Source organism: Caloenas nicobarica, chromosome 3, assembly GCF_036013445.1.
Source record: "Caloenas nicobarica isolate bCalNic1 chromosome 3, bCalNic1.hap1, whole genome shotgun sequence".
NCBI lineage: Eukaryota > Metazoa > Chordata > Aves > Columbiformes > Columbidae > Caloenas > Caloenas nicobarica.
This window is the reverse complement of record NC_088247.1, coordinates 73,822,074-73,943,969: the sequence shown is the minus strand read 5'-3', so window position 1 is coordinate 73,943,969 and position 121,896 is coordinate 73,822,074. Positions and strand designations below refer to the sequence as shown.

Sequence of the window (121,896 nt, the reverse complement as noted above, 5' to 3'; positions counted from 1 at the left end):
ATACCATGGGAATTCTGGAGCAGAACATTATATCTTTTGCAGATGTGGGATAGCTTTGTGTCAAGGACTTGTCACTAACAATTTTGGTATGTTTTAGTAACAACCCTACATTTTAAACAAGAGAGTCCTGTGGCTGAGAATGCTGCAGTTTAATGCTTATGCTGCTGCAGTCAAGGCTAATGAGATTGACACAGCCTAGAAGTGTCTATTCTATGATCTCTACAGGGTAGGCCGATGGTTATAAGATATTTTCTCTTCTGTAAGTGACATTACTGCTATGCTTGTCCTGAATTGAGTGGGATGCTGGTAACCTCAGAAGAGAGAGAGGATGGGCTGGAGCAGACTGAATTCTCTTCCTTTCTAGAACTTGTCTCATCAAGTTATCCAGGAGCTGCACTGATAGGGAGCACCGGTTTCACTAGTGTTGCTTTCACCTTGGGAAAAAAAAAAGCGCAAATAAATAGAATATGCCACATTCTGCAATAAGATTAGAAACCAAGTAAGAAGTGTGTAATTCTCCACATGACTTGACAGGGTTGGTCCAAATCCTCCACATGGTTTTTCATGTATATGTATGTAAAAGCACGTTTCTAAAATAGGTGATTATGCTACAGCCTATATGGTTCTCCAGCACTATACCCATGTTGCATTTGGTGTCTATTTCAAACACAAGTAGAGAAAAATGTAACGTGCTTTGATTTCTACATGCCAAGAAATGGTGAGAGGGAAGAATGTGTGAAAACTCCATTACGGACAGTGGTATTTAAAACAAACAAAAAAACCAAACCAAAACAAACCTAAACCAAAACATTTAACTTTATAATAGGCTGCCTGGACACTACTTCTCCAGGTTATACAGACTTCAAATAGCTATTATGATTGTTGGAAATAATGGTAACAATGCCTATGGTAACAACAGAGTGGAAACACACAGAAACAGACTTCATAATGAAACTATGAAAAACAAACTACAAGAAGCAAAACTTTGGTGTTTTAAAATGCTGAAATACTGAGAAATAACTTTCTCAACTACTTTTAGCATGTGGCAGATTCCCAGCTTGTTGGAAATGGGGTGTTGGCAGGACAGGCAAAGCTTTAGCAAAGCTGCAGTCACTTTTCTCTCTTGTAGTCACGTACAGCTATGTGGTACTGCACCTCATTTAGAACTGGCTGTTTACAGCGATCTAACCCAGAAACAGTTCTGCACGTCACTGTCACTGCATTAATAGGATCAGAAAGTGCTCAGTATGACTGGAAACGAGTCCTCTCTGTTCGATGAGGAAGAGGTAAGTACCACTGGTAAGGCGATCTCTGCCAGTCACTAAAACCACAACCAACAGACACAACCAAACCAAATAGACTGCTGTGCAGAAAAGACTTTGGGACAGAAGTCCATGGTGTTGCTCATCTCTGCTCCCAGCAATATTAACTGGTGGAATCCACAGGAGCAAAGCTGATGTGAAATCCCACTCGAAGGGCCTGAGCCAGCACTGTGTTCCCAAACAGGTATTCCTCTGACCCACAGGGCGATGAAGCCTGGGTTCCTATGGGTTTGCATTGTTATCCTTTGGTTTAAAATATTAACTTGGGTTTTCTGCTGTCTTTACACAACTTTGAAATTCTCCTCTCTTTCCCATTACAATCCATCTCTTGCTGTGCTTTTGCTGTGGTACACAGACTCCTATTCTGTAGAAACTGGCCAACGGAATGAAAAGTTATGGGGTGGACTCCTGTCCTCTCTCTAAACAGCCAGTGGTTTTATAAAATGTGGAACTCTGATTTTTTTGAGACTGTTCCCCTCTGAACTTTGGATGATATCAGCCAATATATTCAAAAGTTTTATGGAAGGTGAATGAAGGCGCCAGCGAGTAGGAGGTCTGGTCTGGCCTTGCTAGAAAACGACCTAAGATATCAGACTATGCTTTACAGTTTAAACTTTGACTTCAGAACTATAGTAGAAGAATAAGATCTATTGAAGCCCCACATACTGTATGAATACCAGCGAAAGTTTTATTTTTGGCATTCCTAATAAGCAAATTAAGAAATGCAACATGCCTGCAATATCTCAGAACAAGTATGGGTTTACCTTGTTCTTTTTCTGTTTAAGATGCATCATGTAGAGATATTTAACTCTGTCTGCAGTGGGGAACAATGCTTCCTAACAAAAAAGTCTGGGTTTCAAGACTGAGTGCAGCAATGTTTTGGACTATGTACAGGTTATATTTCTGGGCCAAAAGTGTGATTACAAAACCGGGATGGAGATAAACAACTAAGTAGCACATATTTTAAAATGATCTTAGATTTTGACTTGTTAAGGACTTCTGGATTTGTTTAAGAATTTAAGTTTAGAAACTCTCTTAAATCTAATCCTGGAGCCTGTTGGTGTTGACACCAGCCTTCCCAGTAGTACTGATGAGACTGCTGTGACTGCTGACTAGCTGGACTGTGGTGCTGTGCCCAGGTCCTGTAAACACTTAGTGATGGATGATAAGTACGTAAGGTCTCCATTTTGTCCTTTGTATAAAGCCTGTCCTGCATAGCAGACAGATTTGAGTTATCCCAGTCCCATTGTAAGCCTTCCTCAGCCTGCTGCCTTTTCCCCTCTGTACCCTAGAGCCTTCAGCTCTGTCCTGGTCCATATAGAAAAAACTGGAGCTGGATCCTGGCTGTGTTCATGAAGAATTTTCACAGAAAGGTCCTACTGACTCTTTTCATAAAGACCAGTCTTGCATGGGGGCTGAACAGGTGTAAATGTCTAAACCATCATTAGTCCCTAAAGTGCAATGTCCATTTAGCCTCCAAAGGTAGCAGTGTAATCACTGATGATTGGTGATGGACCTCAGAAGACCTACTCTAATAATGAAAATGCTCTTTGCCCCCATTCTCCAGCTTTGGAGCTTGCCTTTGACACAGGGACCTGTATGAGCCTGCCCAGGCCCACTACATGGCCCAGATCATACATCTAGCTCAACACAGCATCCACTCCACTTCTGTGCCAGGGATAACTGAGAAAGAGTCTGTCCTCATCCTGCCTCTTCCATATGCTGCAGGGCCGTCTCTGTGGGGCTGAATTCATTGTGCCTGGGCAGCCTCTGACCTGCCCCATGGATCTGAGCACAAGGTCACTCCAGCTGCAGTAGTCTGGTTGGGGCCCCTCACAGAGGCTTGCAGAACTAGTACATCACACCTTTCAAATGGCCCTCCTGCCCCTCTGGTTGATTGTGTCTTTTTACGTAAAGACAATATGAAATTAAAGTAAAAGGAACTCATGACTATGACCAAATATGTAACGACCGTAAGATATTTGCATTTCAGGGCATTTGAGGGGAAAGATAATATCCATAAAACTTGTAGCAGTAGATCTGATTTCTTCACAGCCTTTTCTGTTGTTCATTGCAAACAAAAGTCCCATTGTAGCACCAACAGTAATGGAAGGAATGCTGCTGCTTCTTTTCCCCTTACACAAACATATAGTTTGAGGAACAGGAGCAGTAGCTCTGAGGTAAGAGAGGCTCTGTAGCTTGGCGCCTCCATGTTTCACTAGTGACAAAGCTGGATTGACTTAGCTAGATTTGTGGTCACTGTATGTAGGAATGCTGGCTGGGAATGATCACTGCTGAGTACAGATGTGGGGATTCACGTTTATTCTCAGCTATAACTGGGTCCAACTACTTTGTGGCTACTGAGAATAAACCAAAGATCCTTCAGAAGGAGGGGCTCAGGCTGCTGTGTGCTGGTCTGCAGGATGAGTGTCTGTCATCCCAAGGACAGCGTTTCGAGTCTGGCAGGTGTGATGATCAGTGCTGTGCTTGATGTTCACTAATGTGATTGTCTTCTAGTTTGTTAGAAATCAGGCATGCAGTCTAATATTACTCAGGCTTCAGGGGAAATAGATTTCATTAGGTATGCTTGTAGGTTTAATGTATAGGCATCAGTATCATTGTTTTGTGTTATGGTTTTTGTTTGTTTGTTTGTTTTGGTTGTGGTTTTTTTGGTTGTTTGGGTTTGTTTTTTTGTTTGTTTGTTTGGGTTTTTTTGGTAGTAATAGTTCTTCCTTTCTACCTGCACTGGGAACAAATTATGGGGTTTTCAAGCTAATGCATATGTGATGGGACAACATTGCTAGGAAGATGGGGCCTTGCTCATGGTCATGAAGCCACTCAGATGGGTCTCTTGTCATCTTCCATCTTATTTCCCACATACTCTCACTCTGTCATCAGTTTGTCTATGGTTTGATTCAACAACTTGACATTGGTTCAGCAGTCTGGTCTGACACTCACAGAGGCTTGGTTTGGCTGTGACTTTGCTAGATATTGTGCTCTTAAGACTTTCTGTCACTTGTTTTCTTTCAGGTCTTCCACAGGCCATTTTACAGTATGGTGTTGCCCCCCTGTTTGATTTAAGTGTACAGACTCATCTTTGAGTCTTAGTACAGACTTCCCTATAGGCTGTTTCCTATGTGACAGATCCTTCTCACCCACCTCAAATTCCTGGAGAGGTTAATGCTTTGACTTCATCCTGCTTCTTGGTCTCTCACTAGATACTGGTGTGACTATGTGAGGAACTGGACCTTCAGCTTTGCTGGATTAGACCTGTTGCCAGTCCTTCACACTGCAGCCACCTGGCACCTCAGCTCGGGTCAAGACTAAAAATGTTTAGTCACTGGCCGTTGTCAGCAAAGCAAAGCAAAGCAGGAAGCCCTCTTTCCTTAAAGGTTAAAATACTTTTCATATATAATGAAAAGTCTTAGTGCTCTGTCAAGGAAAGAAATCTCCTCATACAAGAGCACTATGTTTTTTGGAAGTTAGCTAATGTGGAGAGAAAACTCAAGCGTTACCAGAGGACTAGATGTAAAATCTTAGTCCTTCAGCTCCCTTGTGTTTATAATACCTCAGTAACACGATCTCTTTAGAAACAGATGAAGCTTCACTCTGCAAGGAGGTGGCCAAGGTCCTCTATACTCCTACACTGACAGAAAGGATAGTGCAAGGCTTGGAAGGCAAATTGTACCAGTGAAAAACAAGCATCTGCAGGTATGTGTGTGAGTGAAAGTAAAGCAGAGAAGTAGGAGCTAAGTAGTGGGAACAGGATCAATGTCATAGGTCTGCAGGAAATATCCAAATTAATCATATATTCTGTGTAGGCATTCCTCCCAGATCTCTACAGCTGGCCTGAGGCTTCCACAGACTCTCTGACCACAAGCAGCAGGTGGATGCTCATGTGTCCCAGGAGCCAGGAATTTCTTCAGAAATGGGTGCTGGTGCCTCGGATTTGCTACAAGCATGATCCTGAGTGGCTTGGAGCTGCAAATTCTTTGCCACAGTTTTTTCTTTAAATGAGGTGGAAGGAGGCAAATGAGGGTGAGTGAAGAGAGGGAGGCAGGAGGAGAAGGGGTAGAGACCAGGTTGAGAGGAAAGGAGTCAGCCTTGTCTGAACAGAAACCACAACTGCTCAGCCACGCTCAGGTCTCCTCTGGGGAGTCTGAATGGTTGCGGTGCGTGGATGCAGAAAGGACTGGTACATGGTACTGGGAGCCTGAGAGCTTTTTTAAAAAAAGGATGTCAAAGGTTATTATTACTGAGCTAAAAAGTGGTAGATGTGCCACCTGTATTCAAGGATAGCGAGGGAGAGGAGGAGGAAGGGAAGAAGTAACAGCAAGGCACTGTGTTCGAATCAATTGACCTTACATAAGGAACATATAGATTCAGGACAAATTTTGAAAGTAAATCTAATTAAAGACATGGAAGGAACAGAAAATGGTGCGTGTGGGGGAGTTTACAAAAAATAGGACTTGCTAGAAGAAAAGCTTTTTTATTTTTTTTCTCTCTATCTTTTTTTCCTTTGGCAACAAATACTTTTAGACAAGGGATGCATGGTGTTGGTTGTCTGTGGGGGTTTGAAATAGTGTCAGTCAGGCCATTCATAAGCAAAAACTGGAGAAAACAGTAATTAGTGCAAGAAGCAGTAATAATTAGAACAAGAAGTACTTGGGGAGCTGGAAGGGCTGTCCCAGAATCCTCTCTGGGGGCACTGAGCATGCCAGCACCCCTCCTCCAGGACGATGAGATGGGCGGATGAGAGGGCTCGGAGTGCCGCTGTGGGGAGAGGTGTGTCAGGCTGACCACGGGGTGCAGAGGGGATGATTTGTAACCAGAGGTTAAGGCTCGTGAAGGAGCAACAGGGTCCTATGGTAGATTTGGGCTGGGTTTGAAGGCTCTGTCTTAACTTTGGTGGAGGGCAGCAGGGTAGCAGACAAGTGCCTCAGAGCTGATCCCAAATCAAGCCCAGGTGGGGCTGAAACGCAATGAGGGAAAGTGAGGCTCAGGCCTGGGTGCTTGGGCAGGGTGGGAGCCTGGGGACAGTGGGGTTTTGGCCACTGTCTGTGGTGAGGGATGGGGCCGTGATGAGCGCGGACCCGAACCCTGCCAAGCGCTGGGGGTGGTGGGAGGATCAGGCAAGGCACCTCAGTGCTGAGGCGCAGGTTCCTGTCAGCCAGTCATGGCTGAAGGCCAGGTGGAGTGTTCGGTGCACGCTGGTAAGCAGGATCCGTGTGGCACATGCCGAGGGGCCGCCCCAAGTCAGTGACCTTGACCAAATCCTCCTGCAGGGCTCTGGCACATGCACGTGTTTCACAGTGTGCAGCCCAAGTTTTCCCAATTTCTGGGAAGCTGTGTTCAGCCATACTGAGCTGCTTTGTCATGCTTCAAACCCCTCTTCCACCTTCAGGTTCTTTAGGGAAGAGTATCCTGCCTCCCTCAGGAGGTATATCGAGAGGAAAGATGAAAATGTAGTTGCCATCCCTTCCACTCTGCAAGCACCAATTATGTGAGGTGTTTCTTTCTCAGATGGTCTAGTTGATAAATATAGCTAGCTAAATTCAGAGTAACTGCTTTCAACCTGCACTTAGCGCCAAAGTGAACTGGTTCTATTTTCGGGATGAAAAAGCATTTGTGTGCCTGAAATCCCGTCCAAGTTCTTCTAACTATATCAGTCAGTCTAATAAAAGACTTTACGTCTTCCTACAGACCTTGCCTTGCTTCCATCCTTCAGGCACTGTGACTACAATAACCTGCATCTTCTTTCCTGTTGCTTCTCTGCCACCTACAGTGCGCAGCTTGAATGCACAAGACAGAGGATGGCAGGAAGCACATCAGGGTATTTCCTAGCTTTACAGTGTTTTATTTGCAAACTTAAAGATGTTCCTGGAAACATAGAGAAAGTTAAGTTGGAAGGGAACTCTGGAGGTCACTCAGTCCAGCTGTCCTCTATGCTGGGCTAAAAAATTGTGATCAGACACTGAGGACCTTACCCAGTGAAGTTACAGGTACTTCCAAGGGACAGAGATTTCACAGCCTCTCTGGACACATGCTTCAGTGCTGCATCATTCTGACTGTGAAGACTTTTTTCCTTATATCCAACCAATTTTTCCCTTGTTGCAATACATGGCTGTGGCCACTTGCCCTTTTGCTGTGCACCTCTGAGAGGAGGCTCTTTCTTTTTTACCACTCACTGCAGCAGGAGACTGCAGTTTCTTTTCTGCCTCTCCCTAGTGGTCTCATCTCTGGGCTACAGAAAAAAGTTCCTCCTGGGGTGGCCCATGCTCCAGCCGCAGTGATCTCAGTATTCCTCTGTTGGACTCTCTGCAGTTTGTCAATCTCTTGCTTGCTGAACATCATGTTCCAGGCGTGACCCTGCCAGTGCGGACTAGCAGGGAATAAACACTTTCCTTCGTCTGCTGGCTATGCACTTGTTTGTGTAGCCTTGTATGTGGTTAGCTGCCTTCATTGCAGGGCGCACTACTGTCTCTTGTGCAACTTACCCAAAAGGACTCCTCGAGTACTCTTCTGCAAAGCTGCTACCTATCCAGTTCATCCCTAGTAAGTACAGCTATGTGGGGTTAGGCCATCCCTGTTGTAGACTTTGCACTTCCCCTTCTTGACCTCCACGAAGTTTCTGCTGGCCCATTCCTCCAGTCTATCGAAGTCTCTCCGATGTTTTTTCTAACCACTACTTTTTGTTAGTCAGTTTCCCATCTGCTTGTGCTTGTGTTTATTCTATACAGACAAGTTCAAAGACCTTGTTCCTCTTCAGAGCAGTGTTTTCTTTGATTATAGGCTATAGAGGCGTGGTGGGATGAGTTTTCAGAAACAGACTGCTCTTACTTGCAGTGGAGGTTATAGTCTTGGAAGGGGAAGTGCCTGTGCTGCCCAACATCTTGCCCAGTGCCTTTGGAAATTTTCACTTTCTTATCGGCCTCCCACTTACCACCAAAACCAATAGTGACAGGATGCACACCTGTCCCCCAGCAGGAAACACAGGCCCTGAGGTGTTCACCTTTCTTATCTGCTCATTGATGGAGTCACTAAGGAGACAAATTAGTGAATTCCTGCTCTGAACTGTTTAAGAAGACTGTTTTAAAACAGATAATTTGCTTTATTTTGCTTTGTACCTTACCTTGTATTTCGTGTCATCTCCTATCCACTTAGACCTGAAAGCTTCAGCTTAAATGAGGACTGAACTCAGGACTGCTCTTGTGTGGAGGTTTTCAGACAACCATGATCCGCCCAGAGAGGAAAGGACAGCATCTGAGTATGAACTTATTACAGCCCAGCTCCAGACTTCCCTTCAGGGCAATCACGGGCTATATTCTGAATGAGAAAACATGATTAGTTTCCTTTTCTGCCTTATACCTAGCCAGCTTACTGTTACATTTCTAGAATAAATGAAGGTAATCTCCACAAGAAGGTTTTGTGTCTGTTTAAAGACAGAAAACAGGAGAAAATATGATCAACTGCTACTCCTCCTCTGTTCAACATGCTGCAGTATGTTCTTTATCTTGCATATTTCTGTGGAAAAAAAAAAATCACCACCTTATTATCATGCTCATTTCCATCCCTCCTGCATAAGTCAGTCATGGGTACAGTTAAAGAGTTCTGGAATTAGAAGTGACAATTAAAAAAGAGAGATAAGAACGGAGTGGCAGAAAGGGAAAATTAAATGGTTTATTTCCACTCCCCCCCTGCCTTGCTCCCTGTATCATATTGTTGTTGAAGGAGTAGTATAGTTCTGCCTTATTAGATACCAGTCTATAGCCTTTACCCTGTGCTAAAACCTACCCATATCTGCACACTTTCTGCTACTTCTCCCTAGTGGCCCTTCTTCCAGTGAGCCAATCCCACTTAAATTTATTACTCCTTGATATGTAAATCAAGGCTCCAACTGTATCATATTTAAATATGCACTTCAAATACCATTTAATAATGAGTGGATTCTGTGGGTTATCATGTTGTCTAGGCTGACAGGTCAAGATTTGACTTTCTGGCTGTTTCTAGCAGTCCCCAGTCTGTTTTTCTGGGTAGCAAGAGCAGATAGGGTCTGCTTTTGGACACCCCAGGCTGCTCATTTGGAAACTGGGAACAGCAAGGCATTCTCTGTAACAGTGGAGATGTTTTTTTATACTTGAATTCTTAAAATCTTTGCAGTCATGCTACAAACATGTTTTCTGCTACATCTCCCTTATTTGGCCTCTTCTTCCGGCTAAATTGAATTATTCCACCTACATACATATTCTTTTCATTTATGGTTTCGGCTCACTCTCTTGTGGAATCCTACAGTTGTCCTCAATCTTTCCTGAAAAGCAGTGCCTGAAAATGGGCATAACATTTGGCTGAAGCCTCTTCTGTGCTGGGCACACTGACAGGAGTATTCCCACTTGTTATGTGTTGAACACTAGCCTGTATTTGCCAGAATGGCATTTTTCTTGCTCACCATACTGACATGGTTGATTTGTGCTGACCATGTCGTTCAGCATATTCCCCAGATATTTTCTAAATAATTTTCTACTGAGCCAGCTGTTGCTGGCCACTGAGCAGCTGACTGTTTCTGCACATATTGAAGTTCATCCAGCTGTTCTCAGAATTTTATAATTTATCAAGAGCATTTTCAGTTTCAAACCTGTCTCTAAGAATATCTGCACACCCTCTCCATTTCATGTCATCTTCAAATTTAATAAGCATACAGTGTATTTTATCATCCATAACTAAACAAAAATTCTGGAAAAATTAGATATAGATTCAGGATGAATCTCCATATAGTACTGCTTGTTCTTCCATTTGCACAGGGAACCTTTATAACTACTGTTTAAATACAGTTTTACAGAGGTTTGTTTTGTTTTGCACCCATACTAGCCTATCTCCATCTAGATTATTTTCTTTTTTTAATTTGTTTTACTTTCTAATAAAAATGCCACTCAAGGCCAAAAGCCTAAGTCAAGTCAAAATACACAACAGCTACTTCTTCTCCCCTGCACTAACACTTTTAAACTGTCATACTGGCTGTTATTCAGCTCCTTGTTTTTCATGTCGGTGGTTAGAACAAGTTTACTTTTTTCCAGGATGTTCATTCTCTTTGCAAGTTGAAGGTAAAGTTGCTGTGCTTTTACTCATCTCCTTTCTCCCTTCCCCACTTCTTTTAAACACAGACCCTGTGCTTAAGCTATTCCCATTGTTGGTGGCTGACCAGACCCGAGCTGTGCTCCAAAGTAACTGCTAATGCGTCTGAGACTGTTTCAAGCAGTTTTTCACATATGCTAGACAGATGTTCATCAGGTTCAGCAAAATTAGCAGTACATTAAGTGCTGTCTAGCCTGCTCAAACAGGCTAGTAGTTTTTTTAGCATTTATTTATCCTTCTCTTGCTGATGTTACCAGTACAAGCTACCTGCTCACCTTTTCAGTGCTCACTTTGACATTTTTGGCCTTCTCTGCCCGCTTCCCTCCTATTGAGCAGCATAGCCATGTTTCTTTGCTTTTGCTATTAATGTTAATGCATTCAACTCATAGTGTCTTGTGCCGCTTGAAATTAAGAGGCAGTACTTCTATGTGTTTCTGGGGAGGGACTGTATCCCATCACAAAGAAACATCTTCCCCCATTTCAGAGCTGCTGGACACAGGTTGTCACTGTACCAGCACTGCTGGCTCGCTGAGTCAAAGTCCCCCCTTGCTACAAGCCCTCCATGTTCACCACTGGGCAGGGCCGGCTTGCCAGGAGAAGCACTGGTGCGCTGCTAATACAGCAAACATGCAAACTGGCTTTGCTGGAGAGGCAGGAGGGTCTAAGAGGAACCTGTTTTAGCCGCATTAGGTTCTCACCATCCTGAGGAGGTGAAGCCAACTGTGCTAAGGAGACAAAAGTGAGAGCCACTTGGAATTATTAGCTCCTTGAAGCTGGCCTTGCCTGTTACTGGCATTGAGAGCAAATGCCACTTGGGCATCCTGGCATATGCCAACAATGCAGATTTATTCTTGCCTTTCTCATTAGCTTTCTCATGGGCTGCCATTGGGTTTGGAGCGTGGGATACCGAGGTCAGGCTGTGCCCTTACCTTTTAGCATGGCCTCCGGTAGGTTTGAGTGTCTTTCCTATGTTGTGTGGGTGTCTGCCAGGGTGTACAGCAGTTTTAAGGTCTTTTCCTGCTCCCTGAGATACAGAGAGCTGGCCTAAGTAGCACCTGCACCTTGGTTGCTGCCTGGTCCTTTGCCTCAGCGCAACATCGAAGAGAGTCACACTGTTTTCCTCCAAATTGCTGTCCATTTGGAGACAACTCACCAGCCTCTTCTCTCCCTAATTCTGCATCTGTGTGTTTCACTGCCTGGTCGCCCAGGGAAACAAGGTCCTGCAGGACCACAGTATCTGTGTGCACAAGCCTAAATACTTCTAAATACACCAGAGTGCAACTGTGACTCATTTATTAGGTCACTCTGAGCCAGGGTATAATAATAACATGGGTTACCAAAAAAGTCCCTCCCCCCCACCTCCAAAAAAACCCAACTAAAACAAAACAAAAACAACAACAAAAATATGAATGGTTCACTTTCCAGGGAAAGTTAGGAAAACAAGACTACCATTTTTCTCAAGTGTTAGGATCATGCTGGTGACATCCTGATGTTACCTGAGTTTATTGCAGTATGTAATGCTGTGTGTAAGTGGATGATGAAGTCATTACTGCCACAAATACCAGCTAGTTATCTGCTGTAATGTTTGTGGGCCTTTTGAGTTATGAGGGTGACCCAACCTCTTCTCAGTGGTGCCCAGTGACAGGACAGGAGGCAATAAACACAAGTGAAAACACAGCAAATTCAATTTAAACACAAGAAACAAATTTTTATATGGTGACGGTGGTCAAATGTCAGAACAGGTTGCTCACAGAGGTTATGGAGACTCCTTCCTTGCAGATAATCAAAACCCAGCTAGACATGGCCCTGAGCAACCTGGTGTAGCTGACCCTGCTCTGAGAAGGGGAACTGCACTAGATGATCTCCTGAGGTGCCCTTTGATGTCAACCATTCTGTACCTCAGTGTAACTATAAGAGGAGAAAAGCATTGTTATTAAGATGACTGCAAGAATGGCGAGCCTACCTTACAAAAATATGTTTATCCATAAACAACATACACTGAGCTTGAGTGAAAGCCTGAGAGGAGCCTAGATTTCTTCCTATAAATGACGTTAAAGGGTAGATGACAAGGGAAGAACTATTTCAAGTAAAGAACTGGCACAAGATTAACAGGTAACAAAGTATTATCTAGCAATGAACAAAGTCAGACTTAAAATTAACAAGTCTAAATTTCTAAAACAACACACCAATAAGAATATTGAGCGTTTCCAAAAGGGATTATTTGACACACCATAGAAAGGGACCAGCCTTAGACCTAGTGTTGATGAATGGGCAGAAGCAGCTGCTCTCTCAAGCAGCAGAGATCATGGAGAATCCTTGGGGAAAAAAGTCTGTGGTACCAAGAAATGCAGGTGGAGGCTGAGCTTGGCAGGAACATGCACGAGTTTCTAAGTCTGTCTGATTATTTGTAAAAAGCTGTGGATAACAAGGAAGGTAACATATTTGTATAGGCTAAGTCTATGTAAAATGCTCTGTTCTAGAAGTGTAAGAGTTTTGTTCTGTGTTGAAAGTTTTTACCTTCTAAAGTTTTCCCTCTTTTTAAGTGTATTTTGTCTTTCCTCTTTCTTTTGGTTATATGCTACGACAATCCATTTAATCACGAAGAGAAACTTGATAAGTGAGGAGCATGGCTCATCTCTTTGATAGTTTGGGTATGACCTACAGAACAGATGTTAAACTTTACACCTCAGGACACTTAAATCATAGCAAGCTTTGTAAGACTTCAGAGAAAATACAACAGGGATGATTGTACTCTGCCAGGAAACAAACTAGTTTCATGACAGAAAGAAATCAATCCCCAGCTGAAAATGAGAGAGCAAGGAAGATGAAAAGATTTTCAGGTAACTTTTGTTCCAGCAACCCTCTGCTTCCAGCACAGGGTGAATTTTCTTGCCCTAATAACAGACGTCCCCAGTCACCTGTGACCAGTGTTGGTGTCTCAGCAGATTTTTCTACTCTGCTAGAAATGTTGAAGTTGAAAGCTCTTAAAAAGAAAGTAGAGGAGAGAACTGACAGCCTCCATATGTTTCTCAAAAGAGCTGAGTTAGATGTGTCAGAGATCATGGTGTTGAAAAACAAACAAGTTAAGAACAGGCAACAGTGTGTTATGGAGCATGCCAAGGATGAATATCATTTCATACCTTCGGACCTGGATGGTGTAACTAAAACTGATCATTTAAACAAGTTCCTATATTTCCAGAAGGAGTTCATAGCAAAGCATGACCTGTTACAGAATGATTTCAGAGGGACAAAAGCACCAGAGCAGCATGAAAGAAAGCTGGCTAAGGTAGGAAAAAGAGTCCCCAAGTTGATGGAAAAGTAAATTTTTCATCATCTTTCTGAGTGGATTGGTTATGTGTGTTCCAGGAAAACGGAATAGGTTTGGGCAAAATCACCCCACTCTTCTTGTCAGATAAATGATCGCATGTGTTTTCGTAGTTGTGTTATTGTAAGACACATCTAGTATGTGCTCCAAAACCCTGAGCCCAGAGCTGTATGCCACTGTTTAACCTTCCCTCCATTATCACGTGGAAATGCGTTAAGTATGCAGTAAAGCAGGATCTTGCAAGCTCATGATCTGTGTGGGAAAAATCGCTGTTGGACAGCAGCTCTGCAGGAACCATATATTCAGTGTCTTGTCCAGCAGCACATTTGAGATAATTCGTAAAACAAGCTACCTTCTCTCTGTGTGCTATGGACTATCTCTTTATGCGCAGTTGCTGCACTCTGCTTGGCCTCTTGTAGTGGGGGGATGGGGAGTGAATTTGATCAGACAAGCACACACACCTTGCAGAAGTTGCTTTGCTTGAGTTGTTGCCCTGAGGGCAACATTAACAATCTTGTCAGCTCTCAGAGCCAAGTGCAGGAAGGAGATTAAGATACTGGATTCATAGAAATAAGGGGTAGACTTTGATGAAAGCAGTTGGGGGTCATAAACTAAGAAATGAGCAGGCTAGTGTGGGCTGGAGAAGAACTGGCATTTCATGTAGATGAGAGTAAGTTTTGAAATAATTTGGCACCTCATCCCTCACTGTGGTACTTACAGCCAGGTTTTCATCCTTTGGAAGATGCCAGCTGGTTGATCGAGGGTGTTGTACAGAGAATTAAGCAGTGGTATTTGCAGTACCAGGGGAGAGACGGCCGCTGACAGATAAAATAGAAGTCAGGCTCGACTGAAACAGCCATCCCAACAGTAATGCTATGTATACCAGAAACTGTCGAAGAAATGATCAAGCAAGTAAGCAGAGGTCTTTCTTGTGTACTTCCAACATGCTACCAAAGCTTTTCCAGAAAAGTTATGCAAAATGAGGGAAGTGAGGTGACAAATTAATTCAATCTTCTTGTGAGTATAACCCTTGAAGAAGGAGCATAATCCATATTCCACTAGATTCTAGGAGATATCTGACACGCAGTTAACTAACTTGCCAAAAAAGCTGACTACTTCCTACCTTGGTAAATATCCCCAAGCAGCCTTTCTTCTGCGCCTCTGTGCTGAGAGGCCAGAGTAAAAGGAAGAAGGGATGGGGGAAAACAGAAGAGGCAAAGTGCTGTATTATAGCAGGATAACAGCTTGATCTTGTAATTTTTAAAGCAGATTTTTTTCCCAGAAAACATTTTCCCCAGAAACAATTTGAATCAGTACAATTTTTGTGAGAGCGTGTAACTGGTGAAGTTTAGCAGAAAGCTGTACTAACTAGCACTGATGGCAGTCTCTGTCCTTTAATTAAATGGTCAAAATTTCTATCAAACTTGGTTTGAAACAAGGATGTTCACAAAGTGACAAACTGCCATAATCTACTATCTGCTTAAAAGGCCTGTTGTGAAAAAGTTGATCTTAGTAACAGAGCACTTAGAAGTGAGGCCAGCAGCACCCTAGAGAAAAAGTTCCCATGACAGACGAACACAATGCACAGGTTGCCTCAGAGATCCTTTCTTTCTCTCTTCCAGGTTTATTAGTCAGAGGTGGTACGTTGAACTATAACATTATATGATTTTAACTGTTGTATTCCTTACTGGGTTTCTTGGTTTATTTATATATTAATTATGTCTGTGAGCTAAGTTGCTTTAAGGAATGTAATGTGTTCCAAGGGCTGCTCCTTCTAAATCTGGAGATGATTGGTCAAATTCAGTGGAGATAGGCTGACTAATTTATACTTATGGAAGCATTAGCTCTAAAGATGTCAGCAAGATATTCAACTATAAGTTGAAGCGTAATGTAGTAATTGTCTTCTGCCACACAAATTTGTGTATTCTTTGTTTTCTGTAAGTCTTTTTGATGATTAGTACATTCTGTCTTGTTGAATGTGAGCTTTCATCTTACTGATGATCAAAATACAGAATTCATGCTATGACCATGACTTGATCTGGATTCTCATGGTATTTCTTACTGCATACTGTCAGGAGAAATGGCATGAATTTGAACAAACTAATACGTTCTGACAGTAACTGCGTTAGAGCACCTTCTGCACATGCAGGTATGTAGTCATTCATTTTGATGACTGTACAGGAGCTCCAGAGAATATATAGCTGTGATCCCCTCCATTACAAGTGATGACAGGTTGTCAAGGAAGTATTTGAAGACATATGCAACAGTTCTCTGATATTTGTTGATATTCAAAAGGAAATTAAGATAGGAAATATTCCTAAGCTTTAGCACAACATAAGCTAAATGTACCTTTACTATTGTTTTAAATGCATTATCTCCAAGTGCTCTTTGTCAATTTTTTTTTGGTGCATCTAGGACATCTAACCCTTTTTGAGTCTCCCCAGGATTTATATTCTTCAGGAGACTTTTCTCTACTCCCCTTGCTTCAAAATCAAACATACCTAACAAACTTCATGGGATCATAGCATCTTTTTTTCATTTAGTCGCTTGTGGTCTCAAAGGAGATGACTGATTTCTTCCTCATTGTTGCTCATTCTCCCGTTGTACACAGGTAAGTAAACAAGAGCAGAGACCAGAAGTGTTAAGAGGTACACCTCTATAGAAGGTTGATTTCCAGTCTGCTCAGTGATTTGAGCTGACATCATTTCCACTCATAATCATTGTCATGCTGATGGAGAAACGAGAAAGCACAAGGAATTGCACACCTCTGCAAATCATCTGTAGATGCAAAGGCCACAAGACTGGAAGAAAAAGCACTGGGGAAAAAGGTGAATTGGAAATCGCTCATATTCAGTGGTTCAGGAGCAGGCTATGTTTTCAGTCACTGCTTTTGTTCATTCAAGTTGGGGCCATGACTCTGTGTCCGTATATTTGTGTGTGTGTGTGTGTGTTGTTTCCCTCAATTTTTCTTCATACCTGACCGGCAAACTAAATTGTATGGTTATAAAGCCATATGATTTTGTCTTTAGTGCATTCCCAGTTCTGCTTCTGGCCCTACTGGTCAGATGACAAGCCCTTGCATGTGTCTCAGTGTTCCAACTTCATGCCTTTTAATTAACCATATAGTGGTAAGCCTTGACTTTTTCTGCAGTGTCCCCTAGGTTACAAGACAGCAGCAAAGCATGCAATACGTGTGTTTGCACTCACATAGTATATTAGGGGAAACCTGGGAAAGAGCTCATACAGCACCCTGTCCATGGCGCAGGACCCCATTTCAGCCCAGCCTGGACAGTCCCGGCCCTGTGAGTCTCGGTCCCTTTCTCTGTCTAACCCTTTTGTATTCTTACTCTTTTCACTTTTCCTACTCAAAACTAGCCCCTTCTGCTCCTGCTAGGTTTTTAAGCCGGTGTTCTCCATCAACCCACAACCAATGTTTTGGATTTTCTCTGAGGATTTAACCCTAGCTATCCTTTCTTTGGCATTAAGCCTGGGAGCTCCTGTGTGATGTTGACAATCTGTTGGAATGAAAATGAAAGATAATGATGAATGTGGCACAGCTGACAGCATAAATGCTTTGTCTAGGATGAGCAACACACTACTCCATGGCAAAACACCTGAAAGTGTCCAAAAGCAAGGGGTTTGCATAAGTCTGAGTGTTCATATTTACTGGCTGTGACACATCGATAGAATAATACATATACTTTATTATCTGTAACAAACCTTTATTTACAAACGGAAAAAGTTTGAGTGATTCCAAAACCTGCCATACTTTGTGGTGTTGTTGTTGTTTTTTTTTTCATGTCTGGCCATATTAGCTCTTAGTCTTATGAGCAGCTCATTCAGAAGTTTAAATCAGAATTGAATTTTACTGAAAATGTAATTTTATAAATGCTGCCAGAACCTGTAACAAAGGAAATAAATATTCAATGACATTACTTCACATTTTACTCTTTTTCAAGCATTCTCATAGGCTCTGAAGGCTCACATCAAAGAGATGGAAACAAATCCTTCAAAGGATCCAGAAATACAGGAACTCAGGTAAGAAGTGCAGGTTCTGATGAAGAAGGCCAGGACTGTGCTGGAAAGAAAAAGAGAGTAAGTGTTGCAAGTGTAGTCAATCTCTCTAGTAGCAACTAGGTAGATGGAATAAAACAGAAGCAGATAGAGTTCTTGAAGTTTTTACAAACCTCAGGTCTTGGAGGGAAGGCAAATGTATTAGACCCTGTAGATGGCCTGTCCTAGGCAAAAATCTTTCTCCTTTCTTAATGTATATTTTTGTTTGCATCCAACTCCGTCCCGCTTCTGTCTTATGTACCAGTCACACTGGGAGACAGAGTTTAGCTCTGAGCAAGACAAAGGCTTTCTTTTGCCATTCACAACTGACTCCTACCAAAGAGCTTATGTCATCACAGAGGAGTCTCCTGACCACACAGACTGCCACTTGCATTGTTAAATTTTGGACTGTGTCACTTTTGCTGGGACATTGACTTTGTTCTCTATTATGGAGATAAGAAAGCCTGTGCTTTCAATTGCCTGTGTCCTCACCTCTAAGACAGGACCTGGTTTGAATTCCTTGTTTTGACTAACTTATTCTCAAATTTTCTGAGGCTCCCTGTCTTCTTTGGACTGACCCAGTGTTTCCATGACTCTGCTGTGTGCCCCTTTCAAATCTCCTTACTCCTGCTCCAAGCTCTGATTTGACTTGCTACCCTCAATGGTTGTTTAATTCTAGAGCTCTAACCTTTAGGCTTGAAAGCTGTCCTAGCGGGAGATCTTTCCTACCAACTTCCCTGTTCTTCCCCCCTCCACTGTCTGAACCTGAAGAATTAAGAAGTCACTCTTTCACTAAGCTGCCGATTCCCCTTTTTACCCATCCCTTTTTCTTGTACCTGTTAATCTAACTAGACTAGATGACTTAAGACATTTTTTTATCTTTGAAATTGTTGTTTCCAGTGTATTTAGTGTGTACACATTATAACATGTACACTATGCTTTCAAAATGTAGTTTGGATGATTCTGCAGTTAAGAAGTATGAAAGAGACTCATCTTCACTGGTTTCTGCTAGTATAAGCAGGAAGATAATTAACAGTGGCCAAGTACTCTACATGTCTACAGTTGTCTACCAAAAGAGAATTCATGATGTGTTACTGTGGGTTAAAGTCAAACTGGCATGAATTTAAGATGGATCAGGAGCATACTGTGGAATATTTATAGAGCACGCATATGCAAATTTTATCTGGGTAGAGAGATTGATTTTTGTGAAAGCTTTTATAAATATTTTAGAGGTAAAAGGGAAAAATATGACATTTTGTCTTCTGCCAAAGGGCTGAAAGGGAGTAATGATAAACATCCTAGAATGATCGAGAGGAGTTCTTGAGAGATTTGACAGCTATAGGTATAAAAATCCAATACTCTATAAGACCGTTCAGTTCTGGATAGTGATCTGTTTCCAGAGAAGTCTAGGAACTTGTGCTATCCTAATGACAACTTTCTAGCTTTGCATGAAAACTAACAATCAAAATCTGCATGCATTAGTTGCTACTGGGAGCCCAAGACCAATTTTTTCCTCTTGCCATGGACCATGTGTAGTTCTTTCTGTGTATAGGAAAATCATCCTTGGAGGGTGGGCAGAGGAAAAAATTTTCATACAAGACTGATGTCTTTTCTAAAATAACATTGTTTAGTAGATGTTAGAATATCTGGTAGGATTTTTGAGATCTCATGAGAAGAGGTGAAGTATGAATATTGCAGTATGAACAACTAAGCTGCCCACTTATGCTATTGTGATACCTATGCCTCTCACTGTGTGTATAAGTAACGTGTAATTTTTTTTCAGAATTTTCATTCAATGAACAAGAGGTTTCCCCTCTTAGGAAAAGAAGCTGCAGTTTTAATGAAGTAGAGGGTGATTGTTTGAATCCTGTTAGCTCCTCACAGAGAGTCAATTCTTCTCTCCTTCACATCACTGAGCATTCCTGGAGTCACTTCGCTGTAGTTCAGTGAGCTTGAATTTGCTCTATGCCCTCTTAGAGCAACATTTGGCCTCTGGACATATATAATAATCTTCATTATATGTAACAACTCTTTGCTCACGTCTGACTTTGTATATGATCTTGAAAAGATATTTGTGAAACTGTTGTTCTCTTTTTTCTATTCTGGACTGTAGAATGAATTAGTAATGGTGCTATGGATGAGATGGATTCTGGAAGATAGAACAGGTGAGTGATAGAACAATTCTGAGTCAAGCAGAAAAGAAATATGGCACAAATTATGGTAATAATGTGTTCTAAAGAGTAGTAAAGAAAACCAGCCAAAAAGTACCTCGGCTGTTGAGATTTTTCCTGTTAGTATGATCAAAATGTGCTGACAACTAATGAAATCAGGTGCAGAACTTCTTTCCTATACTTCTTTCGCTCTTGGCCTTATCTGAAACCAGTAAATGTCAGTGGGAGACTTTCTAATGATGAAGAAACCTGGGGAACTGCCAAATCATCTCTATGAGTCTGTGACTGATTCTGTCACTGTCAGAGTCACAGCACTCTGGTGTGTTAAAAACATCCCAGGGGATGGTACACGAAACCCTTCAGCTGGCAGAGACATGATAACTGGTTTTCGTGCTTATGATGAGTAGGTTAAGCCCTGAATCACGTGCTTTCACCTGCCCTTCCTAAGCCTCTTTTCAGTCTTCACTGTATCAGTCCTGGATGCTCTAGTTATCCATAAAATAGTCCAGTCCCTCTTGGGTGCTTGCTGGGTACTTTGCTTCAGTAATGGCAATGAGATTTATAGTCTATTTATGTACTGCTCGAGAAAGGAGCGTCTTTTGGTAAGGCCTTTGATCAGTGGAATCTGGATCAGGACCTTTGAGTAGAATGAAATTCATAAATCTGGAAAGTCGTAGAAGAACAAAAAGAAAAGCAGACAAGTAATGAACTGAGAAATCCTGTGAAATGACATTAGGGTAGAGTACAGTGTAACTAGTCTGACTGTAATACACCTGCATTTTATGTCTTTATTGAAAACTTGTACTCAAAGCACAGTTTTCTTCTAGAGCACGAGAACATACCAGTTAGCAAATTATGTGATGAATAAGGAAATAACTGTTTGAGCGGTGATTTGAAATACCTTCTGCATTTCCTCTTTGAGGATAGAGGAGGGTCTAAATCTGCTTTCTGTGCAGTGACTCAGTGTCCTAGTGTCCTGCTCCAAGCTGTGGGCTGTTGTTAGCTTCAGCGTGGGCAGCTCCTATCACCAGCCTCTAACTCACTTCTACAAACACACCTTCAGTAGGAACAGTGCTTGAACAATCAAACCAGCTTCTGCTTTTTTTTTTCTCCTTTTTTTTTTTTTTCCTCAGCAATTAAAAAATTCCCCCCTCGTGTAACTATCCTCCTGTCAATGAATATACGCCTGAATGCAGCTGCCCTGGTTATGTTTGTTTCTACAGCATGGTACAGGCTTTGCATTCCGGAGCTTTGCAGCCAACCAATAAAAAAGCCATAAAATCAGTCATTGGCGCTGGGTCTCCTGCAGGACTAATGAATAAAACAATCAGAAACCTCTAGGCCAAGGCATATCTGAGGAATGGTTTTGCATAAAATTAGCTAAAAGACATTTAAACAATGGGTAAAGGTTTATCCCCTTCTCCTCCCTATCAGGTACTAATTTAAAAAATACTTGCTCAGTTAACCTCAAACTTCCCCTCCCTACCTTCCTCAATTACATGTTGAGGAATCAAAGCCAGCCAAGTCAGAAAGATGTAAATATTGCTATTCTTCTTTTTCTGTTACAGCTGTGTTTAGAAGCCCAAGCCAAGAAATTTGAGCCAAATATGCTAACATGTTCTAGCAGTATAGGAACAAGGCTCTGCAAATATTGAGGGTTTTTTGTTGTTTGGTAAGGTTTTTTTTTTGTTTGGTTTTTGGTGAGGTGGAATGCTAAGTAATTTTAAAAAGTGTTCAATGCAAGTTAACTTGAAAGGAGAACTTTACAGTTTTCTCAAAGGAAAAAATGGAGATCTATTTTTTAAAATGGAATAAAATGTTTTCTTAATATTTTCTTAAAAGGAAGCCATTATTTCCATTATTTCTTTGTCTCCAGGTAGCATTTCTGTAAGGCCCTTCCAGGACCAGTTGCTATCCTGATCCACAGGGTGGGGATGTGCTCTCTATCACTGTCAGTGGCTCACACAGAACGAGCAGGATTTTTGAGAAGCTCGTGCCCATTAGCCCCTGGGACGTGGAGCAGCAGGACACACGGTCAGCGCTTTCCCTACGTGAGGTGGTGCATCACTCCAGCTGGGCTCACCCTCTCTTCCTCCAGCCTGCCTCACTTCTCATCAAAGCTGTCGGCTCTCACTGGACCTATTGACTGCGCATTGATACTGCACCGCAGAGCAGAGGGAGACAGGGCAGGGTTGGCTGTCCATGACAAGCTGCTTGGAGACTAGGAAATTTAGGTGTCCTGGGATCACAACAGGCAGTCTTTAATCGTTGAAACATTGTCATTACCTAACACAGTGGCCCAGTCCTGAATTTGACAGCATGGCACAAAGCCATTACGTTGCAAATGCGGCTAATGAGCCACTGCAGGCTCCAAAAGCTCCTCCCAGGGCAGACTCTGAGTCACCAGGATTTTCTTGACCTGCTCACAGCACTGGTCAGACAGGCCAGGCTGCACAATTAGGAGCTCTCACATGGCAGAGACAGAACGGTTCTTCTCTCACTAGTCCGTCCTTCCAGCGGTGCCTTCCCTTCCTCCTTCCTTCCCTTCTCTGCTGGCTCTGCAACTGCAGAGCCTTGGAGGTGTCATCCTGCACCCTGGCATCTCTCCTGGCTGCTCTGCTTTCTGCAGCTCCCCCTGGGGACAAACACCAAGAGGTGAACCAAGGTGTCGGAGACAGAAAACAGCGTGACCTTGAGCTGCGCTGTCACCATGGAAGAAAATAATTTGTGTTAGTACAGACCCTTGGAGTGAGGTACACTGTCAGTCTGTGCATCTAGCTCCCCTCCTGCCCTGGATGAGGAGCTGGCAAGGCCTCATAATACAGCTCCAGCTGCCGCAGCACAGACACCAAGGGGCTGCAGATGAGCTCACTGACAAGCTGCAAAAAGCTGAAAAAGTCTTTGACTCGAATAAGCCCCTAGCTGGGCAGAAGCGTGACCTGGCCCTGTAGGATTTTGTAGGATCATGTTATTGACTTTAGTGAGGTGAGTGGGTGAGGTGACAGTGAAGTTGGCCTGTAAAATTCCAAAGTGCATTTTCTGGACTCTCCTAAGGGAGTACAGCATGTTTATCCTGCTCCTTAGCGTGCTGTTATCTGTTCTCTGTGCTGGGATGCAGTGATTTCCTTCTTGGCTGTGTTCCTGCTGTTTCTAGCCCCTGACCATGTTTTTGCATGAAGTGCCAAAGGACTTTCGTTGCAGTGGCTGTGAAAGGCGAGCGGCATAGCTCATGTGTCAGTGCCCGGACTGGAAGAAATGAAGCATGGGTACAGTGGGTGTGTGTCCAACTGAACTGGGGGCAATCTTGTGGGTGCTCCTGGTCTGGACTGCTCAGCGTGGTTAACTCAAGCTAGTACTTGGATATGCCTACTGAAAGTGCAATGGGCACAGCTTTAGATGCCAATTAGCTTTCTACTACCAGCTTTGTCTTTTAAATTGTGCATGTATTTTTATACCTCCAGAAACCTGCAACAGACATGAGGCAAAGAGGATAGCGCGAAAACTGATTTCTGTTTCAGAACAGCTTGAATCTATGAGGTGTAAAGTTCTCGATAAATAGGAGGAAATGAACATACTAGAGAGAAGAAAGAAACGGTGGTTTATGCTGGGAGGGTGGATATAATGGAAAACACTCTTAAAGAAATGGAGGCATTCTAAACGTGTCCTAGCAAGGTTTCTCGATAAATAGTGGTGTCCAGGTACTACCATGGTAGACCCTTTAGCACTGAGACTGTCACTCAGTGGTCTTTATTTTCTCCTCTGAGAACATAATACATGCCTAGTCCAAGAGCTTCTGTGATCACCACAGTGTCCAGCTTCTGACCCTACAACAGGAGGCTTGTAGGTTGATCCTCACTGTGTCAGATGAAGGTCTGGTGTTATTTCTGCATTCATGTTACAAATCTGAGGGTTTGTAACCAACTATACATTAAAGGACTACAGCATCATTACTTTTAACCTGTTGTATTTCTCAGCCTGGAGAATGGGATGGTTCTGGGTAGGGTTTTCAAGTATCCCAAGTTGGCATCATCTACCCTTGAAATGAATACTGAAATGGGTAGTAACTTCAATGTGGGGGAGAGAGCACAGTCCTATGATTCCCCTTGAAATCTCATATCTAGATGCTTAAATAACAGTCCTGATTCCCTTTGAAATCACATATCTAGATGCTGAAATAATGGAACATAATTGCAGATTATTCACTGGTGTATATAAATGACCATAGCTGTGAACACATTTTGGACACAGACAGGAAGGTCAGGTGTAAGTCTACATTGAAAAAAGAGGTCTATGATGGATTGTTGATATCAAGTAATTGGTTTTTAGTAAAATTATGAATATTAACATGAATACTGGTTTACAGAAAAATGTTTTTGTTTTTTTTTTTTTGTAATTCACTATACTCCATCATTATTGCCTGATCTCTCATTGTCATTGGTGTTGTACAAAGCAAACAGTGACAGACAGGCTTGTATTGAATATTGTGCAATCTAAGGTACAAAACTTGCAGTCTTTTTTTATGTGCTAAAAATTGCATACTGAGAGGACCACTTAAACTATAAAAGTTAGATGCTTTCAAATTTTGGCAGAATTAGTGCACTCAGCATTTAAAAACAGTATTCCTTTTCTACTCTCAGTTGTGCTGTTAGAAATAGCACATGATCTGGATAAAGGCATTTTTAACCTGTCCTTGTCACTGGTTATGCTGATAAGTGTTCCAGCTGCGTGAAGAGAGGAGGCAATTTAATGCAGCTAAATAGATGCTAAAAAGTACAGTCAGCACGAGCAGGGAAAAATGCGTCACTCTTAATGGTGGGCAAACAGCATTTGTTTACATAGCGCTTATGTTTGGCTAAGCAGCTAAAAGGTCAAACATTTCTCCAAACTTTCTGTCCCCTGAAGCAGTGTTATGCCTCTTGACAGGACATCAAATTAGATAATTAATTCTATTGGGAATAAAACAGAGCTGCCAGAAAGTCACACGAAACTTGAAAAAAAACCCTCTGAGAAACACATGACATGAAAATTGCCCAAAGTGTGTATTTGTCTCTTCATCTGTTCAGGTATAGGTGAAGCTATTGCTGCTTTTAAATTGAATGGTATATTTAAAATAATTGTTCTTCTGCCAAATTTTTCAAACAACCCTTTGCACTGCTATCTAAGAGTAGAAGACAGGAGTCTGTCACTTGTTTCTGAAGCAATTAGCAGGCCTCCAGCATCAGAGAGCTGTGGAGGAGGTGGTGAACTCTTGGTTAATCTAGACAAATTTAATTGGTATCAAGATATTAAAACAATGAACAGCAGCAACTAGTCGTGACAACTTCCATTTTTTGGGCTTGCAAACAGGATATCTTGGGCTCCACGTGCTTTTGGAAATGTTCCTGTGTACACTTTCTTAAGATATGCTCCCACAGCATTATAACAAATGAGTATATGAAATCTAGTCCTCTGAAAAAATAGCCACTCTGAGATTTTCCTCTCTTTGCTTTTTTAAAACAAATATGAATATTCAGAAGGTCTTTAAATATAAATTGCTGTTTTCTAGAGTGTTTTTTGGGGGGCAGGGAGTGGGGTGGGCTTTGTCTGTACTGTAATGAAAAAGGACAGTCAGCAGATGGCAATATTGTATAGTTGTTCCAGCAGGAGACAGCCACATCACCAAGGTAGAGAAACCTCTGATAGTCCCTAAGAAGTCGTCAGGGAAAATGGAGTGACCCCTCCACGCCATTGGAGAGTTGGCCCTCCAAGCGTACTTTGGCTGAATGCTTGTGTGTGTTCACTGAGTTTTTATTACTATTTGTAACAGCAATTCAGAATTTAAAATCCCTCATTTGAAAGGGCAAGCCTATTATCATTTAAGAAGAGCAATCTAATTAAACAACTAGTGCATTTCCATATTCTTTTAAAAACACGATTTCATAATGCTACATAAGTACAACGTGTTCTTTCCCACACAGATTGCACTTTTAAAAGGATAAGTTGGTCAGATGCATTTGCTTTTGCTGGAATGTTGTGTGACAATTTAACTGATCTGTTACTGCCTTTTCAGGCTGAAACTATGAAAATTAACTCATCAAACACGTTTCTCCAAGGCCAAATAAAAGTAAATTATTTCCTCAGAACCTTATGCCTGTGGTTCAGGCATAAGGCAAACTAGTTTATACATGAATTACTTTCACTAAGTCTAATCCCAAATCACTAGAAAGCTTCTTTTTGGCTTCAACAAGTTCCAGATTAGGCCTGTTGTGCTTGGTCAGCTAGCAAGTTGAAAGATACCAGGTATATTTCCACCTCCTTTTTTTTTTTTTTTTTTAACTACTGTGGAGAGCTATTATGGTACTTCGATATAAATACGTAAATCAAAGCTGCAAAAGCTCCCTGCCTTCAACTATACTGCAGGCACTGGAATGAGCTAAAAGAGCCTATGGTAGATAACTCCAACATATAAAAATCCATGGAATAGCTCAGCAAGAAGAACTTGGAAAAACTTCTGTAAAACACAGGGACTAACAGATGTCTTGAGAGAAGAAAAGTAATAGTTTGAATAAAACGATCTTTGGTTCAGATGATATTCTGCTGTACACTCTGAAGTCTAAAGCTTTGTGTTAGTAGCCAAAAGAGCAGGCATCATTTCAAATGTTAGTGAAATGTAAAGTACAAAGCTTTTTCCATGCAGAGTTTTGTCTGGCAACTCAATATAAAAGCCAGAAATGGACATGTATGCTGAAAGACTAAATCAAGTCATTTGTATCAAAGCGGTTGGTTTAGCAAAAGCAATGCTATGAACACCCTTTCTTGTTTACAAGGTAAGACCTGGTTTTACTGTCTGATAGGTTTCCCTCAGAGTATGAGAATTGGCAAGAAGTGAGGCTCTATGTCAGACTCAAAGACTTGTGTAACTTGAGATGTAGTGCTAAATTAAAACTCCTGTCACACAGGAACTACTTACTATAATTTATGTCAAGGTTAATGGAGTAAAAAGTATTGGAGTATTTTAAATGCTGATCAGACATGTTGCCAATTAGTATCACTGCAGATTTTTCTTATGTACTGAAGGATATTTCAATATTTCTCAAAATTTATGTCTTTTTTTTTTTTTTTTACAGGAAGTTGATGGAAATACCACTGAAATTTTTGATAAACTGAGAGTAACTCAGGAAAAAAAAGGTGAGTCTGAAATGCTCAAATATCTGTGTCGGTCTGGTTATACAGAAAGTGTTAGAGTGATGGAAATGCCGGTTGTAACAACTTGCTGGGCCAAAGCACGACAGCTTAGTTATTAATAACAGCTGCATTCAAGTGCTCATTGTAGAGCACATGCAGTAGAGTAGCAGCTGAGAGTCATAATCAGATATTAGAGATTTGACTTCAATATGACTGAGAGTGTTAAATAAGAAAAATTAACAATGGGGCTTATGCATACTATTTGATTAACCACTCTGATTGCTTCAGTTGTTTATTTAGGTACAGAAGAGACACATTATGGTACTTGTTAAAGCCTTTTAAACTTTCTAACAGTGTCCTGCTGATGTTTTTTTCATACCTAACATGGAGGAGTTCCATTCCTTGACATTGCTTACTAGTGCCACTTTTGGTAACGTCTTTGTGAAGAGGAACTTTTTATGTGGGGAACTGGCTTGACTTGTTTCACATAATCAACTCTTTCTTTTTTTTTTTTTTTTTGAAGGAGGTGGATTATGGGGTCACCTCAAGCATTTGAGGTAACATGTTTTAAAGAGTTAAAGCGTGCAGCTTTGGTTATTGATGCTGCCTGTCAGAAGTAAATGCTGAATAAATTTGTTGCTGTGATGCTTACAGTATTTAGGTTTAGCCCAAGCCTGTTCATTTTTGCTGTGTTTTTAATGTTCCAAAGCATTGGATGAGGAGCCAACCAAGCTGAAACAGCATGGAAAAGAAGCGGTTTCTATTTGTTCATCCACTGTTAATGCCATGAAATGCACATACATAAATAGGTATAGGTTTCAACATACGTGACATAGCTTCAGGTTGGTTGTGAGTTTGTAGTGCTGCTCACAAGTTTGCTTTTCATGCCTGCAATACAGTTTTACAAAAACTGAGCAAATGTCACCCATAACTAAGGCTCCATATGAGTTGACAAAATATATCTATAAAATAGCTGAAAAGTCTAGTTCATTGTCAGAACAGAAAGTGGCTTTTCACTCATGTGCCCTGCTGTTGTCCACAGGCATTTTCACACCTACAATTTAGTGATATAAGAAATCACTGCACCCAGGCAAACCAGGTAGTGGCAGACTGCAATAATTTTAATTCCTTAGTTTGCTGCATGCCTAGTTTGTTATCTTTTATTGGCAGGTGTAATGCAAATGATTATATCTGTCACCTGATGGTGGACATTGCAGGTTGGCAAAAGGCTTGAGCAATACACAAAAAGTCTCACTGAACCTAGTGCATTTTGGATCAGCCTTGTAGGTTTTCATTCATTAGGCAGACATAATGGAGTTTTCTACTGTTGTTATAACACAACGCCATCTAAGAGAAAGGTTTCTCAAATTTAGATGGCGGGTGGTGGTTTGTGCCATAGGATTCAGAACAGTCATAGAATGTCCCTGTTGTGTTTTGTTTGTGAGCTATAAACTTTCATGCACAGTTATGAGATTGTTGGTAAAAATCTAAAATGATACTTATAGACTCCAAAGAACAAGATCCACTAATACAGAAAAGAATGATTCTATTTTCATCTTATTGCCAACATTTGGTGTTAAAGGGGATGTTTTATTTGCTGACACAGGCAGAAGTTTTTTACTTTTACATTGTATAAGGAGAGTAAGAATTATCTTTCTTTTCAAAGATGACTTGAGTCTTAGCAGCTCTCCCCCCGCTCCACGAACTCAACTCTTATTAGATATAAAGATTTTCAGTTAACTTTTAGCTTAAAATAGAAAATGGTGAATTTTAGGACTCTCTGGAATCTTAAAATTAAGGTTAAGCTTCAGTTAATTTACTGTTTCTGGGTATTTAAGTTGAGAATTGCCAGTGTCATATTTCACAAGGTGGTGTGTACAGTTACAGTAGCCTGTTGTTGTTGGAGAGTGGCAGTGCAAATAGATCTCAATTCAGGAGCTGCTATGTAGTGATCTAAGACCACTAATATATGATAATTTCCTGAACATGGAAAGTAACCCGCTTTATGGAATGAAGTTACTGTATATTATGTTGTTAAAATTTCCTGGATGGATGCATTCATTAAGTTTAATGAGGGAAAGGGGAGAAATTGGAAGAGAACAACAGTAAAACAAAGCATGAAATCTAAATAAACAGTCTCCTCACAAACAGCGTGGAGAGAACTTCCTAGACAATGGCATATATCTGGCCTCCTGCTTAAATTTGCAAAGCTTGCTTTGCCAGAGCTGAGTGCTAGTAGATCTAGAAATTTATTATTTGATTTAAAATTATATGCAAAATTACATGAAAGTGTGTTGGTTGCTGACAGTCACATTCCCTTCAGGAACTGAACATAAGTCAGGGTAGCTGGGGTGGTAAGGATGACATAAAGGACCTATATGAATAGGAGAGGCCTTTAATCCTTCCCTTCAAAAAGATATAGATGGGTCATGGTCTAAGAACATTCACAACAGTAAAGGTGCAAAGAGGATGATAAAACATGATCACACTTGCATCTGTTTAGAAATTACCGAACCGTGCATGAACCTACTTTCTGGTATTTCTTTGATTTTGAAATGAGAGTAGCATGACCTGCAGGTCAGGTATGGAACTTTATAGATAAGAGTCAATGTCATTTGACAGACCAAACTTGGAAGAAAATTAAGCTCAGTTCTTTCTGAGAGGATAATAGGATGTATTTTGTGAAAAGTTAAAATTTGGGAACATCATTAACATGGAATAATTGGTCAGCCAAAAGGCTATTAGAAATAAAACATCAAGGTAATTAGTAGTAGATATAGTTGAATACAAGGTTAATTAGTCTCATTTCTATGATGTTAATTATTAAAAGTAATCAGCTCTGGGATACTTACAGAAGCGCTCTCACTAAATGTTTTAAAAAATGTAACAGAAAGACTCTTACATTTTGCTTCCAGCAGAGTTTATGTATAAAGCTTTTGAAGATGCACACTGTCTTGGGATATTTGCATAAGATAATATTTTATAAAATAAAGGTTCAAAATTCTGCCCCTCCCGCCCAATGTTACGAATAACATTTCTAGAGCTCACATTATTCTCTTTCTCCAGGACAGATCAGGGAGACAGAAACATCAACAGTACCATGAGATTTCTGAACCAAAGTCTATATTGAGGCATAATTAAAGGATAGTGTCTAATTATCTGAAGTCAAAACTGTATCATACTTTGCCCTTAATGCACATAAGATAACTTAGATGACATTTAATTAGAGGCAAAGCAGGGATTAATACTTATTTAATATCTACAGTAGAAGCTTCCCTCAGGTGCAAGGAGATTCTCCAGTGAATTGGGGCAAATATTTAGTGTGTCTGCAGATACATAAATAATTTGCAGCAAACAATTTTCTTAGCCAAGTTTCTACTCTTTCGGCAGCAAGATTGTGTTTTCTTCAGGCTTAGCAGCTATCTGATGAAAGATTTATTTTTAATGTTCATTTGATAAATTAAAAATATTCAAAATCTAAAAGTTTTAACACTATTGTTTAACTGTAAATGTATTTATTGTCAGGTCTTAACAGCTCTATTTGATTCGTGCCTCAATGATTTTAGGAAAAGAAGGCAGCAGGAAAGCAAGATATACTGTGGAAACAAAGATGTCCACACTCAGCATTATAAAACCTTATGGACCAGTGCCATGAATTTAAACCATCTTTACTCTGAGTGCATGACACTAGATCTAGAAAATGTCTCTCTCGGTCTCTGTTCTTTAGAAAGGTGTAAGGGGGAACAGCATATCTTTACGTTCTAGAGCTGCTGCATCCAGTTGAGAACAGGCACATGGATGGTAGCTTTCTGCGTAGAGTTAGTCTTTTCATGATCCCCAAATTTTGGTTTTCATTTTATGAAATCTGACTATGGCAGCAGAATTTTTGAAAGTATAAGTCAGGTTCAGATCAAGTGGAAGCATCTGCCTGATTTTGCATAAAGTTTGAAATAACAGGTCAAAGAAAAGAACTAGCCCTTTCAACAGGAAGGGGCGGTGTTGTGAATAAGCATAATTAAACTTTTGCTATGAGGATTGTTTCTGTTTATCTTTGTGAAAGAATGTGAAGAAAAAGTAGGAAAGAGGCGGATCATCCAACTGCATAGCTGTATCCATGCAAACGGAACACCTTATTTTGGCGCATGCAGGATCAGCCTGGGGGAAATGGAGCCTTTTTTCTCAACTTAATAAGTAATCGAATAGCAAGGGGATGTGGGAACACTCACACTTTGCAGCAAGAAAGACAAACCCAAAGATGTCAATGTGTCAAATGCGTGTATTTGCATTCATTGGAGCAACCAAACCCACCATTTCCAAAACAAACAAACCCCACAACAACCCAGAGGTCTTGGGATTCCTTGAAGCTGTTTCTTATTTGGGAAAACTAAAAGGCTATTTTAGTCATTTTTTTGCTATTTTTTTCAATTAGGTGTCTTTATCAAATTTCATGAACAGGTGTTTTTCACTGTAGTAGGTGACACTGCAAGACATCAAGTTGACAAAGATAATTCATGAAGCTGACTTGTTGGGTTTTTGTCTTGTTTTAGGTGCAGATCTATAAAAATACATAGCTGTAAAATATCCTTAGCCTTCTTCCTCTCCCTCCCTTCTTGCTCAAGCCACTAAGATGAGAGACACATGAAGTCCAAATTCTGTAATAGTGCCTGTGGTCTCACAGCATTTCCGTACTTCACTTGCATTGGGCTCCCATGGGATTCACCAATGAGGCATTACTGTCCCTGTCTAGGACTCAGACATCTCAGAGCACAAATCTAGTTTGTCCTAAGAGATATTTTTTAAACTATTTTTAAATTTTATTTTAGAGTTGCCCCTTTATCCCGTTGATTAGTGTCTCCCAGCTTCTACTGGACCACATTTTTTAAAATTTACCATCTTCTGCCATCTGTACTACTAGAGAGCAGTTAAACAATCCATGACAAAAAAAAAAGAGGGAAAGTAATATGATTATGATTTTCTGCCCAAGGTTTCATTCAGCTGTAGAAACCTGCTTTAGAATGACATTGTCACTAAGAAGTGAGTAGGATAGGATTTTCTATGGATAACAAGAGTAGTCAGACTTAAAACAGTTTAAAACAGAAAAAGGGTTGAAAGTAAGCCAGAATCCCTCTAATATCTAATCTGTGGAGTAGGGAGAGAACATCATATAGCAGCATATGGTGCTGCTCGCTGCTGGAGACAGCATTCTGGAGAAAACGCTTTCTGAGTTTGGGCCCATGGTGCCAGTTCACATGTCCTTTTTTAGAGCTAGAAAATGGAGAGCTGCTGCAATTTGCGGTTCCCCAGAAATGTAGTCTATGAAGGTAACGTAAAATATCGTAGCCACAAAATCCCAAATTCCGTTTTTAATTTTTTTTTCTTTTTCTTTTTTTTTTTTTTCTGTTTGAAGCCTTTCTGGTGATTTCAGTGAAATCAGAGCAGGGGAAAGTTGTTTGAACTTTCTTCTGAGGACACAATACGCATTCATCTTCACTATATAAATCAGCCATTACCCAAGTCTGATCTATACTCATGTACAAGTACTGCTTAGTATTCTGTGAACAAGAATGTGCATTTTGAACTCACCAATTATTACAGCAGATTTTTAATATTTCTCTTCATGTAACCCTCAATTTATCTTTATTGCATTTATGAAATAAATGTAGGAGCTCCCAGAAGGTGAATCTGATATTACTTTGTGCTCACCTCTCATCAGGGACTCCGCCAGAAGTTTACAAACATCAATTAAGTTTCACCATGCTGCCATCTGGGAAATAACTTTCCTTACACCCATGATACAGATGGATAAACAAACAGGAGCTAAATGGCATGGCCTGGATCATGTAGAAAATTTGGAACAGATTTCTTACACTGTCTCCCAGTCCCGCAGTTGGGTCTAACCGGTAAGCACACTGCCACATTGTTTATTTACATTTTGAGACTGTTTTTAATGAACAAAGTTGCCATTTCTTTTTCTTCTGAATCATCCAAAACTTGACAGCATTTTATTTTAATAAAGCTCTCACATACTCAGGTTGGTATTTATAGTTAATGTTTATCCTCACCTTTGGTTGCTACTAACACTTGTGTATGCTGCCAGCACAGGATGATAGCAAGCAAAGCACAAATAATTTTTTGTCGTTCCTTTTAAGACATGTTCTCACTGAACAACAGTGGCTTTTGCCTCAGTTCCTCATGCTCAAATTATAAACTGATCTCTCCAGTTCCTCAATTAGTTTTACTTTTCATTGCACAGAATCCTTTCCATTTTCTAATGATTTTACAGTGGTGGTTGATAAGGTGTGCCCAAGAGGATGAGGAGCTTTTTTTTTTCTGTTGTGGATTCTTATACACGTATTCACTCAGGTTGGATTTATTACAGTATTTTATTTTATTTTATTTTATTTTATTTTATTTTATTTTATTTTTTAATTTTATTTTTCATTGTAGAGTTTTTCTTCCTGTATTGTTGGTAGCCCCTTTCAACCTAACAGTGATGGAAGTGGAAAGCTTCTAGCTGTTACAATTATTTTTCTTCCATTTCAGCTCCAGCTAATTAAAATTTCTGCAGGGATTTTTTAAAGACCATCTCAGTTCTCCTTTATGTGTGATATTAATTATAAAGGCAGACTACTACAGTAGTCACTCTATGACAATGGAGGATTTACTTCCACATGAAAAATGGGTCATTATTGTTACACTTCCGGAAGTTCCCGGGATTATTTCTCCTGGAGAGAAGGTGGTGCCGAGGAAAACTTGGTATGTGACTGTACTGATAACTTCCAAATTTTAGGGACGTTCTCTCAGGAGAAAGTTGTCCTTACTAACCTGAGCTTTAGAAATGCCAGCTGGTTCTTTGGCACTGAGATGTAAAATCGTTAGAACAGGTGGCTAGGTACACTATGATAATTCTCTTTGTAATGAGCAGAATTATTGTTTAAAAATATCTCAGATTATACCTCAAATATTGGCTTAGGGAGCAGCCAATAGAGGTCCAATATAAACTTGAAGTGACTGGTTATGGTTATGTCTGTTCCCAAATGAAATCTGGGTGTATGTATGATGCACACATTAATCCCTGCAGGACGACTATTAAGTGTGATGAGCAAGGTTGCCTGTGTATAAAGGAATAAAAGTTAATAACATGAAGAAGATTCACACGAGGATTTGAAAGGGCCCAGAACTGGCCTTTTGCTTCACAAGGGGCGAGCGTTCTGTCAAACGCCACAGCTGTCACTCTCTGACTGTTGCCATTTGGGCAAGAGATAATCACATCTAAGCATGCCCAGGGGACACCAGTGTTTCCAAACCAGATGGGAGCAGCCAGAGGGTGGGAGATCAAAGAACATCCTTGAAGGAAGAAGTGATGGGAAAAAGAAGATTTGAAAGAGAAGAACTGAGGGGCTGGGGAGAAGCAGAAAGTAAAGAATCCCAAATCAAGTCTTGTTCTGTCTAAAAATATTATTTCCTTTGCTTGTGCTAAGCAACTAGATGCTGGGACTTGAGCTCTGAACAGTGGGTTCCATGTGAACCTGTAGAGCTGAGTGAAGTAGAAAGCTTTCTTTTCATCTTTTTTTTTTTTTTTCTGTAAATTTGTAACTCTCTTATCTCTTTAGCTTCTGCCAATAAACGGTTTATTTTACATTTGCCTTAATTTGACTTGAGTTTAAGTTGATTTCAGGCTGCTGGCAAATGTCAAGATCCATTACTTCTGGGTAGGGAACCTTAAACTTGACTGCATCTTTTTCTTTTTCTTTTCTTTTCTTTTTTTTTTTCTTCAGTGTCCAGAAAATCTATTGCTCTTGGTTTGCAAACAGAACATCAGAACCTGCCCAGCTGTATGGGCCAGTTTGCAAGCTGATGACAGAAACCTCTTTTGGCTAACGGTGTCAGTTAAGTATAGAATAGCCTAATCCTAAAAGAAGTTGGTAGTATCCAACATTTAATTTACAAACATAAGGCAAGATTCACGATATCACCTAGAGAGAATAAGCTGAGAAGTAAGAATGGAAGAATAAACAATCTGAAGTGGAGGATATTAAATGAAGTATTAAAAGAGAAAAGGCACTGCTCTGATTCATTCTGGAAGCAGTATAGCAAAAGAGTCTGAAGCCAAGTATTAGAGTTTAAGGAACTAAGACAGAAATCCCATTCATGTTCTAACCACTGTAGATACAGTCCCTGGAATACTGAGTGTCATTTAGGATATGAACAGTTAGTAAATCTTGTGTATTCTAGACAGTTTTCTTTACCTTAATTGCAAGTCAAGGAACTTACATAAATCCACCTTGGACATGCACATGGCACTCCTCTTTCCCACTGTGCTTATGGTACTTATAGTAGTGTTTGTAACACAGAAACTATTTCTAGGATACCAACTTACTGCAAAATGGAAAATTAAGAATTATTTTTTTCTTTTGTATATGCTTGTACCTCTTATGCAGTGTCTTTAATTGGGTCCTCTTTTGCCTATATGGTTAATATTTTCTACTAGTGAACACTCAAGGTCTTGGTAAAGTTTCCACAAGACTCTTAAAATAGAACATTTCTCTCATTAAGCCCCAGGACAGCAGACCTCTTAATTGGATTTAAAGAGGTACTGTTGGAACTTTCATTAAACAGAGATATTTTTCTTTAGTTGCAGAACTGATGTTTTCTTTTTGGATGTATTTTTCTCCTTCAGTCTGAAAATCAGTTATAAATACTATGTGAATATTGTTTTATTTATAGTCATAAAATGAGAAATTATACTGAAAAAAGAATGATCTTTAGAACCAACATTATTTGCACTGCGGTGAAGATGACACAGCCTTAGATTGTTATTTTTTTTCCTTACCCCATTCTATTCTGATACAGCAAACTGTCTTTATCCAGTAGGCTCAAACTTACAAAGTTTTTTAATCAAAATAGTGAGCCACGTGCCTGAATCACAGAAATGAGGAGCTGGAAGAGTGCTCATGAAACTTAACTGAGTCCCAATACCTGTCTAACCTGTTTCTCAAACCTTAAAAATATAGAGCGTGAAGTGGATGCTCACCCTCTATAGCTTGCCTCATCTCGTGTTTCACTTTCCTGACTGTTAGATAGCTAGAACAGTTTTCTGAAATGCAACCTGAAGTCTTCTTAGGAGTGTATCTGGCTGATTTCTTCTTGCAGTCTTTGAAAGGGGAGTTGCCTTTTAATGAGGTTTCAGTCATGCAGTTTGATGGAAGGGAGAAGACTGTGTCCTTCACTAAGTGACGCATAATTTAAATAATAAAAAGGACCAAGGCTTCTGAATACAAGAACAGTCTGCCTTAAATGCAGAACTCTTTCAGTGGCAAAACTTTCACCACTACATCAGCAATACTAGGATTTCATTTGTGAGTTAGTATCATGGGCCAAATGATGCAGAGAGAAGACTGTGGTTATTGCCAGATTGTGCACAGTAGGAGGAAAACACAGAAAAGTGTGAAAAATATCTGCTTCAAAAGGAACAAACCTCACAGAGAGATCTTTGGACTAAGGAAGACCTTTGGGGGCAGGAGTCATTAGAAAGTGAAGAAGGTCTCCTGTGATGGCTCATTCTATAGGCCTATCAACTTGTATCCATTTTGTAAACACCCAAGAAGGGTTTTTCTTATCACTTTCATGTTAGATAGTGATTGCAGTTATATGTGTCTATACAATGTCACAGATGGCTTTTCAGTTCTGCAGGTCTCTTGGTTTGCTTGGCTCATTTATGACAGGAAACCTTTGTTACCCACTCATAAGGGAAATAAAGTTAGCTTTCAGATGGCAGGCAAAAAAGACCTACTATTCTCTACTACCTTAAAGCAAATGGGCTCAACTCCTTAGATCTTTGCAATGTCTGTCTGTCCCCTGCTAGGGACCTACTGTTTGTGATTATGAATCCAGCACAAAATTGCTTCAAGTGAGCAGGTCATTCCACATTATTAGCTGCCACGAACGGGACCCTTACCTCAAGTCATTACAAAATCTGGACATGATATGCAATCAAAGCATGGCATACATTTCTTCTATGTTTTTTATCTCATTGATTAAGCTATTGTCTGAAGTGATTAAATTATTTAACCTAGAACAGTTGATGTATTCAATCTCTTTTATTTTTCCATTAATGACATGCAAGAGTTGGGTAGTGGTAGTAAGATATTGTAGTTAACATTTAGTTCTGTTAATGAAAAAAAAAACCCAGCAAAAACAAAACAAACAAAAACAAAAAAACCCCACCCAAACATGTGATGAAATTAGTCAGTTACCTAATTGATTTTAGAACGGAACATGTAAAGCTGCCTGTGTATGCAGTGAAAACCTAATTATTAAGTCACTTTGTGAGCAAAGCGGTGCACTTGTTAATGTCTACATTGCATCATCTGTCTAATTAGGACCAGATTCAAGAATCTAAAATCTCTATCATCCTTTTTGCTTGTTTCATAAAGCAGAGCATTTTGGACCAATGTCTTGACTAGGAAATACTAGGCAGGACTAGGAAATACTGCAATGTGTTCTTCAGGATCCTGTGGAATAGAACCAGTTCAGGACAACCTGGCATCAGGGTAACAGCTAGGAGGAGTCCGGAAATTTCAGGACCTATAGGTGGGTATGGAAAGGATTGGTGTAGTGCCAGAGCGCTGGGTGTGGGAGCAGCTAGTGATATTTTACGAATGGTTTTAGGAAGCTGTGGATACAAATCACATGGTTTAACGGCGCCTTTGAGGTATGTGAGTTGTGACTCAGTATGTGACTCTTCCTTGTTTCTTTGCTTCTCCTAGCTTATCCTCCCCTTTTTCTCCCTTCCAACTATTTGGGGTTTAAACCTTTACAGCCCCTCCTAATACCTGCAAACCACCCTTTCTCCATGCAGACATTGGGTTCTACCCTCACACAGCTTCTGCTTGCTCTGCCCCTCCTCACTGTTTCAGGGTCACACAGGTAGTCAATTATCCTGTCTAATTGCTGGGGCCACCAACCCATGGCCTGGGTCTGCACCAGAAGAGTTGCCTTCAGAGAAGCTGTCTCAGATAAAAGAGGACCAGCACCTGGGGAAGATGGTAACACAGAGAAATAGTTGTGTGATTGCAGATAATGTTTCCTAGTATGAGGCCCACATAGCATATATTTAATGTTGTAATAATGGTTCCTTTTGAAGTATGTCTGGCAGATGTGATCTTGTTCCAAGACAGGGCCAAGCTGGAGAACAACTTTGCTCAGGAGGTAAGCCGATCCCACAAAAAATATAATGAGGAGAATGTGCAGTTGTCAAGAGCAAGATACACTAATGAGAACAGCCATAGCTTGCTGAAGCAATATAAATTCAAGGTACAAAGCTACTTTTTGGAAGAGGTAGACTTTCATATAGAATATTTACACTTGTATGCTCTACTGTTTTAAAATGAGTATTCATGCACAAGCCTGTCTCTCTTATTTTACTGAATTGAAGATAGGAGTGGGGAGACAAATTCAAACCTAGATAAGAATCCCAGAGTCTTTGAGTTACCTATTATTCAGGTGCCAAAGAATTACTGAGATCTTAGTTAGAGATGCTATAAAATAGGGATGGGAACTAACCAGTTAGAAAAGGAAAACCCATGCAGATAAGGTGTGGTGTGCTTCAGTCTGCATAATGGGAGGAACAGTGGCAGCATGTGATGTAAGCAGAACAGAAAATGAGAAGCATTCACCTCATAGGAACATCAAAAGCTGTATGCAAAAAGCAGGTAAACATGTTTTTTCTCTTTGGGATTGTTTTTTAAGTACCTGATGTGCTTTGGTGGTGGGTTCTGTGAATCTTTTCACTGATGATGTGGGTAGGTGATGCTACACCATTTTATAGTTCTGTATCTTGCACCCAATTTGATATGCAGGGTTTCAAACCCACTTGGGCTGAATTGTAGCTCTGTACTGGGGTTCTGCAAGTGTATGAGTTTCAATAAGAGGTCTTTTCTGTGTATCCTTTTGTTATTTTGCGTTAGAAGACAGCAGCTCCTCGCTCCTTTGCCTATGGGACAGGAATGTGTGTGGGAGGTGAAATCTTTACTGGCCACAGTGCATCTCTTTTGACTTGTGTGTAGTGTTCCTGGAGGGTAGCCTTTTTTAGGGTTTCCATGTGTGCCTGCCAAGTCTGACTGATTTATGGACTTCCTTGGTATTCAGTTATCTGCCATGAGCTGTTTGCATCTTTTGGCAGCTGCAGTCTTCTCTTGGGTTGGACTAGATGATCTTTGAAGGTTCCTTCCAGCCCAAACTATTCTATGATAAATGACACCCTGTGGGCTGCCAAATGGTCCAGGAGCCTCCTAAAGTAGCCTCCCAGTCCTAATCTGGGCTGTTGGTTACAGTGGCAGAGATAATGCTTTTTTAAATAGATGTTTCAGGGTGAAGTTGTTAATAACATTGAGTAGAATTGGGTCTTCAGGAAGAATAAACTCTTTTGAAAAGTTGTATGGGCTGGGTGGTTGTTTAGGACCTGTAAATGGCTGATCTGAATCATCTGTAAAGATGCTCAGGAAATCTCTTCTGGGAGTAAGGTTGGTGCTGAGGGATTGCTTTCTTCCTATGTGTGTGAAATTAAGGAATTCCTGTCTGCTTCTGTGAAAAGGCAATGGCAATTTCAGTATACCGTGACTATGCCATTTGTTTACTTAATAATTTGGAATTAAAGCTTAGTTTGTGGTGAAAGAGCAATACCTTTCTGTATACACTACTGCTAACACTATCACTGGATGGAGAACTGCAGATGTTGTTTTATTCACTGGTTTTATAAGCTTTAAGCTAAGATCTGATTTCTGTAGCATGCAAATGGGCATAAGTGTAATGCTACCATCTGTATCTATACCTACCTATTGTCTCAGTGTAAATACAAAGGTAGACTCTCTTCATTGCTGTCACACGTTCCTGTGTCTTTGCAGGCATTGTTGCCAAATGTTGACTTTTGTTACTATTGCTTAGTTGAGGAGAGGAAACACAGGCCTTCTAACCACTAGTATGCTTTATTTTTGAATTCCAGATCCTTGCTCTGAATAAGGTAGTAAATACACCTGAGCTATTTTTTTTTTTTTTCCCTGCAAGTGTATGCTGTGGATTATAGGGTATTCTGCCAGAACCCAAGTGTCCCAATTACCAGCTGAGTTGTCCCAGTGATCAGTTATTTACTCTTCTCTCCCACGCTTGGTGAACACTTCAGTATCTCATCATCCAGCTTCCTCCCCTCGGCCTGTAATCGCCAGCCTCTTAGGGTAAGCTTGCACCTACCCATGGTGCTTCCCCACGCATCTCTCAGTGTGTTACTTTTGCTGTTGGGTTGTGTTTCTCAGGTGTGCGAACATCTATTTTGTGAGTTCCTGATATTGAGCATCTGCTTACATAAGGTAGTGGTGCCATGGGCTTGCAGGGTAGCACAGTCTTAAGTTTTTGCTTGAATTTCTAGTAACCTCTGGTGTCCTAGATACCTAAGCGAATTGTTGAGAATTTTTGTTTACTCTCTTTCGTGCAGGTACCTACTCGTTTGCCTAAATGACACCTTTGGTGTTCGAGTGTGGTTTGGTATTTCCCTGAGGCTGCAGAGTGGCAGCAGCAGCAGTGTGCACTGTCGAACACTACCCTTTGAGGTTTCAGCAAAACAGCCGGAATCCTTAGCTTTGTATTTCTTTACTCATAATCTTACGGATAGTAAGAAAAGAGAAGGAAAAATAGTAGGATAGGCATGTCAAAATAGAATTTGGGTGATAGCAATGTGATGAAATGCACTTTAAAACTGCTTAGAAAAACATAAGGCTAGAGGAACCTCTAGATCATCTTTGTTATTATCTTGTGCATTTCATGCTATATAACCACGTCGATCCTAGCAATCTCAGTTAAGCTCAACTGTTTCACCTCTCAGAAAACTAAAATACTAGCATGGCCCGTGTCTAGACAGTGGCAATCAAGGTGCTTCATGCCCAAGATAGCTTTGATACAATGAAGTTGCTTAGTATGATGTGGACACAATTAACTTGGTAGATAATTTCTAGCTCTGTAGATGAATAATGTGGAGAACCACCATATTTCCTCTTACCATTGCAGAGGCCTCATCATTGCTGTTTTAAGCTCTTTCACCTTGCAGCAAAACAGACCAGGGAATTTGTGAGTCTCAGTGGTATCGCTATTGTAACTGCTCCAGTTGGGTTAACAAGGACATATTTGTCTGTCCTGTAAGAAAGGAGTTTCTGTAAGAATTACCATATTACTTCAGACATTTGTTTTACATGTGAAAGTTGTTTACTATGGTGGTATGGATATTTGATTTTGTGCATGCAAATTAGGTTGATTAGCCCTTCCAGGAGAAAAAAAAAATACACACTGCACATTTTCTCTCTTGGATGGGCAAGTTTCTCTATATTTATCTCAAGTATGTACATTCATGGAGGGGATGGGTTATTAAAAAATATATTTGATAAATATATAAAATAATTTATTTCTTAGTATATGTGTGTTGTGCTTCACCATAATTATGTGTGAACTTGAAAGGCACCTTATACTATATGAAATGCTTCCACACTGTTATCTTAACAAATGTTGCTCTTTGCTGCAAAGTCAAAGTATATTTGAATATAAGGGCACTTACAGCATATTTATGTCACCTTGGGGCAACAACAGGGAGAACTTCTAAGGCTGTAAAGCCTAAGAAACCAGCCACCTTCCATAACTGTGGACTTTTGTTATTAATACCTATGACCAGACTGCTGCTTGATGTGGAATGAGTTGCATAAAGTATTTCTTGATAAATAATAAAGGTGCATTCCCCAAACAGAATTTTTACCTGCAGTCTCACAGGCTGACTTTGTGAAGCAAAGGAATGGAAACATCAGTCTGCTGGAAACTGCTGGCCATGGGGGACAGGGGCAGACAATAAGCCTGCAGCTGAAAAGTATTGTCGGGCAAAAGAAATTAATTTACAAGTCAGCTACATTTGTATGAGAAAGTTTAAGCAAATTAAATTTTCTCTTGAACTTCTAACTTCCCCTGGAAATGAAGCCTAGAACCAAGATGAAAATATGTTTTGTTATAGTAACATTAATGTATTTTTTCGACTGATCGTCATTTTTGCATTGTATAGATGGCTGAACCAAACCTGCTGTTACATCTAGAGTCAGATGAAGTATTTGCAGTGGCACATGAAACCAGGCAACATTCTGTTGCTGACACCTTTGAAAGTAGGCCTCCAATGGAGTTATTGCAACGAACATCTTTATCACCTGATACTAAGTTGTATGATGAGGTCACAGAGTGGTGAGGGAAAGAAATGTGATAGTGCTATAGCCATAACCATGAGAGATAATACAGGTGCAGATATTTTGATTGATAATTATCTCAGTTGAGGGTAATCTTCACCCATCTGAGGAGGACCACTATACAGTCAAAAGGATGCTGATGTTTTAAGTAGGACTTCAGTGGTGTCCAAGCATTATGCAAGCAGTCTGCACTGGGATAATCTTGTTTTTTCTTTTTTTTTTTCCTAAGACCTGACAACGAGTGATATGATTTCATTTCACTCCCCCACCCAGCCCACCAACGCTGAAAATTCAGGCATGTTCCCCAGGAAACACTGATTTTATTTTGTGTGTGTATTAGACCTAAGTAATTTTTTTTTAATTGGTTTGACTCAATTACTTGTTGATGTGTGAAAAAATGCCTGCTCACAGGAGAAAACTTCAAGCTTTCTCCTCAAAATGCATGTTGTCAGTTAGAACGTTTCTATTCAGCCATCCAGCAATGATGTGCTGGGAAGCTGTAATTTTGTTTCTCATTCACTGTTTCTCTGGAATGGACATTCCTAACAGCAGTAGGATCCCATACTTCATGAAGGTCGTATTGTTAAGGGTGGAAATGACAAAGCATGCTGGGAACTGAGGCAGCCTAGCCAAGGAGCGTGGTTGTCTGCTGAGGATACCTCCTAAGGCACTTAATTAAAACTCCCAGCAGGCAACATCTGCATGAGAATGATTTTATTTTTAATACAGTCTGGAAATTTCAGCTTTCTGATGGGTTTTATTCCCTCCTCCCACCACCCAGCTTGGTTAAATTCTGTTCTCTAGTATACATGTAAACAGAACCTATAGATGCCATTAAAGGCATGCAAACTTCCTTTATAAATAATGTCACTGTGGTGTTCTCACCATGTCTTGCATAAAGAGAAGCGTATGAACTGCAATGGTGATCACTTGCGTATGCATGTGTGCTTCAGCAGCTGAAGGGCAAATAGTTTATGTCTTTGTAAGTCATTGAAATAAGTAGCATGCAGTAGAATTGGCCTAGCTCCTGAGCGGCAATACTGTGTGATGCTTATTTGGTTACTAGTTAAAAGGTATTGGGGGGGGGCGGTGTGGATGAAAAGAAATGAAGCTCCACTGGCAGAACAATTACTAAATAGTATTTGGACTATTATACTCCAGTCTGCTGGTCTAAAGTACCATTCACAAGCCGTGGCCATTTTTTCATGTTCTCTTCTGGTCTGCCTGCCCTTAACAGTCTTCATTATTGACCTGGGAGTGAGTACAATTAAAATCTTTTTTCAGTTCTTTTCTGCACTCATCTTTAAACTTGATGGGGATTTTTAATATCCAAAATGCAAGTCGGAGAATTTAATGTTTTAAAGCCTGGGGTGGGTGATTACATTTGCTGAAAATGAAGCTCAATATGAAAGACTAATTAAAGTAGCAGTAATGTTTTCAAATTTTCTCTGTTTCATGTCACTGGTGGCATAGCCTACTATTAGAGGTCCCATAACACAGTTTTTACGCTGGTTGTAGTAAATCACATCCATGAAGTGATGAGACAAGAAAAGATAAGTGAGGTCGCTTTAGGAGGAGGACACAAAAGCCTCAAAGGGAAAATGCTGTGGTTGACATTGACCTCCCTTGGGAAGGGAAGAAATAGGGGAAGTTTATCTGCTCCTTGCTACACCGTGGACATACTTGACCAGAAATGGGTATGGTTGAAAGCAATTTTAATTGGTAACAAACCAAAACATACCAATGGCAGGAGACCTTGAGAGAAGGTATGAAAGCCACCTACAAGTGGCTTTGTAAGGGCCAGAGAAGCTGAATTAAAGGGAAGGACCATGATGTTGGACATGTAAAACCTGAGAAAAGCCTGAATATTCACTAGGGATCTGCATGCCCGGTGCTAGGAATAGTCAGTGTATTTGAAAAATGTGTTGGCTTATACACTCAATTATTTCTTTGGCCTATTCTTTTTGCTGGCAAAACCATGGTTCTGTTGAGTTCAACAGGTGACTGGCACCCATACTGCAGATACCTATGATCTATAATTAAATAAGTAGAACACTAAGCAGGGCTGATACTTTACCACCTTCCTCACTTGAATAGTTTTTATAAGGGCTGTCCACATGGCTGAGACTTGTCGAGTCAGGCTTTGTATTAGTGAAAAACTGAGGCAGAAAATTCTCCTTCCAATACCTGTGTGTATATATCTGGAAAACCAAGTTAAACGTAAGAACAGGGAGGCTATATTTCACTATAATGCATGCTGAAATACTGGTTTCTTTGCCAAAATGCTTCATAGCCATAGCTCCATCTGCTACCCGGCTCCCTTCTGTCCCCTGGTGTAATTTAATTGCATTTCTGTACAAGTCAAGGTTCAAGGCAGTATTGTTTTCCCCTTTGGAAATGATTATATGAATGACTGCATAAATTCAAAGGACATTGCTTTAATTTTAATAATATCCTTATTAGCATTAAAGCCTTAAAAATGATATAATATCAGAAAATAATTTTATGTGTGGGAAAAAGTTTTGCAGGACATCTTAAAACTCCTGCCTCTGCCATACTAGCAGCTTCAGCCAAGATGTTCTCTTTCTCCTTGAATGAGTTGTATGTGGATTTCAGTGGAGAAGACTGGAGCACATCTGAGCCCTAATCTGCTGCAGGGGCTGGATCTGAGTGGGCACCCCAGGCAGCTCCAGATCTGGAGGCTCTGGACCTTTGGAGTGGTGAGGATGCCATGGAAGTGTGCAAAGCTCCAGTCCCATCCAGAGGAAGACAAAGTCTCTTGCAGAATCTAGTGCCAACATGACTGCTGTCGGCTTGGTTTATTGTGTTATGAGCTACAGACCTTTCCATCAACCAATGTGATGAGGACTGGAGAACTCTTGATGTTTGTTTTCTGCATACTGAAACAAAAGAATTTTTTTTTTTAAGTGTCAAACTTGTCCCCATGTCAGCCTTTCCTTATTTATTTATTTATCCTTTGCTTCTTAGGAAAAAAAATTCAAAGCAACACTTTTCATTTTTTATGTAACATTTTCTTTCATAGTCTGAAAATTATTAACTCATATATTTTTGTAAGTGGAGAAATGTCTTCAGATCCAAAACTGCAGGTACTGGTGTAGGTGGTGTGTGTCAAAGAAATATCCATGTTATGGCTTACCATCTGTTTAAGTAGCTGCCTTTCTTCACTTGTATTTTGCCGTATCCTGTTTATTAAAAGTTATTTAGTTTTAATTGAATGAGTTCCAATTACAAGAGGTAGTAGTGCTGTCCTTTCAGTGCAAGGCAAATAAGTAAGAATCGGAGCTGAGGAATCAGTTGTAGCAATGAATCCTTATGAAATAAAAGGATACAGGTAAGGTGAATGATGGAATGTCTTGGAGGTCAGGAAAAAGGGGCAAGTTCTTGCAAGAGAGATCCATCAAGGGATGTCAGTGACATGGACACCATGTGTGTCTGGGAAACAGACACAGATGCTGTGATTCAAACGTGCTTCCTCTTTTTTTGTACTACTTCCAAGGCATCTGCTTATGCCTTGTCAGTGACAAGGTATCAGACTAGCTGGACGTCTGATTTAACTGAGAATGGCTGTTTTAATACTCTTTTAATACTCTTAGAGATACCAAACTGTAGTTTGGATCTGGACCTTTGTTTTAAATGATATTCTGCCTAAGCAAGGTGACTGTTTTCTTGCAAGTGAAAACAGGTGTAGGCTGAATAACAAGCAAATATAACTGTCCTGCTAAAAGGCTCTGAGCTGGCTTGGATATCTCTGCACAGGGTGTGTATGCAAAACCCTTAAGACATCTGAGGAATGCAGTGAAGAGGATACTACTCACACTTTGACTTATAAAGATATTATTTAGTTTTACTCTAGAATCACTCTAATATTCCACAGAGACTGTATAAGCAGAAATTGGGTTTGCTGTTGACCCTGTCTCGTCAGAGGACTTGCCTCATAGTCATGACTGAAAATAAAACTCCTGCCTTGGTTTCATGGAAAGTTTCCCTGTAAAGGTTTTCAGGTCTTTACCCTTGGAATCAATGTAAAATAATATTGCACCCATTTGAGGATGTGGATTTGGCCTCGGCTGGTCTGTGAAGTCCTAGAAATGTTATGTTTCTACCCTCAGAGGTTTGGGTAGTTAGTGATATTTCAGTAATATTATATTTGGGTTTTAATTGTATTTTAGGACTTCATTGAAAGCTAAAACTCAGAAAATGTAATTGAGATGTTAAAATACTAGCTTGAACAATCAAGGAGGCCACTCCATAGAAATGAATGGAATATCGTAGTTTTCAGGTTTTCTCATATTTGTCATGTAACGATCAAATGGTTCTGTCAAAATATTTCACAACAATGGAAGCAGGAGATGTTGATTGAGAAGAAGCAAATATTTCAATCCTTATTAACTGCTGGGGAAAATATTTTATCTTTTGTAAAAAGCAACCTGAGTCATTGATAACTGTAGTAAAGTCTGTAGTGTATTACTGCTGACTTGTCATGTAATGTACAAAAGTTTAGAATGTTTTGCTGTATTAAATACTGAAAATTCAAAATGTGTTTCATTAAGAATAGCAAAAAAAACATTTTTCTTTGAGTTGTGGTGGAACATCAGCATTTCTCACAAAACAAGAAGTCTGAATTTGTTACCTCTACTGCCCATACCAAGCAGGTGGCTACATACCTTGTTTGCAGAGTTGTAAACCAAGAGGTTACAGAGACTAACTTCTCAAAGACAAAGCTCAGGATGAAATAATGTACTTGAGTGACCTGTTTCGTGGAGTAGCGTTTGTAATGAATTGTATCAATGATCTGAGATTACTTGTATTGTTCCAAGGTGTGAAACCTCTATGTCACAGCTCAACAAATCTGAAATCTTCCTCTTGCACTGGGAAACTAATTTCTGTGATTTTCCCTTGTCACCTCTCATACTTTGGACTTGACAGTAGTTGGCTTGTGATACCCAGATGTGATACAAAGCGGCTTTCAGAAAGAAAGGAGTACTTCAGCTCACCAAACCTGAACTCTGCATTTCTAAAGATAACAGTTTAATTTTAAAATGTTGTTTGTTCTTTTGTAGGGAGAGTTTGAGTTTTATTCACTGTTGGGTGCTCATGAAGAATAAATGCAAAAAACCTCTAAACAAAATCCTGCAGATTTCTTCTGTTTTCTTTGGTGGACTTAACTGAAGAATTTAAAAATATCTCTGAGTGATCATATCAGATTCTGGCTTTACAGTGGCAAATTCTGTTGTAAATCCCTCTGAAACAGGGTTTTTTTTTGTTGTTTGTGTTTTTCCAGGTTGATTATTTGTCTCATTTTTTTCTTCTTCTAATGCAGAAGTGTATGCTTTCAAATGTTACTTTCTGACTACTTGCTTCTACATCTGAAGAGTATGGGTAGTGGGTAGAAACTTATATAGGTTTTTTTTTGTGTGTGTGTGGGGGGGTTTGTTTTGGTTTTTTTTAACAATTTTTTTTAATTTTCAATGTTCTTCCTGTGTGTGTAATCTTTGTGATGGTAGCTGAATTTTGTCCTAGAGTCACACAACCCAGAGAGTAGTCTTCAAGATTTTCTGACAGTTCTGTAGACACTTTGAGTTTGTTTTTTGTTCCTTCATGTTATCGCGTACGATGAGGAACGCTTTCAGCTTCTTTCAGAAGAGATCTTTTTGCTGCGTTACACTTTTCAGTTAAGAGGTTGAGGGAGTTGATTTGCAAATGTCTGTTATCAGAGGTTCATGTGGGTTGTGGTTATGGAAGCGTAAGACACAACATCAGTGGTGAAATGGTTTTTATAAACTTTATTTCAGATGAAATTCTCTGTATGTCTATTAACTTGTATTTGATAACTAATGCCTTAGAGTTCTGTGTTTAAAATAGTTTTGCTACTTATATTAAAAGCATGCAGACTTCCCTCCGCTCCCTATGTGTTTACCATCCTAGGCTTTTTCTAAATGGGCTGCATTCATTAGTGCACTCATTATTATTAGGCAGAAGTACTTACTTCTGGTGTCAGCCAGACATCAGGGCATCCTGTATGACAATTCACATCTGATATGTTTCATATTGCTTAGAAGTTGTTGGGATTTTTCTCCTCACCGCCCTTTTGGGGAAACTTTACTGTTTCCTCCGCAGAACTTTGCTTATGTGGGGCTGCGGGCCAGGGCAGGCCCAGGTTCTGCCAGGGGGAAACCTGGGCAGCAGGGCATCAAAGCGACCCTCTGCTAACACTATACTGCCAGGTAGGGCATAGCAGGGTAGTAAGAAAACAACTGTGGTGCTGAAAAAAAAGAAAAAAAACCAACAAAACTTCTGCTCTGACTTTTTATCACTGGTGTTTTCCAGGAGAGCAAAGGCAACAGGATCTTTTACTCACTAAGAACATATTCTACTTTTAGTGGAACAAGTCAAATTCATTGGGTTAAAGTGGCTTTTAATTGATTTTTGGATGGGAGTTAAACTTTCCTGGTTAGTAATTTCACATTTATTCAAAAAATTGTTTAACAAAATCCGTATGCTTGGACCAGAGTTCTCATTAATGTTTTTGAACTCCGTACTTACCATGATATATCTGCTGAAGTATAGCATTTGAACTGTATATCCATAAAGAACAATGTATGTAGAATTTTCATTAACACAGGAAATTCCAGTCTGCTTCCATACAATCATTTTTTCTAAAGTACATTATCCCATAGCAGATATTTTCTGCTTATTTACTAAACTTCAAGGCAATGAATTGCTCTTGATTACATTATTCAGCTATCAGCTTGTTTTATTCCTTCAAAGGATGAGGGCAAAAAGCTCCAGAAAAAGCCTATTTTAAACCAGCAGTACTCCTGCTGCATTTGTTCAAGCTCGAGCTGGTTCTTACTGGACTTCCCTGAAACAGTGGTGCTGTGATACTTTGAAAAGCATGGAAAAAATGGAATCGGCTTTTAGCCTGGGATAAGAAAGTTACTGCGGGTTTGCTTTTTGGTTCTTTGTCTCTTTTTATGCTGAAATCTGCACTCCTGGGTATAGAATAATTTAACTTGAGGCTTCTTTCCCCAGAAAAATCCCTACCTTTTTTCTTCTGTGTTGCCCTCCTTCTTCCACTTCAAACTATTTCCAAAGATCCAGTTTTTCCCCTTCCATTTAGGATACAACTATGTGCTGCTGCCGCAATCATCATTTGTATTGCACACCATTTTTCACCACTCTGCTCTTCTCTATGTGTCATGTCAAATATAAGCCATCACTTTTCTCTTAAAGCCTAACTATCCTTTCTCCCAGCACCGAGAGCTTGACTCCCACCTCTGGTAGCCATCTGGTACCAGAAGTGCCAGATGCTTTCACCTTAATTTTTTAATATTCTCAGGCAAGTACTTTTGTGCTGTCTCATGTTAGTGCAGGTACTTTTGAGCAATTCCAGTTCTCTCCTCCACCACTGGGATGTGACCTCATTGCTCTCTTTCAAATGTCTTCTTCAAATTCTCCTTAAAACTCCTTGAATACCTACCAGAAACCTGACGAGAGCTGAGCTGCCAGGGGCTGGGTCACCAACAGTCTGGCATCAGCTGCAATGCTGAGTGCTGGTTTCTCCTCACTTCGAGACCCTTGCCTGTGGTCAGACCCCAGAGCTTGGAGGCTGATTGATGCTCAGTTTGCTTGTCTACCTGTGCTATGGGCTGTGATGTGTGACCAGCAGGCTGGTGTGAGAAGGCAAGAAATTTGTACCACAGATATTGGGGAATGTCCATCCACTGCCCTGTTTTTACGTATTTGACAATTTAATTTCTCTCAATGTTTTCAGTATATAGGAAGCAGAAAAGACAATGATAACCAGTGATGATATAAAATCCATTATATGAGTACATAGGTGTTTAAAATAGATGTGTGTCGAGATGTTACAGTGACGGAAGACTTTTTTCACAATGTGATGCAAGCAGTGGTGTCACTCAGCTGTGTGCTCAGTACTTGCCCTACAGAGATTTCTTCTGCCCCTGTGTTCTGAGTGTCCAGGATCCTCCCATAACTTTTGTCAAAACAGGCAGCACTGCTCCGGGTTCCCTTCCCAGCCTTGCAAGTTTGTGTGATCTTTGTCTATTCTCTTAATAAACTCATGTTTGGTTTCTTTTATACAGGATATATTTATCGAATATACAGGATATAGATTTATAAACTGAAATCTGTGGTGAAAAGTGTTAAGTATTATTAAAAGTATCAATTTTGGCTGATATCAAAGACAATCTAAAAATGAAAATTCCAATTATTTTGTACGTTAGTTTCTTGTATTTATTTAGCTCTTCCTTACACCTAGTTTGTCAGTGCAAGAAGAAAATAATTCAGTTGTATATTCAAGAATGAACTAGGGGGGAGAAAAAAAAGCCCTCTTCTTACCCCATATTTCAGAAGGGCCTAAAAAGACTGGTATATGCTGTACTAAAATAAATTATAATAAAAAAATAGCTAATAAAAATGATTTCTCTCGGTCATGTTCTTCACAAAAATGTTAGGATTTTTCAAAGGACTTTTGTGCTTTTGCCATCTAAATGTTAGTCGAACTCTTTAATAATTAAACGCTGATGGCTAGAAAAAAAATAATTAATTATGCATCTCCTGGGGCACAGAAAGAAGCTATTTTATCAGGCTACAAAATGATTTAGTATGCATAAAATTTAACATTTAATAATACCACCAAGAACATTTATTTTAAATGTTTCCATCTTCCAGTCTTGTCTAATTAATATTTAAGTGTTAGTGTACTAGTTATGCTCTTTTGGTTTTTAGTGCAACTGAGGTTTGTGTGTGTGTGGTGTTTTTTTTTTTTTTTTTGATAGCAGCCCCTGGCTGAAGCTTCAACAAGCCATATAACGGAGTATACAGACTGCCTGTTGTAGACTTGAGGATCCTGAGATACCTCAGAAGTAAGGGTCATGAGAAATGTTTTCTGTTACAGGTGAACACAAGCTATTTTGTGTCACAAAAAAATAAACAGGAGAGGGCTTGGGAGGTATTACATGGGTTAAAGAAGTTTGCATCCCTCAGACCTGCACTTTTCTGTATAACTACAGGAGCAGCAAAGATTTTTTTTTTCTTTTTTTTGGCTTGACTAGCATTTGAAAGTGTGCAAGTGCACACTGGAGCAAGTTTTCTAATGCCCTCTTGAATTTTAGTTCCTGAAAGACATGCTGCACTTGCCAGCGTATTAAGCTGTTCAAGAGCAAAGCCGAAGGGGAAGTCTTTAAGCTGAGCAATTGTTGTCTGTTAAAGTGCAGAAATATTGGTTTTAAGCTAGACAATGTATTGACAAAATAGATTGAGCTAGATGAAATGTTCTCATAGTCTCATCTATAAGCCTTGTCCTTACCAAAATAAGACCTGATGTTATGTTGTGTCTTTGAGGGAAAAGATATGTCAAGTGCAAAACAACAACATCTGAACAGAAGTCCTGCCAGGGGTGCCTGCTGCTTCATGTGTTAATTTACTCTCTTTCTCGGTGGCATGCAGACACTGGCGCAATCTTTCCCTGATAGACACTGATGTCAATTAGTGATACCATCAAGGAGCCTAAGTATCCCAAAGCAGTGTTAAGAAACTAGAAGCCCTTATTTTATTCTTTTCTGAAACTTTCACACAACCTTTCACTTCCCTTCTCTTTCTTCACTGTTTACCTTTTCCTCCCCTTCAGACATCTTGGAAGTGTGGGAAGAATCTTAGATGCTTCACCAATTCATTTTTCCCTTCCTTCAGGTGAAGCCTTTAATTAAATAATCCACACATGCTAGATGAGGTGGGTTCTCTTCTGAGACATCACCTTCATGAAAAATACCTATTGGATATAGGTATGCAATATGGATAAAAACTTCTTGTGTGATAGATGCAAAATGACAACCTCACATAACAGAAATTCCAAAGGCAATGTCTATCATCATCACAGTCAATGACTTGCTAAATTTTTTGATGAATATGGAAATATGGAATTCAAGTGAGAGTTGTGCAGAGGGCATGAGTTGTAATCATCCCGTGTAAGGAGAATCGACTTTAATGGTAACAGCCACAAGAGTAGAATTTGCTTGTAATAGACTAGTATTGAAGGCTTGGCTTGCTTGATGTTTGTTTGTTTGTTTGTTTTTTAAAAAAAAAGTACAAAAAGAAAAACTGTCCAATTTGAAATGTTAGTGCACAAGATGTGTCAAGGGAGGCCATCAATATGAGGACAACTCCTGTTTACCATACGTTTGGTTGCTCTTGGCAGTATTTTGTCAGAACATGGAGGGGATGGAAACTCTCTAGACTCTGAGTAAAGCTTCTGTATGATCAGGTGGTGCTTTGAAATGTGAAGCAAGCAGTTCAGTGCCAACATTACCCACCTCCTTTTGGTCACAGAAGCAGAGGATAGCTGAAGAGGTGCCTTGGTTCTTTCTCAGATTTCTTCCTGGATCCCCAAAGCTGTCTGTGGTCTGTATGTGGATCTGTAGTAACTTCCAATCTGCTATCTACCCTCACCAGGCCAATGAGGACTTGCTGAGGACCGCAGGTCTGTGCTGGCATGCTGAGCTGCCGAACTGGGGCAGTGGAAGCCCTGCTGCGTGCCCCGCTCTGCTGCCATGGGGCCAGTGATCCAGCAAAGAGACCAGTAGGAAGCTGAGGCAGCCACTGAGCCCAGACTCACCGGACTACTCGGTCCCCTTCTCCCTGGTGAAGCCATGTCACAAGGAGTAAGGCCAAGAGCACTGGCTATAAAAGTTTAGGGTATCAGATTAGGAGAGCAACTATCTTACCAAGCCAGTTGCTGTGCCACTAAAGTAGAAGGTTGGTCTCTGCTGCCAGCTAGTATCCTGCACCAGCACTTCATATAGTGTGTATCTAGCGTTAGTGTGACCTCTTTATGGTATGCAGTTATCAAAACAACTGTTAGATTGTTCTGCAAAAACCCCATCATGAGAACCTAGACGTGAGAGTCAAGACCTGGCAGGGTATCTTCTTGTAAACACCATCTTAGATCTTGGTGTGAGGTGCTATGTTTTATTAATATTTGTAACCTGTTTTTTAGTCTTAGAGCTAGAAATATGATTTTATTTCCTTAATGAAACCAATTTAGTTTTTAATGCTTAGGTTCTGCTGGAGGTGACCCCAAGGGGATGCAACAAATTTGGAGCATTTAATTCTTTCAAGGAAACCATTCCAAATACAGTGATAGGTGCATAATCCTTGAGAAAACTGTTCTGTGACATGTGTGATGGGTTAGAAAGTTTTTTCTGCCAAGCTACAAGGCCAATATAGGAACTAGCATTGCTGGATTGTGATCCCACTGACACAGAGCAGAACACAGGCACCCCTTCTTTACCACCTTGGAGACATGAGGCAGCCTGAGGCAGTTTCCAAAGCACGTCACAAGGTGCCATTGGCTCCATGATCAGTAGTGAGTGTTGTTCCTCATCTTATGAAATGCCAACAGCATGGCTGAGTCTAGTCTCTGGAAGAGATCACTGATCAGTGGTGGGTTTTTTTGTTGTTGTTGTGTAGATTGTTTTTTTTTTTTTTTAAACAATTGTACAAATATGAATATTCTCATGGTCAACGGAGAAAACCCACTAAAATACTGATGAAGGGGATATATCATCCCATCATTCTGAATCTAGAATTAAATATGGCCAGGGACATCAAGGACAATAAGAAAAGCTTCTATAGTTACACCAGTGATAAAAGGAAGACTAGGGAAAATGTAATCCCTTTCCTGAAAGAAACAGGAGACCTGGTTACCTACAATATGGAGAAGGGTGAGGCGCTCAGTGACTTTTTTGCCTCAGTCTTCACTGACAAGTGCTCTAGCCACATCATCCAAGTTGCAGGAAGCAAAGGCAGGGGTGGGGAGGAGGAAGAATCACCCCCCGTGGGAGAAGATCAGGTTTGAGACCACCTAAGGAACCTGAAGGTGCATGAGTCCATGGGACCTGATGAGATGCATCCACGGGTCCTGAGGGGACCAGCAAATGAAGTTGCTAAGCCACTATATACCATGTATGAGAACTCGTGGAAGCCCAGTGAAGTTCACACTGATTGGAAAAGTGGAAACATAATGACCATTTTTAAAAAGGAAAAAAAAGGAAGGTCTGGGGAACTCCAGGCTGGTTAGTCTCACCTCTAGTGATAGGACTAGGGGTAACAGCTTTAAACTGAAGGAGGGTAGATTTAGATTAGAAATAAGGAAGAAATTCTTCACTATGAGGGTGATGAGGCCCTGGAACAGGTTGCCCAGAGAAGGTGTGGATGCCCCATCCCTGTAAGTGTTGAAAGCCAGGCTGGATGTGGCTTTGAGCAACCTGGTCTAGTGGAAGGTGTCCCTGTTCATGGCAGGGAGGTTAGAACTTTTTTTTTTTTTTCCCTCTTTGCTGATGAGCTGATATTGTTTCAGAGCCTTTGACATTACAAAGAGGTGGTGTGGACTCAGGGCTAAAAGGGGCCAAGAGCTAGGACGGAGCGGAGAGCTGGTCCTTGGGAAAAGACGCTGTTGCTAAAGAGAGGTCTTGAGAAACTGTCTGCTTTGGAGATCCAACTGCAGCTTGGAGTTGCAGCCTCTAAGGCAGTTTTGGACATGCTTGGGATCACTGAATTTGCAGTTTACATTAGGCATGGCGGTGCCCTTGAGGCAACAGATAGAAATTCTGATCTTGATTTCACTTTTTTTTTCTTGCTAGTCTCTGAGACATCTATGACAAGAAACGCAGTGCCTCTGTATGAGCTGGTGGATAAAGAAAGAATTATAAGGAAGACAGCTCTTCTGCTTGAAGTCTCTGCTCTTTCAGTTCATCTCTAAATCCAATATTATTCTAATACTTTTTAGCACTCTGCAAGAAAAGCAAAGTTGAGCCACTGATAAGGTTTTATCTACAGGTAAACATTTCCTCATTTCCTTTCACTGTAAGAAAACTAGGCTTTAGGGACCTATAAAGAAATTACTTCCTTTGTTTCTCCACAGATTTGAAGGGGTTTTAGTAAGAAAGTGGTGGTGATGAGGGAGTTGAAGAAAAGGGAGCAAAGAGACAGCATCTACCTATCTGCAAATATAAAATGCATTTAGATTTAATAAAGGCAGTGAGCAAAGGGATGGGACTTGAGCAAGTGGCAAGTCTTGATGGCTTTGACAAGCCTTTTCTTTATTCTCTTCAGCTAATTGTGTCACTTGACAGGCTGGCATCAGGGTACAGTCAAATTCTGACAGGCTAATTTGAGCTTGTGGTTCCAATGAAACATACATACAGCACTCATTATATTTAGTGACAATCAGTGTCATTTTCTGCTCAAATGCAGACAGCTCAATACATTTATTCAGCTGCCTATCTGTAAATGAAGCAAGCAACCCAATGATGAAGGTGAAGCAACAGGGTTAGGTCAGGGGGCCTATTTGTGCTCTTGATAATGCTTGGGGTCCAGAAAGAGGGTAGCAGGTTGACTATCCAGGTGATCTGAGTGAGACTTGGAGACAGGGAGACAGGAGGGTAATTGTCACAACCTGCCATTTGATGTGGTAAACTGAGAGAAATTTTCCTTTCTGCAATAATTGAGCTAGATCTTGAAAGGACTAGTGACAAAATTATCCCTGCTTAACAGAGACTGCCTCCTGGACACTGAGTAAGCACAAACCCACTAATTATTCCATAATCTTTACTACCTGCTGGGAAGGGTATTGGGAAAAGCAGCCAGCGGGGCTGTGCAATGCTGGAAGATAGCAGTCTCAGCTGTGAGCTGTCCTTCAAAATGGAGGAAATTGGACTGTGTGCAGACTGTCACCCTGGAACAAATAATCACTAGTGTTAAAATTCTACAATTAGAAATATGTGATAAATAACTTAAAAGAAAAATAACTTCTTTTTTTTTTTTGTGCTAATTCATATTTGCTTAACGTCACATTTTTACACATACTTAGGCAAATCTGATTCGGGCTCAAAAATTACCAGATGTCTTATGAGGGCAGAGGGGAGAAGGAACATGATTTTTCTGTGTTGGCTAATGTTTGTTAAATGTATATAAGTCCCTGTAACTCAGGGTTAGAACCTGATCCTTTCTTTTCTTACATCATCTTTGGTTAATGTTATAATCTTAGAACTGTTGTGCTATAAACCTAATTAAATGAGGACTCCATGATGTTCTTCTCTCTCCTTTCCAAGCTTTAAATTCTTTGTTCTCTTGGAGCAGATGCAACTATTCAGTGGGACTGTAAAATATCTGAAGTACGCACTAAATCCTTATTGCACCAAAGAAAAAAGCATGTATGTTTGTAACACTGTAACATAGGGTGTATTTGTGGGTTGGGGGGGGGGTTGGGTGTTTTCTTTTTCTTTTTTGTTGTGATAGAGCTCTATGTGCAAAGCAGATGCAACTTGTGCAGAGGTTATTATTTTTGACCATCGTTAAGTTTGTTATGATTACTCTAATATGGTCCTAAAAGCAAGAGTTGGAGATGTGTAAGACCTGTCTTTCTCAGGGTCCTATCTATCCTTCTGTTCATGTGGCATAACTGTGTGTTGTACGTTCAGGAGGGCTTTACCTTTTTTCTGATCAGCACAGGCCCAACACATGGCTAATAAAGATGCCATAAGTCTGTCTTGAGGTATATTATGGTGAATTCATGTAAGATGGCAGCCTGTGGCTCTGACTTCCAGTCTACTCTTAGTATTGGTTTGACAATTGGCAAAATACACTTGCTGCTTTGAGGCAAGGAGAAGAGAAACTTGCATGGAAAGCTTGCAACTGGATTTCACTGAAGCTACTTGGATCCAGAGTCTGGCTTTGAACTGCTCTTACTACCAATGGCAGAATTTATATTTTAACTTTTTGTTTGTTTTCCAAAAGACATTGCCCTAAAGAGTGACCATTTTATAGAAGCTGAGGAAAATGTAACTGGTATCTTATCTGGGGAATTTGTTGTTTTTCTGTAGGCTTTATTCAGTTATAAAGTATTAACATGTTTCCTCAAGATGTATCCCCCTCTTGCATCAACACAGTCTTGCTTTCCTCTACAAAGTTATGTTGATTATGTGCTAATGTGATGATGCTGTCATTCAAAATAATGATCAACATTTTAATGTTAATGCACTGATTTCAACTTTGGAAAGAAACCTGTGCTTAGCTCCATCAAGGCAACTTTGTGTGACATATGTCAGAGTTTGGAATTGATCCAACGAGGTGTTATGTTGTAAACACCTTGTTTCCCCTCCAGTGTTCAAAGGCTGAGATGTAATTTATTCCAATCAGGATGTACTTTGACAAGCCAGCTGAATGGGATGCAGCTGCTGTTGTTCAATATTTCCAACTCCCTCTGCTTTTCAGGTTTTCCCAGATGTCATAATCTTCAGAGCTCTCCACGTGAGTGTTGCAGGCGGCTCTGCCGAGGGTTAGGGGGAAGTGGGAGTGGGATGAGCTGGAAGGAGAAGTAGCCCATTATGCTCATTATAGAAAGAGATGGACAAAGGGATTTGATTGGAAAAGCCTTCTCCACTGACAAATAACTAATCCACTTGGATACCAAATCTGACAGTTATTGTGATTTGATGAATGCTTTGAAAATTCTATATATGGAAAGATATTTCATAATAATGTGACTCAGAAACAGCAAAGCAATGAACCTTTGAAAACCAGAGATTCTACCTGAGCTGGAATTATGTCAGTTTTGCTTCGGAATACAAAAACTTTGAAAGCCAGTGTATTTCCCAACGTAGCAGGCAGTGAGCATTGCAGAAGACTTCACGATAGAGATGCCTGTCTTCTAAATCAGTCCTCCCAAGCCAGCCGAATTTCTGCTGGATAACTTTTTAGGGAAGTTTTTGTAGAGTTTGTAATTGTCCTTTTGCAGTGGAGCCAGCAGTGGAGTTACTCTGTGAGGTCTTTTGAAAGTGCATCAATGTGCAGTAGTGTACAAGCTGTCTGCATCTGTTGAAACTGAGTCATTGCCTCTCAAAGACTGAAAAGAGAACAGTAAAGGCTATCTGTATTTTGCAGTAAAGGTTGTCTGTATTTTGTTTACCCACAAGCATCACACAAACTTACTACTCCATCCTTCCCCAAACACATATACTTAGTGTCTTCTGTGCTATGGATTATCTGACTGTCTAGTTGACTTCATCAGAGCTGTAATTTTCTCACTTATTTAAAATGACATAACACATAATTTCTCAACCATTTGTTTTCCCTTGCAATAGCTACTTTTGTGTATAGTCCTTCTACAATTTTTTTCTGCAGTCAATATTTTTACTTCAACAGTGAAATAAATTGGGAGAAAGGGAGACAGAGTTATACCTTTGTTAAAGCAGAGCAAGTGAAATTAGAGTTGGGTCTTGGGGTTTATTGACTCTTGCAGCCTTTGTTGCTCTGATTTCTAGGGCTAGGAAATAAACTTCAGTCTCTGAACTATGCTCCCTTTATCAAACACGTCTACAGAGAGAATAATTCTTTTGCTGTTCTTCCCATGCTCTTTAATTGAAGGGAAAAGTAAAGATCACCAAAAGGGAAAGAATACTTTTCAGCTTGGAGATCAAGATGCAAGGAAGAAACACACAGTCTGTAGGGAAATATGATATTTAGGGGCCTCTTAAGACATTCTTAGGGTTCCATGATGTACCTGAGCAGGCTTGTGGGTAGTTTAGATTAAATTTACAACAGTTTATCTATGAATGCTCCATCTATGCAGCAGGTCTTCCCAACTCCAAACACACACCGTATACTGCTTTGAGACTTCTTCTGTTGATAGCTTTTAGGCATCTATGATTACTACAGTGTAGGCAGGTAACAGAGAGAGTAACTTCTGTTTTTCTGTTAATAAAAATATTGTATTTTAAAAGTTTGTCTATGAACTCTGAGTAGACATAGAATAACACACTGCAATGGAAAGTTCTTCAGGCTGCCTTACATATTGTACTCAAAGGACCCTGCTACTAAAGTTTAAAAGAGTATGCAACTATGCCCATTTTTGTAAGGGCCAACTAGATTGCTAAGCTGCCAATTAATGTGGTTCGTAATGGTATCTTCTGTGACTCATACTCTACTTTGCTACAGAGTTGATTTGAGTAATCTGTTCATTTCACACAAATGGAAAATAGGTGGAAAATAGTGAATTGACAGTAGCTTCCTAGCTTTGCGTAGCCTTGAGGCTCTATTCAGATGAAGCAGAAGAGCTGTAATACTCTACCAGTTCACTGGGCCTTCTGTTCTCCTCCTAAAACGTGTCAGCAGCACGGCCTGATGGAAACCACATAATCTTTCAAGTCTGATAATATTTATTCATTTCTTGAAACATTTCCTTACCTGCTTCTGGTTTGCGTAGTGTTATTTTTTTTTTTTTTAATTTTTCTTCCTCCTGCCCTTATATTTCATTTTTACGTAAGGAAATAATGAGAAAAAGGTTAATTCATCCTCTTGCCATCACCCACTGATTCTTTTTTCAAAATCTGGATGAATTATGCAAACGACAAGTTATGGCAAAGTTTAGAGGTGCAGAAAGTGCTGTCAAAATCTAGCTGCCCACATGACAAAGTAAATTTCTGAATGCTGTCTCCTCCTTACAATTGAAATCCACCGTATTGCCTCTACAAATCCAAGGCGTTGATGTTATGAACCTATAAGGTAAACCAGCAGTAGAGTTGTCAATATTCAGATTTGAGAAGGATCTGTGTATAATATACCTTTATTTTCTGAATACTGTCTCTACACAGAAAATGTGAAGGGTCACAGTCGCATACAGCTGTGATTCCGTGAAACCTTTCATCAGTATAACTAGCTTCTCTTTCACCACAATCTATTTTGATTTCTTCCTTCATAATCTCCCAGTCCTGAAAAATGAAGTGTCTACTTGAGTTAAGTGTGCAGCACAGTACAAGCTGAGCTGAAATCTTCATTATATGGATTATTTCAAGACATCTCTATCTTTGAATCTGGGGAGCAAAATAAGAATATGTTTTGAGAAAATGTTTTGGTTTTTTTTTAAATTACAGTAATTTAAACTATTTTAAGGGAAATTTTCAGGATGTTTTTGAGTCACTTGAGAAATAGACGGAGCATGGGTGTTTTTGTCCAGGAAAGCAACTCTAGATTATTTCAAGCATGGAAGGAAAAAAAAAAAAAAGTGTTTTTTTTCTATCTGAAGTTCACTATGCAATTTAAAAAATATTACATATTTGCCTCATGATTCAGCTCACTAGTATAATTCTATGACAGTCATCACACACTTTAGAAAAAGACCACTAAATGTACACAATTCAGCCAGGATAAATGATGTTTGTGATGTAAATACACTATGAAAATTATGTTCTGAAGGACTGGTTTCTAGGTTCATAGCCCATTGCTCTGCTCAAGTGCACATGGCATGTAGTGACTTTCTTTAGTACTATCTGCTGGGTTAATTTGGCCCAGATAGTCTTAATGGACCCTTCCTGACCCCTCATGTAGGGAGGAGCCGAGGTGGAAGTGCTCCTTTGCTGTGCTTTTTGCCTTGCTGTATTCAGTTTCTCCCAGACCTTTTTGGGGCATAAAGAGTAGTTTTTACTGACAGTCAACACAGATTTCACTTCTGAGTAAGATGCGTAAGCTTCTGGAGCCATCATTCATGCTCTGAAAAGGTGGCATTGATAGTGGTAAGTACTGAATACCTTTCCGTGCAAAAAGTGAATACCCAGAGCATGACAACTTCACAGGTTGTACAGTTCAAACCTGTTTGTTTTCTTTTTTTAAATTTTTTCTTTTGAGTGTGAAATACTTACGATACTTGCTGAAAAGTGACTGCTTTTAGTTTGCTAAGCAGAAAGAGGTCAATTTTACTTTAATAGCTTGGCAATCAGAACCATGATTTAAAAATATTATCCAAACGACCCACATTATTTTTCTGTCTCTTCCTTTTTTATAATGCCTAAGCTGTTTCACTAGCTTTGTGCTTCATTTTTGCTGCCAAATGATCATCAGAAATTGAGATTTTTTTTTAAACGTAAAAACTAAATGTATTTTTGATCAGCAGTTCAAAAACTAGATATTTGAGAATTTTTCAGTGTCTCTTGAAACTATTCGTTTTTTGAAAGTAGTCTGAGTTTAATAAATCAACTCGTGAAACCTGTTCAGCACAATGGGTGCAGCTGGCAAGCAAACAGCTCCATGCAAACGTGTTGATCTGTTCCTTCCGTGCTGCCTTCCACATTGCAGTGGCCAGCATGCTGTCCTTCATCAAAGGGGACTTATGGCAATGATACAGTCCCTGTTGAAGTGGGTGGAAGCAATATAGAGATCTACAGCTGTTTAACAATTAAGATCAGCTTTCTTTGTTGATATCAAAAATATCATACCCAGGTAGATTAAGAAAAAGTAAAATTGTGTGCTCTTATATGCACAGATATTGTATTTTTGCCCCCGTGAAAGTGCAAGATGAAAAGGTGTTTCCTTCTCTTTTCTAGGCACTCCTGTCTCTGGCATTTATGCCCAGATACACCAACTATGTTTATGTCTGTTTTATCTTGGAGTATATCCACTGCCTGACTTGGAATTACAATGTTTAAAATTTCTGGTATTTTTTTCTGCTTTATTTCTCACACCCACTTCTGTTTCTTGTCTGTTTCTTCTGATGCTTCTCACTACTTCAACCATAAGCAATGCGATGACTACTTTTTATTGTTCTCAATGAGAGTTATCTTTAAGAAGGAGAACAAAGAGGATGATGTTTTTCATTACATGTTACCCCTTTCCCATGCTAGCTTCTTTTTTTTTTTTTCCCCCCCCCTCTCCTTTCCTTATTCTATTTGTGGTTCCTCTTGCAGTGTGGCAATAGCTTTCTGGGTATGCTTTTGGTGTCAGAATTACCACAAGCAGAGCTTCTACCGATGGCTTGATGTTACAGATTAGAAAAAGATTTTGGGTGAAAATGTGCATATGCTAAGTTCTAGCTTGTCCAGACAAATCTAAACAACAAGACTACAAATGGACTGACATGCCACATTGTGGAGCTGTTGTCAGAAAAATCGTGATCCAAGAGTTTACACATGGAGGATAGCAAATGCACCCAGGCTTTCCTTCATAACACAGTTTGCTGCATGGAAAGAAAGGGAATGGAAATAATCTCTTCTTAGGATACAAAACTTTAGGAGTGAGTAGGGAGGAATTGTGCTGCTTGGTATTCTGAGCCAAATGCAAGCATCAGATATGATATTTAGTTACAGATGTGCCAGTTTTTATACTGCATTTGCCAGAAATGTTATCTGACATAACATTCATTTCCAAGCTAGAGTCTAAATGTATACTGAAAGAGTTCACAATTATTAAGATTTCTGCTGATGTTGTTGCGGGGTCAGGATTGTTCAAAGATTATGTGTTGACACTTGTGTTTTTATGCACTGCATGTACCTCTATGAACTTCAACCTAACAGTGCAGGGCTAGCAAGATGGGCCAATGCCTTTGGTAAATGGCATGTAAGCCACCATTTCACTTCTGATTAACAGATCTCCATCAGTGTGGCTTCCCTCCCCCTGCTTCCATGTTGTTTATTGCTTATTGACACATGGAGCTGCAAAGCAACCTACACAGAGACTCCTGAGACCTCAGAGTAGATTTTGCCCCAATACATGATGACAATCAATTGTGTGGAGATGCTACTAAGTGGTCCTAAAAGGCGAAGTATCTTATTAATACACAAGTTGCAAATTTTCACGAATAGAGGTTTTAATGTGATCGTTCCGATTGGCTCCACTGAAGCAATTTTACTGCTTTGTGCTAATCTGTCTGATGGTATTAATAATGTCGCAAGCTGGCCCAGCATCATGTTCAGTGTTGCAGCAGACTTGCATGATAAATGAATGGTTAGGCTCTGTGAAAAAGTGTCAATCCTTATATTTCCAAAATGTTCACTGCTTCCTAACAAGTCCATTATGTGCTCTGAGGCAGTTTTTGTCAAAGCAGGCACAGTACACCTTCACATTATGGATTCTTTTTTTGTACCCTTATTGCCTCTTTCTGGCATTCCATAGCTATCAAGCTGCTTGTGACTAACACAATATACCTATTTGTGCATGCCAACTGTTAGTCTACATTTTTTACTATTAGGTTCATCCTCTAGAAAGTGGTCCTGTCTTTCATAATTTGTCAGAGGTTGCTCAGGAATTTATGTTCTTGCTGAGAAAGAAGTGCCTGGAACAGAAGTTGTACAGATGGAGCAAGTCTGACTGGACTTGCTGATGCTATGAAGTGACTCACATCTGCGGAGGAATTGAGCGATAATTGTGCTTGTTGGTTTGATTTCCCCTGTCACGTTTCTCTGCACATCCTCATTCTGGCCACAACTAGTAGTAGAAATGACACAATGTGATGAGATAGCAGCTTCAAGTGGCTGGCCTAGCTAATCTTTCATTAGCACAGGACATATTCCTAAGCAACACAAGTAGAGCCATCTGAATACCTCCTGTTTCCAGATTTCTTTTTTTTTTTTTTTTTTTTGGGAAGAGAATCTCCTGATACATTTATGAGTAAAATCAGAGCACTCCAAGCCCCCTCGGCCTCATTTTCTATTTGCTAAACACTGGTTGAGACTCTCAGTAGCTTTGCAGCCTAGCTCCTGTGTGAACTTCTTGTCTGGGGGTTCAAGAAGATATCATCTCTGCTTTCATTCTAGCAGCTGCAGCTACATGGGGGTCCTGTGCTACTTGGTGTTGTGGTGAGTACTGGGCTTTGACCTTGTCCTTGTGGGTCACCTAATAGGGGCAGAGGAGAAGTCTTCTCTGACATCCTGGCTCATCTTCATGTGCAGAATAGCTCAGATTTAAGGAGGTCACTTGTCCACATTATTCTCTGCATTGCTACTCCTATTCACGCCCTGTAATCTTGCTCAGCCAACAAATTCTCATACCCCATACTGCTTTCTTTTTCCCTGAAGGCCTCATCTCAGACACTTCTTGCTGTTTCTGTGCTTAAGTTCTGTTTCCTTGTTCCTCCACCAGTCACAAATTCAGAGTACAATCTGTCAGAGTTTCATGCTCTCCCTCCCTCCCCAAACTAACCTTCAGAATAACTTTAAGAAGTGCCGCTGCATAGGAGCCCTTGGTCTCATGGTTAATGTAGAATGAAACATTTCCAGGTAAGGCTTTCATCCACCTCCAAATGTTTTATGGCTATTTCAAGGGCCATTTGCAGGAGACATCTGGAAAAGGACTGACATCTGCTCTAGCACATTCACACTAAAGCAAAAATAACTGTTGAACTAGAGTAGTTACTGCACGTTCACAATTTTGTTAATGAAGAGCATTTCTGATGTTCACCTTTTTGATGCTTACCTGAACCTTCTGAGATTGTCTCTAAAATGGTTGGTTTGGCTGTAATTTTTTTAAAGATGTTTAGGTTTGTATCATGTATCCCATGAAATCAGTACTCTTGAGGCCAAGAGACTTTTGATAAGACTGGCTCTAATGCCTGAATCTATTTGCCTGCTCACATTTTTCTTGCTTGCTTCCTTTTTTCAAAATCAAGTATAACATTTTAAATTAGATGAAGTAGGTAGCTGCTTATTCAAATTATTTAATTAGTAGCTATCCCAAAAATCTGTTCTACTCAATAAAATAGGACTTTTAAATACAAATGCATTTAAAAAAACCCCCTCACCCTCAAAAAGCAAACAAAGAAAACAAAAACAAAACTGGAAAGGTGACTAGATCTATGCAGTATTTTTACTGTTAAGGTATAGTATTATCCATAGTTATATTGCTCTTAAAGTTTACCTCTCTACCCTAACTGTAAAAGATAGACCTCAATAGCAGGTCTCAAATGAAGAGTTTTCCATTTACTATTAATAGTCAGTAGCAGACTCACACAATTGCATAATAATCAACATTGTCTTGAACCTTCTTCAAAGGGAGACTGTAACAAATTCACTTTAGATTCTGCTTTGAGTTTCAGTAGAAAAGAATCGGAAAGGGCTATGATTAAAGGCCATGCTCAGCACTGCATTCAAGAGACATCAAAAGGCCTTACGAAGGACAAGGCAAAAGATTGAGGATTACCTTGTTGACTAGAGGGCTCAGCTACATCGAAACAACTTAAATTAGCCTCTAATGTGGCACTTTGGCTCTGGGGCCCTGGGAGGAAAACCACTGTTCCTCCTGTTTCAGTCTCGATGCCTCCCTTGCTCTCACATTTTCACTTCTACACACAACCCTGTGGGAGCAGGTGTAGCCTCAGAGGGAAAGACTGTGGTGGCTTCGGCTGTGGCACACTTGGTCAGATAAGATATGTCCAAGGTTTGGAGTCTCACCTGTTAATTCTGTAATGTGTTTTAGAGCTGGTTCTCAATTGATCATCTTTTTAACAATCTCTAGGCAATTGGTCAATACCGAGAGCTCAGTTCTGCCTCTTCACAGCCCACCTTCAAAACCCAGCCTTGGAAATCTTGAGGGGCAAGAAACTGGGCTGAATTGCTCAAAGGAGGGGGCTGCAGAGCAAGGCTGTGTCTGCGTCATCACGTGTCTAGATATTCACGAGACATGAGACACAAGCTGTGTTCTGTACACTGTCTTTTGTGCAGTACTGGAGAAAGAAGAAAATGCTTAAAGTAAGGCTTGTAGGCGGGGATTGGGAAGGCCTCATTTCTGGTTTGTAGCTCAGGATCGTTTCTCTATTCTCCATGGAAAAAAACCCAACCAACCAACCAACCAAAACACCTGCAGGATAATGAAGAGAAAAAGTCCTTGAAGTGGGAACCAGGTGAGTATTAACAGTGTTTCACTTTACTTATCAGCCAGATAACTTGTCTTTATCTGAGACAGGTTTCAAAGGCTGACTGTGGTCTTTTGATCAAAAACATCTTGAAAAAGCTGTTATATGAATGATGGGCAACAGCAGTGTCCTCTCTTCTTCTTCTAGTACCTGTGATTTAAAAAATTAGTTCTATTTTGTTTTGGTTTGCTTGGGAGACTTGTAGGTGCCTGAATGAACAAAAGGATTCATCCAGGCCTTACTTAACATACATCCAGGCCAGTACCTAAACTCTAGAAACTGATCAAGAGTTCAGACATGCTAGTTTCCTAGTCATTTGCTACAAAGGGAACAAGCTTATTCATTTATTTGGCTTGGTCTTCTAAACTGACATATTAGCATAAATTGGGTGCTGATTGCAGCTGCTTGCTTTTGCTCTGGAAATTCAATGTTCTCCCCAAAACAGGAATTTCAGTACCTCCAGTAATAGTCTCTACTACTGAGAGAACTGCTTCTGTGCATATGCAGAGCTTTGGAAGATGTTCTGCTCCATATTGAGAACCTGCAGTTCCTTGGTGTTACTAAGCAAGATTTAGAGGTCTATTAGCATGATGTGAGCACAGATGTTGGTTGTAGCCATACTAGATCCACCTTTGTAGAGCAGGTGTGCACATTGTGGAAATGTGAAATAAAAAAGTGATTAGTGAGCTTTCCGGTAGCATGGTAAGTTTACTCTTGAACCTTGAGTATCTCATCTGTATGCTTTGCTGCTAATGAAATTGAGTTAGTCCTAAGTTCATTTGTAGTTCACCTGTCTAGAAAGGGCTTTGCCTCTCCTTTATGAGGCTTCTTTGATTGCTCTACAACTGAGTGGATTCATGTTGATGTTTCATTACTGACTGAATAGCATAAACTGCGAATATAAGACAGAAACTTTGTTGGTTTAAATTCTATTAAGCTTCTCAACTTTAAAATCCTAGCCCTTAAAATCAGATGTTCTACATGGAAATATACTGTACTACATCTGCTTAAATCTGTGTAGGCAGCCACAGAGGTGGCAAGATACTGACACAATAATTGAAGTGTGGAGGAGGGAGGGTATTCAGATGAAATCATGTTTATTTCTTCCAGGTTTGTTCCATTAGGACTGGAATGAATAATGCTGCACAATCAAATGCTTTGCAGATATCATTTGCTCAAAACACCACTTCCCCATTTAACGACTGGTTGTTGAATGCTTTATATATCTAAATTTTTCTTTTTCCTATTTTGAGAAAAGCATTATGTTGTTCAAACTATTTGCTTTCATCAGTGTTATAATATCTTGTGTCCAAACAACTGTAATTGAGGATTCTTTTCTGATACCATCCAATAACTATAGAAAAAATATTTTTATTGCATGCTTAGACTGAGCAAGTGGAAAAGGTAATGCTCCAATATTAGCCTTTGATGAGGCAAGAGACTCCCCTTTTTTCTTCTCTTATAAAATTCCACTATGAATTGCTTAGTGCAATTATCAGTTTGTTTGGTTTTAAAACTGCTATTCCAGGCTTTGCAGCCTTTTGCGGTTTTATAAAAGCTACGTCAAGTCCTGCAAGTCTGAAGAGGAATAAGTGTAAAGAAGTGATATGTTTGTGAAAGAGCTACTACAGTTCTTTTTCTAAGTTAGTAAAGGCAGTCAGGATAAGCTTCATGGAGCACTATGAGTATATGAAAGAAAATTGTTTTAATGTCTTTGAGCAGAAAGTTGTTTCTTAGATTAACTTTCAATGCTGACTACTGCATGATACTTTGAGAAATACAGCTTTTTTTGTTGATTCTTCTTTCTATGAGTTTTCAGTGCAAAGCAAAAAGTGCTTCTTCCATGAAGAGCATTAACCTTGTATCTCTGCATTCGTCTCAATTTCCTTCCATGCTGCTGTCTTATGATATATCTTATATTCAACAGCACTACTGCTAGTGTTCAAATGTTCAAACATCAATGTGGAAAAACATCCATACTGTGGAGGAGCATTTAGGTCCACTGATTCTAGCAATTTATGCTTAAAGTTATGCTGAGCCAAATGTTCTTGAGTGAGGTTTCATGTTTGTGATCTAAAAGTATAACTGTCCAACACAGGTGGCAGGATTAATCAGAGCTACGTAAATAACAAATTCTTAGGTATTACTCTCTAATTCTCAAGCACCACTGTGGAATAATTTTTAGAGTCAAGTTATGTTGCAAGCAAAGATGTGTAGGCCTTGAAAGCAATGTGTACTGCATTGTGTTATTGAAACAATGAAGCATGTAAATGTATCTACTAAATTTAAAAAAAAAAATACAAAACCAAGCACAAACAAACAAAACCAAAATCAACCAACCAAACCCCCATAAAAAACACAATTAAATATGTAGATCTAAATTGTGTAGAAATTTTCTGGAGCTGCAGTTCATACAAAAACTATATTGGTTTAACTGCTAATTATGCAAAGCTGATGTAACCCCAAAAGAATGACCTGCATCCACACCAAATTTCAAGGTAGAAATACAATCCCTGGAAGAAGCATCCCTTACAGAACAGGTGGGAGTCTGGTAGAGCAGACCCCAAAGTACATTTTAGAGATTTATTAGAGATCCATAATGTTACTTTAAAGTCACTTTTCATGATACAACTGTATTTAAATTCTGTACAACTTACTGTTTCTTCCTAACAAAATTTTTTCTGAGTCTTGCCTGTATAGAGCAGAACTGCCTTTGTTGCTCATAGAAAAGAGAAGGAAAGTGTGAAGTCAAGAAGTGGGGAACTGAAATATTTTTGTAAATGCAAATATAAGTTTTATGCAGTTATGCTCTTCTGAATAGTCTATCTACATATATTTTGTGTACAAATTGCATGAAACTATGACCCTTTGTCTTTTTTGGAATTAGACACCTAAAAGGACTGTGGTGGGTTAACTGTGGCTGACTGCCAGGTGCCCACCAAGCCACTCTCTCACTCCCCATCCTCAGCAGGACAGGGAGAGAAAACAAGTTAAAAAAAAAATATGTGGGTTGAGATAAAGGAAGTTTAATGGAGAAAATTATTCTGCATCTGTGTTTATCAAATAACCTTCGATTCAGCAAGGGTTGATACACTTGTTACTAAAATTATTGCATGTGATTTTCTACCTAAACTAGACCAAACATATGTGAGATGTTCTAAGAAATCTTCATGGGTTTATAGCTTCACTCTTGTCTGCAGACAAAATGGATTGCTTTGGACAGAAGAGTGAATAAATGAGTAAAACTTGGTGCCATTTGCTACCAGGGAGAGATCTCTGATTTTTGAGCTTGTTGCAGATACTAGCCTATCTCCAATGATAATCACTACTGGAAAACCCATTGCTATGGGACATACAGGTCTGTCACTTTCTTCTCATACAGCTCCACTAACAAACAATCTGCTTTTCAGTTGCAGGGTCTGGAATGGTTGTTGCCTTACGAGGTGCAGATAAATAATTTAGTGCTATGCTGCTGTGGTACTGGTAATGGGAAGCAAAAGTTATGGAGATCTTCTCTTGACAGATGAGTTTTGTCAGTTTTGCTGTTGTTGCTGTTTGTTGTTGTTGCTTTAGGGTGAACAAGGTAAGTAAAGCTCCGTGTAGCTATTTGAAATGTTCAGGAAGCTCCTTATTCAGCAATTGCTATCGCCATGTGCTTATCAAGTCCCTGTAGACACTCAGGCAGATCATTCTCCCTGGTACATAAGACAGAGCTACAGAGTTGGGTGGCACTATTACTAGTAGTAGAATTTCTCAAGGATTTAGCCAAAGGTGTGTTTTTGACAAATACAATACTGAATGTTGTCTTTCATATCACCAGCTGACGGCTTTCAATTAACATTGCTGATCAGGACCTGCAAATTTGCCAAGTTAGAGAACCTTCATCTTTAAATTCTAGACCATGTCTTCAGCCAAGGTTAGCTGACACCTCCTTCTGAGAAACCTAGCCCTTGATCTGCTCTGTGTCTCCACTTACTCCATGTTGGTGTATTTCATGATCCCGCATTGGAATTGGAAAGCTTGACTGTTTTATTGAACTCTTGATAACAATTGGCTCTGTATTAAAAATCACCCCTGCCAGGGCTCAGAGATATTTTACTGCTGCAAGAAATCTTATGAGCATTAAGCTGAATGTGGACATTTTGTCAACAGTACTAGGATATTTAGGGGTTTTTGTTATACTTTAAAAAATTTTTTTTTGTTTCTCTAGGGCATGGTGCTGTCTGTCTGTGGCTTTCAAGGAACATATATAGCAACAGCCATGCAAGAAAAGGAGCACTCTATGAAGGTAATTGCGTCTGCACGAACATGGAGTAAACCCTGGAGATGAAAGAAGTCTGTGAATTAATTTCACTTGACAGTTATAACCATGCACAAAACATACTAAACATGAGGCAATTTAATTAGTGAAATTACATAGTTAAACCATCAATGCAATATGCATCCTTACATTTTATTTCCTTTTACAGTAATATACACAACTGAAGGCCATAGTATTAACTCAGACTAGTGCTAGAATTCTAAATTTCTAAATCACTGTTTTATTCATTTTTTTCACTTCCCAAAGGATCCTCCAAACCCTTCATCTTGGACAGTAGCTTTTGCTATAGAAAAGTACTGCAGTCCTCCTTCAGACTGCTAGATGGGCAGCCTTTGGACTAAGTGGTGGCTGTGGGTCAAAAAGCTGGATAAAGGAGGGTGGGACCACAAGGGTAATTGTGTGAGAGCTATTTATTTTGCTGGTGCTTGTTACAGAGAAGGACAAGGAGCTGTAGGTCCATTTCACGTATAAGATTGTTAAAATTAATGTCATTTTTGTATGTAACGATGAAATTGATCCTTCATTGCTCCTATAAACAACCTCAGGGAAGCTAGGATTGCACCTAATAAGTTCTTATAGAAATTCACTGTTCTGTAGTCCTGGTTTTTATAAAACCGAGTTCTATCCCTTTTCCTTATCATGAATGTCTTTTGTCCCTCCCTGAGACTCCAATAGATAACTTCCGCCTCGGGTGCTTTCATAGCTGCTTATCATTTAACGAGCCAGACCTCCCCTTACTGCTTAAGTATTTGGGTTACCACTCTATTGCATGGTTTTCTTTTTCTCCCTTTCTCTTTTTTTTTTTTTTTTTTTTTTTTTTTTTTTCCCCCCACTTGTACCATTAGTAAATTCTTCAGTAAATCTGGGAAGGTCTTTCTGCTTGTGATTGTAAAGGAATCTGGGATTAAGTGTTTATAGCCCATCTGCTACAACCTGTGAATCCATTAAGACAGTAAGACCTGCACAAAAGGTCAGGAAAAGTAACCTTTTTCAGTTTTATCACTCCTTAATCTCATTAGCTACCTCAAAACGTTGTGCTTTCTCTTCTGGGGAAGGTAGATGTATTATAATATCTGTCTATAAATAGGTCTTAAATCAGCTGCAGGTGGATAAAGCATCGTCCCTGAGGACACAAAAGCTCCATGTGATTTCCGGAACATGCATTTTGACCAGTTTCTTAGAATTTGGAGTAGTGAAGAGAGGGACACTAATGAGGCTCAGGTTACCAGCTGATGATCCATATCTCTAGTATCTGACACTTTTGCAAATTAGTCCCTTGGACACCATCTTTATGTGGTATTATATTTATTGAACAATGAACAGCATTTCACAGTATAATGCCTCTTCCCTGAAAACTTGAACATTCTCTAAATATAGGGCTACTTGGGTAAACCTACTTAAGTTAAAGCATTATTATTCACTTGTTCTTAGGCTAGGCTTTCAATCTGCCCTTGGAACATCTGGTTTCATGCATACACTTTTGCTTTTTTCATTCTTGGGTTTAGAGACTTTCTGCAGAATTACAGTCTAATCAAAATAAGAGGATTTAAAGTAGAAGTTGAGTATATTTTAGTGTGATAAGATATTAAGCTTACTTCAGGTGATCAAAATCTGAGGTCAGATTTAAGTTATGGCTCCATCTACAAAAAGCCTCTTCAGTGACTGTACTTTGTTTAACTCTAGCACTGATCAGGTTTGGTGTTGTGTGGTGTGTTGTGCAGTGGTTTTTGTGTGTGTGTGTGTGTTTTTTTTTTGTTTTGTGGTTTTTTTGGTTTGTGTTTTTTTGTGTGTGTTTTTTTTTTTTTTTTTTGCTGGTTGGTGTGTGTGTGGTTGGTTTGTTTTCTCTTCTCCATGGTGGTAGTTGTATGTTTGGGTTTTTTTGTTTCTTGTTCTATTTGTTTTTACAAATAGCACTTACCATAGCAGCAGAATTTTCAATGTGAGAGACTGATCTACCAAAAAGTTTTGACTTGTCTCTCAGAGAAAATCAGGATAAAATATTTCATGTTGGGTCTGCCATTCCGCTTGCAGAATAAAATGCACTCTGTCATGCACGAGTCCCAGACAATGCTGTAATTAATACAAATGAAAAGCTGGCGTGTCACGCTGGTGGCATGGTCACATGCTAGTACTTCAAAATAGAATCTTCTATTTATTTTGGCCAGATTTTCAGCTAGTGATTTGGCTCTGATTTAGGTAGACTCTTGGACAACTGTATTATTCAGAATATCTGAGTTCATTAAGCACCATGATTTGTGTCACATGAGTTGCATTTTCTGTTGCTTTTTAAATCTCACCCTTTCTCCAGGGAGACAATTGTTTGTGGAGAGGATTGACTTTGAAGATTCAGTTTTGATTATTTTATTTATAGCAATGCTATGCATGCTACAGCTATGTTTTTTAGTCTTCCCTTTGTCTGGGCAATCTGCACCTGTTTTAATTGTTGAATGTTATTTAGGACTGGATGTCATCCTTTATTCAAAACCTTATTGCCTTGAACCTTCCTTGCAGAGCTGTTTCAAGAGCATTTTACATTCTTTTTGCGCAACAGTAAATTATGACAACTTTTACCTGAGTTGCAATGTGGTGTGAGTGCAGGTTTAGGAGTGTGATCCTGTTCAGCGTCATATTGGAAGAAATGGTTTAGGGACTTTGTCTTTGAACTAGCTTACAGCTCTATGCTTGTACTTGGGCGGGCTGTTCTCATCTAAAACATCGTTTCCACTGAATTCAGTGAATTGACAAGTACTCTCTCTTAACCAGGTTTTAGAGAGAGATCTATTGATATTTAAATTCTGGGGTTTATTTGGAGCTGATGTCTAGGCATGTTTCTGTTCGCCCTGAAATTTCTGATAAGATCACAGCCAAAAATAGAAGGAGTGGAAAGAGTATGATGCTTGTGTGACTATGGGTGAAAATATTCCTCTGAATAAACAGCACCAGTATTTGTGAAAGTGTATTTCTTTATCAGTTGGATGAATAATAAGGTATAACAACAACCAGGGGTTTCTGTCTATGTCACTGCAATGCATTTTAAAGTATTTTATAATAAAAGCCCTGTTGTTTGTCCAGGAATAACAACTGTGTTGTACAGTGAGACTTCTGAAATTCTTCTACAGAAACTGTCACTCAGCATCCTTCTGGTACTTGAAATGTAAGGCTGTGTATAACAAGATTTTGGATTCACAGTTTAGTCATATGAAAGACTTTAAAAATATGGTTTTAATACTGCAAGAAAAGACTGTTCATGAGTTTAGATGTGTTCATATCCTTGTCTTCACTGCCTGAAACTCCAACTAATTTTAAAACCATCAAATATATGGGATATTTTAAGTGCTTATTTTAGATTTCTTAGGAAAAGAAATCATATCTATGCAAGAAGGGAGGATAAAGAAAGGAGTGTTGGATTGGAAAAAGATGATGGAGGCCAGCAAGGGCCCATTTTGGTTTCTCTGGACTTTATGAAATGTAGATTTTACAAATGTGTGGGAATTATTTGCTGTATTAAAAGAAATAAGAGCCCATCAGTTACAACTCACCTGTATATTTCAAGCAGTCTGGTGCCATCAGCAAAATGAAGAGGATTTTCTATTGGTATTAATTTTATACAGCTCTCTCGTCTAGTGTGTGTATTGAAATCCCTTTAATTAGAGATACCAACTACTCAAAAAATAATAGCTATTTTATGTCAAGTTCTCAGTTACCCTTCTTCATTATCTTTACCCTTTGTATGCCAGTGATGAATATCAACAACTGCTATACAGCAATGTAAACATTATTTTCTCCCTGCTCTATCATAATCTGCCTCACATATATTCATGGCATGATTCTTAGTCAATATCATATTTAGTAAAGCTTATGAGAAAATATTTTCCTATTTTTAAGAGGCAGAAAACAGTTTTCCAAAGTAAACTTATTTTTTCACCTTCTGTATTCTTTCATACAAGGCACTAAAGGAATTCTCACATACGCCCAAGGCTTCTGACATTAAACATTGTCAGAGCTATGAGAAACTTACCAAGTGGTTTCTGCAAAGAGACAAATGTATGGTAATACTGTGGGAAGCTTGTAAGTGCAGCAACATTAAGCATATGTGATCCTGTAGACTTGGTTCTTCATTACTCTATACTCATGGCACAGTAGATGTAAACTTTGTCCTTTTCATGCCCTCAGCCTCAGCAATCAACTAAGGATCTGGCTGTTGCAGGATGGCTTTGCGTAACTTATAGTTTGGATGATAGACACCCCACCTGACCCTCAAGTCATCATGTAAGGGAAGAACTGTCGGCTGGAAAGTTGCAGAGGCCCTGCTTGTGTGCTGCTTGCTCCATGTTGTAGGGCTCTTGCTGAGGTATGGACACTTCTTCTGCAGGGGTGAAAGGGGGCAGAGAGGTCTTTGTTATCTGGCTCCCCAGTTACTTTGCAATGTCAGATCAGTGCAAATGAGGAGACAGGGTCCTGGCTGAAGACTAGCAGGTCCACAGTTGCAGGTTGTTGTTATAGGAGCAGAAGAAGTCTCTCCATGTGGTGTCAGCAAAGCAAAAAGCCTGTTTTGCAGGCCAGCTCAATATGTTTGGCATAACAAGCACATGATTGCAGCTGACATTACATCCATTCAAGGACAGGGATGCATGCAGTACCCAGTTATATCCAGTACATTACAGGCCAATCAGAGCCAGTTCCCAAGGCTGCACCTCTTGGCTTCTGATCAAGGTGGAGGAAGGAGGGGGGAGCTTTGTCTTGTTCCGCTGACGCCACCAGATGATGATTAATGGTCTTTCTCCTGCCAGAGAGCAGAATAGGAGGCTGTGCTGTAACACACGCGCACAAATCACCCGCTAAGGTCAGTGATGACAGTGTTTGCCTTCTTAGGGGGTGCATCAGCTTTCACTTGCTCTTTTCATAAACACAGAAGAATCAGATTAGACCCTGTCTTTTAATAGCTGAGAATTTTTCCCCCATCTCCCAGTCTACCCAATGCTGTCACAAGCCTCACTTTGGAGTTGTCTCTTCTTAACAGAAATGTTGCTGATCCCAGAGGGAAGATTCAGATTGGAAAAATATCTCATTCCAGGAGAATTGTGTCTTCAGCTCTGGGTTGTGATGCACAAGTGTCTTTATTGCATAGCTATAGGAAAAGTAGATTTTGCTGTGACATTTCTATGCAGCATCATGGCCAGCTGGAAAATTTTAGGGATAGTAATAGCAGCATTTTTTTTTAATTGGCCTCCTTTGGTCATATGTAAGATCTTCCATCTTCTTTTTTTGTAAGACTGAATGTGGTTGTTGTAGGGTAAAGGAGAGGCAATGAAAATTCTGGCTTCTCCTCACAGCATTCTGCCCCAATTGTGCTGTCAGAGGATGATGGGTTGCCGCTTCTAATTTTGTATCCCAGTCTCAAGATATATCATGGATCATAGACACCTAAAACCCTCCAACTACCTTTGGAGTCACAAAAGTCAAAGAGCATGTCTAATTCAGGGATTATGCTCTTATTTTTCAAAAGCTGAGGAGGATGTCACTACTGCAGACTCTGGCTGTGGTGGTACGGAAGCAGAAATGTTGGGGCCTTCTAATACTTCCAGTAACAGCAAGCTTTTTTTGTTATACCTCTGAACAGCAAATAGCAAGTAGATAGAAGAAAACAGGATTTCTGACCTGCTTTTCAAATTTTCTGTTGAGTGAGGAGTAATGAACTTTTTAAAGATGAACTTCTATGCTGGGAATGACTTTGAATTGCATAAGCCTGGACAATGTAAACTAACACGCTCCTTGTGTTCATGTTGAAATATTATGTTTCTACTAGGCTCTTTTGTACTCTTTGCTCTGATAGGTGGTGGGGGACTTCTGTTAGAGCACTAGCCTTTATTTCAGCCTTTGCTTGCTGTGTAAGAAAGGTGAGAACCAGAGAAAGCTTTTCCCCTTGCACAGGGAGCTAATGCAGGGTGGAGGGCTGGAAGGATGAAGGAGTAAGAGATGCATTGAGGGACAGATCTGAATCACTGGAATTATTCCAGGTAATGTTCTGGCCCATAAGAGAAAGTGAGACAGTAGGCTGATTTTGGGGAAGAGCTGGTATTCACGCAGGACCATAGAGGTCTCCGAGAAAGTTCTCTATTTTTTGGGAACAGCTCAGAAGAGATATTGTACAAAGAGTACTAAAAGCCACCTTAATTTCCTCACACCAAGGAAGAGTATAGCGAGTGGTAAAAGTCCACATTAGGTAAAGCAGAAAATGCAGACCCCTGATTAAACTTATGAAATAAGACAATTAGGCATAGTAACCACAGTTTACATTTTGGTATGCTACTAGTACAAAAACTAAGAAACTTCACCTCACCCAGAGAGAGTATTCTTTCCTGTTTCCCTCTTTTCTAATTGTTAGGATCTGGGGACATGCTCTCAGAACATCTGGCCATGCTTTTTCTGATTTTACCCTCTTCCCTAGCCACAGTAGAGGCAGAACTGTGGACCAGATGGATGTCTATCCTCGGTTGATAGGGTCACTTCTGCATTATTGCAATAGAATACAAATACCAGACTTCCAGAGTTTGGACCTTTTTCTTCATAAGTACAGACCAACAAAACCAAAATGTCATGAAAATGTCCTGAACTAGAATATCATGAGCAATCTTAATGTTATGTAAAACACAACTTTTTGAAACTTTTGGAAAATGCAGGAAAAAGTATATCCTGTTGTTGGCTTTGCTAGTATATTTCAGTATGGATGAGCTTAAAACACATCTTTAAACAAGATAAAGAAGTAACATGTCTACTGTAAATGGGGGAGATAAAAGTTTCTGTCAGAAATGCTTAGTCTTATTCCCATGAGAATGCAGAAATGGATAAGTGGAACATGACCTAGCATGTTGATTTAACATATAGCATAAGCATGATTTCTGTAGCTTGGAAGAACACTTGAATGTGGTTCTGCCTAAATTCCTCTCCCTGGATTTTAAAACAACAGAGGGAGGGAAAAGATGCCAAGAGAAGATGCAGGAGAACACTCTTGGATGTAGTTTCTGCAGCAACCTGAATGAAAGGTGTGGGATTTGTGTGTTAGTTCAGAGCAAGGAGCTGCTCTCATAAAGAAAACAGTCTGTGTCTATTACAGTGGATGAATTGTGTGGCCTGTCAGCTTTGAACAGAATTGCTGTACTGCATCTGACGAGTGGATTCCTGGGAGCACATTTTTAGTACTCTAGTTGCAGACCTGACAAACTGCAAGGGCAGAGACATCACAGCTTCAAGGAAAGAAAACAAACTTTCCAAGGGGCACCATGTATGAAAATATTTATATCATTTCTTAGAAGACACTTGCATCCAAATTTTTTCCTGGTTTGGAGTTAAAGCACACGTAGGAAGAAAGCATATGCCAAAGAGCTGAGCCCAGGTCTTTGTTCAGGATTGTACTGGACTCATTAAAGTCCTCTGTGCTATATGTAAACCAGGAACGGATCAAGAGAGTCTAAATCAGAAGATGTAACTGGAAGTTATGTTTCTCAGCCTAGAGTTACTCCATCATTTACTGTGATGAGATGATATATAATAGCTTCCAGATGGTCTGCCTAAACACAGTGTTGAAGCTGTTGTTCCCTGGGCCAAATTTAGGTGTGATTGTTTCAGCTGCCGCTGGGTCAGAGAAACCCCTTTCCCTGAAGGCTTCTCTTACTCGTCCTCCTGAGGACTGATACATCGGCTTTGCCAGGCACAGAGAGATCCCAGAGCCTTGGCATTCTTCTGCAGCCTTTACTTTCCTATCAACAGCCTTCCATTTAAGCAGCATTCATCTTGTCTCTTGTGCACCAAGGTCCCGTCTACAAGGGCAGCTAGCACTGGCTGCCCTTCGGCAGCAATGGCAGATGAGTTTCTCCTTTGCCTGTTGCTGTATGTGGAACTTTACTGTGTGCAAAGTTCTCACAGTGTGGCATCTCACAGCAGCTGGGCAATGTGCCCTAGGTAAGGTTCCCAACTCTGCCTCGCTGGAGCCCTGTTGTACCCTCAGGAGTGAGGTGACAACCTGCCAGCTGGAAGACCAGGTAGGAATACTAAGCAAGTACTGCAACACGCCACTTGCATTTGAGTAGACATCCTTGTTGCTGGGAACACAACATACTGCTCTAGGCCAGGGCCATAACTGGATCTTCAGACTGTCAATTACTTATTTGTTTCCCCCTGAACCTGACAGCAGAGACCACACAGGTCATGCTGGAGAAGCTATCTACATCCAGAGGTATAGGACTTCTGAGTGCCCGTACTGCTGCAGCTCTCCTCAACCCCTGTCCCACTCTGCCTCCCACCTCTGGGGAGCAGCCAGGTGAAGTTCCCACAGCAGAAGGTCCATGTGAACAGCTCTGTTTGGGAGTCAAAGCGTGCCTCACCCCTGAAGAGGCTAAGCAGGGAACTGCTGCATGGTGATGGCACAGAGACTGCACCAGGGCTGCCTTTATCTAGCAAGTTGGTTATAATTGTGGGGACCTGGGACACTTGGCAAGAGAAAAAGAGTTGGGTCTTCCTGTGGCCCATTGCATTAGACATTTGAAAGCCACAATGACAAGACTTGTATTTGCCAGGAGGTGGTGGGTAGTGTAGCGTGGACTGTGGTAACATGTGGGGAAGATGTTTTCATGGTGTTTTTTTGGAAAACCTCTTGTTGTGCATTGCTTTCCTCTGTAAGTAACTGAGCTTGGTGATTCAGGCAATATTTTCAAGGCACGTCTACCCTGTTCTAAGCACTAAACTGATGTTAGCTGCAGTCTTGTCTGCCTTAGTGCTCAAACCAGGGCACTCATAATGCAGTTCCAATAACATATACTGGAATTCCAAAATTAGAAGTCCACAGTATAATGATAACTACTTTGGTTTCACTGTACTATTTTTCACTGTCTTGTATCTTCTACATTTCTCTTTTTTTTTTTTTTTTTTTTTTTTTTTTTAATCCCCACCAGTGCCTTTGACAGAAGGTGATAGTAGGTCACATCCTGCAGACTTTAAAATTCATTTGATCTCCAAGAACCCTTTCTGACCAGTTTGATTTTCACATTGCCCTTAATAACTCTGACAATGTTCTAAGTTAATATGAAATGTAGCCAGGGAATGTTTGCATGCTTCTGCTTTGAAATAAATCACTGCTAATAAATGAGAGTAATCAGAATGTACAATGTGGCTTTGCAAAGGTACCTAACAGGCTAGGAAATACACTTGAAAGGAGCACAGTGTCATTTTTCTTCCCTTCTGTGAGCTAGAGCCAGTGGCAGGTTCAACAGCTGTTTCACCTTCTAAATCTCTGCTCCCAGTAGCACTCCTGCTCCTCTTTCACTTGGAAACAGTCTTGCTTTACTACCTGTTGGTTTACTCTGTACTGTTATGCCCTGTTCATTTTCCTCTTTTTTTTTTTTGGTCACCTTATCTGTCCCAGGAAATTGTAGCTTTCTGTTTTATTACATCAAACAGGAATATTTCCAGGAAATGTACAGCTACGCTCTTGAACTTGTGACATTTAAAGGGCAATAGAATGTTAATGTGACTAATAAAACAGAAAAATGGCTTTATATAAGTCAATGTGAAAATGGTTCAACCTGTCTTTTAAACAGACTAATTTCAACAACACTGATAGGGGCCTGGATGGAGACTGTAAACGTTGGGGGATTGAGTTAAAATTGTAAAAACGAAGAAAGCTCTTGTCGTTCTCTTTTGACACCTTTAAAAGAGATCCAACCATTTTTTTCCTGCTATGAGGACTCTTTACCATCTATTTTCTGCAGATGATAATTCACAAGGGTTATTGTCTGTATGTTTTTGCTTTGTTTTCATCCTGCTATGAAGGATGTTTTAATCTAAAAGCAATTTTATTGGATTTTTTAACATTGATTTTTTTTTTTAATTTTTATTTGAACACATACAATGAAAGTTTCACATTTTGTAGTTCAGTTTTTCTTGCTACTGCTATGAGGCCTAGAAGAACTGTGTCTATAGTATTTGTAGGTCATGTCCTTTCTGAACAGTACTAAGGCTGTGCTGGTTCTGAGTATATGCCATGTGACCACTGAGACATGAAATGATGTATGGACAGGCAACAAAAGAAAGCATCTATGAATCTTACCTTTTTACCCTTATCAAGGTTTCACCAATTTTCTGGATTATTACAATAGTCAAATAACAAGAACAGTCCACTATAATCCATAATATTTCCAAGCTACGTTGTTATTCTGAACAGGTTTGGTTTATTTGATTAAGGGTATACTTATAAATTTGGGGGCTGGATGTTGGGAGTGTCCCATGTATGTTTGCTAAAGTTTGCTACTTGCAGTAGGAGAATTATAGTGGTGTTTTTTTTCTGTTTCTTTAACAACAGCAACAAAACCCCCTAATTACTCAGAGAATAAGCGGATACAGATCTTATATAACAGTTGTTTAAAGGTACTTTCGACTAATCATAATTAAAAACATTGAAATATTTTTTCTTTAATGCAAGGAATTTTGTTTCATCTTTCCTAGTAAGGCATTATCTATTAAAACGTTTTGATGTGGAAAATTAGTGCTGCAGGTCTGAACAGAGTGACGATAATAATGTTGGGAGTGACAAGAATAATATTTCAGTTATAATTTCAGGATTAGTAACACAGGTTCACCCTTTCTAGTGGAACAGAAACGTGGTCGCCTGATGTACACTGTGCTGTTAGTTAAGTTTTGTCAACTTCAATCAATCAGTGACATTGACAGTTGTTTACACTTTGATTTTGCAATATATAGAAAGCTATATTCTGGCTCCTTTTTGCCCCAGTACTTCAAGCTTCTTCCTCCCCTCCCGTCTGTGTGCCTTGTTCTTCTTGTTCTAGTTTATGTGTTTCCTGCCACTGAGGGAGCTCATTTGTTGGTCTTTTCTACTTTGCTGTCCTTTGTGGTCCCATGAGGTTTGTGGACATAATGCTTTGCTGGTAGGATAAGTTAGCCTGACATGTCTGTGCTGGCCATCCTGTGCAAGCTAACTAGGATACTATGGTTCTGTAGCTCAGAATCTTGGAGCCCTGTATGGACATATTTGAAACATGAGTGTGCATAAATAAATCCATACGATCAGGACTAGTCTTCTTATTTGAAGACTAGTGCTTCTAAAGCACATTTAATCACATAGGTGATGTGGGTCACGTCTTCACTGAATTGTCGTGTACCATGTGGGCATTTCCTTGAAGAATTTCCTTCAAATTGGAAACTGAATATTCTAATAAAGGTAGTAACTGATTTTTTTTTTTTCACTACAGCTATTTGTCACTTTGCCCAGTATTTGTTACATGGGAATTGTTTCTTTTACTGGACAAATATGTCATCTTGATTTCTCCCTTCATCTTTTGATAGCTACATGCAACCTGTTTCCCCTCCTTACTGCAGTTCTTTTTTCCTATTTCCCCTTGTTTCCAGCCTTTTCTCTTGGAAGAGGAAGAACAGGTGAAAATGATTATCTTGTGTTCGCTTTCAAGACTTGGAAAGCTGTAGGAGATTTTACTACAATCTGCTCTCCAGTTGAAAACAGCTGGCATAAACTCTCTGTAGATGTAGTGGGAATTTAAAGATTGCTCATACTGAGTCTTGAAGAGCTGAAAGTCCTCCAGACTTTTGCAGGAAATTTTTATTGAACAAAATAAAGCTAACAAAATTTCAACGTTTTTCAATAATGTTTATCTAGGATGACTGAATGTCATTCCCAAGGTGGGTGCAACTATAAGACTGCAGAAGAAAGGAGGCTTTCTCCCTGTCGTGTTACAGAGAGGGGAAACTTCCAAATTAAATCCTACTTTTTAATGTCAAAACCAGCTATCTTAATCTCTCCTGGCAAATCTTTTCCATGAAATCTGTTTTCAATCCATATGCTTTCCATCTTAGTATGCCACACACTTTTTACTTCCCACACCCTTTTTACTTCCCACACCCACAGCTTCATGATTACAGTCTATCATACTGCAGTCCCTTGAAAGAGTTTTTGATTTGGCTGTAATATTACAAAATTTCTGGTCATGTCAGATGCTTGGCTGCAGTAAAATCAGGTCTGGACAGACCTTGTGATTTTGCTTTGCTAGAAATTTGCATAAGAACTTTTACTCTTCCTTTCCTATGGTAAAAAATACAAATACCATCTTTTTAAAGGAAATTGCAAAGAGTGCTCCATGTTAAGAAGTTAGCAGTCTGATGGTTATGTGTTTTTTGTTGGCTATGTGACTATCTATGATCTTATGTGTGAGTGGAAGTGTCCACCCTCCTGTACCTGTTTCTCACATATCTGTTGAAGGCAAGCTACCTGCTCTAGAAACTTTGTGGGAAGAAAGATTGGACCTTTTACCCCTTTTTTATGTGGCTGCTAATGCAACAGGGAAGGCAGAAACTCAGCCATATTGTAATTCATGTGTATGACTTGGTGATTTTTCTGTGTTTTTTAGCCACCTAATTTAAATTAATATGGTCTTTGCTTTTACTATGTCATAAGGAACTACAGCTGGTTATTAATTACTCAGTATCTATTTTTTTTTTCAGCCAGATAGCTAACATTAATAGGCTCAAAACTGTAACATACATGGGTGATAATTCATTGTGGCAATACCTTTACTTGAATCCTTTTGAATCTTTCCAAAATACTTCAGAAATGTAGGAAGTGCAGATGGCATTGATCTTCCAAAAGAATAATCTAGTTTCTTAAAGTCTTATGTATCACTAAATCTTTCAATGGTAGGTGGTTTTAACGGAAGTGTAATAGAGCTATTTTAAAATTTGGGCACTAAAGCCACAAGAGTTAAACTGGAAGAAAACTACTGGTATACTTAAACCACATTTTTTTGTGTGACAGTGGTAAGAATCTGAAAGTTCAGGGAGCCCTATGATAAGCGCGTTCCTGTGAGAGAGCAGCTCCTGGCTCCCAACCCTGCCAAGTTCAACAGGATCCATCCAGGCTGAGGCTTGAAGTGATACCTGTGCAGAGCATTTGCTTGCTTCCCTTGGTCTAGGTGCATATTTTATTTACTGCGCTTACTCAAGGAGGAAGATAGCAAGAAGTGTGAGAGTTTAGGAATCCTCTGAGTTATGTTTCTTCTAGGAAATCAGATTATGATTTTACTGCTTTACTGACCCTAGAAATAGGTGGACTCTTTTTGCCAGTTTTGACAAAGCTGCGTTGAAAGAGGAATGGGAGTCTCAAGCTTCCTACCTACAGTGGATGTTTTGTAGGGAGACTGTGCGTGTTGTTTGGTATTGAGGTAGGAAGTGATGGTCTGGGTAGGAAAGATATAATTTGTAGGAAGGCAGGCTTTACTAGGTCTACTGTTCATGAAATAACATTCTGATTTCTATTAAATATGATTAATGTTATCACATGAAAATCCATAAAAGTTGAACTTTTCTGTGATTGTTAAGAAATAAAGTATAAGAAATTCCCTACTGGTGTCATCCTTTGGAAGACAAGGTAACCTGTAGGAAGAGATTTCCAAGTAGTAAATGTGGTCCAGGTGGACACAGAAGGTATATAATTAAAGTGGAAATGCTTTGAGAAAGAGAATTTTCTGTGCCAAGCTCTAGATGTCTGTGGAAGTAAGCATACAAATTGGTATATAAAGTCATATGAAGCAACTGTGATAAAAGCCTACTACAGCTTGCAGGCCTGAAAAGAAGAATTTTCTTACAGAAGAAGTGAATGATGCAAGGAATTTTTTTTTTTTTTTTTTTTTTTAATGAAGTGCACCTAAGGAAGAAACCCTCAAAACCGACCTCCTGAACAAACAAGAAAACATACTACTTTGTAAGCTTTGGGTCTACGGGTAGGACTAGCTGTCATTGTGGGGTTTTTTGTGGTGGTGGTGGTGTTTGTTTGTTTCGTTGTGGTGTTGTTGTTGTTTGTTTGTTTTTTTAAAAAAGGACATAAATGATGATTAAACTGTTAAATACCAATGAATAAGCTAGTTTAGAAAAAATAAGGCAAACAGAAAATGCAAGTAATGCCAAATTAAAGTTCTTTAAACAAGAAAACAATGCCATTAGGACTCTGTGAACTACAAGGAAGTTCTAAGGAAAAATATTTATGTTGAAAATTCACACTGCACAAGCATCACATGACATGCTGCTTTCAGCTAGCACTAGACTCCCTTTAATGATGTCAAAACCTCACAAATTTTTTGTAAGGCAATGTTCTTGTTTAGATTTTATTTAGAATAGGGTTCTATCTGAAGCATCAATCAAACTTGTTAAGAAATTTTCAGTCTTTGAATAGGAAGGACTCTGAGATGCCATCTGCTGCTCCTCTCTGCCCTGACACAGGGCTGACAATACCTTGCCTGACATATTTGTCTAGCCTTGGTTGAAAGGCTGCAGTGACATAGATTCCATAGCCTTGCTTTGCAGCCTGATGTACCACTTGGTTATTCTTGTAGTTAGAGGTTTTTCCATATTATATAATATTTTTGGCTGTGAGTATATTTCTATTTGTCATGATCACGATGAGCACAGGAGATTGTTGCTCTTTTTTCCTCTCTTTAATACTGGAAGACTTCTACATACTGAGCTACTGGAATACTGTTTCCATGCCCTTCTTCAGTGTTTTCTGTCTCTCTCTCCACCACCCTCACTCCCACCACGACAAACCAGTTCATTTGTGTTTCCTAACAGAGTATATCTCCACATTTCTGAATCACGTGATTTCCACTATAGTCTCTCCAATCTATCTTCATCTCTCTTACTGTTTGGTTTCCCAGAACTGGACTCAGGGGTGAGTCCAACCGAAGCTTCACAAGTGTCAAGCACAGCAAACTAATGTCTTTCATGTGGCACATGTATTGATATAGTGCAACAGCCTGTCAGTATTTGAAGCATGGCTGCCTCACTATTTATTTCCCATTTTGTATTTGTGCACTTAGCTGCTTCTTCCTGGATCTAAACGCTTATCTTTTTATTGTGTATTTTTCTTAGATTTGGGCGAGACCATTGAAGGGAAGAACAACAACATTTAAATGGGAGAAAGACTCCGGGGACCTGACAGCTCTCTACCATCATCTACAAGGAGGTCATCAAGATGAGAGTCAGACTCTTCATGGGGGTGGGATGATGATAGGGAATGGGTATAAGTGGAAATAAGAAAGGTTGAGACTGAATGTAAGGGAAAACTTTTTCACAGTGAGGGCAGTGGAACAGATTGTCTGTGGCAGGTTGTGACTGCAGTTTCTTCTGTCTTCATTCTTGGCTTTAACCAGTTGGGTCTTGAAAACATTTCTGAGCAACCTGGTCTGAACCTTTAAGTATGAAGTTGGACTAAAGGTCCTTTGATGTCCCTTTCAATCTAGATTTTCCTATCATTGTTTCTCTGTTTCTCAGTCATTCTAGATTCTGACTTGCTTTCTGAGATTCTTTACAATCCTTTTCAGCAGGGGGCTGCACTAAATAATTATAATTTTATTTCATTTTAAGTCATTATTGAAAATATCGACCAGCACTGGATTCACTGCAGATCTCTCCAAAGTCCAGCTTGAAACCGAAAATTCCTAGTTAGTATTTGAGTATGTTTTAAAATCAGGTATTCATGCACTGACATTTTCTTTGAATCATATTTTCCTGATGTGAGAATATCATGCAAGTATGTGAAAAAGTTTAAGTATAAAACATAAATGTTATATCTGTTCCTTCCTACTTAGCATTAAGGCCAATAATCCTAACAAATATACCAAATTAAACTGGCATAATATAATTTATCCTTGTTTTACTAATGCTTTTTATTAGCTTATTGTCTTCTCAGTCCTAGTAATCAATCATTAAATATTTTTTGCTGGTATTTTTCTAAGCACTGGAAATAACTTGATTAATATATATTGGAATTATATTTTAAACAGGCACTACTGGCACTGCTTCACTTTTCTCTGTTTCTCAGAGATACTTTCGTCTTCTGAATTATTAGGGGTGGCTTTAGCTGGTTCCTGAAATTCTTTAAGGTGAACTTCATCAGGTCCTGCTGTGTTGAAAATATCTATCTTGCCTTCATACTTTTAAGATGTCCTTTCCTTATTCTGGTCCATGTTCCTCTCCCCTCTATTATCGATTGTGTTATTCTAAAAAGAGAATAGAAATATCAGTATTTCAGTCTTATCTGTGTCACACATTATTTGTTGTTCTTCCACAGTGTGCGGTGCACCTAATTTTTTCTATTCTTTCTCTTATATTCCATAAATAATATAGAAGTGTTTCTGATGAAATCGGTGAACTTCTTCTTGGAGCCTTTTATGTTCCTTGCTAGCTGTAACTCATTTTGTGCCTTCTTTCTGATTTTAATCTTATGGGCTATGTTTCTCCCTCATTCAGTCGTAGTCATGTGTCCTTGTTTCCACTTTTTGTGTGGTTCCCTTCTAATTTTCAGGTTATTAAAGAGTTATGTGAGAGTCACAACGCAGAGACTGAAAAGAATTGACGAACAATCTACAAAATAAAGATTTACAAGCATTCATGGTTATCATTCTCCCTGAATAGTCTGACAGCTAGGATAAATCCCACCTGTCTTCCAAGGTTACTGGAAATATCAAGATGATTTGAGTGTATGTGGTGACATATATGGAGGCAGCTGGGTCATAATGCCTAGATCACTGAGAAGTCCTTTTCCCGCCCCCCACCCCCCCACCCCCCGCCAAGGATATGTATGACCATTCTGGAATCAAAGTCTGCCTCTGGAAACCCAGAGAGTCCATATAGCAGTCAAACTTGACCAAGTCTTTCAGAGACCTTAGAATTAATTGCAATTGCAGCTAAATTAAATTACAATTGCCATTTGATTTAATTGTAGTTAAATTTAATGTAGACCAAGGAGCAAATAGAAACAATGAAAACACAAGCCATTCCCAACAGACCTTGGAAAAAGTAGGAAATGACCTCTCCACTGCAAATCATACAAACAGCCTCATTATTACAGGCTGCCCTGTAGATTCTGGGAACTGACTGACTTCTTGGCCTCGGAACTGTTGCAGATAAAGAAACAAAATATTTGGGCAGCAATGGAGTATCAAACAGAACAATTTAAGATAATGGACCTCAGTGTATTCACAGCGGGTCTGTACAATTTACCATAAAACAGAAATTAAGCCGTATCTTACTGCCACACAGCACCAGCCACTCACTGCTCCTAAACCATGAGTTAAAACTGTTAAGACTTTATAAAAATAAACTGTAAAGAGCAAAAGAAATACATGGCAAACCATTTTGGAAGTGAGAAGAGATGCCACTGGAGGCCTGTTTTCTCTGCAGCTTAGCAAGGTGCTGGGTACCATGTTTTTTGATGTGCCAGGGCTGGAAAGGATAGTAGAAAGAGTTACAGCCAAAAAAGTATGAAACACCAAAGCTTGCTGCTGCTTCTGCTGGACTACCACAAACTATGATTGCTCAGGTACAAAATGGTTCTTTGGGGCAAGTCAAGTACTTTTTGGGAACTGGTATCTATTTAATGTATAAGCAAACATTCATGTTAACTTCACAGTGGGAGAAAATATGTGCTTACTTAAAGAACAATTATATTGGACAATCGGAAATGCAAAGTAGAAATGTAATTTTGAAGACAGTGAAATATGCACTCCACTGGGACTTAACGAGCAAGAAGCAGAAGGAATAGGTCAACAGGTTATCATTAGACATCTGTACAGATTTGCAAAATGCCATACAACTAGAATAACATGGGGAAAAAAAATGAGCATTCTTCCACCACGTGAAAGCCTGCTACTTGGTCCAACATAAAACTGTGTAAACTATCCATCAACTTGCAAGGCAAGCTGATTTTATCCTGTATTTGGTAGACACCTGAGGAGGGATAGAATTGTAGGTTACTAAAGAAGCAAATTATTACAGTATATTTTGGTTTTCCAGAGTAATTTTTGCAATTATGCCATTTTATGGATCTATACATCAAAAAAGTTTGAAAAGCATCATTTTAGAGACTGCAAAATGCTATCTAATATGTGAGGGACCAATCATCAAATTATGGAGGAAAAAGAAAAAAGTTCTTTCTGTATCCCAGCAGCCTGAGATAGTAAAAAGGTAATTTTTTTTTTCTTTTCACCTTAATGGTATAAAATTTAAAACCACCGAACAGAATGATAAATATGTAAGTGGGCCATGGTATTCTCGTTTAATTATACTGTCTTGAACAAATATGCCAAAAGTAATGTTCTGGTGGATAACCCCTCAATAGGGGCATTGTAGTGTGATCACATATTTATATAAAATACGATGTCTAGAAAGTACATAATAAGAGGGGACAGTCAGTGGAGGAAGAAATAAATCCTGAGTGTTGCAGTGGGTTGCCTGTCGCTCTCGTTTATGTTTGTGCGCTGAACACTATCTGTGCCGTGCCTTGGACGGCTCAGCCGCTTTGCCGGTTTTGAAGCGCAAGAGGCGTGTGAAGTGAATCCACATGCAAGGGGAAGCTTTCCTCCCCCTCGCAGGCTTAATGTCACTGCTGCTTTATTCCAGGCGAGGCTCGTGCTCGAGAGCTGTGTGCAGGTCTGGTTGGTGTTTCGCTCGCTGAACTTCACCATTGTGAGCTGTTGTGTACAAGCTTGGGTTTGCAGCCTGGCTGTGTGCAGCTGGATATTGGTATTGTGTTTGGCAGCATTATGTAAACCCCATCCATTTGGTGAAGTCATCTAAAATAATTATACTTTTAAACCTACAGGGCTGTTGCCAAACCATGTGCTCATGAAAGACAGATGCTGTGAATTTCACATTCGGCAGCAAATCTGCCATGCGCAGAGGGGGAGTGAGGTGCATTATAAAACTTCCCCCTTGTCTTTTATAATGCAGGAAAGCTTTAATTAGACGTAAATGAGTTTGATCAATGAATCATTAATTTCCATTAAACTTTAAGTAGATTGCCTGACCCGGCTACTTCGTTCTGAATTTAATCTGGTATACACTTGATAATTAAAGGGACAAGGGCTGGAGGCAATCCTTCTCAATCCTTCACACAAAATGGAATTGAGTCTGCTAATAAGTTAATTTTATAGTCAGTGTGTAAGGACAGAATTGGCCGTAAAACATAATTTTCCTAGAAAAACGGATCAGGAAGCAGACTGTCACTTTGTTTTGCTTTCAGAATTACCTCAGGAATTACCTGCCCAGGGTCTTCAAAGCCTTCACAGAACCTGTCCTCAGAACAGCAGCTGGAGGATTATGTTGCACGAATATACAGTCAAAAACCAGGCGTCAGAGCAGGAAATCTTTCTGTGGCTTTGTGAAAATGCTGGTGTAGCTCTTTTTGTGGTTGAACAAATTGTTCTGGCTTGTCTAGGTCTGTGGGCACTGGAAAGAGTGAAAGGATGCTTCTTTCTGACAGCTTCTGAGCTTAGGAAAGGTAGAGTCTCTGATCTGACGGCTTTACCAGCACCTGCATCCAGAACAGCAATTGGCACTTCTCATGTGCGTTTGTCCTTTGTTCTACTGTTTGGAAATGGCAGGCTTGCTAGCTTAGGTGTCTCCATGGCACGGCACTGTGTCGTGGGGATGTATTCTTTAGCGGGGCTGTATCAAGTTAGGTTTGTATGTGAAAAGTTTGAATCATCAAAGCTGACTTAAAGGACTAGAAGTTCACTACTTGTCCTACTTCTACAGAAGTGAGCTCACTTATGACTTTCTTGAGAGGTACGATGTTCTCCTTCTCTGCTTCCTGGATTCAGATTAGGTTATACTGAGCGATGCCAGCTGATCCAAAAGTGGACTCCCTTTATCTGGCTTAGTATCTGCCTTGTTATGTCTAAAATGCATGTCTGAAAGTACTTGAGAAAAGAACGAATTAGTTTGTGTTGAGTTGGATGCTGTGGAAAGAAAAAGTAATTTTGCTGACACATAAAGCTCTGTGATATCAAAGTGTCCAGCATTTGTGGTGGGCAGTCCTGTTGTTGGTGTGCATGGCTGCTCACAAAATGTTGAGTTGGTGGAACGGAAATGTTACCCAAAGGTGTACACAAACACATTTAGGGAAAAGATACATTAAAACCTGGGGCTCTTCGGCCTGATGTGGGTGTTCTGAGCAGCATGCTAGAGAGTGTGAAGGAGAGGGCAGGCACACCACCTCTGCCTCTAGTGCGTGTACTTCCTTATGAGTACATTACCAGAGTGGACAACAGAAGTCAGAAAAGAGTAAGTACGGTATTTCTTTTGGAGTGTAGTTATGAGATTGCTGCTGAAAAGCATGGTGTTGCCCAGGCACAGCTCTTTTGTGTACATCTAGAAGCATTTGGGGTTTTTACCAGCGAAGGATTGCAAGCAAAACAGGTTAAAAGTGGTGATGCAGAGGTTCTAAGTTCTGGACTTAGACTCTTAAAATGGTGGTCAGGTTTCAAAAGGGCTCTAAATATCACAGAATCACAGAATGTTAGGGATTGGAAGGGACCTCGAAAGATCATCTAGTCCAATCCACCTGCCAGAGCAGGAACACCTAGGTGAGGTTACACAGGAAGGCGTCCAGGCGGGCTTTGAATGTCTCCAGAGAAGGAGAATCCACAACCTCCATGGGCAGCCTGTTCCAGTGTTCCGTCACCCTCACTGAGAAGAAGTTTCTTCTCAAATTTTAGTGGAACCTCTTGTGTTCCAGCTTGAACCCATTACCCCTTGTCTTACTGTTGGTTGTCACTGAGAAGAGCCTGGCTCCATCCTCGTGACACCCACCCTTTACATATTTATAAACATTAATGAAGTCACCCCTCAGTCTCCTCTTCTCCAAGCTAAAGAGACCCAGCTCCCTCAGCCTTTCCTCATAAGGGAGATGCTCCACTCCCTTAATCATCTTTGTGGCCCTGCGCTGGACTCTCTCCAGCAGTTCCCTATCCTTCTTGAACTGAGGGGCCCAGAACTGGACACAATATTCCAGATGAGGTCTCACCAGGGCAGAGCAGAGGGGAAGGAGAACCTCTCTCGACCCACTAACCACCTCCCTTCTAATACACCCCAGGATGCCATTGGCCTTCTTGGCCACAAGGGCACAGTGCTGGCTCATGGTCATCCTGCTGTCCACCAGGACCCCCAGGTCCCTTTCCCCTACACTGCTCTCTAATAGGTCATTCCCCAACCTGTACTGGAACCTGGGGTTGTTCCTGCCCAGATGCAAGACTCTACATTTTCCCTTGTTATATTTCATTAAATTTTTCCCCGCCCAACTCTCTAGCCTGTCCAGATCTCGCTGGATGGCAGCACAGCCTTCTGGCGTGTCAGCCACTCCTCCCAGCTTGGTGTCATCAGCAAACTTGCTGATAGTACACTCAATTCCCTCATCCAAGTCATTGATGAATATATTGAATAGTGTTGGTCCCAGAACTGAGCCTTGAGGCACTCCACTAGATACAGGCCTCCAACCAGACTCCGCCCCATTGACCACGACTCTCTGGCTTCTCTCCTTCAGCCATTTTGCAGTCCACCTCACTACCCGATCATCCAGTCCACACTTCCTCAGTTTTGCTGTGAGGATGCTGTGGGAGACGGTGTAAAATGCTTTGCTGAAGTCAAGGTAGACCACATCCACTGCTCTGCCATCATCAATCCACCTTGTTACATCTTCATAAAAGGCTATGAGGTTGGTCAAACACGACTTCCCCTTGGTGAAGCCGTGTTGACTGTCCCTGATGACCCTCTTATCCTTGATATGTCTTAAGATGGCACCAAGGATAAGGTGTTCCATCACTTTCCCAGGGATGGAGGTGAGGCTGACTGGTCTATAGTTGCCCGGGTCCTCCTTCTTGCCCTTTTTGAAGACCGGAGTGACATTTGCTTTCCTCCAGTCCTCAGGCACCTCTCCTGTTTCCCAAGACTTGGCAAAGATGATGGAGAGCGGTCCACAATGACTTCAGCCAGCTCCCTCAGGACCCGCGGGTGCATCTCATCTGGACCCATGGATTTATGAATGTCCAGATTGCTTAACTGGTCCCTAACCCAATCCTCATCAACTAAGACAAACTCCTCCATTGCCCTGCCTTCCTCTGGGGACTCAGGGGTACGGGACTCCTCAGGACAGCCTCCGGCAGAGTAGACAGAGACAAAGAAGGCATTCAGTCATTCTGCCTTCTCTGTATCTTCTGTCACCAGGGCACCCACCCCATTCATTAGTGGGCCTACATTGCCTCTGGTGTTAGTTTTATCTGCCATGTATTTGAAGAAGCTCTTCCTGTTGTCCTTGACCCCTCTCGCCAGGTTTAACTCTAAGGAGGCCTTAGCTTTCCTAGTTGCCTCCCTACATCCTCTGACAACAGCCTTATATTCTTCCCAAGTGGCCAGCCCCTCCTTCCATGATTTGTAAACCCTCCTCTTCCACTTGAGTTTGCCCAGCAGTTCCCTGTTTAACCACGCAGGTCTCCTGGCTCCCTTCCTTGATTTCCTGCGCGTCGGGATGCTCTGATCTTGAGCTTGGTAGAAGCAGTCCCTGAATGTTAACCAACTATCTTGGGCCCCTTTACCTTCTAGCAGCCTTGCCCACGGGATTTCTTCCAGCAATTGTTTGAACAGGCCAAAGTTGGCCCTGCTGAAATCCAGGGTTGCAATTCTGCTCGATATTCTGCTCCCGCCACATGAGATCCTGAACTCCACCATTTCATGGTCACTGCAACCAAGGCAGCCCCCCACCTTTACTGCTTCGACCAGACCCTCCTTGTTAGCGAGGACGAGATCCAGCAGCGCACCTCTCCTAGTCGGCTCCTCCACCATTTGCATCAGAAAGTTGTCATCAATGCACTGGAGGAACCACCTAGACTGAGGCTGGCTGGCTGAGTAGTCCTTCCAGCAAACATCAGGGTAGTTAAAATCCCCCATAACAACCAGGGGCTGTGACTGTGAGGCCACGCTCAGCTGCCTGTAGAAGGCCTCATCAACATCCTCACTCTGATCTGGTGGCCTGTAATAGACTCCCACAACAGTGTCACCCCTGCCAGCCTGCCTCTTAATTCTCACCCACAGACTCTCAACTCGCTCCTCAACCGCACCTGGACAGTACTCTATACATTGTAGTTGCTCTCTCACATAAAGAGCAACTCCACCACCACGCTTGGCATAGCCATCCAGGACCACATTCCAGTCATGTGAGCTGTCCCACCATGTCTCTGTAATTGCCACCAGATCATAATCTCCTGACCGAACGCAGGTATCTAACTCCTCCTGCTTATTCCCCATGCTGCGCACATTGGTGTACAGGCACTTCAGGGAGCGAGCCGAGTACACCGATTTCACCCTAGGGGCCTGAGGGGCCTCCCGGTCTTTATCAATTCCAGCATGTTGCCCCACTGATGCAAGTCCAGCTACAACCCCATCCCCCTTCAAATCTAGTTTAAAGCCCTGCAAATGAGCCCTGCTAATTCCTGTCCCAGCATCCTTTTACCCCTGTGGGATAAACCTTTCCCACATATCACTGACCGGACTGGTGTCTTATAAAACCAGCTGTTATCAAAGAACCCAAAGCCCTGCCTGTAGCACCAGTCCTGAAGCCAATCATTTACGGACTTGATTTTTCTATTCCATCCCACATCATCACCCGAAAATGGAAGGAGGGAAGAGAAGATAACTTGAGCCCCAGACTCTTTCACCATTCGTCCCAAGGCCTTGAAGTCTTTCTTCATTCCCCTCAGACTACGGGATGCCGCTTCCTCCCCATCTGTCTGGAAGATCAGCAGCGGGCAGTAGTCTGTTGGGCGCACCAGGTTGGGGAGCGCCCTGGCGATGTCCCTGATCCGAGCTCCAGGTAGGCTACAAACTTCCCGATGCTGAGGGTCAGCTCTGCATATCGGGCCCTCCGTCCCTCTCAGAAGGGAATTGCCTACCACAATTACCCTTCTTTCTTTTTTATCGGAGGCAGTCTTGAGGCGTGGAGTCGATCGCCTCTTCCTATGTGACCTCGTAGGCGGCCCTTGCACCACATCCCCACCTACATCTTCTTCAATATCCAGGGCCTCAAACCTATTACGGAGGGGCACCCGGGGAAGCAAAGCAGGTAGGGAGGGGGGTTGCCCGCGACGCCTAACTGGAACTTGCTTCCAACCCTCCTCAGCTGTTTGGCCCCGTACTTCTGCCCGACAGCGACAGGGCAGGGGCTCTCTCAGATCTTCCCTCTCTGCCCGACAGGGCAGGCGGTCCATCACCTTTTGGGGGGTTCCCCCTTGGGGCCTGTCTGCTTGGCACGTCAGGGAGTTACTCCACCAGTCGATCTCCCTTTCACATTCCCTGATGGACCTCAGTGTCTCAATCTCCTCCTTAAGTTTTGCAACCATGACGAGCCGATCTTGCACCTGCTCACACCTCACGCAGGCTGAATGCTGGCCTCCCTCCCCTGGCAGCAGCAGGCTCTGGCAAATATCTGGCTTGTGCCTTTCCCATTCCCTCAGTCACTGTTTCTGAATCCCCTGTGTGTGCTGCAGCCTGGGGTCACTGAGAGCACTGCTCTGGCCCTGTAATGACCTGCAAAATGACAAGCATTTCAGTGGCTGTGTTTATGTGGTATGTGTTAGCTGCTGCTCTGAGATAAAAGCCGAGCAAGGGCAAAAGTAGAAGCTGATTAGCTACCTCTTTAAGGAGCCTTGTCCATTCTCTGCAGTCACATAATGTGATGCAGAGGGAGGCTGAATTAAGGGTTGCAGAATTAAGGTCATGCAGGCAACCTTAATACTGCCATTTTGAGACTTTTGAATGCTGGATTATGTGACCTTAATGGCATTATTTTTAAAGTATTTTATTTGGATGTGATTTTGTATATTTAGGTCAGACAAAATTGCTAGCAATGTGCACCTCTGGCTCTAAAATCCACAAATCTATTCTTTTTAATAGCGCTGCCAATATGCAGGGGAGAATTCTGCTAAAGCCGTTGAAGACCTCTAAAAAAGTCCCTTTCCACTGTTTTAATGATGCTGTTGTTGATAAATGCTTGCTGGTATGCTATTATTTATCTTTCAAATTCTCCTCTGCCAGGCTCCCATTACAAATGACAATAGCTGCCAGGGTCAGGCAGAAGAGAGCTCGGGGTGCCCTGTTCCCGTTCTGCCTGACTCACCTTCAGCCCAAGTCAAGGCTGACCAGCACTTCTTGCTGCTGATGGTTTTGTGTTGCCTATACAGCATGAGGTGCTTGGTTCCAGGTTTCTGCAAAAGAAAAAGTACCCAGTGCAGCCTAGTATTGAAAAAAATGTTTTTCCATTAAAAGAGAACCTAACTGTTGCTCCAGCAAATGGTGGCTTCTGGTGATTTTTTTCTTTTCTATGAGAGATCCTTCCAGATGGATGTTTGCCACACATTTTAAAGAATGTCATGGGGAAAACATCCACTCATGATGACCATTTTGTGTCATACTGAGCTAGAAATATGAAGGCTTAATTCCTGTCAGTGAAGAATTACACCAGTGCTCACAGGGTTATGCATGTGAGTAGCTGTTTGCCATTGGCAGTAAGGGATTTACAGTCTGGCTCTCTGGGAATTGAGAAACTTATTCTCTCTGGGGTGTTTCATCCTGAACATTTTTATAAACATTTAAAAGTCAATTCAAGTGATAAAACCTGTTATTTATTTTGAAGAAAACATGTTTTAAGGCATCAAAACTGCTTCATTATTTGAAAATACATTTAGAATACATGCATGCTTTCCACAGAGCTCAAAAGACAAATTTCAAGTAACAAAAGCCTTCCTAGCAGGTGGTGGATAAACATTTTATGTTTCCAATAGAAGCTGGGCTTGTCTCTTGCTGCTATAAGCGGTCTGAACAGATAGTTGTTTACCAAAAAGATACAGCAGAATTTGCTACCAGCCAAGTCTGACAATCAGCTACATCTGTCAGAATGTAACTAAGGAGTTTCGTAGGTCTGTCTAATAAAAATAAACTTTTCTTGACTATATTTAACTTTCTTTAACTATCTTTCATCCTATCATCTCTAACTTGAAAACTTTGTCTCACACAATTCCTTCTGTTGAGTACATGGGGTTTTTTTGTTCGTTTGTTTTCTGAGCCTACAAAGAGAGGTTTCCACAAGAGATTTGCTCCAAATCCGGTCAAAATCCAGTCTCTGACACAGTGATGATACTTCAAATCCACCCTCACCTGAAACCCCTACTATGTGGGTCTCCATAGCAGCCATACGCAGCTGCTCTGTACTTGTGCGTTCTGGGGAGTGTTAAGCTTTGCAAGAAAATGAAGCATGTCCAGTTCAGACAGAACCCTCAGAGATTTTGCTTGCTGGATTTTATCAGCGTGTATATGAACTGTGACATTTCGAAGGCTTGTAACTCACCCAGAGTTTGGCAGTCTTTCACAAGGATAGGAAAAAGGGGTTTTTTTGACCCAAAGCAGACCCTGTCACAATTTTTCAGATTGTTTGGAATAATGCATTTTTACTTGTGTGCTCAGAAATGGCTGAACCATTTTTGACTGAAATTTTCCACGAAGGTTCAGCCTGAGACAGATATTGATAGGAGAAACTAGCTGAAGTACTGCCAAACAGTAACCAAGAGAAAAAACAGATATAATAAAAAAAAGCAAAAACTTATAATGGAAGTAGTAGGATTAATAGTACATTAATAGATGTTAGTGTAACTCCCAGCTACCACTTGTGCAAGATTTGGTGGATACTGGCAAATTTTGAAACACCATTTTAGATTTCTTGTGGGTTGAAAGTAAAGGTAGATAACATCTTTTTGGAGCACAACAGCAAGTCAAAGGAAGTGATTGTTCTCTTCTTTTTAGCATGAGTGAGACTGTGTCTGGAATATCATGGCCAGTGCTGGGCCTTCTGTACTTTAAAAAATGGGAAGGAGTCTGGTAGATGGACACAAAGATGGTTAGGGTGCCTGATGGCAGGCCAAAGGAGCTAGCTAGCTTTGTTCAGGTCAGGCTGTGCCTGTTGAACAGATCTGTCCCTTGCAGAAACACCGTGCTTTGGCTTGTGGGCAAGTGCCTTTTCTTGACGAAGATGAAACAAAATGACATTTTGTCTTTGGTTCCTTTTTTGTGATGATGCCTCTATAGTTTTTACTAGTAAGTATGACCTGGGAGAAAAATCCAATGTGCTAAAGACTTCAAAATAAGAAATCAGCTTTTGAGATATGTCCACATACCAATTTATTTCTTTGATCAGACAGCACACATACTTTGCTGGCCACTTTGCAGTGCAGCAGTGTATCACCTTCATTTCTGGCTGTCTGTTGATAAGAAACCACTTACACATGCAATGACTACTAGCTAAGAGGCCCTGAAAGGTGGTGAAAGGCATATGAAGCTCTTGTATCTACACTGTGTGCATAGACAGCCTGAGGTCAGACTGCAGAAAACAGCTATCGAGGGACAAAGACTTTCAGGGATCTTGTCTTTTAGGTTGCTTTAGCTGCCACACAGTGGAAATGAGACCTCAACCCCAGTCCAGTGCAGTGGCTGGAGGCTGCTGGTTAGACAAAGTCATTTCAAAGTCCTTTCAAACAGCAAGCAAATGGAACTTGGAGTCAACCCCAGAGCTTGTGGTAGACCTGTGGTATTCCACTTTAGAGGCACAGCTGTGCTGTGCCACAGCTGGCCTGGAGCACATTTGTGCTGGCAGCAACTGGTGAGCATGGCTGGCAGCCTCCCGCCACTGCTCTTCTCTGGCAGCACTGGCACAGCTGCTGGCCCTGGGGAGAGTCACCCCTCACAGGTCCAGAGCCAGTTCAGCAAAATGGTCTCCACTTAAAGAGCAGTACTGAGGTGGGGAGGATGTTCTGCAGCTGCACAGCTGAAGGGAACTCCAGTCAGATCAGACGGGAAACCTGGCAGAGTTGGAAGCTGATCCTGCGTATCTTAGTTCAGTGACTTAGGTCTCAGAGCATCCTTCTTGATGTGAACAAGCCACTGTGTTAGCTAAAGAACAGTTATTTTCAGTCTTTCTACTGCATTTAACACCCTATCTCTCTTTCACTTGATGATTTTGGTTAGAACAATTTGTATCTTTTTTCCTACCACTTACCAATGGCATCCTCTTCTGCGTGTTGTTCTGTCTGTTCCCCTTAGACTAACTGCTCCTCCAGTTTCTGGCTCTGTAGCATGTATCTGCAGCTATGATGAAGCAAGCAAGCTGTCAGAGTAGCTCTGGCAGAGACCTTCTTGTTTGAAAGGGGTCCAAAGTAAATACAGCTATGGTCACAAGTGGTAAGTAGAAAGCACGTGAGACACCAGAGCTGAGAGATCCCTATTTCCTTTTTCTCTTCCTGTCCATCTGGCTCTGTCTTGTACTCCGCAGTGGAAACCACCACTGATAAAATCTCTCCTCAGATACAGTGTGCTGTTGGGCTAATAGACAGATGTTCTACAGCTGCTGGCCTGAGCCTGTGCAATGTACTTGCCCAAGGAGGAGAGCACCACGAAGCAACAACATATCTTCTGCTCCACAGGTAAAACATCTCCCTTTGACCTCACCTGAATTAATATTAACATGTGGTAATGCAAATTTTTCCTAAAGGAAGCTTTCAGTCTCCTTTGCCCTTGGCAGAGATTGTCTTTTTGTTGCATGTGAGGATAGTGTACACTATGTCACGGCAGAGATATAAATCTGCAGGATAAGATAGGTGAGGTAGTTTGTGGCAGTGTAGGTCAGGAGACAAATGGTCACAAGGAAACTAGAAGCATCATGCAGGGAGAAAGCCTGGAGTGTGGTCTGACCTCATGCTGGAGGTGTTTGGGATGACAGGTTAGGACAGCTTGCTTTTCCCTTCCTGTCTGATGTTAGCGGTGCCGGAGGCAGAAACATAGAAAATTGAATTGTGTGTGTGGTGCTGTCAGATTGCTCTTTTCTCCCTCACCAGACCTCTTCCCATCACATGCCAAAGATGCATCTGAGTAGCCTCTCTCCTTCCTTTATGCCTGCAGCTTAGATGGAAATGCTAGGCTAGGTATACCTCCCTGTTTGCTTGTCATGAAGGTGTCCCAAGGGATTCACAGGTTTGCTGTGGAAGGGCTTTGCTGTGTAACTGATAGCCAGCAAAAAAGTGGGTCAGAAAGCCCAAAAGACCCTCCAGGCAGCAGCCCTTCTGTGTGGATCCTGCTCCTTTCCAGTCACTGTGTGTAATAAGGGAGGGATTTGACAGCGCAGAGGATGCTGTTGCTGCTCTCAAGGCTCTGCACAGTTTGAAGCCTGTTGGAGGTTTGCCCAACTAGCAGGTTTGATGGCTGCATTGTTCACTGGCACAGGGAAGGCCTGCAGGCCATGCTGTTGTTGCGAATTATGTGATGAGCCGATTGTCTGTGTCATGTAAACCAAAGCTGCCATTGAATTCCTTTGGAAGGAGACAAGGCATTTGGCCTGCAGCACTTGAATGAATAAATGCATGAAGCCATGAGGAGCTGGGAAGGAACCTTCCAAAGCTTTAAGCTGGCTGTTTTAAAAGGTGTTTTCTTCAGAAAAAATTTTGCTGAGCACAACCATAAAGGCAATGCTTTGCAATACAGCAATACAGATCCTTAACGAAACAGATTCTAATTTTTATTTCCTCTGTCATCTTAAATGTGACTGACCTGGTGAATGACTTCTTTAATATGTGTGTTCTGCACATTCATATGTGTCTTCAAATGCAGGCTGAATTCCTTCTGTGTCCTATATTGCTCACTAACAATATTCACTTACATGGCTGGCGACAAGCATAAGGAAATCTTGCTGAGACCAGGAATTGAAAGCAGGAAAATCTGTTGTATTACTCTGCAGAGTGTTCCTATTTGGTGTGAGCTCTACACAATTCGGTAATACTAAATAGCATAACTTACCGAAGGCAGTAGTGTTGAATATATGATACAATGTGTGTTGCCACAGAACACTGTGAGATTAATAATACAGTGAAAAAGAAACTGAGAGGCAGATGTGGGAGGGATGAGTGCTTAACTTATTTATTATTTAGGGAGTTGGTGAAGTCTAGAGAACTCAAAACTTGAGATAATGCACTGGTATTGGGAAGCACCTTTATAGATGACCCTGTTAGAGGAGCAGAACATCAACTCTGAAAAGAGTTTCAGAATATTTTCTTCTGTAAATTCAGTTATTGTCTGGCCTCTATTGCTCATTAGATCTAGCAGAAGATTGTGGCCTCCTGGAAATCAGTGTAAAATGTTCCAGGTATGTGAAAATGCTAAGTGACTTTGATATTGGTGACCTAAATGGTCCTCTGCAATGCTTAGAGTACTGCAGCATTGAGTGTTGTCAGAACAGCAGAGAGAAACTCATGGTAAGTATTTTATAATGGATTTGGAGCAAGCAATTTCCACATTTATCCATGATAGTAAATGGTTTTATCTGGCTTGGGAAGATATTTGCTGCCTCAGTTTCCCACCTGCAAAATGAAAATCATACATAGGAATGTCTGAATGGGATTTTGTGGAACTCAGTGATCATTAATTAGTTTGAAGATAGGGTGTTGGTAGTCTGCACAGAAAGCTTTTTTTCTTTTATTTTGTTGACATCAGTTTCCTGAGGAAATGGACCTTATGCAGACATACTTTACTTGTTATGCATCTTCCTCTTACTATGTATTGATTCTGTTGTAAAAATTTGAATCACAGAATCACAGAAAGTTAGGGATTGGAAGGGACCTCAAAAGATCATCTAGTCCAATCCGCCTGCCAGAGCAGGAACACCTCGGTGAGGTTACACAGGAAGGCGTCCAGGTGGGTTTTGAATGTCTCCAGAAAAGAAGACTCCACAACCTCCCTGGGCAGCCTGTTCCAGTGTTCTGTCATCCTCACTGAGAAGAAGTTTCTTCTCAAATTTTAGTGGAACCTCTTGTGTTCCAGCTTGAACCCATTACCCCTTGTCTTACTGTTGGTTGTCATAGAGAAGAGCCTGGCTCCATCCTCGTGACACCCACCCTTTATATACTTATAAACATTGATGAGGTCACCCCTCAGTCTCCTCTTCTCCAAGCTAAAGAGACCCAGCTCCCTCAGCCTTTCCTCATAAGGGAGATGCTCCACTCCCTTAATCATCTTTGTGGCCCTGCGCTGGACTCTCTCCAGCAGTTCCCTGTCCTTCTTGAACTGAGGGGCCCAGAACTGGACACAATGTTCCAGATGAGGTCTCACCAGGGCAGAGTAGAGGGGAAGGAGAACCTCTCTCGACCCACTAACCACTTCTAATACACCCCAGGATGCCATTGACCTTCTTGGCCACAAGGGCACAGTGCTGGCTCATGGTCATCCTGCTGTCCACCAGGACCCCCAGGTCCCTTTCCCCTACACTGCTCTCTGATAGGTCATTCCCCAACCTGTACTGGAACCTGGGGTTGTTCCTGCCCAGATGCAAGACTCTACATTTTCCCTTGTTATATTTCATTAAATTTTTCCCTGCCCAACTCTCTAGCCTGTCCAGATCTCCCTGGATGGCAGCTGTAATTGTATAGGGTAGAAGCAGAGGCCTGATAGATAGGCATTTGGGTAGAGAAGAGACACAGTAGAGAAGAAGAGTACTCTTGACACTAATTAAGCATTTGCAGAGCAGAAGTTACATGCAGTCTGTCGCGATTGAGAGACGGGGACGCAGCTTGATGCAAGCAAGATGTCCGATTTATTGAACTAACACACATACATTTATATGTTCTAAGTTAAGCGTGTCTTAAGGTGATTGGCTAATCACTCTAACACATGCGCAAGACTAGCAAGACTACCCAAACAAAGTTTGTTGATTAGGTGATGTTCCCGCGACTATCAGTCGCCACCTGTGGTCACGTGTTGTTCTTTGTCCTAGGGCATAGGCGTTTGCTGATAACCACAAGTTCTTTGTTCCTGGGCCTTGTCCGGGCATGTTGTGTTCCATGTCAACACTCGATTAGCATACAGGCCTCAGGCCCAGGCAACAGCTCTCGCTAACCCACAGCAGTCAGCATCTAAAAACGCTCCAGCCATGGAGAAAGCAGTGACTGGGGCATTTGCTTTTACAGATAAGGAAATTCAGACATGATGCATAGATCCCTAGGAACCTTGGTTTTGTTAGATCTGCTGCTCTCAAAATCAGTGCTGCTTCCAAGGGCATGTTTTAGGAAGATGTGTCTTGATGTCCCTTCTGTTGCAACTTGTGATGGTAGTACCATTGAGCACTTCAGGAAATGGAACTGGGACCTTAATTTTTCCTGGTCTCCTTTCTTCTCTCCTTGTTAATGGTTCTCCACTCTGCAGTTAGTGCTGTTCACCCAAGACTCTCATTCCCAGCTTCACTCTGAATCCTTTTACTTGTGGAAAATGCCAAGTGCAGGAGAAGATGTTTCCCTTTTTCTAGGACCATAGTGGGTAGATTAAAAGTTGTCATGCACTTGAAGGAGATGGCAAGAGAAAGGTCAACTGCAAGCAGAGACAAGGTATTGCTAAGCCTAGCAGCTTACTCCAAAATGCAGAAAAATAGTGCAAGAGGCTGTGAATCAGCTGTTTAGAGAAAACAAAAGACTTGTCTTTTCCTTTGCTCCATGTTATTTCAGTGCTGTGGGGAATTTCCATGGTTCCTCCTTCCTTAAAAATTTTAATGTAAAAATTGATGTGGAGAATATGCACAGGAAGCGGTGACATTGCAATGTGACACTTCGTCTTTGCCACATGTTGCAAAAGGCGAAATAGAACTGAAAAACAAGATTCCTCTTTCAACCCTCCATTTTCCCCCAGCAGTGCCATGGCATTGTTGTGGGAAGCTGCGACCACATCACCCTGCCTGAGGAAAGAGAGAACAGAAATACACCCTGTTGGTCCTTCTGGCTTGGATGCTGGTACCAAAACCGACAGTGGTGCAACTGCTTCTGCTTCTTGTCTGCTCAGGTGAATAAAATACACAGAAGACAAGAGGATGTGAGGAACTAAGGCAGGTACTGCTGGGCAGTAAGGGTCTAAGTGATGCTCCTGGAAGTGTCTAAGCTCTATGCACAGCAGCAATATGTCTGGAAATGCTACAGAATTTTTGTCTTTTGAATTCATCAGTGCTACAAAGAGGCAGCTGCACCAACTGCAGTACGCTGACATCCTCCTTCTAGGTATAATTTGGCCTCGATATATGTGATGTTTATTGATATTGCATTGCTTGACATAAGTGTTCCACTCAGGGCAATCCCATAGCAGCTATGGATACAAATGCCTGTGCACAAGTAGATCAGAAACTGTTTTTATCTCCTTATTCAGACTGGACTTGAGTACACATGTCTATCTTCACCCTGTATTGCTGTGGCTCCAGGTTGTTGCCAGTCATTTATGTTGAAGCCCAAGAGATACTTTGAGGTGGAGTGGGCTGGCAAAAGCCTGCAGAACAGCTGCTACTTGGTTCTCCTGATCCTTGCAGGTAAGAAAGGATTAGTAACAGTAAGATTTCCCCCACAGAGACTGCAAACCCTCCAGCTTTTCAGAACAGGCAATACAGTCAGCTGTCAGATCTTTGTAAGGTTGTTAAGGCATCTCTAGAGCATCTAGACTAATAGACCATGTGCTGTAGTGCTGAATGTGAATCAAGGTGTGAATTTTATTTTATTACCATGTTACACAAAACTTATGCTGATCCTAATGGCATTTTCTAATCCTTATCCCAGAGTGAGAGAAGACTACCAAATTATCCTTTACTGAAAAGTCAAAAATATCTTTTCCCATGGCATGCTGCTACAGATTTTTTCTCTCATTCCTCCCTAAATGTCACTCTTAGTCAAAGAACAGTTTTCTCCAAACAGTCTCCCTTGAGAATCTGCTTGGTGAAATTGTGCTGCTGGGTTTTGCCTTTGCCTCTGCTCACTGGAGACATAGTTGAGATTTGGGATGTAGAATGGGTCTTGAAAGAATGCAGGGGAATCGAGTGGGATGGGGGGACTCCATGTTTGCAAGGAAAAGGTGGACATCTTCAAATGATTTATTTGGGGCAAGAGCGAATCAGAAGATAATTAAGCGTGTGGGAAGTTGCTCATTTAGCACCTTGGTGAGATCAGAGCAAAATGTAGATAAAATAGTTTGTTACTGCTTAATGAATTAATAAGAAGGTAGACTCAGTATGTGGCATTAGTAGTAAAACACAAAATACTGGTTTAAGAAATGTCCCTGAGAAAATGGTTCCATATCCAGACCTTATCCCATGACATAAGTTTCTGGCACTGTCACAGGACTTACGGAAACTAACTACAGTCATGGAAGCAAGCCCAGCTTTAAATGATTAAATTGCATAGTAGAATCTCTTTGATTGCAGTATTTGGTACTCTTGTAATCAGGATGTTAGACAATTTAGAAGTGGGCATGGGTCCATGGATGCAGAGAAGTCTCTGTGACAAACATGCCAATATTCTAGGCCATCATGCACCCACTGCCAATGGTAAGTAATGTAGAACGTCTTTCAAAGTGGCTTGATTGGGAGGAAAAAACCCAGCCATTTTTGTGAATATTTCATTTCTGTTGCATTTCTATAGTGCTACTTTTCACTAAAACACACACACCCCCCAAAAAAATCCCAACAACAACAAAAAAACCCCACAACAAACTCCAAAGCAAATATCTACACCAAAAATCATAATCCTGTTTAGGGAGAGCTACGTTTTTCTTTTTCAGTAGTAGGGAAAATATTCAAGTTACTAGCAATTGTTTTTAACACCTTATGACATTAGGAGCAGTTCCCTCCTGGAGCTCTGGGCTTGGGCTTTGAGTAAGGAGAGTTAGAATTTTTCACTTCCAAGAGATGTTAGTTCTTGCCCCAGTACAGACACCCTTCACAAAGCTCTGAAAGACATATGAATAAAGCTGAAAGAGCTGTAGCCTGGAGAAGACGGAGGGAGGTCTTGTCTGGTGGACACTTGTAAGATGGAGTCAGACTCTTCTTGGGTGTACCCAACGAAATGATGAGAGACAGTGTGCATCAGCTGAAATTTGGAAATTCTGACTGGGTGCTAGGAAAAACTTTTTCAAAATGAGGGTGATCAAAAAAATTGATCTGGCAAAAAATTATCTAATATAATTCAAAAAACTGGAACAACTCAGCAGACATCCAACCCTCCTTTTTAAAGGCTATAGGGTATTCAGAGCAAGGTACCACTTAATGCGACGAACAAGGATCAAGGAGAGCTGACAGCCTGGGATGTGTCAAGAGGATTGCTCCACGGTATGTGATTCAAGCTAACTACAAACCTATGTTTACATAGTGCTAAGCCTGAGCTAATATACCTTTTGCTTAAATCAAAGTATTTTTTTCTTGGGGTAACTATTGTACATGTTAAAATTGCATTGTCTTCGGTTGGTTCAGAGTGACATCGGAGTGAGCTTGTGAATATCTTTAATGATTTTGTGTGTCTGTTTTAGATACTGTAGCCATGTACTAAGTAGCATTCCACAGACTTTGAAAATAGAATATTTTAAACATATTGTTAAGCTTCCTGTTGGAGTGATGATTAGCCTTGTGAAACAGGGGTGATCTATAAACAATAAATGGCAAGAGAAAGGAATAATGACTCTCATAGATAAAGAAAACCTGAAGGAATAAAGTGAAGTGCACAATGTCACACAGGAAGTTGGTGGAAGTGCTGGACACTGCATCCAGAGTCTTGAGTCCATGCTCTGGGATCTAACTGTTCTCCGGAAGAGAATGAAGTCCGAAATTTCGAATTACATTAGCATCACAAAGATCCATATTGCAATTCCCATTAACGTAGTAGTGCAGCGAAAGAATACATAGATCAATTATATTACTGGATTTTACCAATTATTTCATCAATATTTTAATCAACAGAAAGCAGGTTTTCAATTGTTTTAAGTTTTTTGTTTACAAAATACATGAACATAAACAAACTTCAAAATCTTCCTGATGCTATATTTAAGTGTTGGTGTTTTTAAATAATTTATTTCTTGATTTTGCATCTGGTGGTGTATGTTTTCTGATGCATCTGTTTTTTCTAGGAATAACAAAGTGGACATCCAAAAAGCCAGCAGCTGATCTTCAGATACTACCTCAGTCGTAGCTCAGATTAGTTAAAGCTGGTGTAATTTTTGTCAGGTATGTATAGTCTCTTAAGGAACCATATACTGGCTAGGAGTTGCTACACTGGTATGTTATTAATCCTTCACACACCTTTGTCTTTTTCTTAACTCTGTAGACATCTCTCTCCAACAAAATATTATGTCTTTGTACCAGCTGCTGTAGCATGGGCAGTGTGAAAATAAGCCCTGATGCATCTATGCCTTTTGTGTCTATTCCTCTGCAATTCCTTGAGGAGCAAAAGTTTCTCAGCAGGACAGACTTTGATATGCAGATTTTAAGTGGCATTCAGATAAGATGATGAATCATGATGGTTTCCATCTTGGGAATGAACACTCTTATTCTGTTCATTTTTATCTTTTCTCTTCCCATTTTTCCTTAACTGCTAGTTTGGCTAAAGACTGGCCAAGCATACAAAACTGAAATTCCTGCTCTGCAAGTACAGGTTCACTGCAGAAATGTGAATGATGCTCAACAGATCTCTGATTCTGAAATCCAAAAGTAAATATTGTAGATCTCTTTCCCCTTATTGTCTTATAATTTCAGAGCCTTTCCAATTAATGGAAAAGATCAGGAAAACAAACAAACAAACAACAGACAAAACCCAACAAAACCAAAACCCCAGCCAACCAAACAAAAAAATGAAGAAAAACAGAAAAAAAACCCCACCACAAACAAAACACAAACAAATAGAGTAACATTGTTCTTTTCCCCACCTCTCTACTTCTCTTTTTATATGACTTGTAAAAATAATATGATTCCAGGGCATGGAAAAAGAGACCTTGTTGTCTGCTAACTATGCGCATTGCTTGGTGATCAGCAAGATCAAGATGACCTCAGATAAGCAAAGAGGGAAGCCACACAAGACATTTAATGGGGGCAAGTGCTCCAAACAGGCAAAGGTTTGGGCTGCAAATATGTTTGCTTTGTTGTGGTGCACTGTTCTACTCTGTTGTGACTTACTTCCAGGTCATAGGGCTTTCCTGTGGAAGGCAGTAGAGTATAAATTTTACTATTATATAGTCTCACCAGAGTCTTTCCCTGTTCTAACATAGAATGGTCTGCCTCTTTTTCTAGTGAAGAGCTGAATGAAAATCAAGCTCTGGCTGTGACTACAGCCAGGGATGTTGACTCATTGGATCCAGCAGCATGATTTTAAACACTGTAAGAAAAGAAAGGAAAAAGGCAATATCATCAGTGAGGGGGGTATGCCCTGAAATGACATTAGATTTGAATCTTTTGGTCATGACATTGCATCATGACACAGTCCAGGAGATGAGGAAGAAAGGGCTGAATTCTTGGGAACTATCCAGAAGAATGTATATTTTCAGTGGCTATCAGGGGCACTAAAAGGAGTTTTTTACAGAGTATCTTCAAAAGTGTGGTCTATGCGTATGGGTTGTCCAGAGCATACTCCCTTATGGGCCACCAGTGGAGTACAATATCTTAGCACATGACTGTTTTTAGCTTTATTATTTCAGCAATAGACATGGAAGGACTAATGCAAATTTTCCACTGGTCCCCAGTGCTGTTTCTGATGACTAAGCAACATCTTTTTCAGCTGCTGAAGCACCCTTAGTACTGAGCTGAAGGTAATGCAGCTTTTCTGTGAATAATGATAGTCTCAGATACCCCCTTTATTGGTGGGATCATGCCAGCACTGTGGTGTCTGTCTGTCTTCAGGAGAAGCCTTGAGCTTGTTTTCTGACACAAGAGGAGCTGATCTCTTCTAGGTGACTCTCAGGTGTCTTGCAAACCAATATGCACATGGAGATACTAGATCTACCTTTGCATTATGAGGAGCGACTGAGGGAACTGGGGCTGTTTAGCCTGGAGAAAAGGAGGCTGAGGGGAGACCTTGTCGCTGTCTACAACTACCTGAAAGGAGGTTGTAGCGTGGAGGGGGTTGGTCTCTTCTCCCAAGTAACAAGTGGTAGGATGAGAGGAAATGGCCTCAGGTTGCACCAGAGGAGGTTCAGACTGGATATTAGGAAAAATTTCTCCACGGAAAAGGTGGTGAAGCGGTGGAACAGGCTGCCCAGGGAAGTGGTGGAGTCACCATCCCTGGAGATATTTAAAAGATGTTAGATGAGGTTCTTAGGGACATGGTTTACTGCTAGAGTTAGGTTATGGTTGGACTCAATGATCTGAAGGGTCTCTTCCAACTGAAATGATTCTATGGTTCTATGATTATTTGTTGTGAGTACTGTCAGTGAGGTAGTTTTGGTTACATGAGGCATTGACAGGTTGGTGTATAGGTGCCAGGTAATCCAGTGAAGAAAGCTGCTGCTGGAGTCCGCATCTCTGTGGCTCCCTGCACCTGAGTTAGGTGGATAAAAACTACTGTAGTGCAGCTGCACAAGTTGCAAGTGCACCTTTTGGTTTTGATTGTTGGCTTACCTTTGTCCTTGATCCAGTACAGCAACTCCGTGTTTTCATAAGAGGAAAAAGTAAGTAGGTGTTAAATCAGGTTAAGACAGAGATTATTAAAACTTGGTATGCTACATGAATGGATGCTAAGAAAGATGCTTCAGGTGTAGAAGAGTATGAACAGACGGATTTTTTCAGTTCCTTTTATTTATTTATTTTGCTTTGGTCTGCATCTTAAGCTCAAGGTTGTTAACTACTACAAAGACTGCAACTTTGTTTTTTTAAGACAGAGACGTAAGTGTTTCTTCTGTTTTGTCTTGGCACTATGTTTTATTCCTGGCATGTAAGGGATTCCTCCTAGGGTAATAGAGCAGTTCTAGCTTCTGTGTCCACACAGCCTTTAGTCTGCTGAAGACCTCAGCAGGGTGGCAGCTACTGCCATCAAGAAATGGTCATTTATGCGTTGCATAGAAGTAAGGAAATAGGTGTTGCTACTAGCTGACTTCTCACTTGGCAATTTGTATGAGGATTATGTTCTCACAATTACTCTGTCACTTTTTATGTTGTCTGGATCCACTAGTGGTGTACAGTCTCTGTATTCTGATTCTGTTTTCATTGTGTTCACAGAAACTTGTTCTATTTTTAATTTCTCACCCTCCACGCTTCTGATCAGAATAATGAACATGTATTTTTTTAATATATTCTAAATCTAATTTTTAAAGAGACATGGTAGAAAATTCAAACTTTGTAATGTGAAACCCCAAAGAATATTTTGATTCTTGCCTATTACATTTTTTTCCTTGTTCATTTCGGGTTCATTTTTGTTTATTTCTTGGATTATGGCCTAATGTTAGTGCTTATCTCCCTGGTCGTAACATTAAAACAAAAAAGTTTATTAACATGAAATAGTTTATATTTAACTCTACTTTTGGAAATGGCTTTAAGTTTTGTGATAAGGAATATTTGGTAGTTTGGGAGACTTCAGAGTGAAAAATTTATAGGATAAAAATACCCTAAATATAAGGATTAATATTGGGATACCATTCCCACCTTGTAATAGCCTGTTTTTAGAGCTGACTAGACACAGAAGTGCTGCTGTTGCTATTTAATGTCTTAATTTGTTCTAGGCTGCAAACTATGACTTCAGACTTCACATTGGAAGCAAAACTCATGAAGAACAAATCAATATTTCTATGCTCATGGTTAAGTAAAAATGAGTTTCATATCAGTAAGCAGATCAAATTATTGCTTACATCTGTAGTTTTGTACCTACCAGCACTGGGATCCACAGTGAATGGCTCTTGGTCTGTCATATAAACTTGCATGCATGAAGTTAACAGGTGAGTTTCTATATTGACAGAAGTAATACAGAAACCTCTCTGGTTTAGAGATAAATTTATTCAAGGATGCATATGCACGGATTCTTTTCTTTCTTTTCTTTCTTTTCTTTCTTTTCTTTCTTTTCTTTCTTTTCTTTCTTTTCTTTCTTTTCTTTCTTTTCTTTCTTTTCTTTCTTTTCTTTCTTTTCTTTCTTTTCTTTCTTTTCTTTCTTTTCTTTTCTTTTCTTTCCTCAAAGTATTGAGTAAAATATGGGGGGATAACAAGTCAGCACCATAGCAGAAAATATCACAAGGAGATTGATGGATAATTTCTCACTGTGGAGAACAAACGCTTTTGCAGATGTTAGTTCTTGCTTGTAATTTTTTTTTGAAACAGTGTTGACAATGAACACGACTAACTCCAGCTTCCATTTTTCCTCAGAAGGATCTGACATAGTGCAGCTGTTATTGTGCATTTTATAGTAATTTAAGTTTTAAAAGACCAATGAAAGTAAAGCTTTCCATTCCCCTCTTCCCTAGTCTTTTTCTTTGAATGTCTTAATTGCTTGATTATATCCTGAATTTAGATTGAAACCCACATGTTTTGTGCTTTCGAAGGGATGAAATTGTCTAATAGTAAGCTATATTTTCTATTGGTTGAGTAACGTTGCCTATCCATTTAGGAAAAAATGAATAATACAAAAATAATACAAAGTTGCTAAAAGACAATCCATATATGCTGTATTTGGACATACAGTCTGTTGCTAATATTTTTTTTTCATTTTAGTTTGCAATATTTTTATACTACAGAGGTAGGGAGGAAAGAGCCCACATGTTTCTGCATCTATAGCAAAAGTATCTTTAGAAGTCCAGGTGAAGACTATGTGTGGGAGGGTCAGCTAGGCACTTTGTTCTTCTACTGCTGTAGAAGATTTTTATTGCTGTAAAAATAATCTAGGAGAACTGCCAAATCTTGGAAAAAACTGTGCATCAGATTTACAAGGGTTAAAGTAATCTGAAAATGATGTGCTTAATGAACACTTTCAAGGTTTTCTCTGTGAGTGCAGTGGCAAGAGTCCCTTTATGTTCCTCCAGGACAACAAAACTTAGACTTTTGCATAATCTCTTGGTTACAGCAAGTGGCTCCTCAAGAAGAGCATAAAATATCGCAGGAGTAATGGTAAGTAAAAAACTGCCCATGATGTGATGACACTTATAAAAAGTAAGTAAATCTAGTTCAGGTGAGCTAAATTGCAAATTTGTTTTCCATAAAAGTGGCTATTGAATGCTGTTTATTTCCTGAATATATTACTGACAACGTAAGTACGGAGTTGTGGCAAGTTCTGGTGTTCAATGAAAGGTAAGATTGTGAGCCCTGTAGTGGACCTCACAAAGTATCTTATCTGAGGTCTCAGCAGCCTTCAAGTGTGAAAATGATTTTAAACAGCTAAATGCCTTTACATGTGTGAGAACTCTTGCCTTTTAGCCTGAAGGAAACTAACACTACTGACTAAAAGGGTGTTTTGGGTATATTTATTGATACAGGGTTGAACACTGTCAGTTTTCAAATATATTTATTTTCTGATTTATTCTCACTTATCTCACTTTTCTCCTTTGACCTAGTTTTCACAACTGCCCTTCCCACCAAAACAATTCTTTTACCTGCTTCAGCACGGTGATGAAAGCCATGTTAAGGTATTCCTGACATCTGTCCCTAGTGGTTAAGCACCAAATTCGATTGTGCACACGCTTACCTTGTGCAATAAAATGCTACGCCTCTTTTTCAAATCCAGTCTCAGGTTTAATTAAGGTCAAAGTTAAATTTAGCAGAGCAGAATACTGCAATGATGGTAATATAGTCACAAAGATTCCGTTTTGCAGTAAAATATGTTAAACATGATAAAATATATATGTGGCAAATCTTGGTTATTTTCCCAGGGAAATATAAACTAAATTGAACCCCATTATTCTTGAGGCTCTGCATAAATTCCCATTGCCAGGTCTTGGCTGCAGGGAGTTCTGGTTTCATCATCTTGCATGATATACAGGGCAAACTCTGTGGTAGTGATGAAAACACACAACATTAGCTGGTAAAAATGTTCTCCCCCTCCCTTTCTCAGGCTTCTGTTCTTAGCCATAACTCCTACCACACAAGTAATATCCTATGTGCCTGTGTAGATAATGATTTGCACTAATAATGTTGCAGAACCTGAACCAAATGTACACAGAAAGAGCAGTCTCAGTACTGAGGGAAATTCAGAGAAACAAGTTCAGATGCTTGCTGGTTTCTTTCAAGCTTTGACAAATATGCGATTTCAGGTGAAGAAATCAGTACCGTATTTAGTACTCTGAATATCTCCACAGTTCAAAGAGGTTACTTAGGTTTGCATCTTACAGTTTCAACTCCATTTCTGCTTTTATTTCAGATGTGTCTCTTTGGTTATACAATCTTTACTGAGTTTGTTTTGAGTCAGTCCTTTTAAAAAACTAAAAATAGAGAGGAAATGTTCTCAGAGCTGAGAGTAAATATGTACCTTCATGGGATTGCAGAAAGACTCAACATATTTATAAAATCTTATAAGTAGAAACTAATGAAGAGTACAGGGAGAAATGTATATTCTAAGGAGTATCTGAACTGCACTTTTACCTTGATGAAGGGCCTGATATCCCTGGAGGGACAGTGAACTAGAAATTGAATGCATCCACAAACTATTAAGAAAACTCTGTTCAACCAAGAAAATATTTCAGCCATACAGCATGGTAATAGCTTCCATGACTACTCAACATTTAGGAGAGAAGTTGCTTGACATGTTTAAAAAGGCTTGGATTTCTCATCTGAATTTTCCATTACACTAGATAAAAAGTCGACAGATCAATTTTGTTTATGGAACAAGCTGCACAGCGCTTCATTGAAAATTACTATGAGAAAAATTTTTCTTAGGCAAGAGTTCTGGATATTGTGATATTTTGAATGTACTGCACATGGCAAAGAAAAACTTCACTGCTCTGCCATTCTGTAGCAATTGCATGAATATATTGGGTTATTGCTTATGAAAAAGTAACATTTAAAGCAACAAAATAGCTGGCTGGAACCAATGAGAAAAATCTTAATTTGTGTGTTGGCAGATTTTTGTTTTTCTAACTTCGATTAAAGATAATTTGAGATGAAGCATGTGGGAAGCTGGATGAGAAGTTTTGTTTCTAAAACAGATTAATGTACACATTTTTCTTCAGTAACTTAAAATGCTCGGCCCAGCCTTCTTGGTGGTTTACTTGCCTCTTGATCTAGTCATGTCCAGACACCCTGAATTACACCGATCTATCCCTTCCCCTCTACTGATTATGTCATATTGCTGCAAATTAAGGATATCGCCATTTCTCCTTTACAGATAAGTTTGCCAGTTTTGTTGTTGCACATAGATTGTCCCTATCTATCTATAAAACAAAGCCCATGGTTTTCATCCAAACTCAATAATCCTGTAAGTCTGTGCAAAATGTGTGAGGGATATAAGAAATGAGGTAGTGCAAATGCTAAGAGAAATGTAATGTCGTCTTAGTAGCTGAAGAAACTGGAGCAGAAATGCTCTTATTAGACTCTGAAGAAGCAGTAAGGAGACATCAGCAACATGACTTATGAATAAAAGAAAATATCCTATGCAATTTGGTTTTGATGCTAAATGAAATCACCTGCCAAAGATTAAATACAAATGAACTGACAAGCATTAGAAGCTACAAGAATTCCTGAGCTATATGGCTTTGTGGTATCGGTAAGCAACCGTGAAAAATTCATTGCATGCTTATCTACTGTAGCATAACCACTGATTGAATTGTTATAAAAAGGCAAAAAATGGGTCACAAGAATGCCAGACAGTGTGTGGTGCAGCTTCACAAAGGTTTGTGTAGTCTTATCTGTTTTATCTGTGACCTTGTCTTGTGGTGCCTTCCTCATGGGATCAGGAGCTGTGATCTCACACTGATTGCCAGATGGCAGCGGGAAGCCCAGAGTGCATGTACTGACAAACGGTGAGGAAAAACCACCATCATAGAGCAATTGCTCACTGCCAGCACAGAGGCAATGAGCTAGAGCCTACAGAGAATGTTAAGATACTTGCCAAGACTGAAAACCGGGCTGTGAGCAAGGGGCTGCAGATCATTTCCGAATGACAAGGAAAAAAAAAAAAAAGGACAAGCTTCAAAATGTGCACACAACCAGGACAAGTGCCTATGGATTTGCTGTTCTCATTATTATTCTCTGTAATAGGAAGCTTCCAAATATGCTAGATCTGTATGTGGAAATGGTATGATTTTGTGTATGTGTGTAGTGCTACATTTTTTAATAATTAAACTAGCCCCATAGAGAGGCAGGGTTGGTTTGTGGAGCACTGACTAAAACCATAACCAAACCATAAGGGAAGATCTGAGAGAGCCCCTGCCCTGTCGCTGTCGGGCAGAAGTATGGGGCCAAACAGCTGAGGAGGGTTGGAAGCAAGTTCCAGTTAGGCGTGTCGGGCAACCCCCCTCCCTACCTGCTTTGCTTCCCCGGGTGCCCCTGTGTAATAGGTTTGAGGCCCTGGATATTGAAGAAGATGTAGGTGGGGATGTGGTGCAAGGGCCGCCTACGAGGTCACATAGGAAGAGGCGATCGACTCCACGCCTCAAGACTGCCTCCGATAAAAAAGAAAGAAGGGTAATTGTGGTAGGCAATTCCCTTCTGAGAGGGACGGAGGGCCCGATATGCAGAGCTGACCCTCAGCATCGGGAAGTTTGTAGCCTACCTGGAGCTCGGATCAGGGACATCGCCAGGGCGCTCCCCAACCTGGTGTGCCCAACAGACTACTGCCCGCTGCTGATCTTCCAGACAGATGGGGAGGAAGCGGCATCCCGTAGTCTGAGGGAAATGAAGAAAGACTTCAAGGACTTGGGACGAATGGTGAAAGAGTCTGGGGCTCAAGTTATCTTCTCTTCCCTCCTTCCATTTTCGGGTGATGATGTGGGATGGAATAGAAAAATCAAGTCCGTAAATGATTGGCTTCGGGACTGGTGCTACAGGCAGGGCTTTGGGTTCTTTGATAACAGCTGGTTTTATAAGACACCAGTCCGGTCAGTGATATGTGGGAAAGGTTTATCCCACAGGGGTAAAAGGATGCTGGGACAGGAATTAGCAGGGCTCATTTGCAGGGCTTTAAACTAGATTTGAAGGGAGATGGGGTTGTAGCTGGGCTTGCATCAGTGGGGCAACATGCTGGAATCAATAAAGACCGGGAGGCCCCTCAGGCCCCTAGGGTGAAATCGGTGTACTCGGCTCGCTCCCTGAAGTGCCTGTACACCAATGTGCGCAGCATGGGGAATAAGCAGGAGGAGTTAGAAACCTGCGTTCGGTCAGGAGATTATGATCTGGTGGCATTAACAGAGACGTGGTGGGACAGCTCACATGACTGGAATGTGGTCGTGGATGGCTATGTCCTTTTCAGGAAAGACAGGCCAGCCAAGCGTGGTGGTGGAGTTGCTCTTTGTGTGAGAGAGCAACTACAATGTATAGAATGTCCAGGTGCGGTTGAGGAGCGAGTCGAGAGTCTGTGGGTGAGAATTAAGGCGCAGGCTGGCAGGGGTGACACTGTTGTGGGAGTCTATTACAGGCCACCAGATCAGAGTGAGGATGTTGATGAGGCCTTCTACGGGCAGCTGAGCGTGGCCTCACAGTCACAGCCCCTGGTTGTTATGGGGGATTTTAACTACCCTGATGTTTGCTGGAAGGACTACTCAGCCAGCCAGCCTCAGTCTAGGAGGTTCCTCCAGTGCACTGACGATAACTTTCTGATGCAAATGGTGGAGGAGCCGACTAGGAGAGGTGCGCTGCTGGATCTCGTCCTCGCTAACAAGGAGGGTCTGGTCGAAGCAGTAAAGGTGGGGGGCTGCCTTGGTTGCAGTGACCATGAGATGGTGGAGTTCAGGATCTCATGTGGTGGGAGCAGAATACCGAGCAGAATTGCAACCCTGGACTTCAGCAGGGCCAACTTTGGCCTTTTCAAACAATTGCTGGAGGAAATCCCGTGGGCAAGGCTGCTCAAAGGTAAAGGGGCCCAAGATAGTTGGTTAACATTCAGGGACTGCTTCTACCAAGCTCAAGATCAGAGCGTCCCGATGCGCAGGAAGTCAAGGAAGGGAGCCAGGAGACCTGCGTGGTTAAACAGGGAACTGCCGGGCAAACTCAAGTGGAAGAGGAGGGTTTACAAATCATGGAAGGAGGGGCTGGCCACTTGGGAAGAATATAAGGCTGTTGTCAGAGGATGTAGGGAGGCAACTAGGAAAGCTAAGGCCTCCTTAGAGTTAAACCTGGCAAGAGGGGTCAAGGACAACAGAAAGAGCTTCAAATACATGGCAGATAAAACTAACACCAGAGGCAATGTAGGCCCACTGATGAATGGGGTGGGTGCCCTGGTGACAGAAGATACAGAGAAGGCAGAATGACTGAATGCCTTCTTTGTCTCTGTCTACTCTGCCGGAGGCTGTCCTGAGGAGCCCCGTACCCCTGAGGCCCCAGAGGAAGGCAGGGCAATGGAGGAGTTTGTCTTAGTTGACGAGGACTGGGTTAGGGACCAATTAAGCAATCTGGACATTCATAAATCCATGGGTCCAGATGGGATGCACCCGCGGGTGCTGAGGGAGCTGGCTGAAGTCATTGCGGACCGCTCTCCATCATCTTTGCCAAGTCTTGGGAAACGGGAGAGGTGCCTGAGGACTGGAGGAAAGCCAGTGTCACTCCGGTATTCAAAAAGGGCAAGAAGGAGGACCCGGGCAACTATAGACCGGTCAGCCTCACCTCCATCCCTGGGAAAGTGATGGAACACCTTATCCTTGGTGCCATCTTAAGACATATCAAGGGTAAGAGGGTCATCAGGGACAGTCAACATGGCTTCACCAAGGGGAAGTCGTGTTTGACCAACCTCGTAGCCTTTTATGAAGACGTAACCAGGTGGATTGATGATGGCAGAGCAGTGGATGTGGTCTACCTTGACTTCAGCAAAGCATTTGACACCGTCTCCGACAGCATCCTCACGGCAAAACTGAGGAAGTGTGGACTGGATGATCAGGTAGTGAGATGGACCGCAAACTGGCTGAAGGAGAGAAGCCAGAGAGTCGTGGTCAATGGGGCGGAGTCTGGTTGGAGGCCGGTATCTAGTGGAGTGCCTCAAGGGTCAGTTCTGGGACCAACACTATTCAATATATTCATCAATGACTTGGATGAGGGAATTGAGTGTACTATCAGCAAGTTTGCTGATGACACCAAGCTGGGAGGAGTGGCTGACATGCCAGAGGGCTGTGCTGCCATCCAGCGAGATCTGGACAGGCTAGAGAGTTGGGCGGGGAAAAATTTAATGAAATATAACAAGGGAAAATGTAGAGTCTTACATCTGGGCAGGAACAACCCCAGGTTCCAGTACAGGTTGGGGAATGACCTATTAGAGAGCAGTGTAGGGGAAAGGGACCTGGGGGTCCTGGTGGACAGCAGGATGACCATGAGCCAGCACTGGGCCCTTGTGGCCAAGAAGGCCAATGCATCCTGGGGTGTATTGGGGGGTGGTTAGTGGGTCGAGAGAGGTTCTCCTTCCCCTCTGCTCTGCCCTGGTGAGACCTCATCTGGAATATTGTGTCCAGTTCTGGGCCCATCAGTTCAAGAAGGACAGGGAACTGCTGGAGAGAGTCCAGCGCAGGGCCACAAAGATGATTAAGGGAGTGGAGCATCTCCCTTATGAGGAAAGGCTGAGGGAGCTGGGTCTCTTTAGCTTGGAGAAGAGGAGACTGAGGGGTGACCTCATCAATGTTTATAAATATATAAAGGGTGGGTGTCACGAGGATGGAGCCAGGCTCTTCTCAGTGACAACCAACAGTAAGACAAGGGGTAATGGGTTCAAGCTGGAACACAAGAGGTTCCACTTAAATTTGAGAAGAAACTTCTTCTCAGTGAGGGTGACGGAACACTGGAACAGGCTGCCCAGGGAGGTTGTGGAGTCTTCTTCTCTGGAGACATTCAAAACCCGCCTGGACTCCTTCCTGTGTAACCTCACCTGGGTGTTCCTGCTCTGGCAGGGGGATTGGACTAGATGATCTTTTGAGGTCCCTTCCAATCCCTACGATTCTGTGATTCTGTGATAACAATCTCCTGTCTTTGAAGTGAAAGACACTTTTTTTCAAGAGTATTTGGTCAGGCAATAACTTTGACCTGATCAACTGGCACTTCTAACAGGTGAGTGTTGGTTTATTATATTGGGGTTTTCTGGAAGATGGCACTTGTGAGGTTCAAAACAAGCTTGGCAGATGTAGAAGGGTGTACTTATTTTTTCTAACAGGGCAACTCACAGCCATCAATTCATATTGTTGTAGCCTCTTACTTTTTTGGAGATGTTTTCCTGCTTCTCCAGAAATGTACAGAGTAAATGAAGAGAGCCAGAGAGATTGAAGAGGAAGCTTACAGCTGTAGTACACCCTGTTCTCTTTTGCAGTTAGGTTATCTGCATTTTATTGTGGTATCTTGAGTCTTCATTGTGGTTGTATGAATTATTCCCTTGTTGCTCCTGTGTCCAGGAGCATCCAGGTGGCATGTCTTCATGTGCAAGACTACTTCGCTTAGTGCATATTTTGGTATCCTGTTATTTTTTTAAAGAGCACAGTTCCCACAGTATCTAATTGGTTTCTACAGTCATAAAGGAAGCATTTTCTCTGAACTGTTCAGGTATTTCCTTTTGGTTCTGTAGGTGTCACTAGGTTTGATCAAGCAGAAAGAAGCATGCAACATTGGAATGGTAATGCTGTCACCCAGAGGGAAGACTTCCTTCTCTGGAAGATGTGGTGCACGAAGATATTACAAGTTGTTCTAAATCTGCCTTTGCTTGGCACCTACAGCCTGCCTGGAAACAAATCTTTATCAGCATTAGAGAAACGAAACTTCTTTTTACTTTGTTACTTTTTCAAATGTCAGATTTATATTGCTGGAAAAACATCAGACTGGTTCTCTTATATTCTCCATGCAGCTAGAGAGCAAGCCTGGGAGAGGGAATAAGAGAGAAAATGCAGCCATGCGAGAGCTTCTGGATACTGGTTCCCTTCTGTAAATAGTCTCTAGTTTCTCTCAGTTTCTTTACCTAGTCTATAGTTGCCAGTTTCCTCTTGTCTTTTAGCTCTTATCTTTGGGGTTGAACCATGGAATGCAGAGAATCAGCCCCGAAAGTATCTGACCTGGATCAGATACAAACTCATCCTGCATGTGCTGCCATAGTATGTATCTGGTCAGCATTCTACAGGTGGGAAAGCATAGCTATAATTGCACATCTATTGCCAATGAATCAGCATTCAGAGGAAAAAAAAAAGTTAATTACCAGAAGCTTTCACTTTGTCCACAAGTCAGATCATGGCTTTGACTTCTCTGATGACAGGAGAAGCACAGAAGCAGCTCTCACTCTGCTCCTGAGCCCATCCCACTTGGGCTCAACATGAAGTTTTATGTTATTTTGAAGTACTGCTTCAGGCTGGATGTCAAACCATAGCCTAGAGGAGCTGTTCTTCCTGGTACTAATCCTTTGAGCCTTTTCTGTTTATTCCAGCTTAGACAATCACTGGTACAACTTGAGATAAGAAATTAAGAATTGATTTTGCCAAGAATTTATGTCTTTCTTTAAACTCAAGGCTACTTCAACCTAGACTATTTTAAGAGATCCAGGTTCCCTGGTGGCATGTTCTGTCATGAACAGCTTTTATGCTTGTAAAAGTTGTGGGCACAGTCTAAATTCAGTCCTTGCTCTGAATATCAAGCTGAATTATTTTAATCAAGGGTAATACAGTTCTACTCTAACTGTATTTTGCTCTTCATGGAACCTGTGTGACCCCCACAGACTTAGCTGCAATTCTTCGAGTGTAACCAATGGAAATTTGCACAGCAGTGCTACTATTCCAAAGGACAGACTACACTTAACCTTTCTATTATTTCTATTCTGATTGAATGCTGCAGGATCAGCAAGAAAGTGCTTTACCTCCATAGCAGGCTGATATGACTGAATGTACCTCTGGCAGAGTTTTGATGAGAAAAGCAGTTTTGTCCCGTGCTGATCACTTACTTGCATCCCTAATTTTGATTTAAATTGTTTGAATTCTCCCAAGTTTGAAGCTCAGCTCTTTAAAAGTTTTTCTTCAGTGCTGAAAAACTGTTCTAATAGAGTAGGATCTTGTCAAAGAGGAGATAGCAAACCTCTTTGATGGCTGATTGAAACATGAAGGAGCTGCTTCAAGACTCCTTGCTGTTCTTTTCAGTGTTGCCTTGCCAGAAGATCAGCAAAGAGTAGCTGTTGTCTTGACAGAATAATTACAGCTTGGTGATGCTGAAGAAAGGATGGTCAAAATGGGAGCAGTCGTGACCTTCTGTTACACATTATCCTGCCAGGATGTTGAAGGAAGAGAGATGATGTCAGACTTGCTTTTTCAAAAGTGAATGATTAGTGAAACAATCACAATCCCCTTGGCTCTCAGGAGTGGAAGTCTGGTGTGGGAGTGAGGAGTATCTCTTACAAGGCCTTCAGTACTTGCAAAGTGCCCTGTAGTGAGTAATATTAGTGTTGTTTTAAAAGGCCTGTTGGCTAAAAATATCTTTTTTATTTTTAAATGAGAAGTGGAAAAGCTAACAGAATATACAAAAATGACTCCCGCACAAAACCTACTTCAGCTGTGCTTCAGGCATGATTGCTCGTTTGTGAGTAAATTAGCGTTTAAACTAACATAACTGAATTCAGTTCCAGAGACTGGGTTTCTGTCTTGGGGTCTTTGTTGTTGTGTTTATTTGTTTAATTATATCCGTTTTTATGGAAGAAGAGAAAATGCTTCTCTCAGACTGTATTTTTATTCTTCTCATCTCCCCTCAAACCCTCCACGTTCATTTATAAGTCTCATGCCACAAGAAGCCAAACAATTTATCTCCAGCTTTCTAATATAGACATTCTCTTTGGCTAAATTAGAGAAAATGTTTTTACAATCATAAGCAACAAAGTAGGTAGCAAAATGGACTCTCTGTTATTAAACTGCATACCAGTGCAAAATGTCCCACTTTTCTTACCAACTCAAATGTTCTCTTGACTGTATCAACTCTAAAACATGTAATTTCCTTACTGAAGGGGGAAAGTCAATCACCGGCTTTGTCCCAGAGTTACATTTCCTTCCTTAGGGCCAGACTCCTGGGACACGTATAAGACTTGGTTAGCAACAGCAGTAGGAATGGAGGTTGTTACCACCCACTTGCCAAGATAGGCTCCCCCTATTCTTCTCTTCATCCTGGAAGCACTGAAAGCAAACAAATTTATAGCAAATGAATTTCTGCTCTCCATTCCAACAAATTTGTGCTGTCCTTACTGCAAATGCCTACAGAAAGATTATTGCTGGTTTTAGTTGCCTTAACTTTTTATCGTGCCCTGATGGAATATGGTTTTGGCAGGCAAGAAAAGTCGATCATCTCTGCTACAGGAAAAGTGGAGGGGATGAGACCAACTGAATTTCAGAACTACTCCTTTTCCCTACTCACCTCTGTGTGTAGTCAAGCATTGCTGTGGCACAAAGACAGGGATGGCTGTTGCTGATGGCAGACTGGAAAGAGAAGGGAGGCTGGGAAGAGGTTTCTTAGCTTCTACTCTGATCTCTGCTACCATCATCATTGACCTGCTGGAGGTGAGTCTCAGGGAGGGAGAAAAGCAAGACTCTTGTTCTGCAGCTATGTATTATTCAGTTGATTTAATTACGGTTGTTTTTACCGGAGTCTAGAGACATATA

General features: G+C 40.8%; 1 protein-coding gene across 1 annotated transcript; it reads left to right on the top strand.

Moving 5' to 3' along the window:
• The first annotated feature begins 467 nt into the window (after positions 1–467).
• Positions 468–70,788, top strand: C3H6orf118 (chromosome 3 C6orf118 homolog). The gene is given in 18 exon segments (XM_065631499.1): positions 468–499; positions 615–718; positions 13,070–13,737; positions 15,958–16,103; positions 16,817–16,904; positions 17,747–17,814; positions 18,782–18,872; positions 19,943–19,994; positions 23,462–23,578; positions 23,581–23,648; positions 26,050–26,103; positions 27,107–27,167; positions 27,874–27,973; positions 40,654–40,852; positions 42,256–42,428; positions 69,720–69,729; positions 70,357–70,434; positions 70,714–70,788. Coding segments are annotated over 18 exon segments (2,184 nt in total).
• The last annotated feature ends 51,108 nt before the right edge of the window (positions 70,789–121,896 follow it).